The sequence below is a fragment of the Oncorhynchus kisutch genome, linkage group LG11 (genome assembly GCF_002021735.2).
Source record: "Oncorhynchus kisutch isolate 150728-3 linkage group LG11, Okis_V2, whole genome shotgun sequence".
NCBI classification, from domain to species: Eukaryota; Metazoa; Chordata; class Actinopteri; order Salmoniformes; family Salmonidae; genus Oncorhynchus; species Oncorhynchus kisutch.
In genome coordinates, this window is record NC_034184.2 from 70,365,244 (window position 1) to 70,487,139 (window position 121,896).

Sequence of the window (121,896 nt, forward strand, 5' to 3'; positions counted from 1 at the left end):
GGTAAGCAACTGTGTATAACGGTACCGGAGGGGATGGCTGCCGTTTTACGGGCTCTGAACCAATTATGCTATTTTGTGTGTTTTTTCGCATTGTTTGTAATTTATTTTGTACATAATGTTTCTGCCACCGTCTCCTATGTCCGAAAAGAGCTTCTGGATATCAGAACAGCTGTCACGCCCTGACCATAGTTTGCTTTGTATGTTTATATGTTTTGGTTGGTCAGGGTGTGATCTAAGTGGGCATTCTCTGTTTCTGTCTCTGATTGGGAACCATATTTAGGTAGCCTGTTTTGTCATTGTGGGTTGTGGGTAATTGTCTATGTTAGTTGCTTGTGTCAGCACAGTTCTTTATAGCTTCATGGTCGTTTTTCGTTTATTGTTTTGTATTCAGTGTTCAGTGCTTTCTTTAATTAAAATATCATCATGAACACATACCACGCTGCATTTTGGTCCGCTTCTTACGACGATCGTGACAACAGCGATTACTCACCTCGAACAGGACAAAGCTTTTTTTTTTATGAGTCTGACGCAAAGGATGTACTGTTGCTCCCGGAGCAGGTCCAAATCACTGTCCTTCGCATGAAGAAAAGATAGAGATACAGGGGGAGCAGATGTAGGTGCCTTCTGAAAATTTGTCGGTGAGAGTGTAACCCGCCTTTACCATCCGTTCTTTTGGCCAACGTGCAATCACTGAGAATAATCTGGATGAGCTCCGTTGGAGACTATCCTACCAAAAGAACATTAAAAACTGTAACATCTTACGTTTCACAGGTCGTGGCTGAACGGTAACACAGATAATATACAGTTGGCTGGGTTTTCCTTGCATTGGCGAGACAGTCTCAAGGTATTGCTCGCCTGAGGTAGAGTACCTCATGATAAGATGTAGACGACACTACCTATCAAGTTCTCATCTATATTTTTCGTAGCTGTCTATTTCCCACCACAAACCAATGCTGGCACTAAGACTGCACTCAACTGCACTCGAGTATAAGGCCATAAGCAAACAAGAAAATGCTGATCCAGAAGCGGAACACATGTGACATGCTGATCCAGAAGTGGCCAGGGACTTTAATGCAGGTGAACTTAAATCCGTTTGATCTAATTTCTACCAGGATGTCACATGTGCAACCAGAAAAAAAAAACTGTATACCACCTTTACTCCACACAAAGAGACGCGTTCAAAGCTCTCCCTCGCCCTTCATTTGGCAAATCTGACCATAATTCTATCCTCCTGATTCCTGCTTACAAGCAAAAACCAAAGCAGGAAGTACCAGTGACTCGCTCAATACAGAAGTGGTCAGATGACGCGGATGCTACGCTACTTGACTGTTTTGCTAGCACAGACTGGAATATGTTCTGGGATTCATCCAATGGCATTGAGGAGTATACCACCTGATTGGCTTCATCAATAAGTGCATTGACGACGTCGTCCCCACAGTGACCATACGTAAATATCCCAAGCAGAAGCCATGGATTACAGGCCACATCTGCACCAAGCCAAAGGCTAGAGCTGCCCCTTTCAAGGAGCAGGACACTAACCGGATGCTTATAAGAAATCCCGCTATGCCCTCCGACAAACCATCAAACAGGGAAAGCATCAATACAGGACTAAGATTGAATCCTACTTCACCGGCTCTGACAAACGTCAGAAGTGGCAGGACTTGAAAACTATTACGGACAACAAAGAGAACCCCAGCCGCAAGCTGCCCAGTGGCGCAAGTCTACCAGACAGGCTAAATGCCTTTTATGCTCGCTTCGAGGCAAGCAACACTGAAGCATGCATGAGGGCACCAGATGTTCCAGACAATTGTCTAATCACAATCTCCGTAGCCAATGTGAGCAAGATCTTTAAAAAGGTCAACATTCACAAGACCACGGGGCCAGACAGATTACCGGGACGTGTACTCAGAGCATGCGAGGACCAGGACTGACATTTTCAACCTCTCCTGACTGGGTCTGTAATTTCTACATGTTTCAAGCAGACCACCATAGTTTCTGTGCCCAAGAAAGCGAAGGTAACCTGCCTAAATGACTACTGCTCCGTAGCACTCACGTCTGTTACCATGAAGTGCTTTGAAAGGATGGTCATGGCTCACATCAACACCATCATCGAGGAAACCCTGAACCGCCTCCAATTTGAATTCTGCTCCAACAGATCCACAGATGACGCAATCTCATTTGCACTCCACACTGCCCTTTCCCACCTGGACAAAATGAACACCTATGTGAGAAGGATGCTCATTGACTACAGCTCAGTGTTCACCACCATAGTGCCCAGAAAGCTCATCACTAAGCTAAGGACCCTGTAACTAAACACCTCCCTCTGCAACTGGATCCTGGACTTCCTGACAGGCCACCCCCAGGTGGTAAGGGTAGGCAACAACACATCTGCCATGCTGATCCTCAACACGGGGGCCAGTAACCAAAAGGTTTCTGGATCGAATCCCCGAGCTGACAAGGTAAAAAATAGGTTGTTCTGCCCCTAAGCAAGGCAGTTAACCCACTGTTCCCCCGGGAGCCAAAGACGAGGATGTTGATTATGGCAGCCCCCCACACCTCTCTGATTCATAGCGGTTGGGTTAAATGTGGAAGACACATTTCAGTTGAATGCATTCAGTTGTACAACTGACTAAGTATCCCCCTTTCCCTTTTCCTCAGGGGTGCGTGCATTGTCCCCTCCTGTCCTCCCTGTTCACCCATGACTGTGTGGCCAAGCATCATTAAGTTTGCTGATGACACAACAGTGGCCTGATCACCAACAACAATGAGACAGCCTATAGGGTGGAGGTCAGAGACCTGGCAGTGTGGTGCCAGGACAACTACCTCTCCCACAACATGAGCAAGACTAAGGAGCTGATCGTGGACTACAGGAAAAGAAGGGCCAAACATGTCCCCATTCACATCGACGTGGGTTGTAGTGGATCGGGTCAAGAGCTTCAAGTTCCTTGGTGTCCACATCATCAACAAACTATCATGGTCCAAACACACCAAGACAGTTGTGAAAAGGGTATGACAACGCCTCTTCTCCCTACAGGAGACTGAAAAGATTTTGCATGGGTTCCTAGATCCTCACAAAGTTCTACAGCTGCACCATCGAGAGTATCTCAACCTCTATACTAGGTGGTGTCAGAGGAATGCCCAAAAAATAGTCAAGGACTCCAGTCACCCAAATCAGAGACTATTCTCTCTGCTACTGCATGGCAAGCGGTACCGGAGCACCAAGTCTGGGTCCAAAAGGCCCCTCATAAGCTTCTACACCCAAGCCATAAGACTGCTGAACAATTAATCAAATGGTCACACAGACTATTTGCATTGATCCCTCCACGCTGTTTATTTTCTATGCATAGTCACTTTACCCCTACCTACATGTACAAATGACATCAATTACCTCAACTTACAAGTACCCACTGTATATAGCCTTGTTATTATTATTCAACTTTAGTTTATTTAGTAAATATTTTCTAAACTCTATTGTAAGTAAACATTTCATGGTAAGGTATACATACACCTGTTGTATTCGGCGCATATGACAAATACAATTTGATTTGAACTCCAGTGTAGATTTGTGTTTTAGGTTATTTGTCCTGCTGAAAGGTGAATTAATCTCCCAGTGTCTGGTGGAAAGCAGACTGAACCAGATTTTCCACTCAGATTTAGCCTGTGCATAGCTCCATTCCGTTCATTTTTTTATCCTAAAACTCTCCCCAGTCCTTAACGATTACAAACATACACATAACATGATGCAGCCACCACTATGCTTGAAAATATGGAGAGTGGTACTCTCTGTGTTGTATTGGATTTGCTCCAAACATAACACTTTCTATTCAGGAGAAAAAGTTAATTGTTTTGCCAATTTTTTTGCAGTATTACTTTTGTGTCTTGTGGCAAACACGATGCATGTTTTGGAAAAAATGTATTCTGTACAGGCTTCCTTCTTTTCACTCTGTCAATTAGGTTAGTATTGTGGAGTAACTGTAATGCTATTGATCCATCCTCAGTTTTCTCTTATCACAGCCATTGAACTCTATAACTGTTTTAAAGTCACCATTGGTCTCATGGTGAAATCCCTGAGCTGTTTCCTTCCTCTCCAGCAACTGAATTAGGAAGGACACCTGTATCTTTGTAGTGACTGGGTTCATTGATACAAAGTGTAATGAATAACTTCATTATGCTCAAAGAGCTTTTCATTGTCTGCTTTTAAATTTTTACCCATCTACCAATAGGTGCCCGTCTTCACGAGACATTTGAAAACCTCCCTGCTCTTTGTGGTTGAATCTGTGTTTGAAATTCACTGCTTGACTGAGGGACCTTACAAATAATTGTGTGTGTGGGGTACAGAGATGAGGTAGTAATTCAAAAATCATGTTAAACACTATTATTGCACACAGAGTGAGTCCATGCAACTTATCATGTGACTTGTTAAGCAAATTTTTACTCCTGAACCTATTTAGGCTTGCCATAACAAAGGGGTTGAATACGTATTGAGTCAAGACATTTCAGATTTTGCATTTTTTATTAATTGGTAAACATTTAAAAAAACATTATGGGCTATTAAATTCAGGCTGTAACTACAAAGTGGAAAAGTCAAGGGGTGTGAATACTTTCTGAAGGCACTTAATGCTTATCACCGCCCACGAGTGTCTATTGATTGCGGTCTAATTTTACCTCCTGGAATGGTGGGTGTCAAGCCGTGGCCGATTGGTGCCTCCATGCCTGCTCCTAACATCCCCGTAAGTCTGTACACTTGGCACGGCAGATTAAAGAGTGTAGAGATGGGGCAAGGCCAGTTTACAGCAGTGAACATGAGAGCCTGTAGGACTAAATCATGCAAGGACGATACAGACAACGTGACTACGGTCACTGACTCTAATACTGTGGCATAATTATGTTATCATCTGTTGTTGGAGTGTAGAGCTTCCTCTCTGATTTATGTGTCCATTACTGTGAGGTTAGCACAAGATTCACACATAGTTCATGGAAAAGTTTGAATTAGCCTAGTGGTTAGAGCATTGGACTAGTGACCGGAAGGTTGCAAGTTCAAACCCCCGAGCTGACAAGGTACAAATCTGTCGTTCTGCCCCTGAACAGGCAGTTAACCCACTGTTCCCAGGCCGTCATTGAAAATAAGAATTTGTTCTTAACTGACTTGCCTGGTTAAATAAAGAAAAAAGAAAACGTTTGAATTGAGGAGCGATTAAGTTTTTGCAGTTGTCTGTTGACATGACATGAGGTGTTCCAGAATCTGTGAGCACAAAAATGTTTATTGTAGCATTAGAGCTATGTCGTCTTCATATTGTGTTCACATTGTGTTATTGTGTGCTGAAGCTACGGAACCAAATCCCCCGTAGTCCTCCATGGGCTATTGAGTGGTGCAGTGGTCTAAGGCACTACATCTCAGTGCAAGAGGTGTCACAACAATCCTTGGTTCGAATCCAGGCTGTATCACATCTGGCCGTGATTGGGAGTCCCATACGGCGACGCACTTGGTCCAGCGTCATCTAGGTTTGGCCGGTGTTGGCCGTCATTGTAAATACGAATTTGTTCTTAACTGACTTGGCTAGATAAATAAAGGTTAAATAAATACAAGGTATCATGCTTGAAAACTCTTCACCTCATTAACATAAATCAGAGCAGGCAGACCAATCTGATGTATCATCGCTTTATGAGCCAGAGATGAGATTCTATTAGCATGTGATTCTGAATGGGTGATCTTTAGGTGGGCTATCGCTTTATGAGCCAGAGATGAGATGCTATTAGCATGTGATTCTGAATGGGTGATCTTTAGGTGGGCTATCGCTCTATGAGCCAGAGATGAGATGTTATTAGCATGTGATTCTGAATGGGTGATAGGTGGGCTGCGTTTGTAATAATTCCTTTGAAGGAGCTCATAAAGAGGCATGGCCACAGGTTGTAAATGCCGGAGGACAAAAGGACAGTCAAACTGACCAGGAGTGGAGGGTGGCTCCATAACAGATCCAACAACACACCCAAACAGAACCTTGTTCAGTAGGGCATGTCATAGTCAAATGGTTTGCAATGGGAAAATAACATCTGTGTTTTAATTGGACATGTTTAGGTGGTAGGGGAGGACATTTCAAAATGTCTTTGCCTGAACACTGCCCAGCTCTTATACGCGACATGTGATGATGTCTGTAAGAGCAGCTACACCCAGCTTGCTAATTGTGTTCTGTTACCACTTGTTTAAATATGAATCCTTATTCATGTCTTGTCTTGTGTTTATGGCATGCTAACCCTTCAACTGCTGCTCTTATACATTTCAATAGCAGTTTGGGGTTGACGGTGCATTCAGCCATTTTACAATGTATATGATTTGGTATTTTGTATGCTAAGTGAATATTGAGAGAATTGTCATACAAACATTGTTTATGGCACAACTCTGCCAGAATGAATGTAAGCCTTTAACACAGACAATTAAATATACATGTCATCAACAAAGAAGTTATAGGAAGTCACATTAACATTCTTTGTGTGCTGCAATCCTTGTCCAAATGCATTTTCTCATAAGATAGAAATAACACAATAACGCTAATACCAGGTTCTGTTTGAATTCATTTCAAATGTATCTCTATAAATCATAATATTATATCAGGTTTACAGCAGTGATATAATCTCTCCATCTCATAGATCATCTTCATTAAAGATCATTTGAAGCCACCTAATAAAAAGACAGAGTGGTATTGTGAAAGTGTGGAAAACCTCTAGAGGAGATAATAGCAATGGTGGACACTGGAGCCATTATCCCAAGCCCCTGAGCACTTCATCCAATTTACATTTTAGTAGACCCTCTTATCTAGAGTGACATACAGTAATGAGTTCATACATTTTGTTGTTGTTGTACTGGTCCCACATGGGAATTGAACCCACAACCCTGGCATTGCGAGCACCATGCGCTACCAACTAAGCCACACGGGACCCATAATTACACATGGGACTGATGTGGAGTCATCGACCATGAACCAGTAGCCATGTGCTGCTCATATGGACTATCACATCATATGAAGTTATGGGGTCTACTTATGTGGGGAGAGACACCAACAATAGTTACGAATGACATTTCCATGAGTGATGACCCAGGTTTAGTGAAGCTATGGCTCATTCCTCATCATTTGCATCCATTAACGGAGCATGTCTGCCACTCGCGTCGAATGGCTCCGCCGCCTGACTGATATGTACAGGCATGACACCCCTGTCATATAACGGGCCCTTAACATGTAGGAATGGCCGCTGGTTCTCCAACGCGCCAACGATTGTCGTGTATCTAAATCTTCTTCATTACAGTCTACGGTTCTGTGTTTCACCGTAGCTCCTTCTTTTTACGAGTCAACAATGTTGTGTCGTGACTCTCGGGCGGCGGGCACTCCGGAGCTGAAACGCCAGTGAATTGCACTTCATTTCATGCCATCAGCATTAATCTATGATCGGGTTTCCATCGCACACTCACCCCAGAGTAAAGAGATCCCTGAGGGCTATCTGTATTAGTCAATCCACCTCCCTTTTGCCCTCAGAACAGCCTCAATTCATTGCGGCACGGACGCTTCATTCCACAGGGATGCTGGGGATGTTCACTCCAATGCTTCCCACAGTTGTGTCAAGCTGGCTGGATGTCATTTGGGTGATACACACGGGAAACAGTTGAGCGAGAAAATCTAGCAGCATAGCAGTGTTACACAAACTGGTGCACCTACTAACATACCCCGTTCAAAGGCATTTTTTTGTCTTGCCCATTCACCCTCTGAACAGCACACATACACAATCCATGTCTCAAATGTCTCAAGGATTAGCAATCCTTCTTGTCTCCTCCCTTTCATCTACACGGATTGAAGTGGATTTAACAATTGACATCAATTCACCTGGTCAATTGACCAGGATTCACCTGGTCAGTCAGTCTGTCATGGAAAGAACAGGTGTTCTTAATGTTTTGAATACTCAGTTTATATTTGACTGCTGAATTAAAGCACCAGATTGGGGGAAGAGCACCATTCATAGACAGTAGACACTATTGTTTTATCTATAAAGGAATCCTAGGACCATATTTGAGAGCAAAACCCATTTGGAGACTCTACTGACCAATCCCAAACCAACCCCTATAGCTCTTAGAAGATCTGACAGGGTTTCATACTGTAGGTGTAAGCAATATGGTAAAAAGTCCCCCAGATCACCCCAAGTGAGTAGAGGATAGGGTTAGGGGTTGGTTTGGGATTGGACATAGGTAGGAGATTAGAGGTAAAAGAGAGAGAGAGAGAGTAAGGTAGAGAGAGGAAGAGGGGAGGAGAAAGAGAGGTGGGTAGAAATATACATATTTTTATTACATATGAAGAGTGAGAGGAGGGAAAGTCAAGTAGCTCCTCCATGCTTATGAAACAGTGAACTAGCTCCGATATACATTCTCCCCATTTAGGTTTCCGGCGTCAGCGAATGTTGTATCCACTCACATGTTTTCCTTTCCGCTTCAAGGCGGGATAAATAATGAATTTTCAATCATGTGCTTGAGACGAACGTGAATGCAGGGATATGCACCCCACCCTCCATCCAGTCCATACATACAGCATGAGCTGAGATGTTAACAACATAGATCTGTCTGTGCCTCCTCCTCGCCTCTGCGCTCAATGCACACTGTACTGTAAATGTTGCCATTTCTCTGTCACTGTCATTGGACCCCAGCAGCACATCTGGGTGCTATTCATTAGGCCCCAGATGGACGAAAATGCACTAAAACACAAATGTACTACCTAGATTTGTCACAAAATGTTTTCTGTTTCAAAATGTCTATTGCATTGCTCGAATGACTACGACCATGGTTTTGGCACCCATGCTCTTTAACACATGCAGTGTTGTTATTGATTGGTGGATGAGAGGGGAGGTGTTGGGTCGGAGGGGAGGAGTGTGGTGACACGTTGCCATGACACGTTGCCAAGTTTCTCTCCATGGTGGTGGGCGTGTTCCCCTGTTGCCATGGTAAGTTGCCTGGGAACGTGGAAGTGAAAGTGTAGAATGTTTATGCTTATTAAATGTCCCCACAGACACCCACCTCAACCCTCCACAATGACACCCCACCCCATTCATCTGTCCAACACTGGTCCTAGACAAAATGTCTGTGTTCAAAATACACACATCCAATATACTTCACAGTTGTAGGATGCCAGTCATATTCTGAGAAACCCCCCCTATGAATTTATATAGGATTTATAATAGTGGTTGCATGTTTGGACTTGAAATGTGGGTGTTGCACAGCTATTCGATATACTAGGCTTTTGCTCTGAGAAACTCGGGGTCGGGAATCCTTTTTTCCAGATTTTTTCATCATGTCGCCCTTGGTGACATCAGACTGTGGTTGCCAGAGGCATATCCAGCAGCACTATTAGGTAAGAGAGCTCTCAAGGTCTGTCTATGTACTCCTGGATAACACATTAGTGTACAAGTCCGGCGGCTTATAGATAGCCAAGAGCAACAGTACATCACCCCCTTCTCTTAATAGAGCCAGCCTCGGTTCCTGTGTTTGCAGTCTTATAGCTTTCCACATGCCCCCCAACCGCGTGATCCTTCATGTGTCAAACCAAGGAGAGGGAGCACACACATGTGGGTTTGTGCACACACACACACACACACATGCCCGCACTTACACACCCAAGCAAGCCCTATCCCCCTGCCTTATTAATTATGTATACAGTCACAATAGAGGCGGTTTGCAGGAAGAAGCACGTGACTAATAGTTTCCTGCTTGGTTTAAGCGAATGATGGGAGGGCCATGATTTCCCTAAGGGGATGTTCTAGGCTCTCTTCTGAGGAGGAGAAATGGAGATCTTCCCCATAAAACCTGATTGTTAATTTTGAGCGAATGAGGACAGCGATTAAAACGGATGACATTTCAAAAGCATAATAACAATGTGGCCATGATTGACTGCGACTGATCTGTGGCAGGCATGCTGTTATTGTTACTTGAAGTCTCACTAGAAGCCGGGAGAATGATATGCACCAATATTTCATATTTCTCTGATGGATTTTTTTGTGTGTCACAAATGTAACCAGGATGATATGAACATGAATGAGTTCTCTGATCCCTAGTACCACTCCAATATCTATATTGAAGGAGTTTTTCCCCCTTCCATTACACGTCTGAAGTGCTATCGCGTAGACTCCTCAACTCTAGCTCATTTCGGTGGAGTGTTGCTATCTCTCTATGGGAAGATAAGCCATCCCCTGAAACCTTTATCTGCTCAGAGGGAGGAATATACCTTAATGAAGTGCACTGTACACACACTCACGCACGCGCACACACACACACACACACACTTGTTTACATAATGCCTTTATTGAAGTTGTAATCTGAAAGGCAGGTGTATTGAGGGAGGAGGGAGCACTTTGGAAAAGGTTGGATTAGAGGGGCCCTTGCTAGTTTAATGGATTAATGGATGGTTCTCATTTGTGTCCTTATAAACCTGTCAAGAACCTGTTAGGAACCATTACAGCCGAGGATTGCTTATACAGGAAACAGAAAAAGGAATGAGTAAGGAATGTCCTTTTGTTTTTATGTTATTCTAGCCAGTATTTTTCTTGCATTTAACCAGGCATTCCAATTGAGCTTGAAAAATATTTTTTAAGAGAGACCTGGCAAGAAATCTCGTAACAGGAATATTTTTATCTTCACTTCTTGACATCCTAACTGAATCCTAATGATATGTATCAAAACTATTTGCCCATTGGAATCCCACATTGTATGTCGGATAAACCTGTAGCGTGAGAAAATGCTCTATGTCACATGAATGCAGTGAAATGGTAATTATAATCTAAATATTCACATCGTCAGTGCTCGAAGACCTCTGGGAATATTTGACTAGCTAGACCCACACACAAACGCCTCAGAAAAAGACAACCGCCGTTCTCTCCAGCATCGGGATGTCGCAAAAGGCAGAACCTGCATGGCTAACATTGTATTTATAGCCCCAGGAAGTAGGCCACTCTCCATCGCTTACATCCTAGCATACATCTTAAACATGTTACACAATAATGCGGTTATGTAACAATTCAGAGAAGTGGCACTTAGGGGTTTCCGGCTGCAGCCCATCTAAGAGCCCTCTGCGATGTCCCGGCAATCTGGGTCTTACCGGGAATCTCTGATACATTGGTATGAAGGAGGAAGGAAGGAGTGAAGACAATATCAAGCATCCTGATCCACCCCTGCGGTGTAAACACATGTAAATCCATATGGGCAAACTATATGCATCAGGATATATAAAGAATACCCACTGGGCACACTACCTCATTTCAATGTCTAAATGTAGGTAATATTTGGCTGAGACGTTGATCAATGAGATATAAAGCTTTTTTCTCCCACTCAAAAAGACAGCCAGAGTTTTTTGTCATCTAACTGTGTTATCACTGCTAGTAGATACCCATAGACGTCCAGTCATTTTGCTAACGCTATGGAATATTGATTCGCTTAACTACCTCCAACTTCGTTCATACTGGACACAGAGACATAGAACTGGTATCTACAAGTCCATCTGACTAAATCCACTCCACAATGGCTTATCAACCTTTTAAAGGTCATCAAAGCCATTACCATGATGAGCCATGTTGTTTGGCATTGCTATTTTTAAAAAATTATGAAACTAGTAACAATTCACTTGTTTGACTATTTAACGCTAATGATTAAAATAATCATAAAAGTCAGATTCACTCTAAATTTGGTCTTTGGACTCATCACAATAGTCCCTAAAGTTTGAGAAAATAACATTGATACATTCAAAGATGGCCACACTATACAAGTATATGCATATTAGCACATACAGTATGCTCTCATAAACCATAGGACCAAATGACACCAAATTTGGGATTTTAGGCCTTAAAAGGTCATGAAAAGTCTAAATCATATTTTTTATGAAATTTGATGATGTTTGGATGAAACCAGATCAAAGTATGAAGACCAAAGTATGAAAACTCAATGTTGCTTCTACATTAAATTAAATTATCATAAAGTTACTGGTCCCCTCCTCCATGTAAAACACTTAGATTCAGGAGGCGGGATTATTAAGGGGATATGGTGACATCACCCTAGCTCTCAATTTAATACACCAATGGTAACATGAAATTCTCTTAACTAATTTTAAAAAGTACTGCATCGTAAGCAACATCGGAGAAGGTGTGTTTGCAACAGGGGCACAGTTTATATAACTAGATAGCTACTCTACAGGTGCCAACATTTGACTGTAGGTTGTCAGCAAATATAATAATAAATATAATCAATAAGTTTCACTATTGATTTATGGCAAAGATAGTTATATATTTCCCCTCTGACACAGTTGTCATGTCAACACATCTGTCAGTGCTGCTGTGAACTGTGACATAAAACATTTTTACATCATTAGCTAGGTTTCCATCCAATTGGCGACAGATTTTCATGCGGATATTCTCAAATCTGCATAAATAAAATATGTGACGGACTTGTTGAATATAATATAAGATCCCAGCCCACTGAGCCCGTCTTTTCAAACTTCCTGGTAGTTAGCCATGAGAGAAAAAGCATTTTCTTGCAAAAAAAAAATTGTCATTTCTATCTCCCAAAAATATAATGGGTGATATTTGAGTCATTCACCAGGCTATTTCATATGGGAATCAGAATGACTGATTGGGACCTTTAACTTAGTTTGAGAAAAATAAATATGATTTTACGTGTCTATTTAAACCACTGTATATCCACTCCACAGTGTCCTATCACTTGTCATCGCCTCACTGAATTTGGTATTGATATCTCAAAAACAAGGAAACACATTCTTTGCAAATGCAATCCTAATCATCTGCAAAAATCTTCTCATGAACCATACGTCAGATTCAATCCAAATTTTGCATTTAGACTCATCCGTCTTTAATGGTTTTGAGAAAAAGTGAAGCTACATTCAAATATGGCCACACTGTACCGATAGATGCACGTTAGCAGATACAGTACCAGTCAAATGTTTGGAAACACCTACTCATTCAAGGGTTTTTCTTTATTTTTACTATTTTCCACATTGTAGAATAATAGTGAAGACATTAAAACTATGAAATAACACATATAGGAATCATGTCGTAACCATGTCGTATCATGTCGTAACCAAAAAAGGGTTTTTAGGTTTTAGATTCTTCAAAGTAGCCACCCTTTGCCTTGATGACAGCTTTGCACACTCTTGGCATTCTCTCAACCAGTTTCACCTGGAATGCTTTTCCAACAGTCTTGAAGGAGTTCCCACATATGCTGAGCACTTGTTGGCTGCTTATTCTTCACTCTGCGGTCCAACACATCCCAAACCATCTCAATTGGGTTCAGGTCGGGTGATTGTGGAGGCCATGTCATCTGATGCAGCACTCCATCACTCTCCTGCTTGGTCTAATAGCCCATACACAGCCTGGAGGTGTGTTGGGTCATTGTCCTGTTGAAAAAGCAAATGATAGTCCCACTAAGCGCAAACCAGATGGGATAGTGTATCGCTGCAGAATGCTGTGGTAGCCATACTGGTTAAGTGTGCTTTGAATTCTAAATAAATCACTGACAGTGTCTCCAGCAAAGCACCCCCACACCATCACACTTCTTCCTCCATGCTTCTTGGTGGGACCCACACATGCGAGATCATCCGTTCAGCTACACTGCATCTTACAAAGACACTGCAGTTGGAACCAAAAATCTCAAATTTGGACTCATCAGACCAAAGGACAGATTTCCACCAGTCTAATGTCCATTGCTCGTGTTTCTTGGCCCAAGTAAGTCACTTCTTCTTATTGGTGTCCTTTAGTAGTGTTTTCTTTGCAGCAATTCGACCATGAAGGCCTGATTCATGCAGTCTCCTCTGAAGAGTTGATGTTGAGATGTGTCTCTGGAAAGCATTTATTTGGGCTGCAATCTGAGGTACAGTACATTCTAATGAACTTATCCTCTGCAGCAGAGGTAACTCTTAGTCTTCCTTTCCTGTGGCGGTCCTTATGAGAGTCAGTTTCATTATAGCGCTTCATGGTTTTCGCGACTGCACTTGAAGAAACTTTCAAAGTTCTTGACATTTTCAGGATGGACTGACCTTCCTGTCTTAAATTAATGATGGACTGTCATTCCTCTTTCCTTATTTAGGCTGTTTTCGCCATAATATGGACTTGATCTTTTACCAAATATGGCTATTTTCTGTATACCACACCTATCTTGTCACAACACAACTGATTGGCTCAAAATATTTAGAAGACATTTCTGAAATTCACTTTTAATTGAAATGCATTCCAGGTGACTACCTCATGAAGCTGTTTGAGAGAAGGCCAAGAGTGTGCAAAGCTGTCATCAAGGCAAAGGGTCTCTACTTGGGAGCATCTCAAATATAAAATATATTTTGATATGTTTTACACTTTTTTGGTTACTACATGATTCCATATGTGTTATTTCATAGTTTTGATGTCTTCACTATTATTCTACAATTTAGAAAATAGAAAAAAAGTCTGAAAAATCCTGGAATGAGTATGTGTGTCCAAACGTTTGACTGGTACTGTACATACAGTATGCTAATGCTAAACATACTTAACAAATGTTCTTCTCATGAACCATAAGTCAGATTGACTCCAGATTTGTTATATAGACTCAATGAATTAGCCTCTAATGAATTTGAGAATGATTAGATGCTGCATTCAAAGTCAGCCACACTATACTACTAGATGGTACTATATCACACCTGGGCTATGAGAACTGAACCGATAGATAAGGGTGTATATGTCCTTAGAAGCTTTGTGAAGAAAAAGTCACTGCAACCTTAGATGGCTGGACCAGACCAGTTGGTGGCACTATAGATGTCATTGGCACCAGTGGCACCATAGGATACTATGGTGGACTATGGTGGACTTTGTGGACTTTGTCTCATGCAAATTAATGTTAGATAAGAATTATACAGACAAACAATGTGAAATATCGTGAAAATAACGCTGAAAATGTTTTTTAAAAATTTAACAAATCAAATCGTATTTGTTACATGCGCCGAATACAACAGGTGTAGACTTTAAAGCAAAATGCTTACTTACGAGCCCTTTCCAAACAATGCACAGTTAAGAAATTAAGACACATTTGCTAAATAAAAAATGAAATAGCAACACAATAAAATAACAATTACGAGGCTATACAGTATACAAGGAGTACTGGTAACGAGGCAATGTCTAGGGAGGTGTATGAGGTAGTTGAGCTAATTGAGGTAATACAGTGCCTTCAGAAAGTATTCACACTTATCGTCGTCAGTGACCAGGCCTATCCCTGTCATGTTGTCGGCAACCTTAATAATGGTGTTGGAGTCGCGCACAGCCACACAGTCGTGGGTGAACAGGGAGTACAGGAGGGGTCTTAGCACGTAACCCTGAGGGGCCCCCGTGTTGAGGGTTAGCGTGGTGGATGTGTTGTTGACTACCCTCACCACCTGGGGGCGGCCCGTGTTCAGTCCCAGGGTCCTTAGCTTAGTGATGAGCTTGGAGGGCACTATGGTGTTGAACACTGAGCTGTAGTCAATGAACAGCACTCTCACGTAAGTGTTATTTTTGTCCAGGTCGGAAAAGACAGTGTGGAGTGCAATAGAGATTGCTTCATTTGTGGATCTTTTGGGGTGATATGCGAATTGGTGTGGGTCCAGGGTGTCTGGGATGATGGTGTTGATATGAGCCATGACCATCCTTTCAAAGCATTTCATGGCTACAGTTGTGAGTGCTATGGGGTGATAGTCAAACAGGTTACTTTGGCGTTCTTGGGCACAGGGGCTATGGTGGTCTCCTTGAAACATGTAGGTATTACAGACTAGGTCAGGGAGAGTTTGAAAATGTCTGTGAAGACACTTGCCACTTTGGTCAGCATATGCTCTGAGTACGCGTCTTGGTAATCCGTCTGGCCCGAGTACCGTCAATGTTAACTTGTTTAAAGGTTTTACTCACACAGTCGTCTGTAACAGCTGGTGCTCTCATGCATGGTTCGGTGTTGCTTGCTTCAAGGTGATCATAGAAGGCATCTAGCTCTTCTGGTAGGCTAGGCGTCACTGGGCAGCTCGCAGCTGGGTTTCCCTTTATGGTCCGCGAGAGTTTGTAAGCCCTTACACATCCGACAAGCGTTATCAACCTTTAGTCAAATTAAAACTAGAATTGGTGTATAAACTCAATACATTAAGCAATATCTTTAAGAATTATTAACTGCTGCAGTCAAAGATAACCAATTTACAGCACTAGACTAAACTTGCGTCATCCGTGTGGTATTGCGGGATAAACATGGTAATCTTATTTACAATAACGGTCTAACCTGGCTAAACCCTAAAGATGCTGGGTTTGTTTCCCAATCATGGCCGGTTGTGATACAGCCTGGAATCAAACCGGGGTTTGTAGTGATGCCTCTAGCACTGAGATGCAGTGCATTAGACCGCTGCGCCATTCAGGAGCCCTGATTGCACATAAAGGAAGATAGGACACAAATCAAGCACTCTATCATGTATGAACTATCTGTCATCCTGTGAACCCCGTTCATTGCTGCTCTATCTTTTAAAGTGCATTTACTGTTTGATTTGATTTAATCCTATTCTTTAAATTTGATTTTTGGTTGAAATGGAGATGTGAATCCATCATATCAATTGTTAATTTGTAGACAAAGTGGATTTAAAGCCAGTCAGTGGCACATAAAGAATTATCCAAGCAGAAAATGCATCTGGTGATATTTGGTTGTGTTGATAACCAAACACAAGATCCAGTTTAGTTAACTAGGCAAGTCCGTTAAGAACAAATTCTTATTTCCAATGACAGCCTGCCATGAAACAGTGGGTTAACTTGTTGAGGGGCAAAACCACAGATTTTCACCTTGGGGATTTGATACAGCAACCTTTCATGTTGCGTTCATGTCTTCATCTCAACCAAAAATCAAGTTAAAGAAAACAACAAAATTAAATTAAATCTAACTTTAAACACATTTTAAATTAAAGTTTGATTTAGTCCTATTCTTTAACTTGTATTTTTGGTTGCGATGGACTCATGATGAAATCCAACATATAAATTATTAATTCACTTTAAGATTCCATTTGAAATCAAGTTTTTCCTAGTCACCGTGCTTCTACACCTGCATTGCTTGCTGTTTGGGGTTTTAGGCTGGGTTTCTGTACAGCACTTTGAGATATCAGCTGATGTACGAAGGGCTATATAAATCAATTTGATTTGATCAATCAAAGCTTGAAACCGTATAAACAGTTGAAGTCGGAAGTTTACATACACCTTAGCCAAATACTTTTAAACTCAGTTTTTCACAATTCCTGACACTTAATCTGTCACGTTCTGACCTTAGATATTTTATTATGTCTTTGTTTTAGTATGGTCAGGGCGTGAGTTGGGTGGGTTGTCTATGTTCCTTTTTCTATGTTTTTTGATTTCTGTGTTTGGCCTGGTATGGTTCTCAATCAGAGGCAGCTGTTTATCGTTGTACCTGATTGAGAACCATATTTAGGTAGCCTGGTTTCACTTTTGAGTTGTGTGTGATTATTTTCCGTGTCAGTGTTTGTTACCACACGGGACCGCTTCGTTTGTTTCACTTTGTTATTTTGTATTTTTGTAGTGTTCAGATTGTCTTAGCAAAATGGACACTTACCACGCTGAAAATTGGTCCGAACTCTCTTACTCCTCATCAGAGGAAGATGACAAATGTTACATAATGCTAGTTACAATTCCCTGTCTTGGGTCAGTTAGGATCACCACTTTATTTTAAGAATTGTGAAATTTCAGAATAATAGTAGAGAGAATGATTTATATCAGCTTTTATTTCTTTCATCACATTCCCAGTGGGTCAGAAGTTGACATACACTCAATTAGTATTTGGTAGCATTGCCTTTAAATTGTTTAACTTGGGTCAAATGTTTAGGGTAGCCTTCCACAAGCTTCCCACAATAAGTTGAGTGAATTTTGGCCCATTCCTCCTGACAGGAATGGTGGAACTGAGTCAGGTTTGTAGGCCTCCTTGCTCGCAAATTGGTCCGAACTCTCTTACTCCTCATCAGAGGAAGATGACAAATGTTACATAATGCTAGTAACAATTCCCTGTCTTGGGTCAGTTAGGATCACCACTTTATTTTAAGAATGTGACATTTCAGAATAATAGTAGAGAGAATGATTTATATCAGCTTTTATTTCTTTCATCACATTCCCAGTGGGTCAGAAGTTGACATACACTCAATTAGTATTTGGTAGCATTGCCTTTAAATTGTTTAACTTGGGTCAAACGTTTAGGGTAGCCTTCCACAAGCTTCCCACAATAAGTTGAGTGAATTTTGGCCCATTCCTCCTGAAAGGAATGGTGGAACTGAGTCAGGTTTGTAGGCCTCCTTGCTCGCACACACTTTTTCAGTTCTGCCCACACATTTTCTATAGGATTGAGGTCTGGGCTTTGTGATGGCCACTCCAATACCTTGACTTTGTTGTCCTTAAGTCATTTTGCCACAACTTTGGAAGTATGCTTGAGGTCATTTTCCATTTGGAAGACCCATATGCAATCAAGCTTTAACTTCCTGACTGATGTCTTGAGATGTTGCTTCAATTTATCCAAACCATTTTCCTCATGATGCCATCTATTTTGTGAAGTGCACCAGTCCCTCCTGCAGCAAAGCACCCCCACAACATGATGCTGCCACCCCCGTGCTTCACAGTTGGGATGATGTTCTTCGGCTTGCAAGCCCCCCCCCCCCCTTTTTCCTCCAAACATAACGATGGTCATTATGGCCAAACAGTTCTATTTTTGTTTCATCAGACCAGAGGACATTTCTCCAAAATGTACGATCTTTGTCCCCATGTGCAATTGCAAACCGTTTTTTTATGGCGGTTTTGGAGCAGAGGCTTCTTCCTTGCTGAGCGGCCTTTCAGGTTATGTCGATATAGGACTCCTTTTACTGTGGATATAGATACTTTTGTACCTGTTTCCTCCAGCATCTTCACAGGGTCCTTTGCTGTTGTTCTGGGATTGATTTGCGCTTTTCGCACCAAACTACGTTCATCTCTAGGAGACAGAGCGCATCTCCTTCCTGAGAGGTATGATGGTTGCGTGGTCCCATGGTGTTTATACTTGCGTACTACTGTTTGTAAAGATGAACGTGGTACCTTCAGGTATTTGGAAATTGCTCCCAAGGATGAACCAGAATTGTGGAGGTCTACAATTTTTGGCTGATTTCTTTTGATTTTCCAATGATGTCAAGCAAAAAGGCACTGAGTTTGAAGGTAGGCTTTGAAATACATCCACAGGTACACCTCCAATTGACTCAAATTATGTCAATTAGCCTATCAGAAGCTTCTAAAGCCATGACATCATTTTCGGGAATTTTCCAAGCTGTTTAAAGGCACAGTCAACTTGGTGTATGTAAACTTCTGACCAACTGGAATTGTGATACAGTGAATTATACGTGAAATAATCTGTCTGTAAACAATTGTTGGAAAAATTACGTGTATCATGCACAAAGTAGATGTCCTAACTGACTTGACAAATGTATAGTTTGTCAACAAGAAATGTGTGGAGTGGTTGAAAAATGAGTTTTAATGAATCCAACCTAAGTGTATGTAAACTATCAATTTCAACTGTACATACACTAGTCACTTTAATAATGTTTACATACTGCTTTACTCATTTCATATGTATATGACTCCAACCTAAGTGCATGTAAACGTCCGACTTCAACTGTATGTATTTTCAAAGTTTAGTTGAACCCTCGGTTGATTTGAAAAAATAGCTGTTGATGACTTTGCAAATGCTATATAGTGTAGGTCTAAATAGTATAATTGATGATATGTGACTTATAAAGTATGGTTACATTTGATTTGCAAACCTTCCCTTTGGAATGACTTCGATCGCAACAGTGAATCTATAGTTAATGAGAGACTTCTCAATAATCATTCTCGCGATAGCACATTGGTAGTAGTCAGAGACAAAACACAAAACAGTTCTAAGATCTGGCAAGCAGCATACCACCCTGCATCCCACTGTTGGCTTGCTGCTGAGCAGGGTTGGTTGTGGTCAGTCCCTGGATGGGAGACCAGATGCTGTTGTAAGTGGTGTTGGATGGCCAGTAGGAGGCACAGACATTGCCCTGTGTAGAGTGCATTGGTAGTAGTCAGTGACAAATATCAAAGCCAAGCAGGAGTAGCCTTCGTTACAAACCTGGATGGGAGAATGAAGGGATAGCTGTAGATAGATCAACTATCCAGTAGGAGGTGCTGCCCAGCTTACCTTTTTTTCTGGTAGTGGATATAACATTGAAGATCTGACATTTTTTCAAAGGTACAAATTAATCAAATGTTATACAAGGTTTGTCTATGTTGAAAATTGGTTACCATGACGATATAATCCTGTGGACGAAATGTTATCCTCAAAACAACAGTTTCAGAACATGGAACTATGAGGTTCTATCTGACATTTTGGTAAAAAAAGGAGGTATTCACATAGAGTTGCTCTTTAGGATGTCCTTCATATGTGATATATGTCAAATTTGTGAAAAAGTCCATAAAAAAAAAATGTAAATAAAACAAATTGGAAAGTTCTATCTGCGTAAACACCTTTGAACTTGGCACTATAAGATTCTATCTGCAATCCAATCATACAATGCTTGGTTGTCAATAAAAAAAGTACTGTATGTAAGGTGATGTACCTCTTGAGTCATGAAAGAGGAAGACATCACAAAGCAGTTCTAAGATCTGGCAAGCAGCATACCACCTTGCATCACACTGCTGGCTTGCTGCTGAGCAGGGTTGGTTGTGTCAGTCCCTGGATGGGAGACCAGATGCTGCTGTAAGTGGTGTTGGATGGCCAGTAGGAGGCACAGACATTGCCCTGTGTAGAGTGCTGTCTTTCGGATGGGAAGTTAAACAGGTGTCCTGACTCGCTGTGGTCACTAAAAGATCCCATGTGTTCCCGAGAGGTGCAGTGGTCTAAGGCACTGCCTCTCAGTTCTAGAGGTGTCACTACAGACCCTGATTCGATCCCGGGCATTATCACAACAGGCCTTGATTGAGAGTCCCATAGGGCAGCGCACAATTGGCCCAAAGTCCTCCGGGTTAGGGTCTGGCCAGAGTAGGCTGTCATTGTGAAATAAGAATTTGTTCTTAACTGACTTGCCTAGTTAAATAAAGGTTAAATAAAATAAATAAGAGTAGGGATGTTAACCCTGGTGTCCTGGCTAAATTCCCAATCTGGCCCTCATGGCCACCTAATCATCCCCAGTTTCCAATTGACTCATTCATCCCTCTATTGTCCACTGTTGTTGCTGTAAATGAGAATATGTTCACTGTCAATTTACCATGGAAAATACTCATCTCAAAACCATACATTTTAGTCCCAAATATAGTCCCAAATCTTTGATTATTCATATCATAGGTTCTGGTCCTCACGACTTTTGAGATACACAGCGTCTCTGTGGTACACACACACACACACACACACACACACACACACACACACACACACACACACACACACACACACACACACACACTTAAGCTCTGTATGGTAACAACTAATAAATGCAGGTGCCTTAGGACCATTGGAGAGGCATTGCTGTTTTTGTCTTGTTCTATATCAATTCGAAAACCTTCATGGAAGGAGTATTTCACTACATTTACAAACATACCAGATTTTATTGATAACTAGCAAGAAGTTTACTGACTGGGTGTCAGAGACCAGAAAAATATATCAGTTTACTCATCCAGAGCTAAGCTTTAGCAATGTTGCTAGTTCTCCAGAGGATATTGTGTATTTGTCATTTTAGTGAACTATCGCTTTAACAAATTTGTGATGAACATGAACCCAGATTGAGCCTTATGGCTGAACCCAGATTGAACTTTATGGCTGAACCCAGATTGAACCTTATGGCTGAACCCAGATTGACATTTCAGAACCATGAGGTTCTATCTGTGTTTGCACTACCCCCAATACATTTACAAACGTCTCAGTATTTTGATAATCTGCACTTTTAGGTACCTTTAAGGTGAGGACCTTACTGGGTTATGAAAGAAGAATTCACTAGCAGTTCTGAGATCTGAAAACTTTGATGCTCAAGTTCTCAGAACTATGCTTTGTGCAGGTAAAACTTTATAGTCCCAAAGTCACGAGATGACGTTGCTGTCTTTTTGCAACGTGTTTTCCACGTCAAAATACATTGACGAATGACATTGAAACAACATTGATTCAACCAGTTTGTGCCCAATGGGTAGAGAATATCTGACTCCAGCCATAATATGGATGAGGTGATAGCAATATGTTAATGTGTTTGTCAGTGCATCGGTATGACATTTTACTGGAACAGTTAAACCCAAGGTGTCACATATGATAGAGAACTATAATGTTATATTTGCATTGATATATGACCAAAACGATGGGTTCGAAAGTAGTAGCCTATATGGTTGCTAGGATACAATAGACCCAATTCAATAAATAGCAGGATTAAGTCAACAATAATATTTACCCAGTGCAGCGGGAACTCGTGTGAACTGATGTGAGGTTGAGTTAACATTGTTTTGTAGGAAACATGAATTCAAACCAGCGCTCCCCTGCAGCGCTTGAAGAAATACAGTGCTCTCAGAAAGGATTCACACCCATTTACTTTTTCCTCAGTTTATTGTGTGGAGTAAAAATGGAGTAAAAGAAGTAAAAATGTGCTTAACAAATTGCATAATAACTTGAATGGACTCATTCCGTGTTCAATAACAGTTGTTAACAAGATTTTTGAATAACTACCCCGTCTCTGTACCCCACACATACAACTATCTGTAAGGTCCCTCGATCAAGTAGTGCATTTTAAGCATAAATTCAACCAAAAAGACCAGGGAGGTTTTTCAATGCCTCACAAAGAAAGGCACCGATTGGTAGATGTGTAAGAATAAAAAAAAACAGATGCTGAATATCCCTTTGAGCATGGTGAAGTTATTCATTAGGTTTTGAATGGTGTATCAATACACCCAGTCACTACAAAGATACAGGCGTCCTTCCTAATTCAGTTGACGGAGAGGAAGGGAACCGCTCAGGGATTTCACCATGAGGCCAATAATGATTTTAAAACAACAACATTGTAGTTACTCCACAAGGCCAACCTAAATGACAGAGTGAAAAGAAGGAAGCCTGTACAGAATAAAAAATATTCCAAAACATACATCCTGTTCGCAACAAGGAACTTAAGTAATACTGCAAAATATGTGGCAAAGAAATTACATTTTTGTCCTGAATACAAAACGTTATGTTTGTGGCCAATCCAACATAACACATCACTGAGTACCACTCTTCATATTTTCAATTATGGTTGTGGCTGCATTATGTTATGGGTATGCTTATCATCGGCAAAAACTAGGGATTTTTTTGGGGGGTAAAATGAAACGAAATAAGCAAAATCCTAGAGGAAAACCTGGTTCAGTCTGCTTTCCAACAGACACTGGGAGACGAATTCACCTTTCAGCAGGACAATAACCTAAAACACAAAGCCAAATCTACACTGGAATTTCTTACCAAGACGACATTGAATGGCCTAGTTACAGTTATGACTTACATTTGCTTGAAAATCTCCAGTACCCCCAACAGCTTGAAAATCTATGGCAAGACTTGAAAATGGTTGTCTAGCAATGATCAACAATCAACTTGACAGAGCTTGAAGAATTGTAAAAAATAATAATAGCCAAATACTGTACAATCCAGGTGTAACTTCGAAACTTACCCAAAAAGACTCTGACATCTGTAATCTCCGCCAAAGCTGCTTCTACAAATGATTGACTCATGGTTGTGAATACTTATGTAAATGAGACATTTTTGTATTTCATTTTTAATACATTTCTAAAAACATGTTTTCACTTTGTCATTATGGGGTATATTTACTCCATTTTGAATTCAGGCTGTAACACTACAAAATGTGCAAAAATCAAGGGGTATGAATACTTTCTGAAGGACTGTATGACATGGACTTTTCCCCTGAAGTCCAGCACCGCTGATTGACTGAATAGGGCCTTGTGTATATAGAATTATTCTTCCCCGTTTCTACTAAAAAGGTGCCTGGAGGACACAAAGCGGCTCTCAATTCCTTAAACCTCCCCAGTATTATTAAAGATTCAATCTATCAGGCAGTCGGGCGGAAAGTATGTTCTCCCAACCGGGATTAGGAGAAGGACAAGGAGAACTGGCGAATGCATTATTTCACAAGACAGGCCAGGCCAAATAAACACGCTCCCATATGAGTTTCAGGACAGATTTTTATTAAAATTGCAAAGCTTCATAGCCTCTCACAAGGATGAGGAAGCTGTCTCATCGAATGTGGAAGAATGTTAAAATTATTTCCTCAAGACTACACACACACACACACACACACACACACACACTCACACTCACAGACACACATCAAAATCAGACAGAGCACGATCATTTCATGTTTGCATTGATATATGAGCATATGTCTGCTAGAACACACACATACACAAACGTTCCTGCCACCTCCCTACATAAAGTATATAATGTGACAAGTCTCCTTGACGACTGCTGTCACATAAGTCATGGAAGGATGAAAAATGACTCTGTCATCATGTGGTGTTCCTCATTGACATTGCAGAAGAAGCAATATATCGGACGCCATTTTCCCCTGTTAGAATGGGAGGGATGGTGTGTGGCGTGGTGTGTTTATCTCTGTTCTGATGGTGATGGTGTTACCTAGGAGGTGAACTGTCGTTGAGGACAGACGGGCAATTTCTCCTAGCTAATGGTCTCTCCCCTACCAGATAAGCTGTCATGGAGGACACATGGATGATTAGGGAAATTATGACTGTTGTGTGGGTCTCTCTCTCTCTCTCTCTCTCTCTCTCTCTCTCTCTCAGCCTCCAAATGGATGATGTATTGGCAGCGGTCTCAGCTGATTTCCACCTTCTGCTGAGGAGAGATGGATTGGACAGCCTGGTGGGAGAGAGCCAGATGTGTGTGTGTTTACCACAAAAATGCTGTGTATCTCAGTCCTTCTCTGCTGTGGAAAACATGCAAACTGCATATGAAGATATATACATTCATCCTCGGTCATTAACTGCCATTACCAAAGAAAGGATATTCAAAGAAACATCTCTTTAGTAAGCGTTTAAGTAATACATATAGCCAAATATTCCTAAAAACAACTAACTACATTGAACTAAACAACAATATCCAGCATCAATTATTTAAGAATGTCACAATTCTCTGATTCTGAGAACTAACTATCAGTTAAAGAATTGTTTGTGTCTCCCTGTCAACCATGCCCTTGGGACTTTGCAGCTGTGGTATCTTATCAATAAAGGCCGGAGGCTGATACTGTCCCGAAAGGAGAACAAGGAGCGTACTGCATCTCCAGAGAATGTCATACCACCGAAATAATTGCATTTATCATAGCAACGGATCATTGATTGGCAGCCCTTTCTCCTTTTGTTCTCCTTAGCAGATGAATGTGGACAACAGGGTGCATAGGAGGCCTTTAATAAACATCTATAACAGGTCTTCTCATTCATCCTGACAAAGGCTCTGGTGAAAGAACGTATGAAAACTTATTGACAAGCTGAAAAAGAACAGATGACTGGCTTTTATTTCTACTGCTGCCATGGCAAGTCTGTCTGGTCGTCACAAACCACCTTAAAGAAGAATGATTACTGACTCAATCTAAAGGACATGCTGATGATGACGTCCAAGCTATACAGCAGAATATCTCTTTTATACTTCATCCAATACATTTTTTCACTTTCATTTTTCCTTTTAAGACACCCGCAAAAATATAAAATATCATCAGTAAATCAGATTTACCTGACTAATGATATTAGATATATATTTATTCCATTGTGTTATAGAATAAAAACATATCATAAACAAAAATATTCTTTAAGATGATGTTTGTGACAACCAGACAGTAGGAAGAAAGGAAGTTACTTATTCTTGTCAATAAGTATTCATCAGACGGCTGATTGAGGACCATTTTTCTATTTATGTGTATAAGTTTTTGTGATTACAGGGCTCATCTTTAATAAGAGACCTTGGTGTCAGCATGACTCCCTGTTAAGACAAAGGTTAAATAAAATCAACTTTGCACATGATGGAGTGTTATTGAGTGTTTTGTCACCACTCCAGAAATAAGGACCAAACAAAGGTGAAAATGGAGTAAGAAACAGTCTGACAAATCTCCCACTGGGTGGGCACAGACGTCCGTTCAACTGGGTGGGCACAGACGTCCGTTCAACTGGGTGGGCACAGACGTCCGTTCAACTGGGTGGGCACAGACGTCCGTTCAACTGGGTGGGCACAGACGTCCGTTCAACTGGGTGGGCACAGACGTCCGTTCAACGTCTAGTTTGGACCTACATTTGGTTGAGTCGTCAAATAACATGAATTCAATGTGAAATCTTTTTTTTTTTTTATCACCATGTCATTGGATTTAGGTTTAAAGATGGGTGAAATTCACTTAAATGATGACTTTATTCAAATCCAATCAGTTTTCTACGTTGATTCAATGTCATAACATTGAATTTTATGATTGAAATACGTGGAAACAACATTAATTTAACCAGTTTTTGCCCAGTGGGCAATTATTTTTTCAAGATATACCAAGATATAACCTGGTTCACTATAAACTTCATTATAAACTGGGTGGTTCGAACCCTGAATGCTGACTGGCTGAAAGCTATGGCATATCAGACCGTAAACCACGGGTATGACAAAACATTTATTTGGACTGTTCTAATTACGTTGGTCAAATGTTTATGATAGCAATAAGGCACCTCAGGGGTTTATGGTATATGGCCAATATACCAAGGCTAAGGGCTGTATCCAGGCACTCCGCGTTGCGTCGTGCTAAAGAACAGCCCTTAACCACAACCCCACGGGCCTTATTGGTTAAATATATCACATCAATATAATAAAATAACGCTCAACAGTGACAACAGGAATAAAATACCAGTTGAAGTATTCTTTCCCGGAAATCAAGTCATCAATGTATTTCTCCAATATGTCACAAGCAATTGTTTGGGGACACCAGAAACCATTCTACCAGCCCTGGGTTCAAAAATATATGATTTATTTCAACAACTTTGATCACTGCAACCTAATCCTTTGGAGTTTGTGCTGTGCTTAATTGAGCTTTATCCATTCATTCTCATACCAAGTGGCCAGTCAGGACTGATTGCTCCCATTGTGAAAATCTTTATTTCCCCTGATTCTTGCCCGAATTGTGTAAGCAGTTAGCGTCGGCATTCAATATGCCTCTAAGTATATTGTGTCACATAGCTCGATGGCTTCACCATGGCTACTTTACCCAGTCAAGGAGGCTGGATGGGCTAAACAGGGGTCCCTTGGCTCTCAGATGGGGATATAAGCAGTGGTGTAATTCTACCATTGATTTAACACACTGAAATGAATGACCATCTCATCCAGGTGTTTCTGTGTACGTTATTGATGAGCAGCAGAATATACGGATGTGTTATTCTTATCATCACACACACATACACACACACCCCCCACACTAGGGCTGTGAAGATACCAGTATTTCAATATTTTTCCACTGCAAAAATGTAAACACAAAGCAGACCAAACTGTTTGGTCAAATGTTGTGTGCTATTGTTTGGAAAGGAAATAAATGTGATTCTGGATGACAACATAATGATGTTTGCTTCCAACATCATGTCTGTTTTCCTAAAGAAGTTAAATCTTCTTTGTGCTTTGTTTCCTTCCCACAATACTAATGATTATCACGATACTAGTATCGTCCTGGCCCGACCCCACACCTACTTGCACAACTCCTGCAACACCCTCACTCCCAGAGTCCAGTCTGCCAAAATAGATAAGTATGGAGAGAGAAATGACAGTATAACATATAACTGGACATCAAATATACAGTACCAGTCAAAAGTTTGGACACACCCACTCATTCAAGGGTTTTCTTTATTTTTACTCATTTCTATATCGTAGAATAATAGTGAAGACATCAAAACGATGAAATAACACAAGTGTTAAACAAATAAAAAATATATTTGAGATTTGAGATTCTTCAAAGTAGCCACCCTTTGCCTTGATGACAGCTTTTCTCACTCTTGGCATTCTCTATTTATTTATTCATTTTTTATTTTACCTTTATTTAACTAGGTAGGCTAGTTGAGAACAAGTTCTCATTTACAACTGCGACCTGGCCAAGATAAAGCAAAGCAGTTCAACAAATACAACAACGCAGTTACACATGGAATAAACAAACATACAGTGAATAATACAGTAGAAAAAGTCTATATACAGTGTGTGCATATGAGGTAAGATAAGGGAGGTAAGGCGATAAATGGGCCATGGTGGCGAAGTAATTACAATAGAAGAAGATGAATGTGCAAGTAGAGATACTGGGGTGAAAAGGAGCAAGATAAATAAATAAAAATACAGTATGGGGATGAGGTAGTTGGATGGGCTATTTACAGATGGGCTAGGTACAGGTTCAGTGATCTGTGAGCTGCTCTGACAGCTGGTGCTTAAAGCTAGTGAGGGAGATATGTGTCTCCAGCTTCAGTGATTTTTGCAGTTCCAGTCATTGGCAGCAGAGAACTGGAAGGAAAGGTGGCCAAACAAGGAACTGGCTTTGGGAGTGACCAGTGAGATATACCTGCTGGAGCGCGTGCTACAGGTGGGTGCTGCTATGGTGACCAGTGAGCTGAGATAAGGCAGGGCTTTACCTAGCAGAAACTTGTAGATGACCTGGAGCCAGTGGGTTTGGCGACGAGTATGAAGCGAGGGTCAGCCAACGAGAGCGTACAGGTCGCAGTGGTGGGTAGTATATGGGGCTTTGGTGACAAAACGGATGGCACTGTGATAGACTGCATCCAATTTGTTGAGTAGTGTTGGAGGCTATTTTGTAAATGACATCGCCGAAGTCGAGGATCGGTAGGCTGGTCAGTTTTACGAGGTCTGTTTGGCAGCATGAGTGAAGAATGCTTTGTTGCGAAATAGGAAGCCGATTCTAGGTTGATTTTGGATTGGAGATGCTTAATGTGAGTCTGGAAGGAGAGTTTACAGTCTAACCAGACACCTAGATATTTGTAGAAACTGCCAGATGTCCGGACAACAGGTCCTCCGATTTGACACACTGAACTCTATCTGAGAAGTAGTTGGTGAACCAGGCGAGGCAATCATTTGAGAAACCAAGGCTGTTGAGTCTGCCGATTAGAATGTGGTGAATGACAGCATCGAAAGCCTTGGCCAGGTCGATGAATACGGCTGCACAGTATTGTCTCTTATTGATGGCGGTTATGATATTGTTTAGGACCTTGAGCGTGGCTGAGGTACATCCATGACCAGCTCTGAAACCAGATTGCATTTCGGAGAAGGTACGGTGGGATTCGAAATGGTTGGTAATCTGTTTGTTAACTAGGCTTTCGAAGACCTTAGAAAGGCAGGGTAGGATAGATTTAGGTCTGGAGCAGTTTGGGTCTAGAGTGTCTCCCCCTTTGAAGAGAGTGTAAACTCTCCTTCCAGACTCATATCAAACATCTCCAATCTAAAATCAAATCTAGAGTCGGCTTTCTATTCCGCAACAAAGCCTCCTTCACTCACGCCGCCAAACTTACCCTTGTAAAACTGACTATCCTACCGATCCTCGTCTTCGGCGATGTCATCTACAAAATAGCTTCCAATACTCTACTCAGCAAACTGGATGCTGTTTAACACAGTGCCATCCGTTTTGCTACTAAAGCACCTTAAACCACCCACCACTACAACCTGTATGCTCTAGTCGGCTGGCCCTCGCTACATATTCGTCGCCAGACCCACTGGCTCCAGGTCATCTACAAGTCCATGCTAGGTAAAGCTCCGCCTTATCTCAGTTCACTGGTCACGATGGCAACACCCATCCGTAGCACGCGCTCCAGCAGGTGTATCTCACTGATCATCCCAAAAGCCAACACCTCATTTGGCCGCCTTTCGTTCCAGTTCTCTGCTGCCTGTGACTGGAACGAATTGCAAAAATCGCTGAAGTTGGAGACTTATCTCCCTCACCAACTTCAAACATCTGCTATCTGAGCAGCTAACCGATCGCTGCAGCTGTACATCGGTAAATAGCCCACACAATTTTACCTACCTCATCCCCATACTGTTTATATTTATTTACTTTTCTGCTCTTTTGCACACCAATATCTCTACCTGTACATGACCATCTGATCATTTATCTCTCCAGTGTTAATCTGCAAAATTGTAATTATTCGCCTACCTCCTCATGCCTTTTGCACACAATGTATATAGACTCTCTTTTTTTCTACTGTGTTATTGACTTGTTAATTGTTTACTCCATGTGTAACTCTGTGTTGTCTGTTCACACTGCTATACTTTATCTTGGCCAGGTCGCAGTTGTAAATGAGAACTTGTTCTCAAATAGCCTACCTGGTTAAATAAAGGTGAAATAAAAAATAAAATAATTTTTTTTGTAGGGGTCCACATTTTGCAGCTCTTTCAGAACATCAGCTATCTGGATTTGGGTGAAGGAGAAATGGGGAGGCTTGAGCGAGTTGCTGTGGGGGTGCAGGGCAGTTGACCGGGGTAGCCAGGTGGAAAGCATGGCCAGCTGTAAAAAAATGCTTATTGAAATTCTTAATTATAATGGATTTATCGGTGGTGACAGTGTTTCCTAGCCTCAGTGCAGTGGGCAGCTGGGAGGAGGTGCTCTTATTCTCCATGGACTTTACAGTGTCCCAGAACTTTTTTGAGTTTGTGCTACAGGATGCAAATTTCTGTTCTGCCTGTGTATATTGGTTCCTAACTTCGCTGAAAAGTTGCATATCACGGGGGCTATTTGATGCTAATGCAGAACACCACAGGATGTTTTTGTGCTGGTCAAGGGCAGTCAGGTCTGGAGAGAACCATCTGTTCCTGGTTCAATATTTTTTGAATGGGGCATGCTTATTTAAGATGGTGAGGAAGGCACTTTTGAAGAATAACCAGGCATCCTCTACTGACGGGATGAGGTCAATATCCTTCCAGGATACCCGGGCCAGGTCGATTAGAAAGGCCTGCTCGCTGAAGTGTTTTAGGGAGCGTTTGACAGTGATGAGGGGTGGTCGTTTGACCGCAGACCCATTACGGATGCAGGCAATGAGGCCGGGATCGCTGAGATCTTGGTTGAAATCAGCAGAGGTGTATTTGGAGGGCACGTTGGTTAGGATGATATCTATGAGGGTGCCCGTGTTTACAGCTTTGGGGTAGCAAAGTGGTTAGCTGACTACTAGCTAGTAGCTAGTCAGCTGGCTAGCTTCTGTTGGGGTACCAATTCAGGAGTAAAGAAAATACTTTAGAAACAGGCACATCTACACCACATTGGGTGAGGCGGGTTGCAGGAGAGTATTTTGAAGTTGAGGTTTAGAAAAAATATATAAAAAGATATGCAAAGAAAAAATATAGAAGATAAAAGATATATACGACAAAGACGAGGACAAAGATGTCTGACTGCTACGCCATCTTGGAATTCTCTCAACCAGTTTCAACTGGAATGATTTCCAACAGTCTTGAAGGAGTTCTCACATATTCTGAGCACTTGTTGGCTGCTTTTCCTTCACTCTGCGGTCCAACATAGCCCAAACCATCTCAATTGGGTTGAGGTCGGGTGATTGTGGATGCCAGGTCATCTGATGCAGCACTCAATCACTCTCCTTCTTGGTCTAATAGCCCATACACAGCCTAGAGGTGGGATGGGTCATTGTCCTGTTGAAAAACAAATAATCCGTTATTCTACTCTCCCTCTCACAAAGACACTGCGGTTGGAACCAAACATCTCAAATTTGGACTCATCAGACCAAGGGACAGATTTCCACCAGTCTAATGTCAATTTTCTCATGTTCCTTGGGAAAAGCAAGTCTCTTCTTCTTATTGGTGTGGTGTAGTGGTTTATTTGGGCCTGATTCCCGCACACTCCACTGAACAGTTGATGTTGAAATGTGTCTGATACTTGAACTCTGTGAAGCATTTCTTTGGGCTGCCATTACTGAGGTAATTTCTGCAGCAGAGGTAACTCTGGGTCTTCCTTTCTGTGGCAGTCCTCATTTTCATCAAAGCTCTTGATGGTTTTTGCGACTGCCAAAGTTCTTGACATTTTCTGGATTGATTGACATCCATGTCTTAAATTAATGATGGACTGTCATTTCTCTTTGCTTATTTGAGCTGTTCTTGCCATAATATGGACGTTTACCAAATAGGGCTATCTTCTGTACCAAATAGGGCTATCTTCTGTATACCACCCCTACCTTGTCACAACACAACTGATTGGCTCAAACACATTAAGAAGGAGACATTCCACAAATTAACTTTTAATAAGGCACACCTGTGAATTGAAATGCATTCCAGGTGACTACCTCATGAAGCTGGTTGCGGGAATGCCAAGAGGGTGCAAAGCTGTAATCAAGGCAAAGGGTGGCTACTTTGAAGAATCTCAAATATAAAATTATTTTAATTTGTTTTACACTTTTTTGTTTACTACATGATTCCATATGTGTTATTTCATCATAGTGATGTCTTCACTATTCTACAATTTAGAAAATAGTAAAAAAATAAAATAAACACCCTTGAATGAATGGGTGTGTCCAAACCTTTGACTAGTAATGTATATCAAAATGTATTGTAAAATATCATAAGGATGGTATAATGAGGATCAGAAGTCAGAGTATGATACATTTCATCCCCTTGGCCCAACAAACCTCTGTTCTCCCTGGGCTTGAAGATGTGATGAAACGGCTGCTGGTTCCGTAGCATGGCCGGCCAGCCCATGATTTATTGAGATGATACCGATGACTCCAATTTGTTCATTTTAACAAAGCAGCGTCAATTATGCATGCACCTTTATTTCTGGCCGGCAAATGAATTACCCTGTTTGGTTTCAGAGAAGAGCAGAGCAACCGACCATAGTCCAATTGTGACTTCATCTTCTCGATGGCAGCAACGAGAGAGAGAGAGAGAGAGAGAGAGAGAGAGAGAGAGAGAGAGAAACTGTACTGATCATCCGTCATTTAGGAGTTCAGGAAATGGCAACACCGGGCCAAGCGAAATGGTAATGGAAAATAAGTGGTGAAAGAAACAATGATGATTGAGGATATTCATCCTTTTCTGCTGCCTCGTTGGAGAGAGAAGGGCCGTTGGAACTGCTTGACTTCACTCAAACGACTTTAACCCTCTATTGTTAGCTCTGCTCGTTTTCAAATGACCAGTGGTGGAATGGTGTCATTGTGAATCCACTTCATTTGAGCTGTTCCCCTCGAGAATGTGATTGTTAATAAGAAATATGAAGGTCGGATTCGAACACATTCCATTTTTAAGCGAGATCGGCAACGTTCTGATCACAGAACTACAGTAGAACATTATATTGTATCTTTACGGTTCTGATCCTGATAGGCCTGCAGTTCAGTCTAATGTGTAGTCAAGAGTAGACCAGACTTCACAATTGCTTCATTGAAGCTGTTTTTTTGGTTTACCTAACTATTTTCCTATGTTCTGTCCTCTGTGCATTTGCCAGTTTGTGGGATTTTTTTTCCCTCCCAGCTTTTATGACCCTTGTCTCCATGCTGGCATGCCTACCCTTCCCATCGCCTCGGCAACCGTATTTGAACATCTGCCTCTGCCCGGGCACACCACACTGCTGGGTTAGATTAGAGGCTTCATACTGGACTGGACAGACGCTTCTCTCTCTCTCTCTCTCTCTCTCTCCCTCTCCATTTTCCCCTCTCCCTTGCCAGTGGTGTTGATTTTACCTCAGATGATTATACCTACAAGTGTAGGATCATAATTTGACCTTTAGTTGCTGAGAATTTTCCTGAGCCTCACGAAATGCAGATGTGATTTGTGATTTACATAAATTCACTGAAATCCGATAATATTAACAGTATTGCACTTTTCATGTAGCCTACTTTTGGCCAGCTAATAGACTAACCACCGATCAAGCAACATTAAAATATTCCAATCCTGTTGCTGCAGGATTATTTAGCTATGACAATATAGGTCAAATTAAGATCCTACACATGTACACTCACAAAAACAGACAACAAAGAAGCCTATATATCCACACAGGAGACCACTGGTCTTTCAGATACAGTTATAAATTACTTCATCATACTCAACAACTTTCATGAAATGTACAATAAGTGTTGCGGCCTATATTACAGTGGATGTTTTAAGTCAAATTACACTAATATTACTGTAAGAGAATGTAAATACTTTCCCCCAATTGCCATTGGAGATTGATGCGGGCTTGATCAAATCTCTTCTGACTCCTCATAATAATGGATCTCTGAGACCAACCCAATAATGCTGTGCAAATTACTTCTGATCTTATCTCAAATTTGTCAGACTACAGTATATTTCTGCTAAACACATGGGAAGGGAAGGGAAAGAGACCAACTGTCAGGTTCTTCCCCCATCTTTTGGTATGAAATGTTTCCCTATCAAATAATTAAAGATGAATTAAGTCATTTTTATCGGTTTTCTTCCCCGATTTACGATCATATAAGTGTTAATAATAAAGCCAACTCAAATGAACCCAGATAAATATCTGCTCCGGAAAAAAATAAAACAAGACAGGTTTTTTTTAAACAAAAGGCCACCGTGCTACATGTTCCCCCTGCAGGAGCGAGACTTCTTGTAGGAGATATGCATCTGATGCGTTTGTGAGGCTGAATTGCCTTCATCAAAAGCGAATGCATTGTTTGTGTGCATATGTTTACTGGAATGGAGGCATGAAGATGGAGGCACACAAACCTGCAGTGCTGGAGGAACCCTCTGCCTCAGCTTGGGAGCTAATTTGCTGCCACAGGGTTGACAGATAGAACAGAGCTATGCCACCTGGGGGAATACACACTCACACAAACACATGCGCACGCACACACGCACACACACAGCTGTCAAATTTGGCAGAGTTGCTCTACCTCTCTCTAAACTACAACACCCCCCCCCCCCCCCCCCCCCAACCCAAAGACAATACAAATGCAATGTCAGGTCAAGGCTGTAGAGTCTGTGACTCTTTGCATGTCCAGGTAAAGACAGGATGATTTATGATAGCCATACTGGCTATATAGGCAATTCAATTGTATTATTTTATTTCCCTCAGGTTTCATTTTGCTACATTATTTTGTTTCCCTCATGTTTCATTTTACTACATTAAGTGTGCTCATATGAGTCATATACAAGACCTTTAGCGCATAGGGAAAACATTACTGAGAAAATTATTGTGACTGGTAAACATTTGAAAGGTGAAACATTTCTCCATTGTTTCAACAAGGACCCCCACACAATGGCTCCAATGTGACATACTGTATACAAGATTTTAATTTGAAATTTAATGTTTCTCATAGCAGGAAAAAGTATCCTGCAGCCACCGGAAATGTATGAGTGTCCTGCAACAACAGGGTGATCAAATTAAGATCCTATATTTGTATGCTGTCTTTTCTAAAGAGTCTATGATATTTTCTCGACATATGAAGGTCATCCTTGAGCTGCGTATAGATCTTTCTCCTTCGTGCTTTGGCTCTCCTTTGTTCCTCTCACCGGAGAAGCCTTGCAGTTTTGAAAGTAGCCACACGTAGTGTTGCCTCCCTCCTTCCTCTCACTCTCTTTTTCATTCTCTCTCTCTCTTTTTCATTCTGTCTCTCTCTCTCTCTTTTTTTCATTCTCTCTCTCTCTCTCTCTTTTTCATTCTCTCTCTCTCTCTTTTCCATTCTCTCTCTCTTTTTCATTCTCTCTCTTTCATTCTCTCTCTTTTTCATTCTCTCTCTCTCTCTCTCTCTCTCATTCTCTCTTTCATTCTCTCTCTCTCATTCTCTCTCTTTCTCTCTCTTTTTCATTCTCTCTCTCTCTCTCTCTTTCATTCTCTCTCTCCCTCTCTTTTTCATTCTCTCTCTCTTTTTCATTCTCTCTCTTTCATTCTCTCTCTCTCTTTTTCATTCTCTCTCTCTCTTTCATTCTCTCTCTCTCTTTCATTCTCTCTTCTCTCTCTTCTTCATTCTCTCTCTCTTTTTCATTCTGTCTCTCTCTCGCTCTCTCTCTTTTTCATTCTCTCTCTCTCTTTTTCATTCTCTCTCTCTCTCGCTCTCTCTCTTTTTCATTCTCTCTCTCTCTCTCTCTCTCTCTCTCTCTCTCGCTCTCTCTCTTTTTCATTATCTCTCTCTCTCGCTCTCGCTCTCTCTCTTTTTCATTCTCTCTCTCTCTCTCTCGCTCTCTCTCTCTCTCTCTCACTCTCTCTCTTTTTCATTCTCTCTCTCTCACTCACTCACTCTCTCACTCCATACACTGAAAATGCACCCAGTTGCTATCGACCATTCTGGTCTTCTGTTCCGGTCTCTTTCCTCAACTGATGAATCGGATTAAATAAACATGAACAATTAGGAAAAAGGCCATACAGTGGGACAAGAGTTGAAACACCAGCTATGTATATGCATATGAGTCTTTGGTGTGAGGAGTCAATCATATCCTATCAGTGAGTGGGTAATAACATATTGCCGCCAGGGCCAAATTGCAGATTCATTTGATGAAGCACTAATCAAAGTTGATTGGTCACTTGCACAAATTTGCAGATGTTATCGCAGGTGCAGCGAAATGCTTGTGTTTCTAGCTCCATATATATAATATGAGCAATAAGCAATGTCAGAGACCGGAATATAAATATATACAGTTGAAGTCAAAAGTTTACGTGCACTTAGGTTGGAGTCATTAAAACTCATTTTTTCAACCACTCCACAAATGTCTTGTTAACAAACTATAGTTTTGGCAAGTCAGTTAGAACATCTACTTTGTGCATGACACAAGTAATTTTTCCAACAACTGTTTACAGACAGATTATTTCACTTATAATTAATTATATTACAATTCCAGTGGGTCAGAAGTTTACATACACCAAGTTGACTGTGCCTTCAAACAGCTTGGAAAATTCCTGAAAATGATGTCATGGCTTTAGAAGCTTCTGATAGGCTAATTGACATAATTTGAGTCAATTTGAGGTGTACCTGTGGATGTATTGCAATGCCTACCTTCAAACTCAAAACTAAAAGTATGATCTGCTCCAAAACTGCCATAAAAAAGCCAGACTATGGTTTGCAACTGCACATGGGAACAAAGATCGTACTTTCTATAGAAATGTCCTCTAGTCTGGTGAATCAATAATAGAACTGTTTGGCCATAATGACCATCGTTATGTTTGGAGGAAAAAGGGGGAGGCTTGCAAGCCAAAGAACACCATCCCAACCGTGAAGCACGGAGGTGGCAGCATCAGGTTGTGGGGGTGCTTTACTGCAGGAGGGACTGGTGCACTTCACAAAATAGATGGCATCATGAGGGAGGAAAATGATTTGGATATATTGAAGCAACATCTCAAGACATCAGGAAGTTACAGCTTGGTGGCAAATGGGTCTTTCAAAAGAAGGTCATGTGGTCTGCTGAGACAAGAATAGAGCTTTTTGTTATAAACTCCACTCGCCGTGTTTGGAGGATGAGGATGAGTACAACCCCAAGAACACCATCCCAACCGTGAAGCATGGAGGTGGAAACATTATTCTTTGGGGATGCTTTTCTGCAAAGGGGACAGGATGACTGCTTCGTATTGAGGGGAGGATGGATGGGGCCATGTATCGCAAGATCTTGGCCAACAACCTCCCTCCTTCCCTCAGTAAGAGCATTGAAGATGGGTCGTGGCTGGGTCTTCCAGCATGACAACGACCCGAAACACACAGCCAGGGCAACTAAGGAGTGGCTCCGTAAGAAGCATCTCAAGGTCCTGGAGTGGCCTAGCCAGTCTCCAGACCCGAACCCAATAGAAAATCTTTGGAGGGAGCTGAAAGTCCGTATTGCCCAGAGACAGCCCCGAAACCTCAAGGATCTGGAGAAGGTCTGTATGGAGGAGTGGGCCAAAATCCCTGCTGCAGTGTGTGAAAACCTGGTCAAGAACTACAGAAAACTTATGATCTCTGTAATTGCAAACAAAGGTTTCTGTACCAAATATTAAGTTCCTATTTTCTGATGTATCAAATACTTATGTCATGTACTAAAATGCAAATTAATTACTTAAAAATCATACAATGTGATTTTCTTGATTTTTGTTTTAGATTCCGTCTCTCACAGTTGAAGTGTACCTATGATAAAAATGTTCTACATGTTTTGTAAGTAGGAAAACCTGCAAAATCGGCAGTGTATATATATAGTTATGAGTACCAGTCAAAGGTTTGGACACACCTACTCATTCCAAGGTTTTTCTTTATTTGTACTATTTTCTACATTGGTGGAGTGCTGCAGAGATGGTTGTCCTTCTGAAATGTTCTTGCATCTCCACAAAGGAACTCTAGAGCGTTGTCAGAGTGACCATCGGGTTCTTGGTCACCTCCCTGACCAAGGCCCCTCATGAACCTGGTTGAGAGAATGCAAAGATTGTACAAAGCTATCATCAAGGCAAAGGGTGGCTACTTTGAAGATTTTCTCAAATATAAAATATATTTTGATTTGTTTAACACTTTGTTGGATACTACATGATTCCATATGTGTTATTTCATAGTTTGATGTCTTCACTATTATTCTACAAGGTTGAAAATAGTAAATATAAAGAAAAACCCTGGAATAAGTAGGTGTGTCCAATCTTTTGACTGGTACTGTATATACAGCTCCTTCGGAAAGTATTCAGACCCCTTGACTTTTTCCACATTCCACAATCTATACACAATAACCCATAACCCTTTATGATAAAGTGAAAAACGTAGTTTAAAAAAAAAATTGTGCAAATGTATAAAATATAAAAATAAAATATCTTATTTACATAAGTATTCAGACCCTTTGCTATGAGACTCAAAATCTAGCTCAGGTGCATCCTGTTTCCATTGATCATCCTTGAGTTGTTTCCACAACTTCATTGGAGTCCACCTGTTGTAAATTCAATAGATTGGAAATGATTTGGAGAGGCACACACCAAGCTCCCACAGTTGAAAGTGCATGTCAGAGCAAAGATCCAAGCCATGAGGTTGAAGGAATTGTCCGTAGACCTCAAAGACAGGATTGTGTCGAGGCACAGATCTGGGGAAGGGCACCAAAACATTTCTGCAGTATTGAACGTCCCCATTCTTAAATGGAAGAAGTTTGGAACCACCAAAAATCTTCCTAGAGCTGGCCACCCGGCCAATCTGAGCAATCTGGGGAGAAGGACCTTGGTCAGGGATGTGACCAAGAACCCGATGGTCACTCTGACGGAGCTTTAGAGTTCCTCTGTGGAGATGGTTGTCCTTCTGGAAGATTATCCCATCTCTGCAGAATTCCATCAATCAGGCATTTATGGTAGAGTGGCCAGACAGAAGCCACTCCTCAGTAAAAGGCACATGACATTCTGCTTGGAGTTTGCCAAAAGGCGCCTAAAACAAGATTCTCTGGTCTGATGAAACCAAGATTGAACTCTTTGGCCTGAATGCCAAGCGTCACATCTGGAGGAAACCTGGCACCATTCCTACGGTGAAGCATGGTGGTGGCAGCATCATGCTGTGGGGATGTTTTTCAGCGGCAGGGACTGGGACACTAGTCAGTATTGAGGCAACGATTAACAAAACAAAGTACAGAGAGGTCCAGAGTGCTCCAGGGCACTCTGGACCTCCGACTAGGGCGAAGGTTCACCTTCCAACCACCCTAAGGATACAGCCAAGACAATGCAGGAGTGGCATCGGGACAAGTTTCTGAATCTCCTTGAGTGACCCAGCCAGAGACTGGACTTAAACCCAATCGAACATCTCTGGAGAGACCTGAAAATTGTTGTGCAGCAACACTTCCCATCCAACCTGACAGAGCTTGAGAAGACATGTAGAGAAGAATGGGAGAAACTCCCCAAATACAGGTGTGCCAAGCTTGTAGCGTCATACCCAGGAAGACTCAAGGCTGTAATTGCTGCCAAAGGTGCTTCAACAAAGTGCTGAGTAAAGTGTTTGAATACTTGATTGAAATTGAAATGTTTTTGTTTTTATTTACAAATTAGCAACAATTTCCAAAAAATGTTTTGCTTTGTCATGATGGTGTATTGTGTGTAGATTGATGAGGGAAAAAACGATTTAGTCAATGTTAGAATAAGGCTGTAAAGTAACAAAATGTGGAAAAAGTCAAAGGGTCTGAATACTTTCCGGAGGCACTATATATATATATAAGTGGTTTTTAAAGATAGTATGGACAGTACGTGAAGAGAAAAGGTGTGTACATCAGTATATATATATATATATATATGTAGGGTGAGCCATGACTAGAATACAGAATATTCATTTGAAGAGGTAAAGCAGTATGTAAACATTAATAAAAGTGACCAGTGTTCAGTGACTATCTACATAGGGCAGCAGTCTCTAAGGTGCAGAGTAGAGTACCGGGTGGTCTCCAACTAGGACAGTGACTAAGGCTAGTAGTGACTGTTTAACATTTTGATGGCCTGGAGATAGAAGCTGTTTCACAGTCTCTCGGCTCCAGCTTTGTTGCACCAGTATTGTCTCCGCCTTCTTGATGGTAGTGGGGTGAACAGGCTGTGGCTCGGACGGCTGAGATTCTTGCTATAGATGTCCTGGAGGGCAGGCAGTGTCCCTGGTGATGCAATGGGCTGACCGCACCACCCTCTGGAGAGCCCTGCGGTTGCGGATGATACAATTACCTTACCAGGCGGTGATACAGCCCAACAGGGTGCTCTCAATGGAGAATCTGTAGAACTTTGTAAAGGTCTTCAGGGCCAAGACAAATTTCTTCCGCCTCCTGAGGTTGAAGAGGCGCTGTTGCACCTTCTTCACCACACTGTGTGTGTGTGAAGGACCCATTTCAGGTTGTCAGTGATGTGGACGCCAAGGAACTTAAAGCTTTTGTATGAGCGTAATATCCGTTAATTCAATTTTATGACACCATCTGCGACATGCTGAAATGCCAGAGCAGCAGTTAGCACTTCACTAATGCCCTCGCCTCACCTTAGCTTACCTCTGATTTACAAGGGGTCATACAAGTGTGACTACGGAACCACTGCCACAACACAACCATAATGGCCTGGTCCCTGTCGTGAACATAAACATAGACTCCATACAGACCAGCTGCTAATGCATGCCTGTTAACACGTGCAGTATGTATATCCACAAGGAAAATGTGTCATTAAAAAACAGACCTAATAACCTGCCCAGGGACTGCGGTAGAAAATTAGCCGGCTGGCTAAAACCGCCACTTTTACTGAAATGTTGATTAATGTGCACTGCCCCTGTAAAAATTGAAACAAACTCAAATTCAAACCTTAACCAGGTAATGAAAGGTGTCTGGGAAATAGGTCTACAAAATACATCATGTGACGTGGGAAAAGACGTCAGTTTTGTCCGCTTGTTATATGCTATGTGCTTATCACATTTTGCTTATAGCTGTGTTCTATAAATACAGCATACAGACTCAGTCCTCTCTCTTTCTCTTTCCAATGGTTAATGGGGGTGTTATACACCAAAGCGCTGATGATAATTCATGAAACCCCTGAGCAACTTGTTTTGCTGTTTCCATGGGGGTTCTATAAATTGGTAAGCTGTTGATTATTTTGTGGTAGAGGCAGCAATGCATGGGGAGCATCGGGGCAGAAGGGGATGAGGGGAATCAGGGCAGCAGGGGATGAGGGGAAACAGGGCAGCAGGGGGTGGGGGGCATCAGGGCAGCAGGGGATGGGGGGCATCAGGGCAGAAGGGGATGAGGGGAAACAGGGCAGCAGGGGATGAGGGGAAACAGGGCAGCAGGGGATGGGGGGCATCAGGGCAGAAGGGGATGAGGGGAAACAGGGCAGCAGGGGATGGGGGGCATCAGGGCAGCAGGGGATGGGGGGCATCAGGGCAGAAGGGGATGAGGGGCATCAGGGCATAAGGGGATGAGGGGAAACAGGGAAGCAGGGGATGGGGGGCATCAGGGCAGCAGGGGATGAGGGGCATCAGGGCAGCAGGGGATAAGGGGAAACAGGGCAGCAGGGGATGAGGGAGCATCGGGGCAGAAGGGGATGAGGGGAATCAGGGCAGCAGGGGATGAGGGGAATCAGGGCAGCAGGGGATGAGGGGAAACAGGGCAGCAGGGGATGAAGGGAATCAGGGCAGCAGGGGATGAGGGGCATCAGGTTTGGCTATTACAGGAGGTGGTTGAGGCGCTGCACGTTGGCCCCAGAGAATTTTGATATTTTTATTTTACCTTTTTTTTTAACCTTTATTTAACTAGGCAAGTCAGTTAAGAACAAATTCTTATTTTCAATGACGGCCTAGGAACTTTTAACTTGCAACCTTCCGGTTACTAGTCCAACACGCTAACCACTAGGCTACCCTGGTGACATGGGAGAGGAGCGTGTGCTGCCTGCACAGACTGGTGATCTACTCTGCAGGAAGGAAGAGGGGAAGGGCCAGAGTCACCCTCCCCTCCCTGACCTCTCCACCCCTCCTTGGGGCCCATCCAGGCCCATAAGAATGCAGGTGGTGACCTGGAAGACCGTCACCTCGGCTAGGGAGTGCTAAGCGACAAGGGCTGGGGGAGCAGGAACTATGGGCAAGATTAGAGGAGTGGCTCAAGACATCATAAACCAACATGTTCAGTGCCCTTGCATGGAGTTCCACAAACACCCACATGCATAGATGTACAGACAGCAAACTGGGTGTCCCATGGCACAAACAACCACATACACACAAATCCTCCCACATGCTCACAGTCACACACATTAATACAGAGGCAAATACACTGATGACTTGCTGACACACACAGCCACAAACAAGCACATACATAGAGTTGAAGTCGGATGTTTACATACACCTTAGCCAAATACATTTAAACTCAGTTTTTCACAATTCCTGACATGTAATCCTAGTAAAAATGTCCTTTCTTGGGTCAGTTAGGATCACAACTTTATTTTAAGAATGTGAAATGTCAGAATAATAGTAGAGAATGATTTATTTCAGCTTTTAGTTATTTCATCACATTCCCAGTGGGTCAGAAGTTTACATACACTCAATTAGTATTTGGTAGCCTTGCCTTTAAATTATTTAACTTGGGTTAAACGTTTCTGGTAGCCTTCCACAAGCTTTCCACAATAAGTTGGGCGAATTTTGGACCGTTCTTCCTGACAGAGCTGGTGTAACTGAGTCATGTTTGTAGGCCTCCTTGCTCGCACATGCTTTTTCAGTTCTGCTCACAAATTCTCTATAGGATTGAGGTCAGGGCGTTGTGATGGCCACTCCAATACCTTGACTTTGTTGTCCTTAAGCCATTTTGCCACAACTTTGGAAGTATGCTTGGGGTCATTGTCCATTTGGAAGACCCATTTGCGACCAAGCTTTAACTTCCTGACTGATGTCTTGAGATGTTGCTTCAATATATCCACATAATTTTCCTGCCTCATAACGCCATCTATTTTGTGAAGTGCACCAGTTCCTCCTGCAGCAAAGCACCCCCACAACATGATACTGCTACCCCTGTGCTTCACAGTTGGGATGGTGTTCTTCGGGTTGCAAGCCTCCCCCTTTTTCCTCCAAACATAACGATGGTCATTATGGCCAAACAGTTCTATTTTTGTTTCATCAGACCAGAGGACATTTCTCCAAAAAGTATGGTCTTGGTCCCCATGTGCAGTTGCAAACCGTGTCTGGCTTTTTTATGGTGGTTTTGGAGCAGTGGCTTCTTTCTTTCTGAGCGGCCTTTCAGGTTATGTCGATATAGGACTCGTTTTACTGTCGATATAGATACTTTTGTACCTGTTTCCTCCAGCATCTTCACAAGGTCCTTTGCTGTTGTTCTGGGATTGATTTGCACTTTTCGCACCAAAGTGTGTTCATGTCTAGGAGACAGAACGCGTCTCCTTCCTGAGCGGTATGACGGCTGCGTGGTCCCATGGTGTTTATACTTGCATACTATTGTTTGTACAGATGAACGTGGTACCTTCAGACGTTTGGAAATTGCTCCCAAGGATGAACCAGACTTGTGGAGGTCCACAATTTTTTTCTGAGGTCTTGACTGATTTCTTTTGATTTTCCCATGATGTCAAGCAAAGAGGCACTGAGTTTGAAGGTTGGCCTTGAAATACATCCACAGGTACACCTCCAATTGACTCAAATTATGTCAGTTAGCCTATCAGAAGCTTCTAAAGCCATGACATAATTTTCTGGAATTCTCCAAGCTGTTTAAAGGCACAGTCAACTTAGTGTATGTAAACTTCTGACCTGCTGGAATTGTGATACAGTCTGTAAACAATTGTTGGAAAAATGACTTGTGTCATGCACAAAGTAGATGTCCAAATTGACTTGCCAAAACTATAGTTTGTTAACAAGAAATTTGTGGAGTGGTTGAAAAACGAGTTTTAATGAATCCAACCTAAGTGTATGCAAACTTCCGATTTCAACAGTACATACACTAGTCACTTTAATAATGCTTATATAATGTTTACATACTGCTATACTAATTTCATATGTATATACTGTATTCTATTCTACTGCATTTTAGTCAATGCCACTCCGACATTACTCAATCTAATATTTATATATTTCTTAATCCCATTATTTTACTTTTAGATTTGTGTGTATTGTTGTGAATCATTTTTATATACTACTGCACTGTTAGATACTACTGCACTGTGGAAGCTAGGAACACAAGCATTTAGCTACACCTGCAATAACATCTGCTAAATAAGTGTATGTGACCAATACAATTTGATTTGATTTACAAATACACACACACGTGCACGCACACACACACACGCTAGAGGAATGCTGCAATTGGTAATTGTAGCCACAGGGCAGCATTTAGTATTTTTCATGAGGAGGTTGACCCCACAGTGCCTTTCACTCTCTATTGCTAAACTCCCCAGCCAGAAAGAAATGGCTCTATGTTTTCAAGCCCCAGTACCACAGCTCTCTGTCAGCTGTCATCTTTACCCATCCCATGTCTGCTCTGGGCTTTCTTTACATGATCAATTGTCAAATAGGGGAATAGTTTTCAACTAAATGTTTTTGTTAATAATGATGACATACGACAATCCTCTGATGTATCAACAACTGTGTTTTTTGTTTGATTGATCATCATTTTATATCAAAATGCAATTATATCAAAATTAGATTGAGCAACATTTACAAACAAAATTATACGAGCAGAAATATGCATTCACATGAGGCCATCATTCATAAGGTTATTACGGTACATTTCAGACTGGATACTTACATTTATAGATTTATTGCATATAATTGCTGTTCTATCTTCATCTCCATAATGCCCCATACCTACTGACAAATGGTGAAATAAATCATGTGTGATTTTTAAATTCATGACCTTTCGTTTGAGGGGAATTTATGTAAATCAGGTGTAGCGTAGTGGATCCCTTCAGACCAGCTATCCATTTCATTATGATTGATGTGAATTTATGCATTTTTATGGTCCAAAAATATCACTATGGTAGAATGAGTTAAGTGGAATTAAATTGACTGTGTTTTTGTCTGTGCATCTTGACCATTGAGATCATTTTGCTAGTTTGTCTTCAGGTTACCTCATCTAAACTACAAGCACCAACCCATTTCTACTAAATGAATGCCTTCTCTTTTCCAAAAACACGATACCCTAGGCCAGTCGTTCCCAAACTGTGGGGCGTGAGGGGTTGGCGGAGTAAGGAACTTAGTCCGGCTTTCAACTTACTCTTAAAAGTTGTAATAATAGTATGCACAAGGTCACATTTTTTAATTGGTTCGTTCTTGTCATGTCAGTCATTGCACAACTTGTCAGAAATGTCCAGATCAACTAGCCCATGTCAGCTAACGTTTTTTAAGCTATGTTTTTTTGCCCATAGATTTAGTTGTAATCTTTGAGTCACTCAAATATCACATGAATACACATTAGACATGCCAAAATGTATAGAATTGCAAGAAAATTTGTTTTAAAATTGCTAAAAGTTATCGCCAACCTTTCACAAAATGTGTGAATTGCAGGAAATAAACTTTTAAACTTGTTGTGTATCCACCAACAAGAGGGGTGTGAACAGTTTGTGTCTTGAACAGTGCTTGTGCCCTTAGAACTGGACGTGGCGTGCGCTGTAGGCAACATTTTTGTGGTGCAAAAGAGCAGACATCTGTGCTAAAAAAAATACAATGAACCCCATTTTAATCTGGCAGCATGATATTATTTTGAACTTTTTTTCAACTGTGTGCAATGTAAATCATGCTGCCAGATTTGGGCTTATTGGCACCACGAAAATGTCAAAATAATATTATGTCCTGAATTTAAAAAGAGTGAGTAGATCATTTCACAGTTCGCCCACAGATTTTCCTGAAGAAAATACATTTGTCTCATCAATGGTGCATAGGCCTACAGATAAGAGCTTTTGGACATTATTAAGTAGCTGGATATGTTTCACCTCCATTTAATTGCTTATGATTGATTTCATGTATGCCAGAGATATTGTTTTGCTGGAAAATGATTTCCTCCACTCCGTCAAATATTGACACAGTTCCAGCTCTGTGAGTCATACGAGATGCTTCCCTCAAGATCACCACACAGCAAATGTAAATGTACCAATCACTCCAACACATAGTGGACAGAATGGCCTAGATCTTAAACAAGAGTTATATTTGTATGAAAACATATCATATTTTTGATGTGGGTAAAGGATTCGTATAGATCTGTGGACGAGAGTTCCATCTTCTATATGATGATCACCTCTCATTATGAAACATAATGGGGAGCGTTAATCATTGATGGACATTAGGAACACATTGTGACCATAGAGGACTTACATCATGATATTCGCCTGCTAAGATCACAGCCATATACTGTATATATTAGGCTCTTCTGATGACGGGGCACTTATGCAAGGCCATCATGTGATGTTCACTGGCCGTGCATCAAATCCTCCAGACTCACAGAGACATAATGCTGGTGCCTACGTGCATATACTACACGTGTATCAGTACATTAACTGAATGTGCCGTAGTGTGTGTGCATGCGTGTGTAATGTGATACAAGCAACGCCAAGAGGAAACAAAAAACATGTTGACACAGAGATTCACATCACTTCTATCATATTGTCTCTCCTTCAACAGAATGCAATCACACACCACATGCCATTCAAAGAGCGCTGCCGCGTTGGCCTCTCATGAGTATACCCGTTTCCATATCTGAAAGCTAGCCGTCCGCTAATCTCATGGCTAACTGTCGTAGTCATAATTGATAACCACATACTGGTAACTGCCAAAAATAATGGAAACACTTCTATAGCCCAACACCCTATTAAGTCAGTTTATGTTGGTGTTTCCTTTATGTTGGCAGTTACATGTTTAGTTTAAAAAAAATGTAACCTTTATTTAACTAGGCAAGTCAGTAAAGAACATATTCTTATTTACAATGACAGCCAACCCCGGACGACGCTGGGCCAATTGTGCGCCGCCCTATGGTACTCCCAATCACGGCTGGTTGTGATACAGCCTGGAATTGAACCAAGGTCTGTAGTGATGCCTCTAGCACTGAGATGCAGTGCCTTAGACCACTGCACCACTCGGGAGCCCAACATGTACGTCCTCCTCCAGCTCGGCATGTCAGTATGGTTTGACTGAATCATGGAATACCTGTCCTGCCTGTTGAGTCATGGTGTGCCCTCAAGGGCGCCATGAAATCGATACCCTCTGACCAGAAAGGACTGCTAGCACGCCATTCACCTGTGTGTGTGTTTTTGGCTGTGTGTGTGTGTGTGTTTGTGTGCCGTGTTGGTGTTCCTCTGTAATGTATGCTGATACATATCATTAGTGTGTGTCCTGTACTTACAGAAGAACTATGTGTTATTCACCTGAGGCTGTGTGTGAAAATGACTCTCAGTGACATGTTGTCTTGAGCATAGCCGCCCGCAGGAAGTACAATTCTGAATACAAATATTAAAATATGAATACATTTCTCTCTCACTCATTTTGAGGACATATGGTCTTTAGGACATATGGTCTTGAGGACACATTGTATGGTATGCTACTGTTGACATGTGGTTAACCTGTACATGTCAAGTTACATACAGTTATGTTAGGGAGACAGTCTACTGTCATGCCATTCACTGGTGTGTCTGACAAGCCCTTCAGTGATGTGTACTGCTGACTGACTAGTTTGTTTACCTGTGCGTAGCATGTACAGTGGGGCAAAAAAGTATTTAGTCAGCCGCCAATTGTGAAAATCTTTGGAGGGAGTTGAAAGTCTGTGTTGCCCAGCAACAGCCCCAAAACATCACTGCTCTAGAGGAGATCTGCATGGAGGAATGGGCCAAAATACCAGCAACAGTGTGTGAAAACCTTGTGAAGACTTACAGAAAACAGTTTGTATTTTTCTAAAAGCTACAGAGTTTTTTCAAACATAGCTTTTGTGCACCATGCCATTTGATTAAATGAGATGAATGTTTCATACAAACATGAAAGAGTAAAATGATAGTGTTTAACCACAAAGGATGCATTGGCTATAAAAGCATCTGTTGGCAGGTTAAACAAAAAGTGTCGCTAGGATCAACCACTGTCTTAAGGATATGTTAACCTTTTCTGCTGTTCCCATGGCAACCATTAAGGGTGGAGGGATGTATGAAGTACATAAACGTGAAGAGGGAGCATTTTACACACTACTGCCGGTCAATCAGTGTATGTGAATATCTCATCTACTGATATCACCAATGCAATTTCCACTGGTTTGATCTCATACAACTAACCCTTGACACCAAACATCCTTTTTTTCAAGGATATGTCTAAAACTGAAAGTGTGCTATTTCATGATCCATCTCTCTATCTATTAAATTCGTTGTAGAATTGAAATGAACTAAATCTGGGACTTCAGTGCAAATCTACCGATACGTCCAAAACTGAAGTTTCTTTGAGATAAAAAAAAATGACTGCGATAGAATATCTATCAAGGCCCATATGTTAAGGGACAAGGGATTCAATGAATCATCAAGCTTTGAATCAGCTGTGTGGTTTTAGGGCAAAAAAACTAACCGTGCACCCCTTGGGGTCCCCAAGACCGAGTTTGGGAAACATTGTGCTTCACGCTGAAGCTCCAGACAAGAGGAGATATTTCAATTGTTAGGCTTTAATGTTCTCCAAATCTTCAGCTCCTGGCAAGAAAGGATCTAGATCAATAGTTTCACTTTTCACAGAGAGACAGAGAGAGAGAGAGAGAGAGAGAGAGAGAGAGAGAGAGAGAGAGAGAGAGAGAGAGAGAGAGAGAGAGAGAGAGAGAGAGAGGGAGAGAGATTAGCCATGGACAAATGAGAGAAAAAGAGAGATTGGCAAGAGAGAGGGAGAGAAAGAGAGCATGAGAGAGCGATGCACTATAAAAAATAATAACAGGCAGTCACATATTTCGGTGGGTGTTAAAAATATGTTGCTGAGGTAGCAAATGTTTATAACATGCCATTGCATAACTTTAACTAAAATGCCATGTTTCACTCAGTGTATAAGAGAAGGCTCCCAAGCAGATCCACTGTTGGTGATTGGCCGACATATTCTCCTTAGTTCAGGAATGCTTTTCTACACCAATTTCACAATGAATGCAATTTATCTTTGGATGAATTCCAATGTGTACACTGTGTAAAAACAAAGACATGTGTTTCCAAGTTATGACATAAAACCCTTTAATGTGTGCAATACTTTTTTGAAGGGCTGACAGATTTCAATAAAGCTGATCTACTTTCTTACAACTACAGACTAATCAAGATATGCATGGATTCCTTTTAGGCTATAGGCCTATGGCTTTATATATGGCTATAGGCCTATGGCTTTATATATAATTAAAATGCTAACATACATTATAGGCTACATTATTAACTGGCATTGTTAGCAATTTAACCTTTTTTCCAGAATGTTGTATCTCTAAGGTAAATAACCATGTAATCAAAACAGACTTACCTTAATAGCAGAACGAAAAGTGAACAGCCTTTTCCAGAAAAAAGACCCAGGGTTTTCTTTCCAAGCACTGTTGTTCTAAAGCCAAAAATAGGCTTATGTTTAGATGTGGGCATCAGCAATATTAATATTATTATTATTATTTTATTGTTTTGCCTGTTGACCTTTATTACCAATGTGTATAATTTAATTCCCTTTCTAAGTCGTACTTCTTGTCTAGTATATTAACTGAAATTAAAGCATTGGCTAAAGCTCCAACATTGCTGCACTCCCTACCCATGCCTCTTTGATTGTGTTCCTGTCTTTGTATTTAAACATCCGGGTTTTCCCACTGACTGTGCTTACTCTGGCTTACTCCCCCTCTCAGAAGCCATTTTGGACTCAGTTCAGTTTCTTGCATGTGAATATCGGACCCTGTCCTCAGCCATTCACCACTACACAGTAGAAAAGGTTAACGCGCACCGCGGAGCGAGAAAATTGTTCTTTGAAACATCGAGTTTATTTTACCTTGTCGATTTTACATCCTGGATTCGACCGACCCTTTCCCAATGGATTTGTTTATATTTAAAACTTGTTTTTAGCCCGTGCAATTTTGTTGCATTGGGGGGCTGTACACACAAAAGCAACGCAAACTCTTGGTGCGGTGGACATCGAAGGCCTTGGGACATTTGGCTCGTTGTGTTGTGCTATCATCTTTTTAAATGTTCGCAAAGGAAAATAGGTTAAAAAGGAGAACATCTGGTGTGTTTCTTTTTAATTAAAGGAATATGTTTGCTTCCTGTCTGACTTTTGCACTTCTGGGAACTTTTTGTGCAGGTAAGCACCCTATTTATGTAATAGGCTATCGCTTACTCTTATGGTTTGATTTGGTAATCAGAATGTATTCAGTGATTTCACACTAACAGAAAAGCAGAACACAAATTCGGATTATTCTAATGTACCCAAACCAGGGATAACGTGCTGTAGGTAGTCACTTGACTATTGATATTGGCTCTAACGAATGGTACAAAAATGACACATTTAATGGCATTACAATAGCTAAGGCAATAATTAAATGGGTAACATTTTGTATGTTTGTTATTTTGAGTAATGATGCGAAAGGTTATTTAAGCTTTTCGGTGCATTGGTTCACTGTAGATCAATAAGTAATTCGCGACAACATACAATTTCGAATGAGTTTGATACATTTCCTATAACAATCTTCAATGATTAGTCATTAAAATATAAGTTTCGCATTTATTTGAACGACAGCTTATCGTATTTGGCTGAAATGTGAAAGCAGGACCGTAAAAAAAAAAAAAGCCTACGATGAAGTCATGTGGCCTCATGTTGCAAAGATATCGTTGCTTTAGAAGTGTTTGCGACTCTATTTGGAATGCATAGATGGAGAAACACAAGGTGATGCATTTGGAAGTGTTTACACGTGTATCAGACTTATCAGTGTATTTTGACCTGTGTAGACTAAATTGAACCACATGATAGATCTTCAATCTCCATTGAAGCGCGCTGACAGAGGTGTTGAAATTGCTGTGAATGGTGCTTAGAATTCCACTTATTTCGCACAGCCCACATCACTTGTAGCCTAATTGGTAATTAATGTATTTTTTGGCATGTATTCTCTCAGAGCAGTAGGATGAGTACTCCAAATAACTATATATATTTATTTATTTAGCATTCTACTCTGGATTTCCACGCGAAATGTGATTGTCCTCATTATCTAGTTCAGTGACGCATACATTTAGGCCTATATACCTGTAGGTTCGCAGATTTCATTTTTGGCAATTTGTTTATCACTGCTGCTTTGTTGTGTAGTTCCCTCCTTGTTTAGTCGACTTTGGGGGAGGGGTGCGTATGGGGTTGGGGTGAAAATGGCTCTTGTGTTTATTTTCGCTTTTGCTGAAATAAAATGCTTTTATTTTTACCTGCAATTTTCTAATTCAAAGATTTGTTGTGAATGACCGTAGTCCGCTATTTGATTATGGTGCCATGGTTGTTGCACTCTTCAGACTTGAAAAGGAAAATGGTTATTGCTTCAAAACAAAAATAGAATTCGACAGAATAGCCACTATTACTATTTTACTGTTTCTATTCATGAATGAGTTAAGATTCAGTTATGTCATGAGGTTTTCAATAACCTACAATTTAATACAAGGAGCGTTTGATAAGTGTGTGGTTGTGGGAAACCCACAGGACTTTACTCAGCACGTGGGACCAGCTATGTTGTATCTCCATGACATTTCAGCTGAATACAGTACAAGTCAGTTCCATTTCTTTCTGAATAACTTTGAACTGATTAAGGATTTATTTTTATTTTTGTTATTTTTACTTACTCACCCAGTTCAAATGCCTCTACGCCTGTTGCTTACTATGGTTTTCACACTGAAAGCAAAGCCAGTCAAAAATCGTAATCCCTTCAACCATCTAATCGTAAAGATCACTAGTTATTTGATAGAAGGGTTGTGCAGTATTCATATTTTCATACTGTGCCTGTGCCATCCTGGGATAGATGGTATTACCGGCAGGGCTTCCTTCTTTTTTCCCACACGAAAAACAAAAACATCCCAAAAAACGTTGCCTACCAGAACAATAACAAAATGATAGCAAGTATGGAATCCCCATAGTGGATGCTAGGTAAATGCTAATGAGTGCATGCAAACATTCACTACTAAGACGGATGACAACCCAGCTAAAGTTACACATGCATCTCAAAATTCAGGTTGCAGCATTCACAAAAAAGGATATGAGATGGCAAGATCTTAATCCAGGAGGTGATTGTTTTTGCTGCTCTTACCAAGAAACTTGATCCTGGAAAGTTAACGTTAGCAAAACCCAGCTGGAGAGAATGTTATCTGGCGCAACTTAAATAGATATAGAGCACCAGCCAAGTTTGGACATAATTACTCATTCCAGGTTTTTATTTAAATTTTTTACTATTTTCTACATTGTAGAATAAGAGGAGTTCCCACACGCTGAGCAGTTGTTGGCTGCTTTTACATTTGATTTGATTTACATTTAAGCATTATTTAACTAGGCAAGTCAGATGAGAACAAATTCTTATTTACAATGACGGCCAAACCCGGACGACTCTGGGCCAATTATTCGCCACCCAATGGGACTCCCAATCACGGCCCGATGTGATACAGCCTGGATTCAAACCAGGGACTACAGTGATGCCTCTTGCGCTGAGATGCAGTGCCTTCAACTGCTGCGCAACTCGGGAGCCCTTCTGTCACTCTGCGGTCCAACTCATCCCAAACCATCTCAATTGGGTTGAGGTCGGGTGATTGGAGGCTGATGCAGCACTCCATCACTCTACTTGGTCAAATAGCTTTTTACGCAGCCTGGAGGTGTGTTGAGTCATTGTGCTGTTGAAAACAAATGGTAGTCCCACTAAGCACAAACCAGATGGGATGGCGTATTGCTGCAGAATGCTGTTGTAGCTATGCTGGATAAGTGTACCTTCTAAATAAATCGCAGTGTCACCAACAAAGCACCATCACACCACCTCTTCCATTCTTCACGTGGGAACTATACATGCGGAGATCATCCATTCACCTACTCTGCGTCTCACAAAGACACGGCGGTTGCAGCCGAAAATCTCAAATTTGGACTCATCCGGCCAAACAACAGATTTCCACCAGTCTAATGTCCATTGCTTGTGTTTCTTGGTCCATGCAAGTCTCTTCTTCTTCTTATTGATGTCCTTTAGTAGTGGTTTCTTTGCAACAATTTGCCCATGAAGGCCTGCTTCAAAGCAGTCTCCTCTGAACAGTTGATGTTGACATGTCTGTTAATTGAAGTCTGCGAAACATTTATTTGGGCTGCAATCTGAGGCTGGTAACTAATGAACTTATCCTCTGTAACAAAGGTAACTCTGGGTCTTAACTCTGGACAAATCTGTTTTGAGGTGTTCTGATCTCAAAGAAGAACATTTGTGAGACACCGAAAAAGTGAGAAGATGCTGGAGGAGTGCTTCACTGCTTGGTATGGCAACTGGTTGGCCTCTGACCGTAAGGCACTACAGAGGGTAGTGCGTACGGCCCAGTACATCACTGGGGCTAAGCTGCCTGCCATCCAGGACCTCTACACCAGGCGACGTCAGAGGAAGGCCCTAAAAATTGTCAAAGACCCCAGTTATAGACTGTTCTCTCTACTAACGCATGGCAAGTGGTACCGGAGTGCCAAGTCGAGGACCAAATGGCTTCTCAACAGTTTTTACTCCAAAGCCATAAGACTCCCGAACAGGTAATCAAATGGCTACCTGGACTCTTACGCTGATGCTACTCTTTTTATCATATATGCATAGTCACTTTAACTGTACATGAATGTATATACTACCTCAATCAGCCTGTATATAGCCTCGCTACTGTTATGTTTCACCTTTTTACTGTTTTTATTTCTTATCTATTGTTCAACTAACACCTTTTTAACTTAGAAATTGCACTGTTGGTTAGAGCCTGTAAGTAAGCATTTCACTGTAAGGTCTACTGCACCTGTTGTATTTGGCGCACGTGACAAACTTTGATTTGATTTGAAATCTCTTCAGATTATCTCAACAAATTGACTAGAATGACAAAGTTCTGCAAGGCTGTAATTGTGGCAAATGGAGGATTCTTTGACGAAAGCAAAGTTTGAAGGATACAAGTATTTCAATAAAAATATCATTATCTATAACCTATTTCCTATCTCTTCATGTATGTTTTCATGGAAAACATGGACATTTCTAAGTGACACAACTGTTGAACAGTTTGTGTGTGCATGTTATACACACCCACCCCCTCGGTATGATTTTCCAATTGCGTATATATTTCAAAATACCCCGAGATACGGTATACTGCCCAACCCTATTTGATAGGTCAATGACAATACCCTTGGTTTCTTGCAAGCAGCAAAACATTATAGTCCTATGCTGTATGGTCACACCAATACACAACCAAAACATTTAGGCTACTATTGAACACTCAAATGTATTCTCCCTATTCTGCACAAGTCGATCACAAGAGACAAGTCATTGTAATGAAACATGCCAAATAACAGCTGCTAGACCATTGGGAGCCAGAATAGTAAATGCTTTTGTGGGGGGGCATAAAACCAGCTGTTTTCACTGTGCTGGATGTATTGTGTAATGGTCTCACTGAGTGCATTCTGTGGCTCCCTGGCTAGCAGCAGAGGTAGTAGAATGCAGCTCTGGTCCTCTGCTCTTATCAACTGATGATCCACTCTGTTGAGACAAAGGAAGCCGGATCCCTGCCAATGGCTCTCGCTCTCTTGCTACTAGGAGGAGATGCTGACCCCGAGTCATAGCATCTTTCCTCACTCACTCCTGTCGATTTCATTGGCTTTTGCTGAGTTGAGGAGAGTCTGTGACTGTCCTGGTATCGCTTATGATCGCACATGATCCCCCCCCTGTGCAGATTGGCCTTGCCCACCGATCCGTTTGTGAGAGCAGGGCTTGGAATGCTGTTAGTGCTCTCTCATCGCAGCTTTACTGAATCCGTAACAATGGTGTGTGTGCTGTGCTGGATTTTCTAAGGTTCGGCCACATGGTGTAGTGGAAATGGGGGAGGGGTGGCTCTGCTATGATGGATTACTCCTGAGTTGTAATGGCCACTGCTTAACCCGCTCATCTGTTTTCTGCCTTAGAAACATATCTACTAGTTACTGCATATCGTCCCCATATTTACCCAGTGAATTCATGTATCATATGGATACAGTCTATAGTGCATGGACAGGAAATGGGGAGGGGGGGGAACACTGGGGGATGGGTAGCCTCTAGCAGGAGAAGGGATTTAAAGTGACAGTGTGTTTCCCCCCCCCCCCCCCCCCCCCTTGCCTTGGATTTAAGATGTTGAGCTGTAGGAGATTCATTGCATAGTTGTTTGGGTGAGAATAGGCCAGATATGTTTGTCGGGACAGCTGGTACTGTAATTCCAAAATCTAGTATTGAAGCATGATGTTTTTCCACAGAAGTGTATATATATTTTTTATTTATTTTGGTGTAATATACAAACACTACATGACCAAAGGTATGTGGACACATGCATCTCATTTATACATCTGTCAGCAAAATAAAATTGCCAAATCCAGTCATTTGAAGGGCTGTCCCCACATACCTTTGTGTGGAAATCGGCATTTTTGGACACCGATTGTGGCCGATTTAAAAAAATAATAATAATAATTAAAAAAAAATATATATATATATATATATATTGCCTTGTTCAGGGGCAGAACGACAGATTTTTACCTCGTCAGCTCCGGGATCCAATCTTGCAACCTCCCGGTTACTAACCACCTGCCTTACATTGCACTCTACGAGGAGCCTGCGTGGCAGGTAAGTTGCTTGTTAGCATTAAACTTATCTTATTAAAAACAACCAATCTTAAACACACATGGTTGAGGATATTACTAGTTTATCTAGCGTGTCCTGCTTTGCATATAATCGATGCAGTGCGCATTCGCGAAAAAAGCACTTTGTTGCTCCAATGTGTACCTAAACATCAATGCCTTTTCTTTAAAATTAATACACAAGTATATATATTTAGTTAATGTTGCCTGCTAACATGAATTTCTTTAAACTAGGGAAATTTTGACACTTCTTCTTGCGTTCCGTTCAAGCAATCAGGGTATATGCAGCAGTTTGGGCCGCCTGGCTCGTTGCAAACGGTGTGAAGACCATTTCTTCCTAACAAAGACAAATTCATTTTCCAGAATTGTACAGAATTATGACATTTTAATTTTATTTTTTTACATTTATTTAACCAAGCAAGTCAGTTAAGAACAAATTCTTATTTTCAATGATTGCCTAGGAACAGTGGGTTAACTGCCTGTTCAGGGGCAAAACGACAGATTTGTACCTTGTCAGCTCAGGGGTTTGAACTTGCAACCTTCCGGTTACTAGTCCAACGCTCTAACCACTAGGCTGAAGGTTGTACAATGTAACAGCAATATGTAGACTTAGGGATGCCACCCCTTAGATAATAAACGGAACGGTTCCGTATTTCACTGAAGAATAAACGTTTTAGAATATATAGAAATCATAGTTTCCGGATTTTACCATTTAATGACTTACGGCTTGTATTTCTGTGTTATTATATTATAACTAAGTCTATGATTTGATAGAGCAGTCTGACTGAGCGGTGGTAGGCAGCAGCAGGCTCGTAAGCATTCATTCAAACAGCACTTTCCTCAGTTTGCCAGCATCACTTCACAATGCTTCAAGCATTGCGCTGTTTATGACTTCAATCCTATCAGCTCCCGAGATTAGGCTGGTGTAACCGATGTGTAGCGGGGTGCGCGCTAATAGCGTTTCAATCGGTGACGTCCCTCTCTCTGAGACCTTGAAGTAGCTGTTCCCCTTGCTCTGCAAGAGCCACGGCTTTTGTGGAGCGATGGGTAACGATGCTTCGAGGGTGGCTGTTGTCGATGTGTTCCTGGTTCGAGCACAGGTAGGGGCGAGGAGAGGGACTGAAGCTATACCGTTACACTGGCAATACTAAAGTTCCTATAAGAACATCCAATAGTCAAAGATTAATGAAATACAAATGGTATAGTGAGAAATAGTCCTATAATTCCTATAACTACAACCTAAAACTTCTTACCTGGGAATATTGAAGACTCATGTTAAAAGGAACCACCAGCTTTCATATGTTCTCATGTTCTGAGCATGGAACTTAAAAATGAGCTTTTTTACATGGCACATATTGCACTTTTACTGTGTTTTTAATTTATTTAAACCAAATTGAATATGTTTCATTATTTATTTGAGGCTAAATTGATTTTATTGATGTATTATATTAAGTTAAAATAAGTGTCAATTCAGGATTGTTGTAATTGTCATTATAAAATAAATGAATCAGCCGATTAATCGGTATCGGCTTTTTTTTGGTCCTCCAATAATCGGTATCGGTGTTGAAAAATCATAATCGGTCGACCTTATATTAGTGTATTTAGCTAAAAGATAAGCTTTGGTTTGGTGTACATCGTTCCCATTGCAGTGTATTTTCTTGAGCTCTTTGCATATTTTTGGCACCATGCATACAGCATCGGCCTACTTTTGTCAAAGGATACCATCTTTAAAATCTCATTCGGAGATGCTTTTTCAAGCAGAATGACCGTATGAGCCCATAGATAAGGGTGTGGTTTTGTTTTGAGCTTTTCCCTCAAACCGAAAGCCATAACTCATCAAATTACACCATCTTGTTTTTGCTTAGTTTCCCCCAAGCTCTTAAAGAAATGATCTGGTACTTTATGTATACTTTTTATCCAGTAGTTCTGAAAGTAGCACTCACGAGCCAAAGGTGGTCCCTGAAAATTGCTGCATATGTGCACCACGTCATTGCGCTCTCTCTCACTCTGCTGTGTTCGCATCTTGCTAGCTGTCACTCAAATGGCGAGGAATGGAATGCGAATTGCTAGGGGGCTGGTCCATGTGGGGGGAAATGAAGGGAACATGGCACAGCATCCAAAATACGGTCGCTTTCAGACTAGGGATTTTGTGGCTAATTGAGGTAAGACAGTAATTCTGCTCATATTATGCATGTATGAAGTACACATCGGCACATCCAACCCAACGTGAGAGGTTTAAGAAAATACTTACTAGTCACCAAAGTTCCATAGCATGTCTTTACTTTCTACAATAAGTTAATGAGCACTTAACAAGAGACAGGCTGGAATTCTTCCCTAAAGATCCCAACGTCTGCTTGACTCCATGCTCTTTATTCATTAACACTTCTATTCATATCGTGTTTGTGCAGTCATTTCCTAGAATGGAACAAAACGAGCAGAAAATCTTACATTGCATAGAAATCTGGTCCCCCCCCCCCCCCCCCCCCGGCCTCCCGAGTAGCTCAGCGGTCTAAGGCACTGCATCGGAGAGCTTGATGCGTCACTACAGACCCAGGTTGTGTCGCAGCCGGCAGTGACCAGGAGACCAATGAGGTGGCGCACAATTGGCCCAGCGTCGTCTATGATGGTATAGGGGAGGGTGTGGCCTGCCGGGATGTCCTTGTCCCATTGCGCTGTAGCGACTCCTGTTGCGGGCCGGGTGCAGTGCACGCTGACCCGGTCTCCAGTTGTATGGTGTTTCACATTGGTGCGGCTGGCTTCCAGGTTAAGCAAGGAGTGCGTCAAGAAGCAGTGTGGCTTGGCAGGGTTGTGTTTTGGCTCTGGCTCTCGACCTATGCCTCTCCCAAGTCCGTATGGGAGTTACAGCGAATGGACAAGACTGTAACTAACAAGTTAGATATCACGAAATGTGGGAGAAAAAGGGGTAAAGGTCAAATATTACAGAAATCGGGCCCCAAAATCATTCACATTGTTGTGAAAGCGAATCTCACATTGTTCAGTTCTTGGAAGAGTCATCGAGACCAATGTTCTTATACGTGTAGGAAGCCTATGTACACTTATTTCTGAAATTATTCAGACCCCTGGACCTTTTCCACATGTTGTTATGTTACAGCCTTATTTTAAAATGGATTAAATACATTTTCCCCTTCATCAATCTACACACGATACCCCATAATGACAAAGCAAAACCTGTTTTTTTTAGAAATGTTGGCAAACGTATCACAAATAAAATGGACCTTATTTACGTAAGCATTCAGGCTATTTTCTATTAAACTCAAACTTGTGCTCCGGTGCATCCTGTTTCCATTGATCACCCTTGAGTTTTTTCCACAACTGATTGGACATGATTTGGAAATGAACACGCCTGTCTATAATAAGGTCCCACAGTTGACAGTCCATTCAGAGCAAAAACCAAGCCATGAATTGCCCACTGTGTCAAGAGACCGATCTGGGGAAGGGTAGCAAAACATTTATGCAGCATTGAAGGTCCCAGAGATCACAGTGGCCTCCATTCTTAAATGTAAGAAGTTTGGAACCACCAACTCTTCCTAGAGCTGTCCTCCGGGCTAAACTGAGCAATCTTGGGAGAAGGGCCTTGGTCAGGGATGTGATCAAGAACCCGATGGTCACTCTGTAAGAGCTCCAGAGTTCCTCTGTGGAGATGGTTGACCTTCTGGAAGGTTCTCCCATCTCTGCAGCACTCAACCAATCAGGCATTTATGGTAGAGTGGTTAGACGGAAGCCAGTCCTCAGTAAAAGGCACATGACATTCCGTTTGGAGTTTGCCAAAAGGCATCTAAAGGAATCTGACCACGAGAAACAAGATTTTCTGGTCGAGATGAAGCCAAGATTGAACTCTTTAACCTGAATGCCAAGCGTCACATCTGGAGGAAACCTGGCACCATCCCTACGGTGAAGCATGGTGGTGGCAGCATCATGCTGTGGGGATGTTTTTCAGCGGATGGGACATGGAGACTAGTCTGAATCGAGGGAAAGATAAACAAAGCAAAGTACTGAGATCCTTGATGAAAACCTGCTCTAGAGCGCTCAGGACCTCAGACTGGGGTTAAGGTTCACCTTCCAACAGGACAACTACTCTAAGCACACAGCCAAGACCACACAGGAGTGGCTTCGGGACAAGTTTCTGAATGTCCGATTGACCCAGCCAGAGCCCGGACATGAACCCGATCGAGCTTCTCTGGAGAGACCTGAAAATAGCTGTGCAGCGACACTCCCCATCCGACTTGACTGAGCTTAAGGCTATAATCACTGCCAAAGTGCTTCAACAACATTCTGAGGGAAGGTTCTGAATACTTATGTAAGTGTAATATTTGTTTTTTTTCATTATGGGCTATTGTTTGTGGATTGATAAGGGGGGAAAAACATTTCTAAATTGGATTAAAATAAGACTAACAAAATGTGGGAGTGGTCAATTGTGCAAGTTCTCCCACTTAAAAAGAAGAGAGGCCTGTAATTTTCATCATAGGTACACTTCAACTATGACCGACAAAATGAGAAGAGAAGAAATCCTGAAAATCACATTGTAGGATTTTTAATGAATTTATTTGCAAATTATGGTGGAAAATAAGTATTTGGTCAATAACAAAAGTTTATCAATGTTGGCAATGACAGAGGTCAAACGTTTTCTGTAAGTCTTCACAAGGTTTTCACACACTGTTGCTGGTATTTTGGCCCATTCCTCCATGCAGATCTCCTCTAGAGCAGTGATGTTTTGGGGCTGTTGCTGGGCAACACGGACTTTCAACTCCCTCCAAAGATTTTCTATGGGGTTGAGATCTGGAGACTGGCTAGACCACTCCAGGACCTTGAAATGCTTCTTACGAAGCCACTCCTTCGTTGCCCGGGCGGTGTGTTTGGGATCATTGTCATGCTGAAAGACCCAGCCACGTTTCATCTTCAATGCCCTTGCTGATGGAAGGAGGTTTTCACTCAAAATCTCACAATACATAGCCCCATTCATTCTTTCCTTTACACGGATCAGTCGTCCTGGTCCCTTTGCAGAAAAACAGCCCCAAAGCATGATGTTTCCACCCCCATGCTTGACAGTAGGTATGGTGTTCTTTGTATGCCACTCAGCATTCTTTGTCCTCCAAACAGGACGAGTTGAGTTTTTTTACCAAAAAGTTCAATTTTGGTTTCATCTGATCATATGACATTGGGAGAATCTTCTTCTGGATCATCCAAATGCTCCCTAGCAAACTTCAGACGGGCCTGGACATGTACTGGCTTAAGCAGGGGGACACGTCTGGCACTGCAGGATTTGAGTGCCTGGCGGCGTAGTGTGTTCCTGATGGTAGGCTTTGTTACTTTGGTCCCAGCTCTCTGCAGGTCATTCACTAGGTCCCCCTGTGTGGTTCTGGGATTTATGCTCACTGTTCTTGTGATCATTTTGACCCCACGGGGTGAGATCTTGAGTGGCGCCCCAGATCGAGGGAGATTATCAGTGGTCTTGTATGTCTTCCATTTCCTAATAATTGCTCCCACAGTTGATTTCTTCAAACCAAGCTGCTTACCTATTGCAGAGTCAGTCTTCCCAGCCCGGTGCAGGTCTACAATTTTGTTTCTGGAGTCCTTTGACAGCTCTTTGGTCTTGGCCATAGTGGAGTTTGGAGTGTGAATGTTTGAGGTTGTGGACAGGTGTCTTTTATACTGATAACAAGTTCAAACAGGTGCCATTAATTAATACAGGTAACGGGTGGAGGACAGAGGAGCCTCTTAAAGAAGTTGTTACAGGTCTGTGAGAGCCAGACATCTTGCTTGTTTGTAGGTGACCAAATACTTATTTTACACCATAAATTGCAAATAAATTCATTCAAAATCCTACATTTTTATTTTCTTTTTTCTGTTGAAAGTGTACCTATGAGGCCTGTAATTTTCATCTTTTTAAGTGGGAGAACTTGCACAATTGGTGGCTGACTCAATACTTTTTTTTTGCCCCACTGTATCTAATCTTCTGGGGATGAGTAGCAGGCAGTTGAATTTGGGCATGCATTTCATCCGGATGTGAAAATACTGCCCCGTCACCAAGAAGTTAATCTGTCGGTTTTACTCTGGCTTCTTTCCTAATTAACGGCAGATTTCTAAAAACCCACAGTATGAATCGGGCTAATTTGGTTAACGCAGATCAAAAAAATGGTTTGCAACATGAATGTCCTTGTATCTCCCCTCACAGTTTATAGAAAGCATGAGCTTTCCATGTTTGAATCTGCTGCTACTTTGGCTTGGCACCAATTGCGCCTTTTGGAAGGTTTGAACCGAAGTTACCGTGCCTTCAGAAAGTATTTATACCCCTTGATTTGCACTACATTTTGTTTTTACAAGCTGAATTTAAAATGGTCAAAAAAAAAATAATCTCACCTATCTACACACAATACTCCATAATGACAAAGTGAACATGTTTTTAGAATCGTCTTTGGCAGCGATTTACTGCTGTGAGTCTTTCTGGGTAAGTCTCTAAGAGCTCTGTCAAGTTGGTTGTTGATCATTGCTATACAGCCATTTTCAAGTCTTGCCATAGATTTTCAAGCTGATTTTAAGTAAACTGTAACAAGTCCTCTCAGGAATAGAGGTCGACCGATTATGATTTTTCAACACCGATACCAATTTATTGGAGGACCAAAAAAGCCGATACCGATAAATCGGCCGATCTTATTTATTTTTTATTTTATTTATTTTATTTATCTGTAATAATGACAATTTACAACAATACCGAATGAACACTTATTTTGACTTAATATAGTACATCAATAAAAACTATTTAGCCTCAAGTAAATAATGAAACGTTCAATTTGGTTTAAATAATGTAAAAACAAAGTGTTGGAGAAGAAAGTAAAAGGGCAATATGTGCTAACGTTCCTTGTTCATAACATGAGAACATATGAAAGCTGGTGGTTCCTTTTAACATGAGTCTTCAATATTCCCAGGTAAGAAGTTTTAGGTTGTAGTTAATATAGGAATTATAGGACTATTTCCCTCTATACCATTTGTATTTCATTAACCTTTGACTATTGGATGTTCTTATAGGCACTTCAGTATTGCCAGTGTAACATTATAGCTTCCTTCCCTCTCCTCGCTCCTTTCTGGACTCGAACCAGGAACACAACAACAACAACAGCCACCCTTGAAGCAGCGTTACCCATGCAGAGCAAGGGAAACAACCACTGAAAGGCTGAGCGAGCGACGTTTGAAACGCTATTAGCTCGCGCTAACTAGCTAGCCATTTCACTTCGGTTACACCAGCCTAATCTCGGGAGTTGATAGGCTTGAAGTCATAAACAGCGCAATGCTTGACACACAACGAAGAGCTGCTGGCAAAACGCATGAAAGTGCTGTTTGAATGAATGCTTACACTCCTGCTTCTGCCTACCACCACTCGGTCAGATGCTTGTATGCTCAGTCAGATTATATGCAACGCAGGACACGCTAGATAATATCATCAACCATGTGTAGTTAACTAGTGATTATGATTAATAGTTTTTTATAAGAAGTTTAATACTAGCTCGCAACTTACCTTGGCTTACTGTATTTGCGTAACAGACAGTCTCCTTGTGGAGTGCAATGAGAGAGAGGCAGGTCGTTATTGCTTTGGACTAGTTAACTGTAAGGTTGCAAGATTAGATCCCCCGAGCTGACAAGGTGAAAATCTGTCATTCTGCCCCTGAACAAGGCAGTTAACCCACCGTTCCTAGGCCGTCATTGAAAATAAGAATGTTTTCTTAACTGACTTGCCTAGTTAAATGAAGGTATATAAAAAATATATAGGTGCCCAAAAATACCGATTTCCGATAGTTATGAACTTGAAATCGGCCCTAATTAATCGGCCATTACGATTAATCGGTCGACCTCTACTCAGGAACATTCACTCTCTTGGTAAGCCCCTCCAGTGTATATTTGCCCTTGTTTTAGCTTGTTCTCCTGGTGAAAGGTGAATTTCTCCCAGTGTCTGTTGGATAGCAGACTGAACCATGTTTTCCTCTAGGACAAGGCCTATGCTTAGCTATATTCTGTTTTATTTGTATCCACCCAAAAAACTCCCTAGTCCTTGCCGATGACAAGCATAGCCATAACATGATGCAGCCACCGCCATGCTTATATGAAGTGGTACTCAGTGACGTTGTGTTGCATTTTCCCCAAATATACCGCCTTGTATTCAGGACATAAAGTACATTTTCTTTGCCACACTTTTTTCAGTTTTACTTTAGTGCCTTATTGCAAACAGATGTTTTATAAATGTGCATTTCTTTTCATTCTAGTTTAGGTTAGTATTGTGGAGTAATGTTGTTGATCCATCCTCAGTTTTCTCCTCTTACAGCCATTAAACTCTAACTGTCACCATTGGCCTGATGGTGAAATCCCTGAGTGGTTTCCTTCCTCTCTGGTAACTGAGTTAGGAGGACGCCTGTATCTTTGTAGTGATTGGATATATTGATACACCATCCAAAGTGTAATTCATAACTTCACCATGCTCAAAGGGATTTTCAGTGTCTGCTTAGTTTTTACCAATAGGTGCTCTTCACAAGGCATTGGAAAACCTCCCAGGTCTTTGTGGTTGAATATGTGCTTGAAATTCACTGCTCAACTGAGGAACCTTACAATTATGTGTAGGGTACAGAAATGGGATAGTCATTTAAAAATCATGTTAAACACTATTTCACACAGTCCATGTAACTTGTGTGACCTGTTTAGCGCCTTTTTTTTCTAAACTCCTGAACTTATTTAGGCTTGCCTTATTAACTCAGTGCTTTTTCATTTTAAAATGAATTGGTAAACATGTTCGAAACCTAAATTCCACTTGGTTATTGTGTGTAGGTCAGTGACACAATCTCAATTTAGTCCATTTTAAATTTAGGCTGTAACTGTGGAAAAAGTCGAGGGGTGTGAATACTTTCTGAAGGCACTAAATAAACAGAACACAGTGGTCCAGTGAGCGATACCAGTTTCTTTCCCAAGGAAAATACCCCGTGTGAAAGGAAATGGCGCATGTTTGCTTTGACACAGCGGCTGAATTGATGATTGTGTAGGGGTAAATGGATGATGTGCTGCCTATTGGGGGAAAAAGCACACTAGTACTGATTATTCTTAATAATGTAACTACAGTTAGTCTGCCAGATGTTTCAGCAATTTGCTAAGCTAAAGCATAAATAGCATCTCCCCTATCCATTCTTTATATAGGCTGTTACATTAAACAGAAATGCATAAGCCAGAGCAGGTTGCAGTTGTTTGGGGTCATCTTAAGTGAACAGGCTGGTTAAGAGTTTTTAGGTTAAACCTTGTCCTAACGCTCCTATATCTTTATCTTTCCTTCCCTGGTGGGGCACTTGACTCTCATAGCTAACTGCCATAATGAGGCCTCATGCTTAGTTGTTTACCAAGTGAAAACTGTCATTGACTATGCTCATGCTTGGGGATGGGCAACCTTTATTAAGCCTATAGAGATGATGTTGGTTTACTTTTAAGTGAAAGAGGTTAATTTGCACAGTATCTACGGCCTTGTGAACTATTTTCCTCTGCTTGGGTCTGGGAAACATGCCGAGTTTGCTGACAAATGGGAATTGCTTGCCAAGCCTTGGATAATGTCCCAATATAGCTATATCCTTGTGTGCCCAAATCTCTTATTTCTTAAGTGTGAGCTCCAGCTTTTGAAGTGGGAAGGGAGGAAGCTTGTGAGCGTCCCCGCTCAGTCGCGTGCTGCTGAGGAGCCACACTGTTCTGGCCCCAGCGTTTGTTTACCTTTGCCGATAACACTTATCTGGGCAAAGCTGCATGGGTGGAATGCGGTACGTAAACAATGATATTCGGCAGGGTCTTATCTTTGTGTAGGCCGCGCCGTACATTATACGCAGCACTCTAAAGTCCTGCTGAACATGCGGTGGGATGGGATTAGCCAAGCGTTTAGTTCCAGAAGATATGTGCCACGTTTCATAGTATGGTAATTCATTATCAATGTTTACTGTTTAGCACAAAATGCAGAGATCAAGCTTTTAGAGTCCATTCCAGATCCCTCTTTGGAAATGGATGGACAACATCCAATGATCTATACTGAACAAAAATATAAATTAGACATGTGAAGTGTTGGTTTCATGAGCTAAAATAAAATATTCCACATGTACAAAGTTTATTTCGCTAAAATGGTGTGCACAAATTTGTTTACATCTCTTTTAGTGAGTTTCTCTTTTGCCAAGATAATCCATCCACCTGACAGGTGTGTGGCATATAAAGAATGTGATTTAAACAGGTGCACCTTGTGCTGGGGACAAAAAAAGGCCACTCTAAAATGTGTAGTTTTGTCACAACACAATGCCACAGATGTCAATTTTGCGGGAGCGTGCAATTGGCATGTTTACTTCAGAGCTGTTGCCAGACAATTGAATGTTCATTTCTCTACCAACGGCCGCCTCCAATCATTTTTTGGCTGGGCCTTGCTCCCCAGTGGTTGTGCCCCTGACCAATTGTGAAGTCCGTAGATTAGGGCCGAATGAATTTATTTTAATTGACTGATTTCCTTGTATAAACTGTAACTCTGTGAAATTGTTGCATGTTCGGGCCACATCCACTTTCATGTTTTTTCTCTCCAGAAAGTAAATGAGATTCCAATTTGACTCTTGGCCTTTTATTTTATTGTAAAGAAATCATTAATATAAAACAATGGGATATGCTTGGCCATTAGGAGGCACAGAACTAATCTGTAGTAGGAGTACCATGTCATTCGCTATCCATTTAAAGTTGTCAGGACATTCTCTTCTCTACATTTTGCGGTGATCACCAATACCCAGACTGATGTCATGACATCAACCTTATAGCCCCAACCGCTAGACACTTTGATCTGCAAGATTCAAATGGGTGTAAGCAAAATGGTGGAAACTAATTTTATAAAGCCATTTAGCAGATGCTCTTATCCAGAGCGACTTACAGGAGCAATTAAGGTTAACTCAACCTGGCCTGCAACAGAGTTCCACCTAACCTCTATTTTTAAATATTTTTATATATAGTACTTTCTCCAACCTAATCTATCCGGAGCTACCGGAAGTGTCTAGAGAGGATGTAAAAAAAATATTACTGTTTTTACAGTAACGCTATATTACTGTAGCGTTAGCTAACACTAGTCGGATGGACATGCGACAAAACTCCAGTATTTTTCATCCTATAGCTTGTTCTCCATCTTCTTGAAAATAGTGAGCCAACATGTTTTCAACACTTATTTTCCTGACTGATCAAAAATATTGCGATACTGGTATTGTCACAGCCTTAGTATCGAATCGCAATTCATATTGTATCGGCACCTAAGTATCATTATCATATCGTGAGGTCCCTGGCAATTCCCAGCCCTATAGGCTTAGGGGTTAGTTTTGGCACTAGTTAGAATTCTCTGTTCTCTGATTTCCTGCTCCATCCATTTGCCCCATTTCAGAGAGCAGTGGTTGCAACAACTTTCACTCACTGAGTGCTAGAGGGGAAGGGGGTTGGGCACTGGTTTTGAAGTTCCTTTCACGGTGGGATTGATGGCCCTCATGCTCCTGTGTCTGAAAGAAGCCTCCCTTTCCCCCAGAGGACCTGTGCAGTGTCTCTCCACTCCACATCCAGCCCCTGTGGAGGGCCCCTCTCTGCTTTTGTGTCCCACGCACTGACCCCCCCCCCCCCCCCCCCCCCCCCCCCCTTCTGTGTGGAGATGTGTCAGGCAGGCTGCTGGGGCCTGTTTGTCAAGCCCATGTGCCCCATGCTGGGGGATTTGAGGCTGGGCGTGGGACTGGGAGAAGGGGCATGGTGGTCACCCACCCCCCTTTGAGTTTAGCATGATATTGATACCTCCTCCCTCAGATCCACATGTTGTTCCTGTCAGGGGGGAATGAAGAGAACAAAGATTCCCTCTTACTTCTGGGTTGGACTCTGGAGGAAGAGGATGTGTGAAGAACTGTTCTGTAATTGTGTGTGTATAAGGGATGTTAACTTAAACCACAAAGGTTTAAACAATAAGGGAATGCGAAACATTTAGCATTCATCTTTGAGGTTATTTTTTTTCCTGTGTCACCGCTACTTGAAATGACGTCCAATGCTCATTCAGGTTTCATTCAACATAGCCTACTTCCCTTTCAATTCTCCTTTGCTGTGAATGCTTTCCATCGACACCTCCTTCGGCATGCTCTCTGTCAGGGGAAACGGAAGAGCAACATAAATGTAACATTTGTTCCATATATGGCCTACATTTTTCAACTACCTAAGCAGTTAGGCTAGTTCACCCCAGATTCTCACAATTTTTTTGTATCAAAATAGGTGTTTGTCATCTAGATAGGACAATCCTTACTATTCAGTTGGTGTGTAGGCCTACGGATTTGGCAAAAAAATGAATTGTATTATTATGAGTTCAGCTAAATTTTTGGACCACTTCTGAAAACATGTAACTAACTTCCTGGGCTGACCTATCCCTTTTAGCTCTCTGTATCTAGACAGTGTTTCTTTCTCTCAGATGGATGAGTGAAGACCTTTGATCAGGCTGCAGACTGGTTTCGTTCAACACCCTTCTACACCTCCCATCTCCATTAAACCTCATGCCCCATGCCTGTGCTGTGTGTGGACTGTGGAGCTAGCTCACCTTGCTTGCTTGAACTTGGGGTTTTTTCAGATGGAGATGACGGCGGCAGCTGCTCATCTGGCTTCCTCCTGGTCTGCCGTCTACAGATGGAGGCGTACGCTGGTTCATGTTGACTCCCAGGCTGCTCTGATGACCCTCGCGTCTCTGGCCCATCTGTCGCGGACCGTCAACACACACACACACTTACAAACTTCTGTTTGGCAATTTCTCTGTCTTCGGCATCCTGTTTCAGTATGCCCTTGATGTCGCCAAGAGTGAGCAAAATTGAAAAACCCTGCTACATGTGTTGTGGAGAATGTTTGGTTGTACATAAAGGGAACATTTCAGACCTTGAAGCCATTTTTCTGTGGCTTTAGAATGATTCCTCTTATGACGCTGCCTGTGACTCTACTTCATCATATGTATCATATTGTAAGACAAGGCAACAGCCAACACGTTGCATGAATCCTTGGTTTTGTTCTACCCTGGTTTTAATTGATGGCTACCGTGACCGTCTAGAGAATTGCCATTCACTATTGATGGACAATGATGTTTTGAGGAGTGTGGGAGAGGGTCACATATTCCCCCTAGCTCTAAGAAAGGTAGCAGGCTGAACCATAGACATGTTGATGGGCAAGATTCTCACCAGGGAGGGAAGGGCAGCAACAACAGAGGGAGAAGGTCACGGGGTGAGTCTTTTGTCATGGTAAACCCAGTAACTTGACCACCTGCTGTGCATAAGGCCCCAACAATAGATGTCTACAGCTGCATGGGAAATGAACAGCCCCCAAGGATGTAGACTAACTCTGAAAACTTTATCACACCACCAGGGGAAATGTAAAGATTATAGGCTTATTTTGGGGGAATTGAGAAGCTTAAATTTACAGAGCCTACATTTTCTCTGAGCTTAATAAAACTAAATGGTGAGCGAAGGTCATGCTCCAAGGTGTGTGTGATTTAGCCTAAAATGTAGGCCAGACTACCACAAGCTGGCCAATAAGTGGCTCAGCATTTTCGTATTGTCTATATTTGTTAGGATCACTCTCAGATCTGGCAAATGTCCCCCAAGGCCAAATCCTACAACTAAATATTTACACAACACAAACCTTTGAATTAGTTAGGATTTAGCCCCTAACATTTCTGTCTAGCAGTTGAGACACCTTGAAATGGAACGTTGGGAGTTGTCCCCCCTTCTCCCTGATGCTGCTGAGGCTCAGTTGGTGCATTGTGGGTCCATTGTCTAGGGTCCTTTTGTACTGTCACTGAGGGAAAACACTGATTGCCACACATTGAGCAAGAGGCTGATATTATGCTGTCACTGTCAGATGAGCAGAAATGTATTCAGAGCCATGCAGACCCAAAATGAGTCTGAAACATTGAGGTTTTGAGGTTAATCATATCCTCGTTTGAAAACTGTGCAGCTGACTTGCCTTGAGCTATGTTTTTTCTTTTCTTTTACCTTTATTTAACTAGGCAAGTCTGTTAATAACAAATTCCTATTTACAATGACAGCCTAGGAACAGTGGGTTAACTGCCTTGTTCAGGGGCAGAACGACAGATTTTCACCTTGTCAGCTCAGGGATTTGAGCTGACAAGTCCAACGCTCTAACCACTAGGCTACCTGCCACTACCTGTGGCCAGAGTTATTTGATCTGCTTATGTTGCTTGTAGTGTGGTTGGTGAACATCAGTTGAGTGTTTTACCCTCCCACATTACACACACACACACACACACACAATGGCAGCTGTATTAATTGTCCTTGAAATATCGATGGTTTATATTGTGACGACAACAGCATTCAGACTTTGTAAACAGACCTTGTAGACTACTGAATGTGCTGTGCAATTTCACACCTATGCTATGCTGCCACCTCTGCATAAGGAATGCGGTTCAGGCCTGGTCTTGACCTAGTTTCAGAGCCCCACTACTCACACGTGAGATTCCACCAGGAAGGTGCTCTCTGCAGACCAGGATGCCTGTTGGTTTTTGACGGGAATGAGGGAACCGTGCGGTCCAATGGCAGCAGCCTGCCCGTATCCCCCTCTCTTCTCTCTGGAAACAGGCTGGCCTCAGAATCCCTCCCCTACCGTCTCCCTCACACCACCGCTTGCCACTGCTCCATTGGCAGGCCTCCCGGCCACTCCCGTTCCCTGTCCCTCTCTCTTAATATGTATTCTTGACCCCGATTTATTATTATTTTTGCCTTGGTCTGTGGTTATGTGGTTGAGTTGTGGTTGGCGTCTTGCCAGCATCTATAAATAGCAGCGTGTTGGAGTAAGTATCTGAATGAGGGGGAGCGGCGCAGCACAGAAGGAAAAGTCCTTTTTGGCATCCAGCTGGCTGCCAGCCAAGGCCTGGCTGAGTGTAGCCGCGGCGGGGGAGTGTTTTTTTGGAGGTGGCGTAGTAAAGAGCTGCTTTTTTTGTGAGGGGGGGGGGGGTGATTTCTCTTTTTAAAAATGGATTGATTGAAGTCATTTTTATCCAGAGTGACTGACAGTAGGGAGTGTACTTTTTTCGTACTGGTCCCCTGTAGGAATCGAACCCACAACCCTGATGTTGCAAGCGCCGTGCTCTACCAACTGAACCACACGGGACCATGGAGCATTCTGAATGGGAAGAGGCGCTGTCTTGTTTTTGTATCTCCTTAGCCTGCGTAGTCATTATCAGAACTCAATTGACTAAGGTTGGGGTTGCTAATTGCTATCATTTGGGGTTTCCTTGAGTAGGCCGTGGGTTATGCGAGTTAAATTAGGGCGGGCTTGAATGCTAGAACAAAAGTCTTCTGGTATCCTCAAAATTATAGGCAGCAATGTGAACTTAATTCAGAACCTTCATCCAGTCATATACACTGAGTGTACAAAACATTAACACCTTCCTAATATTGATACCACCCCACCCCCTCTTTTTTTATTATATATATATATATATATCCTTGGAACAGCCTAATTCGTCGGGGCATGGTCTACAAGGTGTCAAACGCGTTCCACAGGGATGCTGGCCCATGTTGACCAGTGGATCCCACAGTCGTCAAGCTAGCTGGATGTCCTTTGGATGGTGGACCATTCTTGATACCCACGGGAAACTTTTGAGCATGAAAAACCCAGAAGCCTTTGCTGTTCTTGACACACTCAAACCGGTACGCCTGGCACCTACTACCATACCCCGTTCAAAGGCACTTAAATATTTTCTTACCCATTCACCTTCTGAATGTAACACACACAATCCTTCTTTAAAATTTAAATATATATATATATATATATATATATATATATATATATATGTAGGTTAAATATATCTCTTCTCCCCTTCATCTACACTGATTTTGAAGTGGATTTAACAAGTGACATCAAAAAGGCTTCAAAGCTTTCACATGGTCAGTCTATGTAATGGGAAGAGCAAGTGTTCATAATTTTTTGTACACGGGACTAGGGCTAGAGAAAATGATTAAATACCTTCTCAATATATCAGAAAATAATATATATAGATATATGAAAGAAAAAAAAGGGCCTGACGTCCACAGGTGGGGGTTGTGCTTACAGCCCAACACCGTGCAGGACATTTGGCATTTGCCAGAGAACATCAAGATTGTGAAATTCGCTATTGGCGCCCTGTGCTCTTCACAGATGAAAGCAGGTTCACACTGAGCACGTGACAGTCTGGAGACGCCGTGGAGAACGTTCTGCTGCCTGCAACATCCTCCAGCATGACCAGTTTGGCGGTGGGTCAGTCATGGTGTGGGGTGGCATTTCTTTGGGGGGGGCGCACAGCCCTCCATGTGCTCGCCAGAGGTAGCCTGACTGCCATTAGGTACCGAGATGAGATCCTCAGACCCCCTGTGAGACCATATGCTGGTGCGGTTGGCCCTGGGTTCCTCCTAATGCAAGACAATGCTAGACCTCATGTGGCTGGAGTGTGTCAGCAGTTCCTGCAAGAGGAAGGCATTGATGCTATGGACTGGCCCGCCCGTTCCCCAGGCCTGAATCCAATTGAGCACATCTGAGACATCATGTCTCGCTCCATCCACCAACAGGTTGCACCACAGGTTTGCCAGATGTATGTCTGAGATATATATTATCATGCAAAATGACCATATTCATGTCAGTAACACATTTTGCTGTCATGAGACTCGGGGTCACACACACATGCAAATGACCCTATTTGATCATATGGATTTGAAGATGAACTGCTCATTGGAACCGCATGGCCCAAACCTTGTTCTGGGCCTGGGTTTCTTTAGACAGAACAGAGCATCTGTCTTTTTTAAAGGAAAGTAATGCAAGTTTTCAGCCTATTTACTTGAATGTATCTGGCAAAGATGAATCAGACACGTTGATGGGTTGTGTATAGCATGGTTAGGAGAATCCTTATTTTTTTTCTCTCTGCGTTTTCCTGTGTGAAAAACCTACACGTAGTTAATGTCCACATCAGAGCTGCATCTCTTGTCATTGTCACCACCGCCTATTCACCGTGTGAGAAAGGTGACTTTGCCTAACTCTACAGCCATAGGCTTCCATTCAGGGGTATAGTCAAGCCTCCGTTCAGGGAAATTACATGTTTTAAATGTAAGTCCATCTCCATAGTGATGAGAAGGGCCTAGGCCTTCTCTGTTAGGAGGATATTGAAAAAACAGAATGGAGCTTTTGTGAGCGGAGCTTAAATCGGCTTTTCCATTTAGTTATTTCATAAATGAACCACAGTGTTATTTTCCAACCTCACAATCTTATTCAGTTTCTCTCAGCAGAACAACTTGATCTTGCACCTATGCAAAACTTGTGTAATATTTTTCTGAAAAAGAGAATATTTATTTTTATTTAACCAGGTAGGCTAGTTGAGAACAAGTTCTCATTTGCAACTGCGACCTGGCCAAGAAAGCGTAGCAATTCGACACATACAACAACAGAGTTACACATGGAATAAACAAAACATACAGTCAATAATACAGTAGAACAAAAAACTAAGTCTATATACAGTGGGTGCAAATTAGGTAAGTTAAGGAAATAAATAGGCCATGGCGGCGAAGTAATTACAATATAGCAATTAAACACTGGAATGGTAGATCGGCAGAAGATGAATGTGCAGGTAGGGTGTAAAGGGTGCAAAGGAGCAAAATAAATACCAGTATGGGGATGAGGTAGGTAGGTAGATGGGCTGTTTACAGATAGGCTAAGTACAGGTGCAGTGATCTGTAAACTGCTCTGACAGCTGGTGCTTAAAGCCAGTGAGGGAGATGTGAGTCTCCAGCTTCAGAGATTTTTGCAATTCGTTCCAGTCATGGGCAGCAGAGAACTGGAAGGAAAGACGACCAAAGGAGGAATTGGCTTTGGGGGTGACCAGTGAGATATACCTGCTGGAGCGTGTGCTATTAGTGGGTGCTGCTATGGTGACCAATGAGTTAAGGCAGGGCTTTACCTAGCAGAGACTTAGATGACCTGGAGCCAGTGGGTTTGGCGACGGGTATGATGCGAGGGCCAACCAACGAGAGCGTACAGGTCGCAATGGTGAGTAGTGTATGGGGCTTTGGTGACAAAACGGATGGCACTGTGATAGACTGCATCCAGTTGAGTAGTGTTCTCGGCTATTTTATAGATGACATCACCGAAGTCGAGGATCGGTAGGATGGTCAGTTTTACGAGGGTATGTTTGGCAGCATGAGTGAAGGATGCTTTGTTGCGATATAGGAAGCCGATTTAATTTTGGATTGGAGATACTTATTGTCAGTCTGGAAGGAGAGTTTAGTCTAACCAGACACCCAGGTATTTGTAATTGTCCACGTATTCTAAGTCCGAGCCATCCAGTGTAGTGATTCTGGACGGGCGAGCAGGTGCTGGCAGCGATCGATTGAAAAGCATGCATTTAGTGTTACTTGCATTTAAGAGCAGTTGGAGGCCACGGAAGGAGAGTTGTATGGCATTGAAGCTCGCCTGGAGGTTAGTTAACAGTGTCCAAGGAGGGGCCGGAAGTATACAGAATGGTGTCGTCTGCGTAGAGGTGCATCAGAGAATCACCAGCAGCAAGAGCAACATCATTGATGTATACAGAAAAGCGAGTCGGACCGATGCACCCATGACCAGCTCTGAAACCAGATTGCATAGCGGAGAAGGTATGGTGGGATTCGAAATGGTCGGTAATCTGTTTTTTGGTTTTCGAAGACCTTAGAAAGACAGGGTAGGATAGATATAGGTCTGTAGCAGTTTGGGTCTAGAGTGTCTCCCCCTTTGAAGAGGGGGATGACCGTGGTAGCTTTCCAATCTTTGGGAACCTCTGATGATACGAAAGAGGTTGAACAGGCTAGTAATAGGGGTTGCAACAATTTCGGCATATAATTTTAGGAAGAGGGTCCATGTTGTCTAGCCCGGCTGATTTGTAGGGGTCCAGATTTTGCAGCTCTTTCAGAAACCTCGGCTATCTGGATTTGGGTAAAGGAGAAATGGTGGGGGCTTTGGCAGGTTGCTGTGGAGGGTGCCGGGCAGTTGACCGGGGTAGGGTTAGCCATGTGGAAAGCATGGCCAGCCGTAGAGAAATGCTTATTGAAATTCTCAATCTTAGTGGATTTTATTGGTGGTGACAATGTTTCCTAGCCTCAGAGCAGTGGGCAGCTGGGAGGAGGTGCTCTTATTCTCCATGGACTTTACAGTGTCCCAGAACGTTTTTGAGTTTGTGCTACAGGATGAATATTTCTGTTTGAAAAAGCTTGCCTTAGAAAAGCTAACTGCCTGTGTATATATGTTCCTAACTTCCCTGAAAAGTTGCATATCACGGGGGCTATTCGATGCTAATGCAGAACGCCACAGGATGTTTTTGTGCTGGTCAAGAGCAGACAGGTCTAGCGTGAACCAAGGACTATATCTATTCCTAGTTCTACATTTTTTGAGGGGCATGCTTATTTAAGATGGTGAGGACGGCACTTTTAAAGAATCGCCAGGCATCATCTATTGATGGGATGAGGTCAATGTCATTCCAGGATACCCCGGCCAGGTCGAAAGGCCTGCTCGCTGAAGTGTTTCAGCGAGCGTTTGACAGTGATGACGGGTGGTCGTTTGGTCGCAGACTCATTTTGGATGCAGGCAATGAGGCAGTGATCGCTGAGATCTTGATTGAAAACAGCACTGGTGTATTTGGAGGGCGAATTAGTTAGGATGACATCTATGATGGTGCCCGTGTTTACTGATTTGGGGTTGTACCTGGTAGGTTCATTGATAATTTGTGTGAGATTGAGGGCATCAAGCTTAGTTTGTAGGATGGCCGGGGTGTTAATTAAGCATGTCCCAGTTTAGGTCACCTAGTAGCACGAGCTCAGAAGATAGATGGGGGGCAATCAGTTCACTTACAGTATCGAGGGAACAGCTGGGGGCAGAGGGAGGTCACGAGCAAGTGGCAACAGTGAGAGACTTGTTTCTGGAAAGGTGAATTTTTAGAAGTCGAAGCTCAAATTGTTTGGGTACAGACTTAGCCTGCAGAGTTCTGTATTACTTTCTATCTTTGCAGTAGATTGCAACACCGCCCCCTTTGGCAGTTCTATCTTGTCTGAAAACGTTATCCAGGATTCAGACACGGCTAAGACCTCTGGGTTGGTAGAGTGTGCTAAAGCAGTGAGATTTTTCTTTTTAGGGAGTAGGCTTCTAATGTTAACATGCATGAAACCAAGGCTTTTACGTTTACAGACGTCAACAAATGAGAGCACCTGGGCGGTGGGAGTGGAGCTAGGCACTGCAGGACCTGGATTCACCTCCACATCACCAGAGGAACAGAGGAGAAGTAGGATAAGGGTACGGCTAAAGACTATATGAACTGGCCGTCTAGCACGTTCAGAACAGAGTAAAAGGAGCAGGTTTCTGGGCACGATAGCATAGATTCAAGGCATAGTGTACAGACAAAGGTAAGGTAGGATGTGAGTACAGTGGAGGTAAACCTAGGCATTGAGTAATGGAGAGATATAGAATGAATATGAAGATATGGTTTGGTTGAACATTAGTGTTTGGCACTCTTGGTAATGTTCAGAACAAATTATGCAAGAATGAGGTTGAAGAAACACTAATATGTTTTTATCTTATAAGGTCTGTTTTGGTCACCTGCTTTGCCTGACAAGAATGGGTCCAAAAAGCTAAGTGTTCCAATGTTCTATTTTTACCTTTTTGTTTTTATGTCAGTATAAACCTGCACCCTCTAGGCAACGCAGACAACCCGCTCAATAAGTTCTAAGCCCATTACTTTTTCATTGGTCTTTTCCTTCCACTGGTCCTTGCTGACATCAATTTATAGAAACCGGTCGAAAGTCGTTTCTTGCTAGTCCTTTTACCTTTTCTATGGAGCTCATGGAAAGGTTGCACTCTAGCCTTGTCATTAATGTACAGAAAGCAGTTGACATTTGCTGGGCCCACGTTGTAGGCTAGGCCTAGTTTTAGATTTTCTTTCACAATGACAAACGCCAACCTGCCTGATGAAAAGCTCTTATACCTTGCATTATATGGAACCTTACAGTGGTGGAAAAAGTACTAAATTGTCATACTTGAGTAAAAGTAAAGATAACTAAATAGAAAAGGACTTCACTTGAGTAAAAGTCTAAAAGTATCTGGTTTTAAATGTACAGTGGTATAAGTACTACATTGACATACTTGAGTTAAAAGTAAACGCTGTACATCAAATTCCTTATATTAAGCAAACCAAACAATGTTCTTTTTTTAAATGTGAGGACAGACACTCCACACTCCAACAATTTACCAATTTACCAACACAGTATTTGTGTTAGGTAAGTCCGCCTGATTAGTGGCAGTAGGGATAACAATACGTTATATTGATAGGTGTGTGAATTGGACCATATTGCTGTCCTGCACGAGCATTCAAAATGCCATGAGTACTTTTGGGTGTCGGGGAAAAGTACTTGAGTAAAAATGACACATTTTCCTCAGGAATGTAGTGGATTAGAAGTTGTCAAATATAAACTGTAAAGTACAGATACCCACAAAAAACAACTTAAGTAGTACTTTAAAGTATTTTTACTCAAGCACTTTACACCACTGCAGGAGTGTTGCATAAATTCTAGTCCATTTAATTAACCACCTAGCTTTGCAGTGTCTGGTAACTAGCTCAAGAGACTACTCTTACTTAGTATTTTGAAATCTTGTATGGATGACAGTTTCTTATTACTTCTCTCTAGGTTTTATGGTCTTTAATTTCACTTGAAATGCTTTGTAAAACTATCAACCTCTAGAAATATAGTTGTCTATTTGTACCTTCATCCTCTCCTTTATAGATCGGGTTTATTTTGATGTGTTTGTTAGATCTACTCGTTCTAATATTTTAAATTAATATTGTATGTTTTCAAGATTTGTATTCAGCGAATCACCTTTGGTACAGGTAGGCTATTCTACAAGTAGGAAAAACTATACTTCTTGTTGTGTAAGTCCCCCAGCTTTAGAGTCAAAGCAAGTCATTATTAATGAAATACTATTGACCTGTGAAACCAACATATTAACCAGGCAAGAATGACCTTGTTCAAGGAGGTAACTAAGAACCCATATGACCACTCTGGAAAAACAACAGATTTCCTTGGCAGAGGTGAACGAACCTTCCAGAAGGACAACAGTCTTTACAGCACTTCACCAATCTGGGCTTTATGGGAGAGTGACCAGACTGAAACCACTCCTGGGAACAAAGCACATGACCGCACGCCTGGAGTGTGCAAAAAGGCACATGGAAGACTTGAGAGCATAAGATTCTGTGATCTGATGAGACAAAAATGTAACTCTTTGTCCTGAACGCAATCCCATCTAACAACATCCCTACCGTAAAGCATGATGATGGCAGCATCAAGACTGGTAAAGATAGAGGGAACAATGGATGGAGCCTAATACAGGCAAATCCTTGATGAGAACCTGCTTCAGAGTGCAAATGACCTTAGACTGGGAAGATTTATGTTCCAACAGGACAATGACCCCAAGCGTACAGCCAAAGCAACACTGGAATAGCTTCAAGAATGTGAATGTCCTTGATTGGCCCAGCCAAAGCCCAGACTTGAATCTCATTGACAATCTGTGGAAAGACTTGAAGATTTCTGTTCACTGCTGCTCCCCATCTAAATGAACACCTCTTGAAAAAATCTGCCAGGAAGAATGGGAGAAAATCCTTAAATCCAGATGTACAAAGCTTGTACAGACATACCAAAGATGACTCAAAGCTGTAATCACCGCCAAAGGTTCTTCTACAAAGTATTGACGTGTGTGTGTGTGTGTGTGTGTGTGAATCCTTATGTAAATTAGATTTCTGTATTTCCTTTCCAATAAATTATGTAAGCATCAGCAGTTGGCTACCAACAGCTGTCAGACATGTTTACATTTGTTTAGTTTTATCAGTGTTATTTAGATGGAAGATGTGAGCTAAATGTGCTATAGCTAGCTAATATTAGGTAGAAAAATGGCTCTTTCACTTCCCCGATTCACTTCCAATCTCACGGTTTCTGCTGGTGTGCTACTGGCTCTTTTGAGATTCTTAGAAGCCACATTGATGGTAGGGACAGCATCCACTTTGAAAAACAACTTATTGCTGAATCCCTCCTTCCATTGATAGTCAAAGTTCTCAGGGATGAAATGTGCCTCGCAGATTATCGAGTAGACACCCAATTCTATCCCCAGCTCACTGGTCTTAGCAACACCCACCCGTAGCACAGCTCCAGCAGGTATAATTCACAGGTCATCCCCAAAGCCAACTCCTTCCAGTTCTCGACTGCCAATGACTGGAATGAATTGCAAAAATCACTGAAGCTGGAGACCCATATCTCCCTCACTAACTTTAAGCATCAGCTGTCAAAGCAGCTTACCGATCATTGCACCTGTACACAGCCCACCTGTAAATAACCCACCCAACTACCCCATCCCCATGTTATTTATTTTTGTTCTTTTGTACCCCAGTATCTCTACTTGCACATCTATCACTCCAGTGTTAATGCTAAATTGTAATTATTTCGCCACTATGGCCTATTTATTGCCTTACCTCCCTAATCCTACTACACTTGCACACACTGTATATAGAGTTTTCTATTGCGTTATTGACTGTACGTTTGTTTATCCTGTGTTACTCTGTTTTTGTCACACTGCTTTGCTTTATCTTGGCCAGTTTGCAGTTGTAAATGAGGACTTGTTCTCAACTGGCCTACCTAGTTAAATAAAGGTGAAATAAAATTTGCCCTCATTCTCATTAATGTATTTAATTTTTTTTGTTCATGTGGGACATTGTGGGATTGAAGATGGAGTTGATTTGGAGAACCTTAAACCCTACTTTTAAAACATAACATTTGATTTAAGAGTTTGCCAAATTACAATGTCTTTTTGGGGTGTTTAAGTTACTATTACATGGGTTTCTGGCATTGAGAAATACACCGCCGGTAACCGAGTCCCACTGTAATGCTGTTTTGAATGCTTCCTTGTTTGTTTCGTGCTGCATTTTTGAAGACCCTGAAAGTCTCCTTTCCTTGCTTCTGAGGTCCAGTCAATTTGGAATAATTTTTTTGGAGACAAGGGGATCTCCTTGTCTATACTGCACTAAGTACAGTGCATTCGGAAAGTATTCAGACCCCTTGACTTATAAACATTTTGTTACCTTACAGCCTTATTCTAAAATGGATTAAATCAATATAAATCCTCAGCAATCTACACACAATTCCCCTTAATGACAAAGTGAAAACAGTTTTTTTTTGACATTTTTAGAAAGTTTATTTACAGTAGTATTCAGCCCCTTTGCTATGAGTTTTGAAATTGAGCTCCGGTGCATCCTGTTTCCATTGATCATCCTTGATTTTTCTACAACTTTATTGGAATCTACCTGTGGTAAATTCAATTGATTGGACATGATTTGGAAAGTAACACACCTGTCTAATATAAGGTCCCACAGTTGACAGTACATAACAAAAAACAAAGGAATTGTGCGTAGAGCTCCGAGACGACAGGATTGTGTCGAGGCACAGATCTGGGAAAGGGTACCAAAAACGTCTCTGCAGCATTGAAGGTTCCCAAGAACACAGTGGCCTCCATTCTTAAATGGAAGGAGTTTGGAACCACCAAGACTCTTCCTAGAGCTGGCCGTCCCGTCAAACTGAGCAATCTGGGGGAGAAGGTGCCTTGTTCAGGGAGGTGACCAAGAACCCAATGGTCACTCTGACCGAGCTCTAGACTTCTTCTGTGGAGATAGGAGAATCTTCCAGAAGGACAACCATCTCAGCAGCACTCCACCAATCAGGCCAGACGGACGGATGCCACTCTTCAGTAAAAGGCACATGACATCCCACTTGGAGTTTGCCAAAAGGCACCTAAAGACTCTCAGACCATGAGAAACAAGATTCGCTGGTCTGATGAAACCAAGATTAAACTCTTTGATCTGAGTGTCAAGTCTGGAGGAAACCTGGCACCTTCCCTACAGTAAAGCATGGTGGTGGCAGCATCATGCTGTGGGGATGTTATTCAGTGGCAGGGACTGGGAGACTAGTCAGGACCGAGGCAAAGATGAACAAAGCAAAGTACAGAGATCTTTGATGAAAACCTGCTCTAGAGTGCGCGGGTCCTCAGACTGGGGCGAAGGTTCACCTTCCAACAGGACAGCCAAGACATCACAGGAGTGGCTTTGGGACAAGTCTCTGAATGTCCTTGAGTGGCCCAGCCAGAGCCCGGACTTGAACCCGATCGAACATCTCTGGGGAGACCTGAAAATAGCTGTGCAGCAACACCCCCCCCCCCCCCCCATCTATCCTGACGGAGCTTAAGAGGATCTGCAGAGAAGAATGGGAGAAACTCCCCAAATACAACTGTGCCAAGCTTGTAGCATAATGCTGTCATTATGGGGTGTTGTGTGTAGATTGAGAAAATATTGACTCAATTTTAGAATAAGCCTGTAACAAAATGTAGAAAAAAATCAAGGGGTCTGAATACTTTCTGAAGGCACTGTATATGAACAATGGGCTCAAAGTGGTGGTTCTTCATTAATTGTACAGAGTTAAGGTTCTTACAGGCTATGCATGAGGGGCCATATCCATCTGCTATGGTGCTCAAGGATACTCTATAAAACCATGGCCCACAAGTGTTGATAGCAAATTCAAGAATGAAACAATGGAATGTCTCAGCATCTTTTGTGGAAGGCACCACAACAGCTCCAGCTCTGCAACAGTAATTAGACTTGTGTGCCCAGTGGCCATGCAACAGTGGCATCCTCTCTTCTGCCCAGCTGACAATACAGTCCAGTGTACACAACTCCTCTCTTGACTTTCTGCATCAATTACACATTTGCTTTCCCCTGCTCCATGTCATTCCTCTAAGAAGCCCTCAAAGGCCAGATGTTTGTAATGAACTTCTCCTGCTGTGCTGATGAATGGATTCGCTTTATGCCGTTAAGGCATTGTAGTAAGACTAGAGCTGGAGCTGTCAATGATTCTATAAACTCTTATGCAAGCAGGTTGTCATTGCTTGCTGTGTTTAATTCAAAGGCTGCTGATTTGTAGAGCGCATGGTATCTGATTTCCATGTCTATTTTAATAATTTGGTTCTCAGGTAGACCTACATTTTAGCTTCACACTTACCTTGCATTGTCCTATTTAATGTGTAGTAACTGTTAGCACTCACCTTTTTCAGATGTTTTGTACAGCTGTATTAATGCAATCCTCCCCTAGATGTTAAATTGTGACCACTGGCATGTTAAAGGATCAAATCAATAGGTATTTCACTTGCATCACTCCTTAGTGGACTACAATTAAGTGACCCAAAAGCATTGCTGCGTGTGCAAAATGAAACTAAGCCCTACTGATTTCCATATACAGTGAGTTTCAAAAACTCTGCTCCTTCCATGACAGACTGACCAGGTGAAAGTTTTTGTACACTCCATGTAGTCTAACACACTGACCAGGCTGGCTCTGCACGTGCACATGTAGATTTTTTTTTCTTCTATCCCGACCAGGCGCATTCTTGAAACTCGGGTTAAAATACTAAAACCAAATGTGAGCCAACTATATATTAATTTGGGGACAGGTTGAAACATACATGGACATTTAACTAGCTTGCTGTTGCTAGATAATTTGTCCTGGGAAATAAACATTGGGTTGTTATTTTACCTGAAATGAATGTTATTTTTTTGCTGGATCGTTGTAGAATTTTGACCCATTGTAGAGTCATACAAAATCATGTGTTCTCTACTTAATCCGCAGATATAATAAAAGGGGGAACCTAGTTTGTTTTTAGTGTTCTTTTGATACATCTTTCCGTCCTTCTTCTGTGGATTTTATATGGTGGTTGGCAACCAACTTTATGGTGCACTACCGCCACCAACTGGACAGGAGTGTGGACCTCGTTCATCTTTCAATCACCATGTGGCTACACACCAATGAGTAGATGGTAGAGGTGGGACATGCAATGCGTCTAAAATAGAACCAAGTTGTATTTTAGCGCCTTTAGCGCAGATGCGAGCAGTTTGGGTTAAATGATTCAAATAACGTATGTGTATATCTATTTTTGCAACGCTCGTGTTTGCAACGTGGGTGATATTTTCCACATGTAAACTGTATGTTAGTGCTTTGAGGACACGTGTCATACATAGAGTGACGCAATTTGCAGCCTTAGGCTTGTCTTGTTTTATTAGCTAGGCACCCAGATGTGCAGAAGTAAACATATAACTCTCAAATGAGTAGCCTTTGACCTCATCCAGTGGCCTAGTTTCCTCTGCAGGAAGTGACTGGCTCAGTGTGGGGATCAGAGATGGAAGTGTTCTCTGCTCAGGTAGCTGCATCTGCCAAGAACAACACTGGACTTCTCCAGTTGCTCAGACAGGGCTGAGAAATAGACCCTGTGTGTGTGTGTGTGTGTGTGAGAGAGATGGGACTGTGTGCGTGTGCGAGAGAGATGGGACTGTGGGTGTGTGTGCGTGCGTGAGAGAGAGAGAGGGGACTGTGTACGCCCGAGAGAGAGAGAGATGGGACTGTGTGTGCGCGAGAGAGATGGGACTGTGTGTGTGTGTGCGCGAGAGAGATGGGACTTGGCCAGGGCCAGTTAAGCAAGGCTGAACACCACAAAGGAGTGAGTGGTGGGCGTGGGAGGCAGCTGAGTTAAGTGGGCGTGGAATTCCAGGGCAGGCCAGGAGTTTATGGAGTGCTTTATTTACACAGCCGGAGGGAAGACAGAGAAAGGAGGGTCTCCCCATCACACCCTGCAGGACCTCCTAACTGGAGCAGGAAGACTCCCCCCCCCCCCCCACCACCACCACCTTCAGCAATTCACCTTGTGAAAATCCACCTGAAACAGCTCTGAGCTTCTCCTCGTAGACCTAGAAAATATGACCCTGCGGCAATGTCAGATTAAATGACAAAACTGCTTTATTGCACCTCATACCCACTGCTTTACAATAGCATTAGGATGGAAATAAGAATATACAGGATTGATATAGGGCACATTTTATGATTTGTGCTTTATATCAGCACAAACAATATGTGCTTTATTTTGTATAATAGCCTGGCTATAAGCTTTCACCATTGTGGAAGTCTACGTCACATTGGTTATAAGGACATAGCACTTACCTACATGACAGTAGCGCGCAGCTTACGTGACAGACCCACTTTGCCAAGCTCTTCAATGGTCTGACAGCAAGCAAATGGCTTGGAAGACCCTCTTTTACTTGCAGCAAAAAATGCTCATCTCAGGCTTGTCAATACATAGCCTGCAGGCATTTCAATATGTAGCCTGTCGGCATTTCACGGCACAGATACCTCTTCCTTATGGGAGCCATCTCTCGTTCTGAGCTGCTTGATTTTTTTTTTTTTTTTTTTTTTTTTTTTTTTTTGGTGCTCTGTGGAGCTATATAAACTAACATATGGATAAAAAAAAAGTCATACCAAGGATAATTTAGCTATTTGATACGGAATTTATGGGACCCTTTAGGTATAAAATATATATGTAACGTACCAGTGAACGTTTGGACACACCTACTCATTCAAGGGTTTTTCTTTATTTGAACTATTTTCTACATTGTAGAATAATAGTGAAGACATCAAAACTATGATATAAAACATATGAAATCATGAAGTAACCAAAAAAGTAACTTCTCTAGGGTAGGGGGCAGCATTTCAGAATTTTGGATGAAAAGCGTGCCCAAATTAAACTGCCTGCTACTCAGGCCCAGGGGATAGGATATGCATATAATTGGTAGATTTTGATACAAAACACTGTTTCCAAAACTTAAAATAGTGTCTGAGTATAACGGAACTGGTTTGGCAGGCGAAAACCTGAACTCCATTCAGGAAGTTTTTGTTTGTTTTCTATTCAATGCCATTACAGTATCCATTGACTTAGGACTCAAATTGCAGTTCCTATGCCTTCCACTAGATGTCAAGAGTCTAGAAATTGTTTCAGGCTTGTAATCTGAAAAATGAGGGAGTAAGACCAGTCTGAAGGATTGGACACTAAAGTGTCAGAGCTTTTTCATACGCAATCCCTAGAGCGCGCCTTTCTTGTTTACCCGTTTATGTTATTGTCCGGTTGAAATATTATCGATTATTTAGGCTAAAAACAACCTGAGGATTGAATATAAACATTGTTTGACATGTTTCTATGAACTTTACGGATACAATTTGGATTTTTTTTGTTTGCCTGTTGGGACTGCGTTTGAGCCTGTGGATTACTGAAAACGCGCAAACAAAACTGAGGTTTTTGGATATAAAGAGACTTTATCAAACATTTATTGAGTAAATGAATGTCTTCTGAGTGCAACCATATGAAGATCATCAAAGGTAAGTGATTAACTTCTTAGGGCTGAGGTCCCGCTAACGGCATCGATATGACAACAGCCATTGAAAGTGCAGGGTGCCAAATTCAAAACAACAGAAATCCTATAATTAAAATTCCTCAAACACAGAACTATTTCACACCATTTTTAAAGATACACTTCTTGTTGATCCCACCAGTGTCCGATTTCAAATAGGCTTTACGGCGAAAGCACCACAAACGATTGTTAGGTCAGAGCCAAGTCACAGAAAAACAGCCATTTTTCCAGCTAAAGAGAGGAGTCACACAAATCAGAAATGGAGATAAAATTAATCATTAACCTTTGATCTTCATCAGATGACACTCATAGGGCTTAATGTTACACAATACATGTATGTTTTTGTTCGATAAAGTTCATATTTATATAAAAATAATAATCTCAGTATACATTGGTGCGTTTATGTTCAGTAGTTCCAAAAACATCTGGTGATTTTGCAGAGAGCCACATCAATTTACAGAAATACTCATAATAAATGTTGATGAAAATACAAGTGTTATGAATGGAACTTTAGATACACTTCTCCTTAATGCAAACGCTGTGTCAGATTTCCAAAAAGCTTTACGGAAGAAGCAAACCATGCAATTCTGAGTACGGCGCTCAGAGACCAAACAAACCAAAAAGATATCCGCCATATTGAGCAGTCAACAGAAGTCAGAAATAACATTGTAAATATTCACTTACCTTTGATCTTCATCAGAATTCACTCCCAGGAATCCCAGTTCCACAATAGATGTTTGTTTTGTTCGATAATGTCAATTTATGTCCAAATAGCTACTTTTGTTAGCGCGTTTTGTAAACAAATCCAAACTCACAAAGCGTGTTCACTCGGAGCAGACGAAATGTCAAAAATTTCCGTTACAATCCGTAGAAACATGTCAAATGATGTATAGAATCAATCTTTAGGATGTTTTTAACGTAAATCTTCAATAAGGTTCCAACCGTAGAATTCCTTTGTCTTCAGAAATGCAATGGAACGCGATCGAACTCTCACTTGAACGAGCGTCACGAGCTTGTGACACTGTGCCAGACCACTGACTCAGAGCCCTTATAAGCCCCTCCTTTACAGTAGAAGCATCAAACAAGGTTCTGAAGACTGTTGACATCTAGCGGAAGCCAAAGGAAGTGCAACATTACTAATATCCCACTATCTTCAATAGGGAATGAGTTGAAAAACGACCAACCTCAGATTTCCCACTTCATGGTTGGATTTCTTCTCAGGTTTTTGTCTGCCATATGAGTTCTGTTATACTCAGACATCATTCAAACAGTTTTAGAAACTTCAGAGTGTTTTCTATCCGACTCTACGAATAATATGCATATATTAGCAACTGGGATTGAGTAGCAGGCAGTTTACTCTGGGCAACTTATTCATCCAAGCTACTCAATACTGCCCCCAGCCATAAGAAGTTTAAGTCCAATAATGTTGCAGGATGAGATGGCTGCCATTTTACGATCCCCTAGACAATTGTTTTTTAACTTATTTGGTACATAATGTTTCTGCCGCTGTCTCTTATGACTGAAAAGAGCTTACTCACCCCATACTGGAAGAATACTTCATGTTTTTCCTTTAACGAGTCTGGCACGAAGGATTTACTCCAGACACACGATAAGGCCTTCATCCCAGTCATTTTTAGGAGGAAGAGATATATCGGGGACGAAGGCCTGGGTGCCTTGTAAGGATCCGAGTGGGTAATCTACTGCCGGTCAAATTAGCCAATGGATAATAAAATAGACAAACTACGATCACGTATATCCTACCAATGTTTTACCAAGTCTTGGCTCAACGACGACATGAATAACATACAGCTAGACGGATTTCCGCTTTTTTTCGTCAGGATAGAACAGCGGCCTCTGATACGACAAGGGGTGGGGGTCTGTATTTGTAAACAGCTGGTGCACGAAATCTAAGGAAGTCTGGAGGTTTTGCTCGCCTGAGGTAGAGTATCTCATGGTAAGCTGTAGACCACACTATTTACCAAGAGTTTATCTATATTCGTTTGTTTTGATATTTAACCTGCGTGTAGTGATCACATTTGGTGTGGGGGGGGGGCAAAATAAATTGATGCACGATGGCGCATGCGCGCAGCCGGTTTGGGTTCCGTGTTACAGTGAAATGCTTACTTACAAGCCCTTAAGCAACAATGCAGTTAAGAAAATACCCCTCTCCCCCCCAAAAAATAAAGTAAGCAATTAAACTAGGCTAATTATTGTTCCTGTAGTACAGTGTCCTATGTGTTAAGATCTGTTTTATGAGTCCTTAGATTTCAATGCCTGCCCTTTGGAACTTAAACGTGTGGGTTATACTAAGCCTTAAGTATTATCCTAGGCCAGACGATTCCTATTTCAGACAATTCAGGGTGTCTTCTAACCAAGTCATTGCATTGCACAATCCCTCTCAGATAGGCCTACTTAAGAAACATGTTAATTTCGGTACATTGACTTTTATTGGTCTTTGGCTTAACAATGCTAAAGTTAGCAGTTGGTGACCATGGTTAGGGAAACAAAACTAAAGTGTGGATTACTGTCTCTCCTTGTCCAAACTCCTTTCATGGTAAGTGTCATAATTTTGGTGAACTATCCCTTTTAATATATGTCCTAATTGATTAGTGGTTCAACTGGTACCCTTATAGATCAGAGGAACTATGCTACACATCTTAGGTTTTAGTCTTTACTGTTGTGACGATCCTTCAATAGTGCCTGAAGAAGAGAGCTGATGAAAGTCGAAAATTGATATCTATTTTAAGGTTCAAAGCTTGTATTGTTTTGGTATACATTTTTCATCCAGATAGCCACATCAATGCAAAGTACTTTCTCGTCTGAACACATTTCTTATTTATCTTAATCTCCATGATATATGCAGATCAGCGTTTGATAAAGCCAATGATTGATGCAGACTCTCTCCCTGTTTTACAATTTGGTTGTTTTCAGTATGGAAAAATTACTGAACTTGTTCCATAATAACAGATTTTCTTTTTCAGTTTCAAAATGTTTTGCTTAAGTGTGTCCTTCTGAACATGACCTAGGTATTTAGGCCTCAGCTAAGTTATCAGTAAGAGTTGAGTAGGAGTTTTATAGGGTCTTACAAGTTTTTAGTCCTGGGAAATGTTGCTCTACAGTATTCAATGACTGACGAGGGAAATTGATAATCCACTACCCAATTTCCAAATTGCACCTTGTGCATTTTACTATTACAACTTTCAAGAGTAAGTTGAAGCCAGACTGAGTTCCTTAATAACAAAATATGTATTAATACCAAAATATGTATTAATACCACTTGCATGCCCCACAGTTTGGGAACCACTGCCTTACATGTTGCCCAAACCGGACGCGTCAAGTGCGTTGCAAAATACATTTATATATATATACATGTCATGCAATCATTGCACCCACACTGCTTTGCGTGTGCCTTTGAGCATCTGCGTTGCCAGCCGCTAAAATGGAAGTTGTTTCTATTTGTGACGCAGAACGGGGTGCAAGCCCTGCCTCTCCCATCTCCTCATTGGCTTTTAGAAGCATATACCCACGTGCCATCTCATTGGTTATATCCACATGTGTGATTGAAAGATGAACTGAGGTCGGTTGTGGTAATACACCTTATTATGAAGGTTAGTTGCCATTGCTATATGAAGTCTAAAGAAGAAAAATCCTGGAAGGAGCAGAGATGACTAGAAACGATTCGGTTTAACGTTTTATGTGTGGATTAATTGTCGGAGTAGAGGACCTTGTGAGTTTTTAATTTACCTGAAATGCAATGTTTGTATCCCCGGACAAATTAGTTAGCAACAGCAAGCTAGACCAATAGGACAAATTTAACGTTAGCTAGCAAGTGCAAGCTAACTAGCGAAATTCCCATACATGTTTAATGCTTTTAGACCTGTCCCCAAATTAATGTCATTGGCTCAGTTTGTTTTGATATTTAACCTGTGTGTAGTGATCACGTTTGGTGTGGGGGGGGGGGCAAAATAAATTTATGCACGATGGCGCAAATGCAATGTTTGTATCCCCGGACAAATTAGTTAGCAACAGCTAGCTAGCTAGCTAGCTAAGACAAATTCACTAGCAACTGCAAGCTAGCTAATTAAATTGCCATAAATGTTTAATGCTTTTCGAACGTCTGGTTTGAGCATAGTGTTAGAGAATAAATGTCGTGTTTTGGCACCCAAGAATTTGCCAGGATTTTGTCAAGGATTCACAGCTCAATTCTTAGAAACCTGTTGGAAAAGAGGAATGTATGAGAATATATGGATGCACCTTGGTTTGTTAATGTCTCATTCTTATTGTAACCTATGTGCATTCTTATTAGTGATAAACCTGCCCCAGCCATTCCTGTGTAGAGCTATGCTAGGCCCACTGTAGCTACTTTAGGTAGAATCTTATGTGCCTCAAGCAAATTCTGTGCTCTTCAATGCTGTCGAAATTATATAAGATCAATCAAGGTGCCTCATTTGTACATTTAAAGCCCATTGGAGAGTGTAGAGGAAGCTTGTGCACTATAAGGGTATATTTGGGCATATAGATTTATTTACACAATACTCAGGACCTTGTTCATATTCAAGCTCAGCAATATTGTGTACATTTTATTATCCTTGGCTCTTGTACAGTGTTGAGTAATGTTATTTCAGTGAAGTTGCAAGAATGTTTGCGTTCTGCTGGTGAGAGGACAATGCTCTAGCCACGCGCCTGGGCTCAAGGCCTAGAAATGAACTCTGACAGACAAGTCTCAACCACAGTGGGTGAACCGCAGGCTTTTCATGTGGTCCCATCCACCATGCCAAACCCCAAGCCAAACCCCAAGCCAGAGAAAGAGAAGTGATGACAGATTGTGTATCCAACATAATCTCTGTCTCTCTCTCAATTCAAGGGGCTGCTCTCTCGCACTCTCACTCGCTCTCTCTCAAAAGTAAAGATTAGGCCTGCATACAAGGCTCCCCATTAACCAGAGGCAAGACAATTAGCACAGTCAACAACTCAACGGCAGGTAATGACCATCTTTGTAGGAATTTATTGGCTTGATAATAGATTTTCATCCAAAGCATGGTTGAGTTTCCCAGTGCTTATTGTCCAACTGTAGATGTTTGTTCATATGACTCACATTTGCTTGTTGAGCAAGACTGACATTTTAAGTAAGAATGCAGTTGGTAGCAACTAGTAGTGTGTTTTGACTGTTTTGCTACAGATATTGAGACCTATTTCCCTGGAAGCATGTGTCTGTGTCTTGTGTAGGCTTTGTTGTAAGTATATTTTTCATACAGCATGGTGTTTTCTTTTTTTGTAGGCCTGTTATCAAAGTTATCCGGTTTGTTCGGGAAATGTAGGACTCAATTGTTGTGATACTCCATGTAGTCTATCCTGTTAGGGTGAACGCTTCAAGTACCCAGTCATCGTAAACCCCCCCCCCCCAAAAAAAACCGTCCACGTCCAAGTCATAGCTCATTCCGGGGCTACAGCTCTCCCCAACAAAATGAACATGCACCGTAATATAATTCCTCTGTTGTTTATACAGTAAACAAGCCTCGGAGCCTAGTTGAGGAGACCTCAATATGTTTTGTGTGATAAAGCGTTTGCCGCTGTCTCCTTGTGGTTTGCCAAATTCTGCTTCTAATTACACACTGAGGTACTTGCAAGGAATGCGGGAGCACTGCTCGCAGTTGTGCCTCATTCTGTTCTGACCCCGTGTGTGCGCACAGGGGTGCAGACTGACGCCGTTTATGAGCCATATGAAATGAGTTCGACTTTCCCTGTTCTTTTTTCCCTCGTCCCCACAAACCGCCCAGCCGTCTTTATGTAAGTCTGCGTTGGAGACCCACTTCTTCTTCCCCTTTGAATTGCTGTGATGGTACAGGGTTCCTAGGAATAGGCCTGTAGCCGAGAAACTAGTGATTGGAGAGAAACATGTATAAGTTACATATCGGGATTATTATTTTTGACGCTCTATTGTATCGTTCTATCGCAATATTATTTTTGCATTAGTTGGCTGTACCTGCACCAAAATAATTTTTCCGTCATAGCTTGTTCTCCATCTTTTTAAATAGGTAGCTGATTTTTGTTTTATTTCCATGAATGATCAATTTCTAGTGGCTCTCCTCTTGTCCCTCTGCAGCAGACATATGGTGAGCAATACGTTTGGAACATCGAATCGCAACAAAATCACAATATTGAATAGCAATACATATCGTGTCAGCACCTAAGTATCATGATAATATCGTGAGTTCCCTGGCAATTCCCAGCCCTATGTGAAACAACATAGTTCTGGCCTTTTTGTTCCAATAAACACGTTTGGTTCATTTCAAGTGGTGATATCTAGACTGAGCTGTTCTTCTCACACTAACCGTTCTTTGGATGGTGAGGCAAATGTTTAGGTCGATATTGTTGTGCCTCTGAGTCGAATGCAATCGTTTTACTGTAATATTTGAATTTGGCACAATTCACTTTGGTGAATTTAAGCTGATGAATCTATTTTTTGGCATGCATCATCTACCTATAAGTGAGTCAACCGTTTGTGTTATTGTAGTTAAGTTTCAACAAGCCTTGATGATTCATAGTGTGGTATGTGGACAAGAGAACTGGAAAATAAGTGAATTTAACTGAGGATTTTGCAATTGCCCAGTGTGCTTCTGGGAAACTGGATTTAGAGTTTCTCCTTTGGCTTCATGACTGTGGAATTCGAAGGGAATTTGCCTCCGTTGAGTGTGAATTGGTTTCTGATTGCGTTTTTGCTCTATAACCAGTGGCTATTTCGCACCAGAGTTCGCCAACTGCTGTGGATAAAAAGCAGTGTTTGGTTCGGCCATTTCAGATTGGTGCCACAAACCCCCTTCAAAATGCTGCTGTATAGCTAAGATTGAACATTGTACTGACATGTTGCACCGTCTTCCTGGGGAAATGAGTGTTTTTGGTAAGTCGCTCCATTTCAGGCAGTCAGTACTGAACAAGATGTTCTGTTTGAAGATGTGCTAGAACAGATGGTTTTGTCTTTTTGTTCCTGAAGTAGGGTAAAGCTGTTTGGCTGGCTCTAATGATCCACTGTTCTTTTTCTATTGACTAGGAAGCAGCAGGCCTCTCTAGCGTCTCTCTCTAGTGAGGCCTGGGCTTAGTTGACTTCGCTTTTACGGCGTCCCAATTTTAGTGTCTTTTTTTTAAGACCACCAATGATTATCAGCACTAACTTTAAATATTATAGTAAAAAAAAAAAAAGCTTTTGGTTATGTCATACTGTCGTCAATTAGCCTGCTCAAAGCGCTGTTGCCAGCCCCACTGTACACGGGCCAGAAAAACTGGTAACAGTAAAATTATATTGCCCACATAATGTAAAGGGGGAGATCAGTGGTTGTAACGTGCACCTTAAAGGCCCAGTGTCTGGAGCGGCATTTTGAGTGCATACTTCCTTTTGTTGCTCCTGACATCTGCTATTGCCATTAGCCTTAATATCCCCATGGAACCCTGTAAATTCAGCTCCTGAATGTTGATGAGGGTCCATTGCTGAGGCAGCGGGGTTTTAAGTATTCAACCCGTCGTGCAGCAACACGAACAGGACATTGGCATCGAGCTCCATTTCCAGTCTCACACTGATCCCGGGGTGTGTGTGTCTCTGCCGTTAGTGTTTATGCACACCGTATGTGTGTTTCTCTCTCTCGTGTGTGTGTGAATGAGGGGTTGAATAGGGCTTTGTCTGGGGGAGTGGGGCGACGTCGTATGCTCCCACATTTCCCGTCGCCTAGCGACAGTAATGCACAGATTGGCAAGAACATCTGCTGTGGTCGGCGCTGCCAAATTTGTGTTGTATAGTAAACACTGCTCCTCTCTCTCGTTCACCCTCTCTCACTCCCTCGCTCCAGCGGAAAGGGGAAGAGGGAGCTCTCCTTCCTGCTGTTCTTTTGGTCTGTTTTCTTTCTCTTTTCTCTCCATTCACACACACCACCGGGGTAGTCTCCTTGATGACCTTTCACTCCTCTGCCAAGTCAAGGATACGCCACCCTTGTCAAGCGGCCAATTGTAATATTCCAGGAAATGAGATGAGGCCTCTGCCTGCGGGGATTGTTGCCGGGATGAGCATTTGAAATGTTGTGGCTGTTTGAATACTAACATTTTGGTTGAGTACTCAAATCATTAAAAGGGCATAGTTTTAGAGCACAAGTCCCACACTGGAAACAAATATGTGCACATTTATCTATACTGGGAAAAAAACATAAACGCAATTTCAAGATTTTACTGAGTTACAGTTCATATAAGGAAATCAGTCAAATTGAAATAAATGTGTCACTAATCTATGGATTTCACATGACTGGGCAGGGGCACAGCTGTGGGAGCCATTTGGGAGTTGTAACACACATTTCCCTACTTCAGTCAACAAGGAATGTAGCCTGTGTCCCATCAGGAACGTTTTTCTATGCATTTATTTCTGTAGGCCTAACGGTAGCGCGTGTGTGTGGAGGAAACGCTCGGAACACAATGAAGTGAGTGAGATGGGGAATTTAGGGAGAAGAGCTGTGATGCTTGGTTTATTTTTGGTTGTGCCCCTCAAATGCACATGTACAAATGGTAAACTAGAGTCCAAGCAATTTTAATGTTGTTTTCAAGACAATTTCACGTGCTCGTTCAGGCAGCCTCAAGGCACAATCCACCAAATAGTTTTACAGTATTTGGTGAAAAAAATAAGATTGCTGGTTAAAGATCAAGCTTTGATGTCTGTTTTTGAGTTTTTGATTACTCATGCACATCCCTAATTGTTGCAATGGACTGCTAATGCCACTGTCTGTTTAACAATGGAGCGAAGATGTGTCGACAATGCTCTTAAACGGTTGGTAAAATGTCTTGGGTGCTGAAAAATGTGGCTTTTACCACTCAAGCTCATTTGGTTTGCAACAGGTTTTTAACGTGTTCTTCTTCCAGAAGGAATTTCTTCTATCAATGAAAAACCATTTGGCCAATATCAGGGTGTATCTTCAATTCATATTTCTGGATATCTGACATTTTGTTAGATCTAAGGAGTAAGGATGTTCCAGATACTCATGTCCTTCATTTTATATGCAGAGCTAGGATATGCTCAATACCTGGACAGTTTCTACATGCAGGGATATATCTGGGGTGAGATACGCACCTGATGCGCATGCACCCGCTTACATATTTGTATAATATTCTAACATGCATATCAAGATCCTGATATGGACCTCAGTCAAGAGCATATGCATTGTATGTGCTGAGTAAATATACTGTGTAGGCTTAGTGTCAGTATTTGTCATCATATAGAGGGGGAAAAAGATACTAATGATTCACATACTAATGATTCAATATATCCGGAGGGAATCCAAAAATGATTAGTGCATGAAAGAAAAATAGGGATTTCATATTTGTCAAATTATTGAGCCTGTGGTAAAAACTCAGAAATGCATCAAATCATCCTGTACAATTTCAAAAACGTCATGTAAAGATATCCCCTGATTATCGACCCTTTTCTCCTGGTGCTTCTTTGTCAAAGAAAAATGCGTCTCTGTGTTTCTGTACCGACGAGGTTATCTGAATGACCTCACTTTCTGGGTAGCAGAGAATATCAGAGGTCAAAGGTCTGTCCCTTCACTTCCCCCGGCCATGCTCTTTGATGATCACAGCCGTGGCTTTAGATGATGATGATGATGAAACCCTCCATCTTCACTGAGGCGCGTTGATGCTGCTTTGTGTGCTGGCAAATGCTGCACTTGCCTTCAGTCTGTTGCAGCCTACTGTGTACTCTCACTATTTTCCTCTCTCCCCTAAACTACTCTACTTCTCTCGTTACCTCTTTCGGCACGTACTCCGCTTTCATGATCAGAAAATGTTCACCCTCTGCCCCGTTATCAAAATAAGGCGTGAGTAACGTCTCGAGTGCTGTTTTGACAAAAGAGGAAACTGAGACAAGTTTCTGTGCGCCGCAGGGTGGTGGCTCCGGTGCTTCTATTTGTGGCGCCGTGCCGGGAGCCATGTCCTCATCAAACACGCCCACCACCGCCACAGAAATCACCGCTACTGTACCACACTACGTGATACCGGAGAATCCCCTGCCTCGGTTGGAGTGCTTCAGTAGCAAACTTTTCTTTGAACAAAAACACATTGACACACAGTGGTTGAGTGGTTTTCCAGGTCATCTGTGATTTCTGATCGGTCCTGATCTTTGTATAATATCTGAATCCTGACTTGCATATTTGGTTGTACTTAAAGGGAGAGCATCTATTTGATTGTTTATGTCTAGATGTGGAACTTCGGAGAAGGTTGTACCAAACACAAATGTGTTTTGGTATAAAAAAAGGACTAAAATAACCAGGAATTCAGCCAAAAGTGAGTTGTGTATCAAAGTATGACATTATTATTTTCAAATTGGATCTCTTTTTGGGTTTAGTTGTCAATTTGCAGTGTACAAATTATTATAATTATAGTATGTCTTACCGACCATCCTCTCCGACACAAATAAGCCTGCAGCTGAATCTAGTGTTCTACCCCTGTTACCGGGTGTGTTTAACCATCAGTTACCGGGTGTGTTTAACCATCAGTTACCGGGTGTGTTTAACCATCAGTTACCGGGTGTGTTTAACCATCAGTTACCGGGTGTGTTTAACCATCAGTTACCGGGTGTGTTTAACCATCAGTTACCGGGTGTGTTTAACCATCAGTTACCGGGTGTGTTTAACCTGGGCTAACAGTGCCACTATGATACTTGACCAAACTAACGCACCTCGTCTTTATGTCTGACAGGACCAAGTCATGGAGAGGTGGACACACAGGAGTGCTTGTTCTATAACATCAACTATGAGATTGAGAAGACCAACCAGAGTGGGGTAGAGCGCTGCGAGGGTGAGAAGGACAAGCGGTCGCACTGCTACGCCTCATGGCGAAACAACTCGGGTACCATAGAGCTGGTGAAGAAGGGCTGCTGGCTGGATGACTTCAACTGCTATGACAGGTAGAATCTCCTACCATTGTGCCTATCAACTATTTAATAAATCTGTATTGTACATTCGATAAACTCTGCCTTCCTCTGCCTAAAATATTAGGGTCCTTGTATTCACAAAGAGTTTCTCGGGATGGGGGTGCTGATCTAGCATCAGGTAACAATATTAACAATAATATATCTGCCCATATAACAATATTCCATTAAGTTCTAAAGGCGGCAACTGATCCTATATCAGCAGTCCTACTCTGAGACGCTTAATCAAAACAGTCCCTGGTGTGGAGCTGAGGTAGAATCTGTGTCCCCCTCTATGATTGGTATCAAATGTTTCATTTTCCCAGTGTGATCAAAGGCTCAACAAATGTTAGAGTATGATAATGACTGTTCATCTAAACATCAGATACCATATATAAAACATCATTAAAACACAGTTGGATTTGTCATTCACTCATTACTGCATTGACTTCACAGCTGGCATGTGTGTGCAAACTCACACAAGGTAGTCTCTGACGTTTGCTTGCATTACCAAATTATTTTTGTTTTCATTCCGTTTATCGGAAGCTTTATTGGACTCTATATTAAATGTTTCTCCGTCAAACTGGAATATTCAATTATCCCGCGCCTGGCGGGTCCCGTAGGTGCTCGATAACGTCTCGGGAGAAGTCAGGCGGAGTGGTGCGTTAGATTTTTCTACCACTTGCCTGCTGCCATTGTAATCTATTTCTGGCCTTGCTCCCGAGACTAAGAGAAATCATTGAATAAATGGATCCGAATAAGAAGCTTGAAAACAGTCACTTCTCCCCAGATACACATTAGAGAGGAGCAAAGTGCCTTAAGTTTTGACTAGGACCAGTCCACTGCATTGTTTACAGAGTGAGACAAATGTTGTGTGGATGTGTACATGGTTTGAATGATCAACTCTAAAATGTTTCTGAGGGATATTTGTATAAAAGCTGAAAAGCATTTTGTAGTGTTGCATGAGAACAGCCAAGGTACCAATGCATTAAGGGCTTTTGTTTTGAGCTATTTAACCAGACGTTTTCTCCAAGCTCAATTCTAAAACGGTGTTTATTATAGTGGGACGCTATCTATGAAACGATTCCCCGATCCCTCATGTGAAAGTGGGCCAGCAACAATGACTGATCTGAAACGCAACGGCAGCAATTCGAGGTTGCTTAAAACTAGAGGTCACCACTTCTTAAAATAGCAGACGAGTAGAGTCTCCGGTGCATGTTTGAAATACCAAACACTGAAGTGTGTTGAGTGACAGGCTTAAGTCTGAAAGCTTTTTTAAAATGCTCACGACTGTTGTAGATTAGATTTAGGTAAAGGGAGTTAGTTTGCCGGCACCAGTGAGGGGGTCCGACCTGCTCTGAATTAATTGTGTACATTAATACCCTGCGGGATCAAAGATCCAGGTTCCTCGAATGCATTGATATAAATGCTGGAGGCCACAGTTATCTCAGTGTGATCCTGCTTCTCTAGACATACAATGATGTCTTCAAATGTCAATCTTAATTCCATCATGATTACAAGCATGTTTCTTGTGGGAGTTTTGAGTTCCTATCGGGACAGCTTGAAGAGACTCTCACAAGGCTAAGCAGCCCTTAATCCCGGCCTCCTTTCAGTGTTGTCAGGGGCGACTGGCTGGCCTCACCATTGGCTCTGGCTCTCTGAGGAGAGAGGACACTGCCCAATGACCCGCCAGGCCGCCACATTGCTGACATGGCCCGACGCTGCCGATGTGCCTGGCGCCAGCAGAATCATGGCGACACCGCCAGTCCTCTCCCTCCTTCCAGTCCTGTCCTCCACAGAGGTCAATAAGTCGTTTCGCTGTGGGCCCCGCATCAGACCAAGGCCAATAGTGTGAGCGTTGCATGGTGAGGGAAGGGAATGGAGGGGGGTGGTTAGCTAAGAGTTAGTTAGGTATCTGAGCAGGTCATATAGGATCTAGTTCTGTCTCCGGGGTCATGTTCAGTAGGGCACACTGTAGCAAAGCTTTTTAACACGTCTGGCAACGGAAAATATAAGAACAGTTTCTGATTGGACAGTTTCAGGTAGAACCTTTCTGTTTCACTGCTTTTCATGGCGTTCTGAACACAACCCTTCATAGGGTATAACCACATTCCCTCTGAACTACTGAAGTCAATAGAAAGTGGAGGCGCTCCCTTCGCTATCCTAGACCAAAACATTTCCCTTTGACAGTCAATTAAATGTTATCTCCCGTTCTTTCTCTTAGGCAAGAGTGTGTGGCGACAGAGGAGAATCCTCAGGTGTTCTTCTGTTGCTGCGAGGGGAACTTCTGCAACGAGAGGTTCACTCACCTGCCTGATATCAACGGACCATGTAAGTGAACCTGTAGGACTCTACCTCTTTGTTTTACACCCATAGAAAGTAGATAGGGCCGCAGGTCCAACCGTCACAGAGCACGAAAGGAAAAGTCTGTGCTACTAATTACATTTCTATGGCTACACCTTGATTGCAATGTTCGAAACAAATTCTGCTCCGGCCTGTGCAGATCAGAAGATCCATATATGATTGGGTTCCTGAGGCGTTAAAACACCTCAAGGCATTGTTAAGATCTGATAGTCTTTTGCAGGCCTGAGTAGAATTTGTGTTTCTGGATCACACCCCTGATGACTCTCGTACTCATCTGTCTGGGGTCAGATGTCAAGGGCTAGTCAAATGTAGATGTTATATTGACCCATATCTCAATTAGCTTGTCGTCATTTTGGAATATTTGATTTTCCCAATCACTGCTCGCTCCATTTGTTTCCCGAGCCAATATCACCTGCTTTGCTGTGATATCTTGGTATGTTAACTTGGTATTCTAACCCTGCCTGGTGTGATGTGAAAACCAGTAAGTTGAGATTATATTTGACATCCGTGTAAGACCTATACCAGCTTTAAACCGAGTTGGAAGCTCCACGGGCCTCACCCAGGGTTAAGTATTGACTTTGTTCCCCGAAAGGTCCTCACAGTGGGGTATTGTAGGATCTTAAACACGATGGACAGAAATGTGCAAGAGGCCACACGAGTATTGAATTACACCGCCTGTTTGCAGACTGAAGCTCCAAAAGTTAGGGGCAATTTTGCCCAGGAGAATAGCACCTCTTATATTTTACAGCTCCCTTTCCTCTCCAGATTTTCTTGAGCACACAGACATCCAGACAGGCAGCAAACTTATTTGTGTGTGTTAAAGCCAAAGCTTGGCTTAGAAAGGTGGAAAAAACTATAGTGTGTGCCTAACTATTCCTATATCTCTGCCAGTTCCCCCTTCCCCTCTTTCTACCCTCCCTCAATCTACCTCTCTCCCTATCCTTCCCTCCTTTCCACTACTCCCTCCTTGTTTTTCCCCCTTCTCCTGGTTTCTTCTCTCCCCTTCTCCCTTCCTCTCCCTCTTTACCTATCCTCTTGTCATTTTCTCTCACCCCTCCCTCTCTCCATCTTTTCTCTCTTTTTCTCCCCCCCCCCCCCCCCCACTCCTCGATCGCTGTTGGGTAAAACTATGTTCTGTCCCTCTCTCTACCGCCAGTGATCAAGTCGCCTCCCCCCATGCCCACACTACTCAATGTGCTGGTCTACTCACTGCTGCCCATCACCATGCTCTCCATGGCCCTGCTGCTGGCCTTCTGGATGTACCGCCACCGCAAGCCACCCTATGGCCATGTGGACATCAATGAGGTCGGCCAATTCCCTCCCTAGCTACGCATCTTTCACTTTTGCTCCCCATCACTCTTCTGTTTTCATCTTTGAATGACTGCATTTATTTGACATGTTTAAAGTGCATGTAGACTTCCCTCAGCTAAGTGGAACAATACACACACAAAACAAATAGAGGACTCAAATCAAAGGAAAGTTACTACTTATTGTGGTCCTCCTGTCTGTCGGTATTGTTTACTCTCTTTGTCTGTAGAGCTGTTTGCTTATCTTCTGTGGTGCTACCTCTTTGTGGTTTCTCACTCCTGTATTCTCTCGCTCTTGCTGTTTTCATCCCTTGTTTTTCGGAGGCCATCTTGTTAGTAGCCCCAAAGCTGCCAAGTAGGCCACACAGGACCTCTGTTAATGACTAGCCCCATCTAGAGGTAGTCGCGTGCCACTGGCGTGATACAGGTCCCACCTATAGGACCATTGTTAGTTTACTACTGTCAGTTTTCAGTATCTGTACATCTACTTTACACAAGCTATTGTGCATAAAGCCTTATCTGTTTTTCTTTTTAACTAAGTATTAGAATTCATATATTACATTGATATAAAAGCTCCAGTTATTATATAAATTGTAAGTATGTCGCGAGTGGCAATCAATCCTCATAACATTGTTGAATATAATGACCCAGTGTTTACCTGTTCTGATTTCTGACCTCTTGATCTACCAGGATCCTGGCCTTGTTCTCCCTCCCTCCCCCCTGGTAGGTCTCAAACCCCTGCAGTTGCTGGAGATTAAGGCCAGGGGGCGCTTTGGCTGTGTGTGGAAGGCCCAGATGATGAACGACTACGTGGCTGTCAAGGTCTTTCCCATTCAGGTAAGTTGCTGAAAGGTTGATTCAACTGTCTCTGTCCTCTGAATCCTTGGTGTAACAACACCTCTTTGTTTGTGTGTCCTCCCACAGGATAAACAGTCGTGGACGAACGAGCGGGACGTGTTCCTAACACCGGGGATGAAGCACGAGAACCTGCTGCGCTACATCGCTGCCGAGAAGCGCGGGACCAACCTGGAGATGGAGCTGTGGCTCATCTCTGAGTTCCACGAGAGGGTGAGGAGGGAGACTGGTGGAGGGAGAGGTGTTATGGTGTGGGGAGGTTAGGTTAGGTTTGGGGGAGGAAGTATAAAACCAGCTGTAAGCCTGGGACATAAGTTTATATCAGTTAGCCTTCACAAGGTCCCGCCACTGAGCTTTAGTAATGTTCTCTAGGCTTTCGTATCAGGCTTGCTACAGAGATCCACTATTTATTTATTGGCACTGAGGAAGCTGTGTTTTGTTGCTCAGAGCTATTGCCTTTTAATTTTCCTTGCTGTTTAATTTTCAGTAGTGTGAAAGTTGTTTGCTACAATTTAATAACACTCAATTTGACTGACCACAGTGGGTTGGCTGGCATTTCTCGGACAATAAACGATGTGAACCCTGTCTCTGCAGTCGAGTTCACTTGTATTTTTCCCAGTTCAATCATTGACAAGCTATTTAGTGTGCTCTGGGGATGTCTTACTGTAGCTAGTTGTTAACAGCGCCACTTCTTTCTCTTTTTCTGTGTATGCACGCGGCGTGTGTGTCTCTCTCTGTCTATGCTCCAGGGCTCCCTGACGGACTATCTGAAAGGGAATGCAATCAGCTGGACTGAGCTGTGCCACATCGCTGAGACCATGGCCTGCGGGCTGGCCTACCTGCACGAAGACGTGCCTCGCTACAAAGGAGAGGGACCCAAACCGGCCATTGCTCACAGGTAAAGCACACGAGTTCAGCACTTAGGTGAGCGATTAACAGAAATGTTGATTATTTATTTTTCAATATGAACTACTTGAGTGACGTCGGTTCAATTATTTGAATTTGATTTCTTTTGATAATTTTCTGTGAGCTCAATACAGACATTGCACAGTTTCTCTAGAGAAAGATTAGATCCAGCCTGAACTGTGCGATGTAGAAGGGAGTTGTAGTTTCCAACAGGCCAATATTCTACATAGTTTAGCACATAAAATGTGGTAATTAACTACAATGACCATAATCCATTGCGCATATACTTGTCCGGTCTGTTTCTTTTACGACTGCTGCTGAAGAGCGAAGAATGCGAGATTATGAGGTGATACAGAGAGCAGCTGTTGCTTCGAGGCATCTCTATCTGAAAATACATGATCCATGTGATTGATGGTTGGTATTCCGCTGTCATAAAAAAGTATGCCTTAATTACGTTGAACTACAAAATGGGTATTTTGTCAGACAGCATGGGCAGCAGCCCTATAGAGATGAGATGACTTGGAATGAAATAGTCAAGTAAAACAAATGTTAATATAGACAAATGAAATATTTTATTAAAGTAGTGTGAATAAATTATGTTTAAGGGATGAGCAGTCACTACCATCATAGGACTTCCATTAATAGTTTTATTCTGTGTTGTTACAGCATTCAACCCACAAAATGCATTGGACATTTAATGTTAAACAAATAATTGAAACCGAAAACTTAATTTATTTTTTAAAGAATCAAAACGAAACCGAACCGAACTCAAAAATGCGTGTGTAAAAGAGAGAAACATTAGACTTGGCCCAGTTCAAGCATCTTTTTGTTTTCTTAATGACCCATCTGGCTAAGTAAAGTTGAGGTTAATCCTATAGCGTATTGATGTTTATGCTGAATCTTTGTTCTGTCTGCGGTCCCCTGTGTCTTCATTCTGCAATTCAGAAGCATCTAACCCCGAGGGAGTCTGTTATTATTATTATTATTATTATTGCACTCAAATCTCTGGACTGCAATTTTATTTTTCTGCGTGGCATCAAAATTGTTTACAGTTTATTCCATTGGGAATTCACTTCAATTCCGTTACAATCAAACGGAGCCATAAGTCTAGACGGGACCGTTCTCGGTGGGCTTTATTTGTTTGTAGTTCAGAATAAGTTCAGGCTTGACAAAGGGCAAACTGATACCAAGTCAGGGGGGGAAACTCTCAGGCCAATCACCAATGTTAATTGATTGGCTAAAAAAGAAAACGGTCGATGAACCTCCGTCCTCTCTTCCTTCTCCTTCCAGGGACTTCAAGAGTAAGAATGTGATGCTGCGGACGGACCTGACGGCCATCATCGGGGACTTTGGGCTGGCGGTGCGGTTCGAGCCGGGCAAGCCCCCAGGGGACACTCACGGCCAGGTGAGTGGGCTACCATCAGTCTGGTTGTGTCCCAAGGGTTAGCTGCTTTTGACTAGTGTACATGAATTAGGGAGGCATTTAAGCCGTGAAAATGTATCATACTAACTATGAACAAGTGCCATCATGGAAATACTGTTTTAAAGTTAGCTCCACATACTCACACGACAAGGAAGTGTGTGTGCATAGTGGACCTTGTCTGACAGTGTCTTGTCCGTCTATCGCTGTCGTCCAGGTGGGTACCAGGCGCTACATGGCGCCGGAGGTCCTGGAAGGTGCCATCAACTTCCAGCGGGACGCCTTTCTCAGGATAGACATGTACGCCATGGGCCTGGTGCTGTGGGAGCTGGTGTCGCGCTGCAAGGCGGCCGACGGTGAGTCATAAACACGCAAGCACACACACAGGATCCTACTCTGCGATTTATCAGCAACCATACCACATTGGAATCAGGATGAGACCTTTTTAATGCTGTGTAATAGACAACTGAGAACGCATAGCTTGTGGGTAACGATGTAGCATAGCCTTTAAGGTGTTCCGTGCTAAGACACGTTGCTGTTGTGTTGATTGGTCAGGCCCAGTGGATGAGTACATGCTGCCGTTTGAGGAGGAGATCGGCCAGCACCCGTCCCTGGAGGACTTACAGGAGGTGGTGGTCCACAAAAAGATGAGACCGGTCTTCAAGGACTGCTGGCTCAAACACGCTGTGAGTATGCCAGCTCTGTCTCCAACGCAGAGAGCAGTGGGTCAATGCTGGGATGTACAGTACTTAAAGCAGTACAGTTTGATTCACATTTCCCACAATATGTCACCCAGGGATGACTTGAGTGCGTAAAGATGTTGCCCCCCCCCCCAACCCAAAGAGACAAAAACATAACCCCCAAACATTCAACAGACAAATAAAATAAAGTCCATTTCCAAAAATAAAAATGCATAAGTATAATATGTAGTCGCAGATAATGCAGAATACGCTTAGACTATAGCCAAGGTTCACCTTAAAAAAATTAAGAATATACAGATTTATAATTCCAATGCTTCTACAATATCACTGGTTTGCAAAAACACTGGTGCTTTCTTTTTTACTACTAAGTACATTTTTCAAGAGCTAGGCGTGACGTTAATTATTTTACCCAATGACCAAGTAATGGGGAACTGACTAGTGGAGAGAAATTGAACATCTAGCTTGTAATAGACAGAGGTCAACCGTTTTCTTCTCTCTCCTATGTAAAGAGATATTCCCTCGTTAAAGATTTAGGATGCAAAGTTTAGGGATTAATGGCATTGTGGTAGAAGTAATCTCAGAGATATAGTGCAGTACTGAGCTCAAACATTTGTATCTCACCACATTCCCACAGGAAATGAAACAAGGTGCCTAAATGCGTGTTACATTTAAAACACCGGTCTGGGGTATTAGGGTGAATTTTGTGGAGCTTAATATGGGTGTGATATACACTGCTCAAAAAAATAAAGGGAACAGTCCACTTAGGAAGCAACACTGACAATAAATTTCACATGCTGTTGTGCAAATAAAATAGACAACAGGTGTAAATTATAGGCAATTAGCAAGACACCCTCAATAAAGGAGTGGTTCTGCAGGTGGTGATCACAGACCACTTTTCAGTTCCTATGCTTCCTGGCTGATGTTTTGGTCACTTTTTAATGCTGGCGGTGCTTTCACTCTAGTGGTAGCATGAGACTGAGTCTACAACCCACACAAGTGGCTCAGGTAGTGCAGCTCATCCAGGATGGCACATCAATGCAAGCTGTGGCAAGAAGGTTTGCTGTGTCTGTCATCGTAATGTCCAGAGCATGGAGGCGCTACCAGGAGACAGGCCAGTACATCAGGAGACGTGGAGGAGGCCGTAGGAGGGCAACAACCCAGCAGTAGGACCGCTACTTCCGCCTTTGTGCAAGGAGTAGCAGGAGGAGCACTGCCAGAGCCCTGCAAAATTGCCTCCATCAGGCCACAAATGTGCATGTGTCTGCTCAAACCGTCAGAAACAGACTCCATGAGGGTGGTATGAGGGCCCAGCGTCCACAGGTGGGGGTTGTGCTTACAGCCCAACACTGTGCAGGACGTTTGGCATTTGCCAGAGAACACCAAGATTGGCAAATTCGCCACTGGCGCCCTGTGCTCTTCACAGATGAAAGCAGGTTCACACTGAGCACATGTGACAGTCTGGAGACGCCGTGGAGAACGTTCTGCTGACTGCAACATCCTCCAGCATGACCGGTTTGGTGGTGGGTCAGTCATGGTGTGGGGTGGCATTTCTTTGGGGGGCCGCACAGCCCTCCATGTGCTCGCCAGAGGTAGCCTGACTGCCATTAGGTACCGAGATGTGATCCTCAGACCCCTTGTGAGACTATATGCTGGTGCGGTTGGCCCTGGGTTCCTCCTAATGCAAGACAATGCTAGACCTCATGTGGCTGGAGTGTTTCAGCAGTTCCTGCAAGAGGAAGGCATTGATGCTATGGACTGGCCTGCCCGTTCCCCAGACCTGAATCCAATTGAGCACATCTGGGACATCATGTCTCGCTCCATCCACCACATTGCTCCACAGACTATCCAGGAGTTGCCGGATGCTTTAGTCCAGGTCTGGGAGGAGATCCCTCAGGAGACCATCCGCCACCTCATCAGGAGCATGCCCAGGTGTTGTAGGGAGGTCATACAGGCATGTGGAGGCCACACACACTATTTTGACTTGTTTTAAGGACATTACATCAAAGTTGGATCAGCTTGTAGTGTGGTTTTCCACTTTAATTTTGAGTTTGACTCCAAATCCAGACCTCCATGGGTTGATAAATTTGATTTCCATTGATAATTTTTGTGATTTTGTTGTCAGCACATTCAACTATGTAAAGAAAAAAGTATTTAATAAGAATATTTCATTCATTCAGATCGAGGATGTGTTATTTTAGTGTTCCCTTTATTTTTTTGAGCAGTGTATGTTCTCATTATCCAATTGTATTGCAGCAATCTCAGGCAGGTGTTTGTCTGTATCTGAGCTCTAGAGCATATCATAACCCGGTCCTCTGCTGAAATATCTTCCTGCAAATCGTGTATCCACTGAAGTCTCTTACTATCAGAGTTGTCTTTGAGTAGCTACCATTTTCCCATATAATGATGTCATCTGACCTCTCCCATAACGCATATTAACAGAGAGCGTTTCTCTAGTGGTCAAAGGAGGTTGTAGGGCAGATTGTTATAGACTGGAAAGAATAAAGCTTCTCGAGTTAAATTCTTACCTTTAGTTCTTCAAACAACATGAGCCCCATTTCATTGTATAAATCCATTACTTTAACAATACCTTTTCTTGCCCATTCTTTAAGGTGTGAAATTGTCATTGCACCAAATTGGTGTAAAACTGGATAATACAGGGGATTCGCAGAGATATGTCTGTACTTCGTGCCATATAGTTAGTGTTTGTTAAAAGGGGATTAGTAGTATTCTTCTTTAGCTTCTTAAATGGAGCAGAGTACAAATATCCATCCAAAGTTAAGTCTTTTGTGGATAGCATTTCAGTCTGCAGCCAGGGTAAGTATGGTTTCTTGGAGAACCAAAACATTGCAGCCCTAAGTTGTGTAGCCCAGTAATAAAAGTGTAGGTTTGGAAGTTGCAACCTCCCTCTGCCATAGGTCAAATAACCAAGGTTTAGACTTTCTCTTCTTTTTCTGTTGATCCAGATACAATTTGGAAGTATCTTTCTGAACTTTGGGTGGGAAAAAAAGGTGGTGGAGCCAGAAGAATTTATTGAAATGGATAAAACATTTGTGCAGGATATTAATCTTAATGATATTTATTCTACCAATAGTAGATCTAGGCAATGATGTCCATCTGTTGATGGGTTCTGTTGCACTCGTTACCATGGGTTCATCATTTGTTGAGCTCAAGGAGCTTATTTCTGGTGTGATTTTAATACCAAGATAAGTGAAACCTTGTTCTCTATTCACTGAAGGATGCTGTACAACTGGATGCAGTCTCTCTTGCTTGTTGAGGAAAAGGATAGAAGACTTGGTTTTATTAACTTTCAATCCAGAAAACTGCCCAAAGTTATAAAATGGAGAGGGAAGAGAATTCTTTAGATCTGTTAGGAATAAGAGGGTATTATCGGCATACAGGGCCACTCGATGTTCAAAATCCAATTTTATAATTCCACTAATTGACGGGTGGGACCTTACTGCAATGGCAAAGGGTTCAAAGCTAAAGGAAATAATCCTGGACTGGCTGGACATCCTTGTCTCGTGCCCTGAAAAAACTTAAGGTTGTGAGATCAAGTTGTTAGTGTCAACTTCTGCAGTGGGGTCTGTATATCATATCATATCATATCTTAATCCATTTACAGAAGTAGTTCCCAAACCCAAATCTCTTAAACACTTCAAATAAATAAGACCACTCAACTCTATCGAATGCCTTCTCTACATCAAGGTAGAGTATGGCAGTGCAGTCCCCTGATACTATGTTTAGTACTCTCCTCACATTGTGAAAACCTTGAGTCCGAGTTCAGTAGATAGACCAATTTAACGTTCACATTTTGTCTGGTATTTATAAGGCTTCAGAATAAGAGTGATTTAAAGGTGAAACAACCTTGCTGAAAGGATTCAGCATACATATCCAAAAGTGGACCTTGAAGTTTGTCCTTAAATATCTTCGAAATATCTATTGGGAGCCCATCTGGACCTGCCGCTTTACCTCACTTCATATTTGAAATGCCATCAGATATTTCAACACCATCCAATTCCTTTTTCCAGGTCCAATTTTGTGTCTTCTGAAATAGAGGGGAAAATCAAGACCATCCAAAAATGATGTCTGATTAGTTAAGTTCTCAAGAGATTCAGAGTAAAGTGTGTTGTAGTAGAAACCAAATGTTTGGTTTATTTCTACAGGCTCCATTGATAATTGTCCTTGTAAATAATGATTTGCATTAATGGCTCTGTCTGAATTTAACTTCTTCTTAATGCACCAGGCAAACAAATGACCAGGTTTTTCACCTTGATCATAGGACTGCTTCAGCCTTGTTAAGCTGTTCGTGGCTTTTTAGGGGAGGAAGTTCTTCAGAACTTTAAGAACAAATAATTCCTTGTTTACAATCTTCTAAGTTATCCAAAAAAGCTTCCCTCTCCAATTTTCAGATTTGGCTATCCATCTGTCTCGTTTTTAGATTGAATTGATTTGATTTGAAACTGGTAAAAGTCTTGGTCCTGTAACCATCTGGGATGCAAATGTCATCTAGAAGATCCTTTTACTAGTTTTGTATCCCTATAGAATAATGACACGGGGGAATGGTCACACCGAACAAACAATACTATCATATCCATTTCCTGCTACATTGGGAAGCAATCAGCAAGAAACATAAAAGTTGTTTATACGAGAATATGATTTAAATGTCAACGAGTAACATGAATACGCCTTTTTACTCGGGTTCTGAGTTCTCCAAGGTTCACATAGATGTCATGAAATGCTTTAATTCCTTTCTACTCTGCGAGTGTGAAGAGGAGTGATCTAGATGAGGATCAAAAGTGCAATTAAAATCCCCTGCTATTAGACTCCCTTCCTGGTAAAGTCCTATCAATAGAAATACATGCTCAAAGAATTTGGGATTATTATCATTAGGACCATAAACATTAACCAGATTAATACGATTATTCAAAAGAGTTCCCTGTATCAAAATGTATCTACAAGCTGTATCAGTTATAATATTGTCCACTTGAAACGGAACAGAATTTTTTTTAAACATAACACCACGAGAAGAGAAACGGAATGCTATTACCTGCCCTTGCCACCTCCTGCATACTTTAAATAGCTCATCCTTCAACAAGTGAGTATCTTGTAGAAACACAATAGAGGAATAAAGTTGTTTAAACCTAGTAATAACCTTTTTAAGGTTGGGTAGTTTACAAACTCCATGGACATTCCACAAAGTTCATTTGTTTTACATTTGAAGTCCTCTAACCAAAGATGTAAACATGGAATAAGCTATAGCATAAAGGCATATCTAAAATATGCTTAGTAACCACAAGGACCGCCTTAATATTTTGTAGTGAGGAAAATATGTAAAGATCTGTTGAAACAAACATAAATCTATCCTAACAGGAAAACACTGAACCCCATTCCCTTGTCTCCCTAACCGAGACACCCAACACTTCCTCTCCCACCTCCCTCTAATCGTAGAGTGTAGTCTGGTGGACGACTGAACCGTTACAGGGAGCAGTCTAACCAATGTGACGCTCAACAAAACAGTGTCTCCTGCCTTCTCTCGGCCATTACTCCTCATGAACAAAACAAAAGGCATATCTTGAAAAGATGTTGTGTGAAATATCACACCAAAAGGCATATCTAGGAAGATATGTGAAATATCATGTAGTATTCGTTTGAAAAGTAGCGAAGAATAGCTCCACCTAAAACAGTAACGCTAGTTAGTGAATCCTAACTAAGGTTACAATATGGACAGTCCTAAATAGTTGTAGATGAGCCACAACACAGGGTCTACCAAGTAGCAAAATGGCCCATACATATAGTGTTAACGTAGTATACCATTAGTAAGTTTTTAAAATATCAAAGCTCAGAAATGAACAGGCTACTTGAGATAAAGCGATACCATTGAATATGTGCTACGTTACCCAAAGACCCTTGCACATGATGTTGATGTCAGGCTTGCACGTGAGTGTCAATCATTTTAGTCCAAGGATATGATTGAAACTTAAGTCATCATATAAAGTAGTCCCGATGCTTCTCTGTGGTCCAGAACGAATAAGGTCCCGATGTGTCCGTTGACATGGAGCTAAACATCTTGTCTGACATTTTAGTGTTTTATATAATCCAATGGAAGAGAGTGATTAACATAATTAAACTTAACATGGCGTCCAATGCTCAATGGACAGCTATCTCGCCTGTCATATAGAGATTCAAACTCGTGTGACCGTTGATTGTAAGTCAGACGTAGTTTAGCTGGGAAGGCTATTCAAAAGGCAATGTTGAGGGACCTGAGCTGGCATTTCACCCCATCGTAGCCTTTTCTTTTTTTGGTGCAGGTCCGTGGATAGGTCAGGGAAGAACATGATCTCTTGGGTACATCACCTTGCCCATACACAGACCTGGCTTTCTGCATCACTTGGAGTTTGTCTTGAAAGTTGAGAAACTTAATGATAAGGACTCTGAGAGGGGTGGTTTCTCGGGCCTGTAGGAGCCTGAAGCGAAGGGCTCTTTCAAATGCGCAAGGCGTCCGGAAAGTTGTCCGGCCCCAATGCCTCGGTAAGCCATCTCTCTCTTGCAACTACGTCACCTTTTTCCACTTTTTTGGGTGGATTAACCAGTCTCAAATTAGACCTGTGGTGGTTCTCGAACTAGCTTAGTTTTGAAGTAAGGTCCGCCACCTGTTTATCCAACTTTACGGTCATTGAGTTGAAAGGGACGACAGTAACTTCCACCATGCTAATGTGTTCCTCTGATTCGTCCAGGAGCGTGAAGTAGTCTTGATGGTCACGTTTAACCTCACTAATCCCCGTTAGGACACCTTCAAGTTCGATGAAAAAGCCTGCCCTCAAGGCAAAGATTGCTTCCATAACCCCTTGGTTCTGGTTTAGGTTGTCTACATTGTTGGTTGTCATGTCAGACTCGTGGTGTGAGGAGCTTGCAGAGCTAACTGGGTTAGTAGAGCTGGCTGAATTAGCAGGGCTAACTGGTCTAACCTGGACCACGTTGTCTGTGATATGTTCTTCATGTTTTAGGAGGACAATGTTTAAGTCGATTCATAATGGATGTAGATATGCCTTGATTAAGAGATTAAGAGAAAATAAGAGATTAAAAGAAGTTTAGCCGAAATTGGCAGGGGAGCACTAAAGACATGTCCGCTGCGCCCCGTTAATACACATTTAATACATCTAACAAACACTGAATAAGATGTTAATACATGCATGTAATAACACTTAAATGACAATAAATAAGCAGATTGGTTTTGCTAAATGCTGAGTTCCTGTCCTAACTTATGTGTCTCCCAGGGTCTGGAGTCTATGTGTGAGACGATAGAGGAGTGCTGGGACCATGACGCGGAGGCGCGCCTCTCTGCTGGCTGCGTGGAGGAGCGCATCTCGCAGATCCGCCGGCTGACCAGCCCCCCTACCTCGGACTGCCTGGTCTCCATGGTGACCTCTGTCACCAACGTGGACTTGCCACCCAAAGAGTCCAGTATCTGAGTCTCAACCCGACCACCACCAACCCTCCCAACGCAGAGCGGCAAGCAAGCATACAAAACAACCACTCGTCTTCTTCTTAAGCCTCAGCGGATCTCAGAAAAAAAACATGAATGCAGCTGCTATTTTATCCTGAATTTTTTTAATGATTAATTATTATTATTTTTATTTCATTTCCGATCGGATCACTATTACCAGCACACTTCTTCTATACTGTTTTTTTTTTTATCAATACAGGACAAAAAAAGCTAAATGGACATCTCAAAAGCGCATTCAGGTGCCGACTTATGAATGCTGACAAGGTGCAGGTACCTCAGATGTTTTCAGCTCTCAGTAGTTTCTTTGGGTTTAGTTTATTCCTCTTTTTCTGTCTTCTGGACAGGATTGCCTGTGACAGAACCAACTCACCCACCAACCAAGCAACCATCTACCACGTTGGACAATACAACAATGCTGCATAAACCTTGTAGGAACATTAAGACTGTTACACACAACTAACCTTCCTCAAGGGATTTTAGTTTTCAGAAAGCGTTTCCTTTCCGACAGCGTGTCCCATACAAACCTTCGGAACTAACGGGTGTCTCTAGAACACAGGGCAAAGTGGAAAACAACAGGACTCATTTCTTTTAGGTTTTTTCTGTGTTCAGACTGGTGACTATGGATGGGGTTGGCTACAGCATTCTTATGAGTGCATGTTGAAAAGTTCAAAAGGAAATGGCTTACATTCAGAGATTGGACATCACATCATCTGGATAGTGCGTTTGGTATGGAACTACTTCTCAGGTAACCAGTCTCAAGGGGCAGGAGATGTTGATTTGAGGTGATATCGCAACGCGTCCCGTAAAGTAGGGCAAGAGCCACAACTGCCGCCCTTGAGTGGTCGGAGGGGGCAAACTTTAGTGGGAGGGGCTTTTCTGACTTGGTTCAGAGCCTTTTTATCTGAGATCAAAATGGAGTCTAAACACAGAACGTGCCCAAACAACCACAAAAAAACACAATCGGTGCAAGACCCTGGGGAAGATATGTATGCATTTTGGGTGAGTGTGTGTTTGCGTGTGACTACTTGTGCAGTGAGAGTGACTGTGTGTGTGTGTAGCGGAGAGGGATGGAGATTAAGACCATAAAGTTTCAGCCGTCTAAACATCTGAAGATAAGTTAAATGTATTTTTGTTCAGTTTTTTTTCTCCTCCTTTATTTCAGTCAGTAGATTGGACATTGGGAGATAAGGACCTAGACTCTTCTCCACAGAGGCCCATCCTAGGCCTCAGCAAAAGCTTATATCCTTCACTAGTGTTGAGCGGGAGGGAATACAGTTGAACCATCACTGCCTGGTCCCTTTGTTATTTGCCTCTTTCGCACAGGGACCAAACGTAGTTTGTACCGGGTAGGTCCTGCATTGTAGAACCGTTTTTGACAGGGCACCGAGCGTAACAAGCGGTTTAAACTTAACTTCATTACGATTAGTTACACGTTCTCATTCATTAGAAGGAAAAAAAAGAAACTGAAAACGAACATGGAACTTTTTTTGTCTTAAAAGTGGCACGCAAGAAACCACATTTCCGTATGCCATAATGTAACAGTGAATGTCCACAATGCTGCTGTTTCAACTCAAAGATGAATATATTTCTGTGTTCCTTTTTTTCTGTGCATTACACGTGCAACTCTCAGTAGTAAAGGAAACATGCATAAAACAGCAAAAGTCATGTCTACCAACGTACAAGGCTTCCGAGGTGAACAATAAAATCTAGTAGAGATAAAACATAAAACGAAACGCAAAAAAAACAAAAAACATTAATGAACCACAGACCACCTCAAACCAGAAATACCTCAGATTTTTCTACGTGTATGAGTTCTGTTATATATTTTGTTAGTTGTGTTGACTTGTGTTAAGTATATTTTAATGTGACTTTTTTTGGCTTATATGATTAGGGAGTTTTGGAAAAATAGTGCTACCGCAACATGTTGTATAAATGAAAGAAAATAGTGTAAATATCTGTATACAGTTGTAGTATTCTACCAATATATGACACCTAGGCATTATTCATGATTTGTGCTGGCTCCCCCCCTCTCCGTTACCTAAAGGGACATTGAACCTTGTATTTGATTTTCCTCCCAGAAAAACAAATCTCCACCCACCACCACCACCGTGTCTCACCTGTAATATTTTTGCATACCCCAGGATATACCTTGGGTTTGTCATTGCTTTTAAAATGTATTTTAATGACTTATCCCATTCCTCTATAAAAAAAGAGAGCATTTATACAGAAAAGACAAATTGAGAACTAAGAGATACCATTGAATTTCCTTATACAAAGCAACGCATCTCCAAATTAGTTTCTCGATTTATAGCGTTCTAACTTTTTAAAGCATAGTCATATTTTTATGAAATTGTTCTCAATTGATGATTGATTTGATAGCGCCTTTGGGGGGGGGGGGGGGTAGTAGTGTCCCTGGATTCTCATCCCTTCATCTCCTTTCCTCACACATTGACTGACGAGACACCACGGCGGCGGCTTCAGCACCGTAGCACTACATCCTACAGACGAGAGCTTTAAGTTGTATTCACGGTGTCATACGTTCTTTTAAGGTTCTACATCATTTACCAGTGTTCCGCATGTGTGTAAGTGGAACCATGTGCGCAGAGTCTTTCGGGGTGTTTTAGGGATACCCATGGAGAAGTGAGAGCATTGAGACACTCATGACTTCAATCTCTTGTCATCATGAACCCCAGTGATTGATGTGGGCCTGCAGATCGCTGTGATCCAGCTGCTTTGAGTAGGAAAACCACAGCTAGCTTTATTTGAGCTTTTGGGCTTAGGAAACTTGAACATGTGTTTAGGTCTGTTAAGAGACTACTTTTCAAGGAGCCCCACTTTCTCTGTAATATTTGCCAAGAGGGTAAGAAAATAATTTCTCATTCTGCCAAGGTAGAGCATGCTTGTTTAGCACTTTTTAGTTTCTCTGGATTGACTCCCCACCATTTTATCATTAACCAGAATGGAGGTATTCTTGCTTTGATTTCAATGGCCTGTTAGCAAATCGGGGTTATATTTGTGTCAAATTATCAGGTTAGTATTTGATGTCTATCTTTTCAGGATGCTTATTGTAACACTATGGTTTCCAGTATTTCTGCTATAAATGTAATGGGATCAAGAAATCAAGAAATTACAAGTTTGGATATAAATGTAGCAAGCAATATCTACAGCAATAGTCCTACATATTGTTTCTGGTATGACAGAATAACCTCATAGGTACTGCGATAGGCCCTTGAGCTAGCGACCAACCAAAACATCTTGTTCAAGATGCGCTTTGTTGTCAAGAGGAAGGTTGGTGGGTTTGCTGATCACCAAGTCATGGTCATAATGCTTGTTGAGTTATGATAGGTTTACCTTCAGTTATAGACCTTTGACCATGAAAAACATGTAGCCAAATCCTTGCACCTAAGTCTGAAAGAAGGGGAACCAAAGTCTTTCTTTTTTTCTATATTTGAGAGAATTGTAATGTGTCCCCACTCTCACTTTCTGTTTGTGGAACAGCGGAGACAAAATCCTTCTGTCCTATGATCCTTTGACTTTGATGATTTGAGACGCTAGACAAAATAATCTGACATTTTTTTCCTTGCTTTGACATTTTTGCCACCTTTTCCAGAGCGAAGTGGATTAATTTGATGGGGAGGGAGTGTCAGTGCAGGGAGTAAGGTCTACAAAAGTGAATTGTTAGACTTCCAAATTAAAAGCTCTAAAGTTTCTTTCCAAATAGCATTACACTCAGCATTACATTTGTCGTGCGGTCTTAAGGGTTTAATTATTTCAGTTTTGGGGGGGTCACTGTTATGATGAATTATGCAATACAAATTGGTGGTTTTAAAGTTTTAGCCACAATGGGAAAGGCAAGTATTACTCTGGTCTTTCATCATTGTCTGGGTTTTTACTCTGGTGCCATTTGAATGATTCTACCGTCACTCTAGTTTAGTCTTATCTGAGAGCAGAGGGATGGGAGCTGGACTTAACACATCTTTCCAAATGAATATTTTAGCTTTAGTACATTGGACATAGGGTGAAATCCGTGATCTATTATTACCAATACTCAAATTTGGGTTCATGATGACAAAGCTGAAGTCTTGGAATACAAACAGCATGTAATATCAGTAACAATGCTATTGCTGGAGCTTTGGACTAAAATCCTGAGGTGTTCTGATGTTGTGCCTTTTATTTTCCTCATCGTCGTTGCTGAAGCCACTGCTGCGGCGCCCCTCTTTGTTTGTTTGTTTGTTATTAGTACCTGACAAAAAAATGCTATATATATTAATCTAGATATTTTAATATATATATATTAATATATATTAATCTAGATATTTTAATATATATATTAATCTATATATACATTTTAATATAGATATTAAAATATATATATTATATATATATATAGATTAATCTAAATATATATTAAATATATAAATATATATTAATCTAAATATAGATTAATATATATATAGATTAATCTAAATATATAGATTTATATATATATATATATATTATATCTATATATATAGATTAATCTAAATATATCTTAAGTGACCAGCTGTAATTCTGGATGCAGTCTTAGATCCAGGTTGTTCAGGAACCAATTACCTCAGACCTCACGTGAAACAGTGTTGCTAGCTGGATAGTCGTCTACTACAGAAAAATGATGTACACTTTCGTCATACCAACAGGAAACCTCGTTTGTACTGGTGTAACATGTATGATCCACCCCTTGACAATGTGAAAATCCTCTTCCTTTCCGAGCTTCTCGCCTCTAGTTTTCAACAGCTAAGAAATGGTATTGTATGGAAAACCATGTTCAAGTGCTTCCTCTGCTACTTTCCCAGCTGAAATTGTTAGTGTACACTGGTTTGACAGCTCACTCTGTCATCTGACAGAACTGAAGAAAAAAAAACATTTAAATTAGCTGAGATTTCATTATAGTCCTGTCTACCTCACTAAAAAAGCCCCAACAACACTAATTACCATTGTACCCTTAGATTGGTCATCAATCCCTCTTATACGTCTACTTCTTTACCCAACTCTCTGAGCATCTTTTAGTGTTATTACATTACTTATTTACTGTGCATGGACAGTCACTCAGGCCATGTGAACATTACCTCGTTTTCCAAGAGATCAGTGTTCAGGTCCTGTGTCAAACATCAGCAGCGAGCTGTGAGCCCGGGCAATCGACTTACCCTCCTTAAGTATTAAGATCTTCCCCAGCAGGGGAGAACTATTGATTCTAAATGCCAATGACTAAACGCTAAGAACGTCCAATATCTTTGTAGCCTCTGGGTTAGTAGAGCTTGCTGCTTTAAAAAGCCACTTCCATACAGTGCCAGTTTCTTTCGCTCCTTTAAAACCAGGTGGAATTTGCTGTTGGTAAACAATGTCAACATGGAATGTTTTTTGTTCCTCATAAGAGCTCATCAGTGGCTCTTTGCACATGGAAGTGTTCAAACAAATCCGAAAAACTATTCCACTGCAAAGAACTGATTCACAATGTCTTTCTTCCAAGACCCACCAAAACAAGGGTGCAGGATTTGGCAAACGGGTCAAGGGGGGTTTCTTGTTTTGTCAAGGGGTCTTATTTAAAAGTGATGTTTCTATACCAGGATACGTGAAATGTAAATGTTGTAGGTTATGTTTCACTATTGTAGCTAAATTGTAGAACAGAGATGGCTTGTACTACTGATTTTAACATAAATATACTCAAATAAATCTGTATAAGATAAAATGTATACGGAGAGTTGATTGTTGCTGTAAACCCTCTTTTGGATTGAAGAATATGTTTCAAAGTTTTATGTATATGAAATGCCCTGGAAAAACCCAACATCCATTGTATTGCCGTAATGACATGAGGACTTTTTGAACGATCAGTGTAACATAGTTCTTTAATTTGCAGTGGATCATTGTTCCTTTTTACTGTGGTAATTTTAGAACTCATTATCCAAGTAGATTTGCCTAGTTGTTGGGGTGTGGCTGTTTCTACTCTGCACTTGGTGCCAGAATAAACCAGTATGAATGTAGTATTTGCCCAGTGTGAAACAACTACACCCTGACTGTTAGAGAAAAAATACTAGAATGGATTATTTCAATTGTATCTTTTTGTATATGAAAGTAAACAATAAAATACTGTTAAAGCATTTGATTGCAGCATGTTCCTACTTTATTGTGTATGTGTTGCCCATTTAGAATGACCGTTCATCAGAATTGTGTTTAAGTTTTCTAATTTGCTAGGATGTTAATCATCACACCATAATAGAAAGATAAATTATATCCATCACAAGTTTTTGTGATAATGTTGTGTGTGTTCTGTGTAGCCACAGTGGCCTTGAAGGGAGCTGACAATGTTTATTCTCTGGAATTCGAAAATGCTCTACATGCAGTGAACTACCATGCAGGAGTGGGCTAAATGCCTCAACTATTGATAATTACACAAGATTACTGCACAGTCTAGCATATATGCAAATTAAATATGAACTCTCCAAGGCTGTTCTATGGGATGTCCTAAAGGGACTTATATTAAAGCACAGCAGCAATTTAGTGATTTCAATGACTATTCTCAATTTGTTCTTGCTTGAGGTAGTGTAGCCTGTTCAAGTGCTTTGTGCTAACCGTGTCCCCTGGCTCAGTTGCTACCACATAAATATAACATGTTATTGTGTCATGATACACTTAATCTATACATCATTTTTGCAAATCAATGAAAGATGTCCTTTATTTTTTTATTTTCACTTTGAATTTAGGCTCTCCATACAAACACACCCTGTGGTTTGGTTATGTGATAGGCTAAATCTATTGATCGGTGATGAAAAGGGCATTCTTTAGTGCTTCATTGTAGTTTCAATTAAATGCAAAACGTGTTGATAGAAATTCAATAAACTTTAATCCAGAAATCCAAGACCAGTAAATTCCTTTGATGCCACTCTGTTTATACCCCTGCCACCAGAAAGCAATGTTTATATTTCTAGTACTTCCTTCACCAAGCTTGCGTTGTTGTTGTTGTTGTTGACCACATGTGTTTCAAGTTCAACAGTTTCAAAGAAAGCTCATTGGAAAATGAAACCAACCGGCACCTTGATTAGCGTCATGGCAGCAACATTAAGACTTCCTGTTTTCCTATTTTGCCTTAAGTGTTAGATACGAAATGAATTTTGCAGCTTTGTAACATTTTAATATTATGCACTACCCCAAATTATAACTATGAGCTGAAATAAAAAATCCCCAAAATCTTCCATACACACAAAAATATTATTTCTCAAATGTGTGCACCACATTTTAGTTTACATCCCTGTTAGTGAGCATTTTTCCTTTGCCAAGATTATCCATCCACCTGACAGGTGTGGCATATCAAGAAGCTGATTAAACATGATCATTACACAGGTGTACCTTGTGCTGGGGACAAAAGGCCACTTTAAAATGTGTGGTTTTGTCACACAAAACAATGCAACAGATGTCTCAAGTTTTGAGGGAGCCTGCAATTGGCATGCTGACTGCAGGAATGTCCACGAGCTGTTACCGGTAAATGTAATGTTCATTTATCTACCATAAGCCGCCTCCAACGTTGTTTTAGAGAATTTGGCAGTGCAGCCTGACAACTGCAGACCGCGTGGAACCACGCCAGCTCCGGCTTCTTCACCTGCGGGATCATCTGGGGTGGGTATTTCTGTCTAATAAAGGCCTTTTGTAGTGAAAAATTCATTCTGATTGGCTGGGCCTGGCTCCCCAGTGGGTGGGCCTTGATGCCAAGTGGGTGGGCCTGTACCCCTGCCCACTCATGTGAAATCCATAGATTAGGGCCAAATGAATTTATTTCAATTGACTGATTTCCTTATATAAACTGTAACTCAGTAAAATCTTTGAAATTGTTACATGTTGTGTTTTTGTTCTATATATAAACTAATACGTAATTTATAGGCCTATAGTGTATTGCATTGGGACCAATGGAGTGGGTGGAGTAGAAAGTGTTGTTGGGCATATAGACCTGTTGAGGTCTATTTCAGCAAAACAAGCACTCGTTACAGAACATTTTAGAACGTTTGCAGCGCGCTGGTTTTCAAAGCATTAATTACTCTGTTATTTCGAGATGAGCTAAAGCTGCAACAAGAGGGGAGAAATTGTCAACAATGCTGACCATATAAAAAAAAATTATTTGGACATTTCTGAATTTATATTTGGCTGTAAAGGTAAATATGAGGGACAAGAAGCAGCTAGCCACAATGACGTTCATTTTGAGAAGTCAGCTAACTTGTAAAATACCTAGGGTATCGCTGGCTAGCTACTGGCTAGTTCAATTTCTCTCACGATTATAACGCCAACATTTTAAGAAAAAGGGCATATTATTGACCTAAAAGGTTAGCCGTTGCTAGCGTATCCAGGGTCAGTGATACATAGATAAACCATGTACTGTCTATCTATGGGAACAACTGCAATCATATGGTGGATTGGAAATTATGCAGACAATTACATTGATGGAAGCCACAATCTATCTGCAATATTAAAGCTGATCCAACCCCCTGAAAAAAACATCTGCAATCATGTTCCTAACAACATTGCTAAAATGAATGAAATAAAATGTTACCTGTAATGGGGATCTCATGTAGTTTAATTGTCATCTCCTTCTTTTCCCACTGTACCTAAATTACAAGGGATGGATTCCCACTAAACAATTTTATTTGTCAGCACTTAAAAGGCCAAATCTGGTATATGGTTTGCCTCATATTCATTGTCGACTGGTATCATTTTAAATTGAGCATATAGCTCAACATGTAAACAATGTGTGAGGTTCGCTATTCTCTGCTTCAGATGACAGATGTCCATAAAGTCAATTATGCTATCATACTCTATCTAGGTTTATGGCTGCATTGGCAACGCATGCCATGTGAAAAGCTGAAAAATGTATTCACATAACGGATATACTGAGAGAGAGTGACAATCAAATAAAACAGATTGGAGATCTTCAAAGAATCAACACTTCATGACTTCAACATGTACAAATAAGATCATATGTAAAGATTAGACATCTTAGTCTAAACAACAATAGGTACTTGAGTAGTAACAAGTAGGCTATTATTACAAAAGCATAATTTAAGGTAAACAAAAAAAACTCCATACCAGCGGTGGCTAACCTTGCTCCACTGTTCCCTGATCTACTGGGTTATGTAGAGAAATGCTAATTCTTATGTAGGTGACCAAACTATTGTTGATAAAGGGCTACAACTCAGAGTTGAGCCTGTGGGGTCCCCTACAGGATAGCTCCCGCATTACACTAATGGCCAAAACCAGCGCACACACACATGATCTCCGTTGTAGCTGAACGTTGAATGCCCGAAGAGGATTCTACGATGACGGACAGACAACTGAGCCAATGGCGGAAGACTACAGACTACACCCCAGATGAACCAATCCAAAGATCCGATCTTCCAGAATCAACCTACATTCTTTCCTATATAATAGTGGTGTACTGATTGTAACGGTCTCTTCTTCGTCTGCGCTTCCGTACGAACCAGCGGGAGAGCCGTAATTACGCTGTTCTAGATATCTTCACTCTGAATAAACTGTAGCTTGTCATACAATTTACCACCTTGTCTGAATCGATCCTTGACCGACTCGTCCGTCTACATACCAAATTACTAACAGAAATGGTAGCAGAGTATAGTTTACTAACGATCCAGTCGAAGTGAGTTGATTTGGGTGTGGAGAAGGCGAGTTGGGGAAAGGACGATTCATTAAATAAATAAGAAAGACGGGTGAAGACTTTCGGGGGAGGGCAACAATTCTGCTCAACTCGGAAAACTGATTTCAAGGTGCACCATATAAAAATAAGGTAAGCAAAAGCCTGTTAAATCAAACTTTGCATATTGTCGAATAGTCTGTCCAAATTTTTATCAGTTTTTCCGAGTAAGTATGAATTCTTGTGTAAATTTATAATTTGCTGACGAGTCGAAATAACAGTGTATGTGAACATATGTAGTAACGAACCGGCGACGGCCGGTGTGATTTAAATCATTGATGAGATATCAGTCCGGTCAGCACAGTCTGCTAGCTTTCAATGATGAGTGATCACTGTTTTGTCTTTGTTAGTTCCGATAGGGGTCGGGAATAGAGATCAGTAGGGGATAGCTAATTACTATTCTTCAAATCTGGCACCGAGGGGGATAAATTGTAATTTTATCCTGTGGCCCGGTACGGCTCAGTCTGATAGAGATTCACCGATAGGGGTCGGACATGTGTGTTAGTTCCGATAGGGGTCGGGAATAGAGATCAGTAGGGGATAGCTAATTACTATTCTTCAAATCTGGCGCCGATGGGGATAAGTTGTAATTTTATCCTG

General features: G+C 41.8%; 1 protein-coding gene across 2 annotated transcripts; it reads left to right on the forward strand.

Annotated features, from left to right (window-relative positions):
- The first annotated feature begins 50,218 nt into the window (after positions 1 to 50,218).
- Positions 50,219 to 117,706, forward strand: LOC109899315 (activin receptor type-2B). 2 transcript variants are annotated; one of them, XR_004211745.1, is made up of 12 exons: positions 50,219 to 50,682; positions 96,305 to 96,512; positions 98,740 to 98,846; positions 100,036 to 100,184; positions 100,877 to 101,023; positions 101,111 to 101,254; positions 101,791 to 101,939; positions 103,238 to 103,352; positions 103,585 to 103,723; positions 103,923 to 104,053; positions 110,377 to 110,596; positions 111,343 to 117,706. XR_004211745.1 is itself a non-coding variant. In XM_031836226.1 (11 exons), exons 1-11 carry the CDS (start codon positions 50,634 to 50,636, stop codon positions 111,535 to 111,537), a joined length of 1,533 nt encoding a protein of 510 aa, XP_031692086.1. In that variant the 5' UTR covers positions 50,219 to 50,633; the 3' UTR covers positions 111,538 to 117,706. The 2 variants fall into 2 exon arrangements, 1 of the variants encoding a protein (XP_031692086.1); XM_031836226.1 differs by lacking the exon at positions 110,377 to 110,596.
- Positions 117,707 to 121,896: the final 4,190 nt, after the last annotated feature.

Bases quoted from the DNA above. Each gene is read 5' to 3' on its own strand.
- LOC109899315 (XM_031836226.1), top strand. From the start codon at position 50,634: ATGTTTGCTTCCTGTCTGACTTTTGCACTTCTGGGAACTTTTTGTGCA. The intron at 50,683-96,304 runs GTAAGCACCCTA...TATGTCTGACAG, and splicing joins TCTGGGAACTTTTTGTGCAG to GACCAAGTCATGGAGAGGTG. The intron at 98,847-100,035 runs GTAAGTGAACCT...CTCTACCGCCAG, and splicing joins GCCTGATATCAACGGACCAT to TGATCAAGTCGCCTCCCCCC.